The sequence below is a fragment of the Strongylocentrotus purpuratus genome, unplaced genomic scaffold (assembly GCF_000002235.5).
Source record: "Strongylocentrotus purpuratus isolate Spur 01 unplaced genomic scaffold, Spur_5.0 spur5_contig_852, whole genome shotgun sequence".
Lineage (NCBI taxonomy): Eukaryota > Metazoa > Echinodermata > Echinoidea > Camarodonta > Strongylocentrotidae > Strongylocentrotus > Strongylocentrotus purpuratus.
This window is the reverse complement of record NW_022145560.1, coordinates 488,897-625,000: the sequence shown is the minus strand read 5'-3', so window position 1 is coordinate 625,000 and position 136,104 is coordinate 488,897. Positions and strand designations below refer to the sequence as shown.

Below are 136,104 nucleotides of genomic sequence, written 5' to 3'. Positions count from 1 at the left end.
CATTCATTTTAAAAAGATGTTAGGTTGTTTTTGTTTTTTTTAAAGGTAAAGGCCAGTATTGGAAACGCCCCAATTTCAAAAAATGAAATGGAAGCTCTCATTACCAATCATGTGAAAGAATATGTTTTGACTAATACATGATGATAACAAATTTGCCGGGAAACCGCCTACTAATTCATATATTTGGTAAATTTGTTTCTCTCATGGTCTGTGAGAGATATAGGGTAGTCCCATATACATCTTTCTGTGTATAGTGCTTGTAACTTTACGAAGAATGGGCCAAATTTCTTATCATTTTGATGATTCCAGAACCTTGCAAGTGCTAGATGCTAGATGATCAACCTTTTCTAATCGATTCCACAACGTTTCTTTCACAATGCAATCGCATGACCATAACTGGTCTTTACCTTTAAGTGGTATATTGCCCTTTGCAACCGACCAAAAAATCTTTAAATCCACGGTTTGCTTTAACCCCAAAAATACAAAATATCAGTTAGAAGAAAAAAAAATGTATTAAAGCATTCAAAACTGAGAAATATTAGCCCAAAGAGGGAGTTCACAACAACAAAAAAGTTGGGAAAAAAAAAAAAAAGATTTCCGACCGACCGACCCATGTTTTGGCACAAATAATGGGCAATACAACATTTGTTTAAAGGCCTTATTCAACGATACTCTCGCGTAAGACAATTAAAACTTTTAACTCATCGTAAAAAAGAGGTATGGAGGGGGAGGGGGGGGGGGGAAAACACTCGGTACCCCAAAGCTTCGCGACTCGGAAAGTATAATTTTATCATGTCATTCTGGAAAGGAAATAGGGTTCTATTTCATTTTCACCTTACCTTTTATGAAACTTTTCATTTTCGAAATTAAGAAACTTGAGAAACACAAACATCTTTAACAGAGAGAAAAAGAGAGTGAGTGTTTTTGTGAGTGGGTGTGAGTATGTGTATGTATGAGAAAGGAACATAGAGAGAGAGAGAGAAAGAGAGAGAGAGAGAGAGAGAGAGGAGAAAGAGAGAAAGAGAGGTGAAAGGAATGAAAGGATATTAATATTAACTGGGTAGACAGACATGGCAATCACTTGAATCTCACCCTTCTCGATATCTCACACGTCTAATTTTGTCATTTTTCTCTTTATGTTTTGCATCATCGACTTCCCCATACTTTTTAATTCGGATTCTCAAAATATCCCTACTTGATGATACGTGTTACTTCGGTCACCGGATTGACCCCATAGACTCCTGATATTTCTATCAAGATGGTCGACTTGAGAATCAGGAAAAGTGTATTTTGTATTATGTTTTGTTATTTATCGGTGACCGTGAAAATAACTGCATGTGCAGAGACACATTTTCCCTATTAATAGCAGGCGAAGGTGTGAGACAGAGCTGTCGTAAGAAGTGCGTCATTTGGGGCTGTCGATAGACAAATCTTAAAGGGAGTGTTTCATAACGAGACTGTATAATTATGTCTTACCCGTGGGCCAACTCGGGGCTAATCGACTAAGGACGACGCGACCGCAGCATTCACGTGCATGCAACATACGCGAAACCGAAGCGCGGTCTGTTTCGCGAACCCTAGCTCGCTGACCCAGTTAATGAAGTCCATTCGTTAACGTGTAGTTGTCCAAAAGAAAACGTAGATGGGGTTAACCAGTATTTCCCATGATACACTCCCTTTAAAGGGGGGGGGGGGCTCCAGGGGTGTGACCAATATTCCGAACAGGTATAGCAGAGAATGTTCAAATTCGCCCACAAAGGAAAAAATACTTGTTGTAGATTTTCAAATCATCAGACGGATAATCACAAATCACATCCCCGCCCAAACTAAATCTTATCTTTAGGTGAGGCAGGGATCACATCCCCACATACACATTTAGGGGTGTCGTGGCCGAGTGGTTTTAGACACTTGACTAGAGATGCGAAGGTCGAGGGTTCGAATCCCGACACGGCACTATAATATCATGTAGCAAGATATTAACATGCACTTGCTACTCTCCACCCAGGCGTTATATGGTGACGACTCTGGGACAATTTATTCGCTATAGTACGTGCTGGTATTAGCAATATAGATTGACGAAATTCATCAAAACTGAGTTGGCTATAACACCTGTGGTGCTTAACAATTGTTTTGAGATGAAAGCACATTTTTTTGTTAATTAGAGCAGTCAATTTAATACAGTTTATCCAAATGTAATTTCATTCTTTATGAGCATTGTTGGTGCCGTTTGATAGGAAAGTAACAAAGATAGTCCGCTCAGGGGACGATCTAACCGGCGGCAAGGGTGGGTTCTGAATTCGTAAGAAACTATTTAGCGTTGATAAGCGGGGAAGGGGGGCCGAGTTATGAGGACTATTTTGTTTCTTTTTCTTTTTTGCTCAACGGGGGTGGGGGGGGGGGACGATCACTATTCTGTTTACTCAAAAGGTAAAATTGTGGTTACCATCTTCTTCTTCTTTTTTGCCAGGGGTACATAGCCCATGCCACTTAATGGTAGATCTTCACGCGCTTTTAAAGGCTTGAAGTCTGGGGGCATTTTACGCTGGCTTTATATAGATAGGCCTATCGGAAATAATTACCCCAGCTTGAGTCTAGCGTTGCGAGAGTGAGGGGTGTCCTCATTTCTCCTACGCCACTCTCTCTCTCTCTCTCTCTCTCTCTCTTTCTCTCCCTCTCTCTCTCAAATGATTGTCTTTAATGGGCAGAGGATGCATGGGATGAAATCGTTTCTTTCGGCTATTTTGCTTCATTTCCGAAGTTTAATGTCACGGCCATCTCGCCGCCATTACAACGTGTTGGTAGCAGCATTCCGACCACGCACCATGTATAATGGGCGTGAGTAGTCACCAGCGCGGCAGAAAGATTGATGATTGCGTTGATTATTTTGTCAGAAAAGCAATTTAGTGCAAATCAGGAGATGAAAAAAGAAAGTGTGTTGATATGATAATGTCCTGATGTTATGTGAATTTGATGAGAAATGTATTGGAATTATCATTTTACGCGCGCGCGCTCTCTCTCTCTCTCTCTCTCTCTCTTTCTCTCTTCCTCTTTCTCCTTCTATCAACTATGACATGCTCTGAAATAAATCAGACAAAACAAAATCACAGATCTGCCCGGGGTGGGTGGGGGAGGGGGAATGCTCCATTGAAGTTCGTACGTAAACGAAGGTATCACCAAATATTAATTACTTCGGTCCAAAGCCTTGGATCACCACTATCTATCATTCACATGATTATAATTCGTTTCTTCTGGTAATCTCAGTGGTGGTTCTAGAGGAAGACTTAGGTGCTCACCCCCCCCCCCCCCCCCGCCTACGCACGAGACAAAATTGCTTCCACCCCACTCACCAAATTGTCTTGATGATAAATGAAAATAAACGAGGCACAAGTAGAAAAATGAATGTAAGTACCCCAATCCCCACCCAGCCCCCTCCCCAAATAGTTTTCTAGATCCGCATCTGAGTTTAAGCGAGGCACATGGAGAATATCAAAACAAGAACACCGACCCCCCCCCCCCCCCGACCCCCCCCCCCCATCCCCACCCCGCTTCCCCCGCCACTGAATGATTTGCCTTAAAGCTTATCAGTACTAGTTTACAAGAGAGATTAGATCGCCCCGCGAGGTCACTGGACAGGTGGTTATCTCATCAACTCAGCTCTCAGTTAACATTTTAAAAAAAGAGGATCATGGGGGACCAATGGTCACCGATTAGGCATTGTTTAATAACGTGAGGGCGCAAGTAGCGACAAGTAGTGCAGTGGGCCTTTAAACTGCGTCGTCTGATTATTCTTCACAATCATAGAACCGCCCACCCCTCACTCTTATCGATAGCTTGATGATATCGGTTATTTTAGACGCTCATGCAGCTAACAAACCCCAGAACTAGTTCGAAGACAGAGCGCGGTAGAAATTGAAGGAGATCGGTTAATTTCAGACACTTGGCTAATAAACCCGTAATTCTTTTGAAGACTATTGCACGACTTCGACCTTTTTCTTTTGTCGATTGGAGTTGTGTGAAAGAGCAGTGGTTCAATTCAATTAACAGGATAGGTCTTCCTCCCTCGGATTCAGTTTTTAGAGTAGAGCGGAACAGTTTTTTCGGAGAAGACGACGCGATCATTCGTCCGTCCTTCGCTAAGTTTACTTCAGCGGTAGACGGGGGTTCGTCACATTTCCTTTCAAGTGGTAAGTCATCTTTTCAATTCTTTATGTTTGTTTTATGTATGCACCAGCCAATGTGGGGAGCCTCTGGACAGAATTTTTAAATTCGTTTTGGTGATCCCCAGGCATTGGCCGGTTCTAAATATCATTATAATGTTAATGTTATATTATTTTGTCAACGTTATGATGTTTTCTATGTATTGTTATCATCTTGCCTGGAAATATTAAAAAAAAGAGAAAAAAAAAGAAGAAGATTCAGCTTGTGTAACTTTGACAAATAGCTTTTGAACAGTTTCTTGGTAATGGAAATGTAGAGTATATGAATATTCCTAATATTTATTATTATAATGTTTCGTAACGCATATAAAGCTAACCCTTATTCCCCCTTCAAAATCCCGTTATGCCAAAACACAGGAAATTCATATTTAACGGAATTTCACTTTCAAAAGAAGATACTTTCAGCTTGCCTAACTTTAACAAATAGCTTTTGAATGGTTTCTGGTAATGGAATAGTAGAGTATATAAATATTCCTAATATTTAATATTGTAACGTTTCGAAACGCATAAGCTAACCCTTATTCCCCCTTCAAAATCCCATTATGCCAAAACAAAGGAAATTAATATTCAACGGATTTTCACTTTCATTTTCTCAGAATCCCGGATTTGGAGAAAAAAAGCAAACCCCAAAAATATCATAACCTCACGATGCCCTAAAACGAGGAAAATAATATTCTTGCTTAAGTTTACATTTTATTTTTTTAAATAAAGAACAAACTATGTCTCAAAAGAACCTACGAAATTGGTGTGATTATTTTGTTTTTAATGGAATGCTAATTAAGCAATGGTGAATTCGGCGGTTACAGTGTATAACACGCCATTCCCTTGAGATAGCGAGCAAATATCACCGGCGGCATTCTCATTTCACGCTGCATTTATATTATCACAATGATAATAACACATTGCTGGGTCGATTACGTAATCATGCATGGCCACATAGTGTAATTATAACAATAATAATAGTGGACGTTTATGAATTTATGAAGCCGTGATCTACCAATTAATATTATCTCATTTTATCGGATTTGCAATGGGCCTCTTCCAGAACCAAATTAAGTTTTGAATGATTTTTTTTCTTCGTTTCTCTCACCTCAGAAAATCACAGCGTCTATATTGATCAAATGTGGCTCACATAATGACAGATTTTGTTTTTAGAGAACGCTAAATGATTAATTGTGGGTCTGCTTTGATCTGACAAGTTATAATAAAAACGGTAGGCCTATTTCAGTTCATTTCAAGAAAGAAATAGAAAAGAGGAGAGAGGGAGGGAGGCGAGGAGAGAGATAAAGAGAGGGGTAGGAGAAATGAGTGGGGCACAGAGGGGTTGAATGGTACTTGGAGATAGTGGGAAAGATAGAAAGAGAGAGAGACAGCCAGAGATAGAGATGGAGAGACAGAGAGAGAGAGAGAGAGAGAAAGAGAGAGAGAGAGAAAGAGAGACGAAGAGAGACAGGGAGAGACAGAAAGGGGGGTATAGATGGGTATAGTAGAGGGGGTATAGTAGAGAAAGACAGGCGATTAGAGAAATTAGAGTAACGTTTTTGGTATCGTTTTTTGTTTTTAATAAAAGAATCCATTTTCGCAGAAACAAAGAGACACTGATGGCAACAAAATGACTAATTACCTCTATCTCTGTAATCATCATCATTGTTTGTAATATACTCTGACGTATTAATTGGTTCTGAAGGGCGGGATGTAATTAAAGACCTCTGTTCGTTCATCCGTGACGTCATAATTACGTCCCAATAGGACAAAAAACACAAAACACTCCACTGCACAAATAGGACACCCCGCCAATTTCGTTAATTTGGCAACAATTCAATAACAAATTAGACACAGAGCACTCACAGAGTATAATTTGATATTTCAAAATGCTATTGATGTTGTTAGTTGTAATAGATTTTATTAAAAATTCCATATTGGTGAAGATTTTGGTAAAGATGGTGAAGATCTTTTATCTCCTCGTTATGAGAATGTAAACATGCGAAATGAGTATTATAATGTAGACGTTGATGATTATGTTAATCTTAACAACAACAACAATAATAGAAATAATAAGAATAATAGTAAAAATAATGACAATTCTATTATCAGAACTATCTAATTACTTAAATAAAATACATTTCTTGGACATTTGCAGTCGACACCGTTTCAAAAGGCATTATTGCTTCATAATCCACTTCAGTTCAGGTTCAATTTATTACTTTTTCCAAGCATAATAATATTACAATATTGAAGATAAGGTAAGGCTATAAGACAATTCGTCCTTGTTTTCACGAAGTGACGGTAGTGAGGAAAATCGTAACGCAAAGTGGATGCAATTTTTTTTCACTACCGTCACTTCGTGAAAACAGCGACGAATTATAAAACATATAAATTTCCTTTTGTAATTCGTAGAATTAAATTACGGTAGATTATGTGAACAAAATGTGTCAAAACCATTTTTCAGGTTGAGGTTTAGTTCGGTATTTATTAATTACTGACCGTCAACACCGGAATAAAGTTAAAAAAATAAGTATTAAAGGAAATCCAAGCTAAATTGAAATTCCATCTGTTTGATTTCATATGGTGTTACTATATCGAGTTTGATTTTGAGCAATGGTGTGTGTAGCGAGAGTGTGAGTCCACCCATTGGACGATGGGGAGGGGTAAGGTCTTCCCTCTTTCTCTCTATCTTTTCTCTCTTTCTCTATCTTCATTATGTTTCATCTATTATCTAAAGGCTGTGAGTTTAGTTTAGATTCGTTTAGTTTAGTTTTATTAATAATAGTTTCGTTTAATCGAGGGCTGTAAGCATTTCACGCTTCATTCCTCCTATATCATGTTAATTGTAAAAGTGAGTAAACTAATGTTATCCTATATATTGTTTATGTTCTATACAGTATGAGTATCATGTATTGTACTTTGAAACGTTAATTATATCACACTGATGGACATAATGTATGTTTAAATTATGTATTTTTGAAATATGATATAGTAATCAATAAATCAAATCAAATCAAACCAAACCTGTCATACTCGGGGAAATACAAATTTAAAAAGGTACCATTGGCACTGATAAGCTAGGCGGTGTGTACACTCTAAGAAAAAAGGGTGCAAAAAAGGGTGCAAAATAAGAGTTTGCATATTGCATGCATATTCATGATTACTTTCCACGTGTTCACACAAAAATACATTTATCATATGATTTGTTAAGCAAATTATGACAATGCACATCAATTTTGTGATTTGTATTTTCCTTCGGCAATCATTAACCAATAGATTATTTAGTCTGATCATGTTACAATTACATTCACGTTTTAGCAATATATATATTGATTATATGATTACTAACCAAGAAACATCATGCATGTTTAATATGTATTTATGTACGAGCAAATGTCACGAGTATTCCTCGATGATGGGTGCAGGATTGCACCTTTTAAAGGGTGCAGGATTGAACCCCTTAATGTGCTGCTATTGCATCGGTTTGCACCCCTAAAGAAGCAGGATTGAACCATTAAGGGAACTAACAAGTCTCCTAAAAGGTGCATTCTGGCACCCTCTTAAAGGGTGCAGGATTTAACCTCTAAAGGTGCTGCTATTGTTGTATCGGTTTGCACCCCTAAAGGTGCAGGATTGAACCATAAAGGGTACTAACATTTCCCCAAAAAGGTTCAATCTGGCACCCTTTTGAAGGGTGCAGGATTTAACCCCTAAAGGTGCTGCTATTGTTGCATTGGTTTGAACCCCTAAAGGTGCACAGTTGCACCATTTTTTCTTAGTGTGTAGGGAGAAACCCATGCGTCTTTGCGTCTTCTTTCTCGTCGTTATTGTCCTATTTTCTCTCTTTTCTCGCTTTTCCTTCCTTTTTGTTTTGCCTATTCACGACTCGATTAGTAAGAGAGTGCCCGTGTATAGATACTCCATTGATTGCGCGCACGTATGAAAGCAGGTGGGGAAATCGGCGGTAATTTCAGTCAAGCGAAAAGAGTGAATGGTTACGCATGCATGAAGTAATGATAAATTGACACTCACAGTCCTATTGAGAGGGTAGATCTTGAGTTCCGGGGGAAGGGGGGGGGGGGGTGGAGGGGGTGGTCTATAATTTCACTTGTCAAATTTCTTCGACCTCACTATCTGACAGATCTCTATATTAATCCGAGGATCTAATGGAAGGAGTTAGCTAAGGGAATTAAAGAAAATAAGGGGGCGGATCTGAAGGAAAGAGAAAAAACAGATTAACACACAAATGAAAAGAAGGAGAGAAAGAAATTAAAGAGATAATTAAAGAAAATGAGGGGGCGGGTGTAAAAGGAACAAGAAAAGAGCAGATTTAAAAAAAAATGAAAAGAATGAGAGAAAGAAATTAAAGAGATAATTAAAGAAAAGGAGGGGGCGGGTGTAAAGGAACGAGAAAAGAGCAGATTTAAACAAAATGAAAAGAATGAGAGAAAGAAATTAATGAGAGAATTAAAGATTAAGAGATGGGGAGAGCGATGCAGTGTTCTAAAGAGCGAGTGAATGAGTGTGTGTGTGAGAGAGAGAGAGAGAGAGATAAAGAGATAACTATATAGATATAGAGGGAGAGAATGATACAGAGAGAGAGAGAGAGAATGGAGAATTGACTGAAAGTTAAAGGGACAAAGATAACGGACAGGATAAGTTAGAGAACGAGGGAAACCGAATAAAATGAGGAGAGAGAGAGAAAGAGAGAGAGAGAGAAAGAAAGAGAGAGAGATAGAGAGAGAGGGGGAGAGAGAGAGAGAGAAAGAAGGAGAGAGAGAAAGAAAGAGAGAGATAAAAAGAGAGAGAGAGAGGGAGAGAGAGAGAGAGAGAGAGAAAAAAAAAAGGAGGGGGTATAGATAATCATAAAGAAAGAAAAGAGAGATAGAAACCGAAAGAAGGGTTCGGATTCCCCACCTCTGGATGATTATATGGCCAAGAAATAATCGAAATTTGAGTCCCGGCCAATTTTTGAATAATTAATTTCAAAGAGACCAACTCAATATCACCCTCCTATCAAGGGAATCTATTTCTCTGATCTTGAAATGAAGAAGGTGATGTTTATGCAATCATTTTCGTTCTACTTTAAAGCCTTATGATGGAAATAAAAATTACCGTAGGCAGGGGCTGAAATATTAATAGCTAAAGTGATAAATGCGTCCATTGAGACGTTGCCTGTGTACAGGGCGTACAAAGAAAAAAAAGATAAAACAATTTGTGGGAAATGAGGATGAAGGCATCATAATGATTGAATAGTAACTAACATGTTGTATTTACTTTTCTTGTATCATTTACTGATTAATTCAAAGTTCTATGGTGATTATTGAATATTCAGAATGAAAAATTGAGATTGTTGTATGAAATACTGAAACTCATTTTGCAATTAATATAGGAAATAATTATTATCATGGCCTTTAAAAAAAAAAAAAAAAAATCTGTTTTGGGCAAATCTTAGTTTGATACATCAGTCTCCACGGTATAAACAACTTATATATAATCAATGACAAATTATTTGTGCGTATTGAATTCCTCCTAACAAAATTGGGAGCCATTGGTATTTTGAAGAGGGTTTTGTTTTCCGATGATAGTTATCCTAGAGTGCAGTTTTCATAAATGATAACTATCCGGATATATAGTTGCCAGGGTATACTATTCTTAATATAGAGATACTTTCATGCAGACACACATCGCAATTATATCAAGGGGTGATCTTTTTGTTGACATACCCTGTAGTGCTAGCCACAGAGGCGGGGTATTCTATGATTAAGTAACCGCAGAAAGAATCATGGAGATTGGCGTGGTGTTGTCTCTCACTCATGATATTCTCTAGCGGTAATAAATTTGTCTTAATCTCTCTGCTATGAGCATAAATAGAAATTATGTTTTTGAAAGTATATTGTCATGAAAAGAAGGGTGATGTTCTGGGTGTGAGATGATGCTAATTACATCGTTATTAATTTTGGTTAGATTTGATGATTGATATAATGTAAACACGTCAATAATGATCCTAAACACCAGAAGCGTCATCAAGACGAGAGTATAAAGCCCCCCCCCCCCCCCTCATCTTTTCTTAAAGGCAAATACTGTGTACTGTCAAGGCTGGAAATATGTTCATTCCGTCGACGCCTTGCCGCCTTGCTCGTTTTAATTTTCATCAGTGTTCTTGTCAACCACCCCTCCCCCATCTCCCTCTCTCTCTCTCTCTCCGTCCCCCCTCTCTCTCTATCTGTCTCCCTCTTTCCCCCAAAAAAATGTCACATGTCTCTATCCCACATTAAAATTATGTATCGATCTATTTGTCATTTGACGATCTAGTATTCTAGTTGTTTCATACGAGTGTGGCCAGTGAGACCCCCCCCCCCCCCCCTTCACCAATCAACCTCTAACATGTCTTTATTTTGATATGGGAGAGAAAGAATGTCGTCCAATCGATCACCATCCTCAAAATAACTTGTTGTTGTATTTTTCCGAAAAATAATTTAATTAGAATTGAGTAACTTACATACAGTAATAATTCTTACCCATCAATGGATTTAAAAGAAATCTATAGGGAAAACAGCTGAATACACAGCTTTTTGAGAATAGAAGAGTTTGTGTTGGATTCTTTATTTTTGTAATAGCGCCATCTAGTGTTCCAATCGTCAAAGCGACCAATATTGACAATATTTTTTTCTCTTCCGCATGATTATTGCTGTACTTTAATTAGCTCTTTAGCTCTTGTTTATCATAGTTTCATGGTTTATATATAGTCAAACCTGTATATAGCGACCGCCCTGTGCATGGAAACACAACAAGTGGTCTTTCTAGACAAAATACAGCGCCACTTTAATAGACATGTAGCCTTCATAATTATAGAGGTGGACACTAGGACAAGTTTGATGTGTATGTTGTGATGACTTTTGAAAACATATTTTTGATGAAACAGTATTAATCATCAATTCTGCTATATAATATAACAATGTGTAATGATTTTAATTATTTGTATTTATTTTAGATCATGGACAGGTTACATATATTGATGCTTGTCGTCATGGTAACACTACTCGGTTTCTTTACATCGTCTGATGCTGGGCGTGGAGATGGATGCAGATACTACAGTGAGTATATCAGTCGGTGTGCGTAACAGTGTCTGCACGGTGAGACTAGGCTGACGTCATACTGCATAGGTTCTGCCCCCCCCCCCCATTCTCTCTCTCTCTCTCTCTCTCTCTCTCTGTCTGTTTCTATCTGTCTCTGTCTCTTTTTTTTCTCTCTCTCTGTATGTCTGTCTATTTCTGTATCTCCCTCTCAACGTGGGCCTTTCGCCATGTGAACGGGCGGAACATCCCCCCCCCCCCCCCCCCCAAGTACCAAGGGATGCGCACCATGCATATTCATTATTCAGATCTTTCATTTCTTGTCGATTAATTCATACTATTGAAAAACGTAACGTGAAGAAAAACTATCTGCAGGTAAAGTGGGATTAACGGGAAAATAAAATAGAACCAAGAAGTAATTAACTAGATTTAAAGGCCCACTACACTACTTGTAACTACTTGCGCCCTCTATATAACAAACCATGCCTAATCGGTGACCATTGGTCCCCCATGATCCTCTTTTTCTTATGTTAACTGAGAGCTGAGTTGATGAGATAACCACCTGTCCAGTGACCTTGCAGGGCAGTCTAATCCCTCCTGTAAACTATGGCAGATACGCTTTAAATAAAAATAAAATGGCAGGTTAAACTTTGAGGAAATCAAGAGAATGATACAAAATGAAAAATCAAACGCCATCTCGGTGATTTTTCTGTGTTGCTTTTTGTCATTTTCTCTCTGCTAGGTAAGATGTGTAAGTACCAAGGCACACGCTATGAACGCTGGGATACATGGTCAACCAAAAATTGCTACGACTGTACGTGCCTTGGGAAAGGCTACGGGTACAAATGCTGTCAAGAGTAAGTAAAAAAATATTGTACAGTTATTGACTGGCAGGGGGTGTAATATAACATTATTTGGACTGCTGAAGGGAGTTATATTTCCCAAGTGGTTATATTTCCCTTCAAGTCCAATGAATGTTATATACCCCTGCCATTCAATAACTGTTATATAAGATAGCCTTTATTTTATTTATTTTTTTTCGGGGGGGGGGGGTGGTGGAGAGGGGGTTCATATTTTTTTTTGCCCGAAATTTTTTTCATTTTTTTTTTTTTCGGGGACAATCAAAAAAGGAAAAAGAAGAGCAAACAAAAAAAAAACTTTTAAAAAAAAAATTTAAAAAATTGGGGGAAAAAAAAAATCGGGAAAACAAAAATGACCCTCGGTAATGGTGTAATGTGTTTCATTGGTGACATACAGTCCTCAAGAGGGCGACATGCATTGATTAAAATATATTCATTTCACCAGCTGGTAAAATATAATCGGACAGGAATATATCAATTGATATCACTTGACGAGCTCTGGACCAATCACATCTCGGTATCTGTCTAATCTATCTAATATAAACTATAGTTTATCTGACGAAAAACAAAATAGATTATACAAATATATCGTCTGAATCATGGGGAAGGGTGGACGACTATATTAGAAAGTTTTCGGCAACACTTTTTATTTTCCTTAAAGGGACTTGGTAACATTGTTGAGATGAGAGAAAATGGTGCTAAGGTAGTGACTTCAATGATAGATGTACAATTAAAGATAATCTGAAAGTTTGAGTGAAAAAAAGATTATTATTAATGATACAAATTTGGGAAAACTGATCTGATCGATTCCTAAATTCTCCCATCTATATAATTATAATTCAATTATATTTTAAGTGAATGTAAATCATTGCATTGAATTATCGAAAGATTATTCAAAGCGTGTTTTATTTCTTATCTTCATGGAAAACGGTTGGGAAAATCAAAAAGTTGGTTGGGAGAATTAGCTGTTCGAGCCAGGGTGTTGCACAATTCAGGATTTGTTGCATGTTGGAGGGTTCCTACAGTAAAAAGGAATATAATAAGTAACATTTCATTAAAAAAAAGAAAGATTTCTATTTATAAAAATCAAAACATAATTCAAGAAAAAAAAAATCATCACCTCCCCCTCCCCCCCCCCCTCTCTCTCTCTCTCTCTCTCTCTCTCTCTCTCTCTCTCTCTCTCTCTCTCATTAGTTACTGGCTACCGATGATCTTCGATGAAGACCAATGCGAGGCTGTTTGGGATAAGAAGACGTGTTCGTACTCAGTCCAACCCAGGAACCCAACAGACACAAAGCCCTGTGAAATATTCGCCGGGATCCTGAAATAGATATAGCGCCATCTATAGACAACTACTTTATTGTATTTCTTATTTCTTACAAAGCAGTATTCAATATTATTATCTATTTAAGGCTTCCAGGTGGTACAATAAATCAGTGTATCTGATATCTTTAGCGCAGTACCCGGATGACTGATCAATATTGTTTTCGTATTGCTCAGTCATCCGGGAACTTCAACTATTGATATGGATATCACACGTAAACAAAGCCATATTTACATAGGTAAGTCAAATTGTGTTTTTTCGCTAATAGTCAGCCTGATGTAGATAATAATAATAATATTATATGGCTTTTTTTTCGTGTGAAACAAGAATAAATTTACATAGCTCAAGCATAATGATTTTTTACCAAGATGGATTCGTCAGTGGTTAAAACACTGTTAAACATTATGTCATAATGTAAGGTACACAATCAGAGCACAATAATTTATATAGATAAATAGTGTTATAGCAGGGAGTTGGAAAAGCAATGTATCCGAGCACTAATTTATTTATCATGCTGATTTACAAGTTATTTAAAGATTGTTTTTTAAACCACTGTTATGATTGACGCGAGAAGAGGTTTTATACTTGTAAACTTGACAACTGCAGTATTTATTATTTTACTTATTTCTGTTACTTTTGTTTTGTTGGGGGGGGGGGGGGGAGGCGGCGGCTCGTAACAGATTGTATTCTTTTTCTATTATTCATTTTACTAAGATGGGAGGATACGAGATTATGAGAAGTTTATTTATATATTCTAAATGATAATATCTATAAACATATCATATGATGTTGAAAACACTGCTTAGTACTAACTTTGTTTTTTAATATTTTCTAGAGCAGTGTATTTATCATTCAATGATAAACCGATAGTCAAATTGTCAATGAGTGGATGATTTAAAATGTTTTGTATTAAACATATCTCTATCTTATAGCGCCCTCACCATAGGAAGTGTTTTGAAAATAGAGAACTAAAGAGTTGTGTAAAATTAATTTGGCCAACATAGTCGATATCTACATTGTTTTTCAATTCGTATGTCGTTGCTAAGCGTCTTTCTAATACAGCCAATGATATACAACAGTATTGGCAGGAGCTGCTCGCTTTAGAAGGAACAAGTTATTATTTATCTAAATATGTTGAAACTATAGAATTCATTCATTTCTTTTTCTTTTAATAATAAAATAATAGTAGGTTCTTGGACGCCGCTCATATCTGTCAGAGTTGACGATCCCGGCCCTTCGCAATTATTACCCTAGTATGGCTGCCACTACGGTGCTCTAGCATTTCAAAGAAATAATTCCTGTCAGGTTCCCATTTACATCGCCTGGGTTGAGTGTGGCAAATGTAGGACACAGTTATTAACTGCTGGCAAAATGATCTACACTATTCCGAATGGCTGACAACAGTAAATGGATTGCGCTTCATTATGATATCGTTATCCTTATATATGTCATAAATATTATCATTTATAAGATGATGACGTGGATCTTAATCAAATAATTGAGTGAAAGCGTACACGTGACCAGGCGTTTATTTTGTCTAACGCGTAATCGCGCGCAACTTGGCTAATGACCGGTCATTATCAAAATCATGTTAGAAAAAAACATCATTTTATAAAACAAGTAAAACATAATCTTATAAAACAAATATTACACATCATCTTGTTCTAGCATTAGTAAAATTACCCACACTTGGAACCAAAACAGACTAAACGCCCTCAGCTATCGCCTCGGGCGTGTTAGACTGTTCCAAAGGTACCTTGTGTGCATAATCCTTACTAATGCCCTCACTGATGTGTATTATTTGTATATTATGTTCACAGGAAAACAAATTAGCCCACATTTATAAAATATATGGTACTACTCCGAAATCTTTAACAAAACTACGTTGATTGCGCTCAGTTATTATGCTATTGATGTTATATCTTAAAATATTATTCTACCTTACTATGTATAGCGCGTTTATAGAAACCTTTTTTGGTATCATGCTCTATAATCATAAGAATATACTTATCGTTATTATTATTATTGATATGTTTAAAGTTATTATTATCATCGTTTATATTCACAGGGAAAAAGTTGCACACATTCGTCGCTGTTTTCACGAAGTGACGGTAGTGAAAAAAAATTGCATTCACTTTGCGTTACGATTTTCCTCACTACCGTCACTTCGTACTGTTAAAAATAAATGACCTATTGGTATTGAATTATAAGACCCGTTTGCGCTACATAAACGCATTCAATTATTGTTCCTAAAAAGTGATTTTAAATCTTTAACACATAGAAACGAAGCAGATACAGAGGATACTAATGGTAGAGAGAGAGAGAGAGAGAGAGAGGGCAACAAAGAAAGAGCAGAGGAAACGAATGAATTAAGGTCTTTATCCAAAAATAATTTGCATCAAAATCGACAGTTTGGTGGAGATAGAGTGATGAAAAGAAGAAAACAGACAACAACAAAAAAGAGAAGTGAACTATTTTAGAGAAGGGAAGAAAAAGAAAGAGAGAGAGAGGGGAGATGATAAACAGAGGGAGAGAGGAGAGAGATAACAAATGCAAATACGCAGAACATGAACAGGAGATATGAAAGGGATTACATGTTCATAGCATTAAATATAGAGAGTGAAATATAATGAAGCGATCAAGAAAGAACAAAAATAGAAGAAGAAGAATAAGATAATCTACTTAAAGAGAAAGCAAAGATAACTGTAAATGTAAGTCTTCTTTTTATAGACCATGCATGGAAATCTCTCTCTCTCTTGCTTTCTCCCGTCCTCTCTTTCTCTCTCTCTTCTTCTTCTTCTTCTTCTTCTTCTTCTTCTTCTCTCTCTCTCTCTTAGTCCATGCTCAAGCCGAGCGCGCACCCCAACAACAACAATAAGAAACAACAATAATAAAAATACATCCTCCTTTGACGTCCTAATCCCATCTTTATCCGTCATCCTCATTAGTGTACCCCCTTAATTGAACCCAAACCAATTAAGGTGCACCCCTATGAGCCCTCCCCGCGGGGATATAGGGTGCCCATGTTGCACCCATGTTGTTTGGTAGAACCTGGTAGAACAAAAGGGGTGAGAGACTGATGGGTCTGAGTGGCAGGCCGGTGATGCTAGCCCAACTTTTTGTTGTGTGAGAGAGGGGGCAGGATGAGAGAGGAGGGGGCAGGTTAGTCTAAAGGGGTTGGTGATGCTAGCCCAATTTTGTTTTGTGTCAGTGTGTGAGAGAGGGGACAGGAGGAGAGAGGAGGGGAAGGGAGAAAGGAAAGGAAGGGGAAGAGAGAGGGAGAGAGAGAGAGAGAGAAAAAAAAAAGAAAAGAGAGAGAGATTGGGTAGACAGTATATGGAAAGAAACACTCAGATAGATAGCTTAGGATAGATGATAATAATAATAATAGTGAACATTTATAATGCGCCATGTCTGTCAAAAATGACACTCCAGGCGCAGTTGCGTGAAAATTGTATAATTGGGGGCATACGACCATCAAGTGATTCCAAAAAAAGATTAAAATACACATACGTTAAAATTTAACATACTTCAAGACATAATTTTGGAATAATAAAATTCGATTCAAAGAAAACTATATATTTTAAGACCTAAAAGCAAGGTTACATACGCATAATACCATAATACACAGGTATGAATTGAAACATAATTATAGGCCTATAGGATATCCAATACAAAGCATATTACAGTAATACAAGTTATATAAGGGTAGATAGATAGTTTAGCTGGTAAATTGTTGATATAGATATATAGATTGATAGATAGACAAATACATTGTAAATATATAAATAGGCCTATAAAGATAGATGTCACGGCCTTTTGGAGGTTTCACTTCAACCGACATTTTTGTTTTCGGTCTCGTGGGTAAGTCTGTCCCGTCGAACCTTTTGAACTGTTGCTTGTGCCTACAAACCGAGTGGCGACCTGCACGTATTGGTATTGATAAACCGTGACATAATTTCACAGACAGAAATTTATAGACTGTGACATATCCTCAAACATAGGTTATGACATTGTATCATGTTTTTTAAATCTTGCTCCTATACTAGTCCTAGCCTATGAAAACAGGCTCTTGGAAATGTGGCAAGTATTTCTAAAATGAAGTCGAGTACTGGGACCCGTTTCACAGAGCCCTTTTTCAACGAAAAAATGACACAAATCAGTGACAATTCTGCTGATAACCAATCAGAAGCAGGGATTTCACTAGCTTATAACAAAAACTGTGATTTGTCACTGATGACATGGGGTGGTATTCTCATAAGTTAAGCCGGGACTAAGTCCAGACTAAACAAGAATTTTAGTTCACACTTCTATGGAATGCTAGGTTTCACCTTCCTCCTTCAATATTCATGACAAAGATAATCTACCAAAGACTTTGTTGAAATTCACTTCATACTCATATTATCTTTTTCATCCCATTTCATTGCAAAATTAATTTTTTGGACACTTTTCATCGAAGGATTAAAATAATCTGTACAGGGTAAATTAGTTTGCAACAGGCACTCCATAAAAGTATGAACTAACTAAGTATGCGCTAACTTAGTACGCGCTACCGGAATACCACCCATGTTTTGTGAAATGGGGGCCCAGATTTAAGTGCTGATGGACGGGAAAACGGAGCGAGAGAAGGGGGAAATATTATTTAGTGAAATTAACCTAAATTATACGAATTATTTGAAGTTGGGCGGATGGAACGGAAAGAGAGAGAGATAGGCGGAGAGAGAGGGGATAGATAGACAGAGAGAGAGGGAGAGAGAGAGAGAGAGAGAGAGGGGGGGAGGGGGAGGAGGGGGCAGTGAGAGAGATTGGGAGTGATATATAAAAGATTGAAGTACTGGTGGATGGAAACAAAGAATCAGAATTGGCGCAAATATTATTCAGTGAAATTAACCAAACATACACAAAGTATTCGCAGTGGGGCAAGTAGGTAAGGTGGTGAGGGGGGGGGGGGGGGGCGGTAGAGAAACCGCCATAGCATGGACCTACATCCAGACCGAAACCACCCTACTATAAGTTTAGATTTTATCGCCCTTCCCTTCCACTCTCCTCTCTCGCCATCCTTTTCCTTGCGACACAGACTTGACAGACACCGTATTCTGTTTCTTTCAAAATGTCATAAAGTTGTATGCCCTTCTCCCTCTAGCTGTTACACAGACTCAGACAAGCAATAAAACATATTTTTTTCTCGGTGTCCTATGAAAACTCATATTTTTACTGACAATCTCGATTCACGCTTGCGAAGGGATCACGACTTTCTGCCCTTTTGCGAACGCGTGTAGTCTCAAAATAAAGACCCAAAGCAAGCATCCATTACAGAAGTGACAGAAAGTCACCAAGCAAATACTGACGTAAAAATGAAGGAAAATTAGGAACGAGAGAGAGAGAGAGAGAGAGAGAGAGAGAGAGAGAGAGAGAGAGGGGAGAGAGAGAGAGAGAGAGAGAGAGAGAGAGAGAGAGAGATAGGGGGAAGGGGAGGAGGGAAAGAATTAAAGGTAAAGACTAGTTATGGTCATGCGATTGCATTGTGAAAGAAACGTTGTGGAATCGATGAGAAAAGGTTGATCATCTAGCATCTATCACCTGCAAGGTTCTGGAATCATCAAAATGATAAGAAATTTGGCCCATTCTTCGTAAAGTTACAAGCACTATACACAGAAAGATGTATATGGGACTACCCTATATCTCTCACAGACCATGAGAGAAACAAATTTACCAAATATTTGAATTAGTAGGTGGTTTCCCGGCAAATTTTTTATCATCATGTATTAGTCAAAACATATTCTTTCACATGACTGGTAATGAGAGCTTCCATTTCATTTTTTGAAATTGGGGCGTTTCCAGTACTGGTCTTTACCTTTAAGGGGGGACGGACTGAAAAAATAAGAACCGGATCCCAATCGCACTCTACAGCATTCAATGAGAAAATTTAAAAATTGTATGACAGAAAGCGGTGTGTCTGCGCGTGAGAGTGAATGTTTGGAGGATGTGTGCTTTGGGGCGTGTAGGCCTATGTGGGGGTTGTCTTCGCGTCATTACAGATGAAAGCATACATGAGACTCAGCATGCAGAGATAATCAAACTCAATAATAATATGAAATAATACCCCCCCCCCCCCCTCTAAAAAAAAAGGGGGGGGGGGAAGGGTTGAGTATATTATACTATGCCGACCTCGGTCGACCGAGAAATCATTTGTTGCATTCCACCACGTCTGTGTACATGTCATCACCCCTCTCTCTTCACGGCTAGGAAGAAATGGAATAGTCCACTTTCAAAGTATAAATAGTCTTACACATCAGACCTGTTCGTCAAACAGAACGCCGCAAATCATAGAATGATAATAGCAGTAATTAATTGAATTGAACTGAACTCATTTATTCACCACCAATTGAAACCACTGAAACAAAAAATATATAAATGTACAATGACAATGTCAATATAACATGAATACATGACATGAATCGTAAAAATACATGTTCTACAGCGATATACATGTACATTATAAAAATATTAAAAAATAGTTATAAGTAAATTTACTGTCAAGTGTAAAACAGTACATGACTATTTACAATGAGTTTGTGATCGATGGTAAAATAGAGTAAAAAAAAAGCACATGTGCCAGTCGAGTCTGACTCTCGTTATCTAAAGCCTATATAAAGTTATAGAAAAACACACGATGGGTTTCCAAATCCTATAAATGTGTATAATATTACAATTAAAAAAGAGACTGGTTGCTATATAGGCCTACAACTATATAATTACAAGGTTATAATTCGTGGTTATTCATAAAGTAATTAATGTAAATATGTATTGAAATATGTAAATAAAAATCTCGCTCGAGGGTGAGAGAAAAAAATAGAATATTGGTAGTGGAATACTCAATTTTGTATAAGAATTATTTAAGATTAAAATAGGGAATTAAACAAAATATGAAAAGTGGTCAAACTTTGAGAAAAAAATTGTACGTAAACCCGTCTTAGTGGATTATAATATGGTGTAAAATAAACTTTCTTCGCCAAGTGGAACCGTTTTAATGATTTGTATTACAAAAATAAATTTAATCTCGATGCTTAAAATCTATTTTTCAATATCCTATGACTATGGCAATTTCACCAGTTGTTTATTATCCTCGTTTACTGATGTTAATAAATCATTTTGTGACACTAGTATCAGTATGATGGCAAAGACGATTATTATGATATAAAACAAATCAACTTTCATTATTAGGGCGTGGGATCTTGAAATTAGGCCTCACAAAAGATGTTGTATTGCCCTTGCGACCAACCCCAAAATCTTGAAATGTATTATGTACGGTCGTTTTTAAAAAGTTTTTTTTTATTTTATTAATGTATAAAAAAAGAAGTTTAATGCATAAAAAAATATGTATTAAAGCATTAAAAACTGAGAAATATCAGTGCAAAGAGGGACCAAGAAAAAAAGATTTCTGACCGACCGATCGACCTACCGATGTTTTGGCACCTAAAAGGCAATACAACATTTTTTTTTTTTAGGCCTAAGTTAAGAATGGGCCCCGCCCACCCTCCCTTTAAAGACCGCGCCTGGTAACATTACTTTTCACCCCTCCCCTTGATTGTATGTACTCCACCAAACCCCTCATCCAATCTGACCCCCCTATGTAGTGCGTCAGAAGTGGAACAGTCCAGTCTCCAGTCTGTCAGGCCCTGTTAACTACTCGCCGGAGGGTAGGCATTCTCCGACATTTCTGAGGGATTCTCAAGAGACAAATTAGCGGACTTTGGAACACAATTTCTCCATTACACCGCGATGACGTTTCGCCCCGGCCCCCGCGGCGAATAAAAAAAATAGAAAGAAACAAGAAAGAAAGGAGAAACTTCGCAGAAAAAAACAGAAAATACATTTTTCAGCTCTGTTTACAGCCACATTATTTTTAGATCGTTGTTTTTTAGATGAATTTGTTTCCCACACTTAATGAAGATAAACGATTTTGACGAGTTTGTCCTGGGTTGGAGCCCAGATAATTTTGCGATCATACCTTGGGTACTATAATCATTAATCGTTCTTAATTTCGTAGATACAGTCTGCGCATGGAATTTTTAAAGAATTAACCAAAATATTATTGTTAAACCCATCGAGAAGAATATTAGTGCTTATGAAAGTTATGTTATCATTATTCATTACTGCACCGATGGTACATGATTCTACGGAACATCGGTTGAAGTAGTGTTCACAGTTAAGAGGGTAAACAAAGGTATTCATGTAGCACCTCTATAGCACTTTGGCAGTGATTATTCTAAAATGCACAAAGTGGGACGTCTCTATGTGAAACAGATCCGTGGATGTTTGTGGGCCATTATCTAAAAAAGCTAACTAGCCTTAAAGGTATTACAAAGTTTTGGTATGGGGTCATGAATTTGGTTCAAATTAACATATTGGAAGCAGATGCGTTCCTACACTATTCATTGATCGTTGTCCCGGTTGAAATCGAGTCTAAAGTTATGAAATTATAAATAATAAACTCTTTATGTTGTATAGCTCCCTCTCAAGGTCAAGATATCAATTTAGCTATGAAACAATGTTTCTTGACTAAAATCGACCGATTAGCTATTCCCGTTTGGAAATTATATATCACAACTACATATTCTGAGATTTTCATGGTCGCAGCTACCATTGTACGGCCGTAGGCGCCATTTGAAATTTATCAAAATTTACCGGGAGCACCGGTAAATTTTTATATTCAATTTTTCTCGAAAAAAAGAAGTGTTTTAGGGGTTAATTTTTCTAGTGCTTTTAATGCATCTACAGGGGCATCCAAATATATCAAAATTGTAAAGATTAACTATCCACCCAATTTTCAAAATTTACCAAAACTTTGTATTACCTTTAATGCGCAATTGCCAGTCATTTGAACGTAACATAAACGCGGCGGCTATTTTGCAGCGGTTTACCATTATCATTCCCTTTATCTGAGCTAGGTCCATGATCTGAGCATGGAGTATTAGGTCCATGATCTGAGCAAGCTATTTGAAATGCTGTCAGAATTATGGTTCAGCAAACAAGAGCGGTCTGAAAAGCAAAGACTAGTCAAAGTGCGCGCGTGCACCCTGGAGAAATTTCACCTGTTGCCAAGTCGTAACTGGCGCGTTGCATTGACTCAAACCGGTTTGTTTGCCGTTGTTTCCAATCATATCCAATAAATTTCTCGTTTGTTGGCATTCGTTGTATTCCTTTGACAGAAATTGAAGACAAGATTGTTTGAAGAAATGGCGATGTCAGAGTTTGTATAAGAATTAGAAAGAGGAGAGTTTGTCTTGGCCCGTGTTTACTTTATACGAGGAGACTGATTGTGTTTGACAGGCTCTGGATGTGAGATGAAAGATGAAAGATGAAAGATGAAAGATGAAAGAGAGACAGAGAGAGAGAGAGAGAGAGAGAGCGAGAGATAGAGAGAGAGAGAGAGAGAGAGAGAGAGAGAGAGAGAGAAGAGAGGGGGAGAGAGAGAGGGAGGGAGAGAGAGAGAGAGAGAGAGAGAGGGTGAGAGAGAGAGAGAGAGAGGGAGAGAGAGAGAGAGAGAGAGCGAGAGAGAAGGGAGAGAGAGAGAGAGAGAGAGAGAGAGGGGAGGGGTAAGATTGGGGTGGGGCGCAGGGAGGGAGAGAGAGGGAATGATGAACATGATAAAGAGAGGGAGTAGAGGGAGATTATAATTAAAGGAAGAGAGAGACAGACAGACAGAGACAGAGAGACATAAAAGGGAGAGGGAAGAAAGAAAGGAAAGAAAGAAAGGAAAGAATGTGAGGTTAGACTAAAACAAGTAATATGGCAGGAAGACAAAATATAGAAGGATAAAAAGAATACAAATAATTAGAATTGAGGGGCCTTGTAACAGGTGCTTTCAATGATATTATGACACAAGACATATCAGTAGTACGATTGATGGAAACATTAATATAAACTATAAAAAAAAATTAAAAAAAGGAAAGAAGAATCAATTCCGAGGGATTAAATGCCTCAGGGCACTAGCGCATCGATTTGGTTTCGAACCCGGGGGCTACCGGTTACGAGGCCGCTGCTCTACCACTGAGCCATCGAACCTCATTCACTGTGATTGTGTAATAAAAGCTTAGGGTTGTGTGTTATGGTTAAAACAATATTAATGTCTACCTTCTTCTTATTCTTGGCAAATATGCCACTTTCGTAATGTAACCAAATTTAATGCATGCGTCTTATTTGGAACGGGTGAATAAAATAATATGTATTGAGGCAACACTAATTTCATTAAATTTGGTTGCATCATAAAAATGGCCTAGTTTTTTCCGCAGGGGCATTTATGATCGGAAAGACGAGGTTGGAGCTTTTGTCCCCGTAATATCAGTTTTAGTTTCAGTTTTTTAATTATTTTTTTTTATTTCACTTTCACATTCATTACATATATCATAAGCATTAAAATGAAGAATTAAAACAATTGTCCTTTCAATAGGTGTAAAATGATATCAGGCCATGAAGTAATAATACAGTCGAAATAACATACGGAGATATTATTAGAGTTGAGTGGTATTTAAACTTCAATTGTCCAGATGTTATATACGTAGTGAAATATGGGGGAATCTAGTAAAAAAACTTAGCTTGTAAATTGTAGATTCACTTGTACAAATAAGTCTATTGAGCATGTAGATTATGTTCAATACAAATTAAATGAAAATATTTAGAAGATCCATATCGCTTACAAAGAGAAGCTTCTCATTCTTATTCTAATTTGCTCATTTAATTTCTAGATGTGAACGAAAAAAAAAAAATCGGTTGCATTATCATGATCATATTAAAACATTCGCCTTTAAAATGCTTTAATCATTATAGTCTAATATTTGTAAATTGACAGGCAAACCAGTATGATATGAGGTCGCCATCAGGTTCAAGCTTCAGCTCAAGATGGCGGTCTCCACCATTTTTCAATTTTGAAATGATTTGTCAACTAAGTGATTATCTGAAAGGTATGATTATTTAATTGATTTATATTATGATATGATATGATATACATAATTTAGACGTTTGTTCATAATATATAAGCCAATGTTCTAAGTTTGAATCTTACTTCTTAATATGTTGAAAATTGAGAAATCGAGTTAAATAAAGAAACAAATAGTATAAAGATTTAGATCAGATTTACGATGCCTCATAACCCCACGCCTACCAGTGTACAGTGCTCTGCATTGGTTAAATTCATATTAAACTTTAAAAAAGGTGTATAACGTCTTGAATTTATTTCTTGTTTCACGAAAGAAATGGATGATTTTGATTGACCAGTGTAGCCTAAAACATTTTCCTGGAAACAAACAAACTCAGATCGTACACCACAATTAATATCTTCCTCTTTTCCTCACTGCTTTTCACATGTTGAGAAATTCTGCAAAAGTACGCCGGCATCCTTCTCTTTTCCTGCAAAGGATGAAGTAGACTGACATCTTGTCTCGTCTTTGGTTTTCAGTTGAAGACCTACTTGTAATTGTCAACTTGGCTGATTGACAACCGTAATAGTGCCTTTCTTTTGTGAATTTTGTTTAAAGGGAAAACTATCTTTCCTTTGCATGAATAGGGGACTAAACTGTCAATCACTCTCACGTAGTAGGGGGAACTATGTACACAATTTACGAGTATTGTTACTGGAATAATAGGCAGGGCGATTCCTGACTGCGACCGTACAATGCGAATGTCAATTGAGGCGGAGGTTCTATTGTGCGCGCGTATTGAATGCTGTGTCTCTCCGTGCAGACGACAGCCTTGTCGCGATCACCTTGCTCGATCACTCATTTTGTGCGCCACTGTGATTTGACTGCGGAACAGGTGAACACCATCACGGATTCGTCACCGCCGGAAAGTTGCAGACAAACTTCGAACGTTTCCGTCTTTTGAAACAGAGTGCTCCGAAAGTTGAGTTTCGTGGTGGAACTGTAGTTTCCATGCCTGCAATTTGGTGAGGAATCATTACTGTGCTTTAATTTGATCTAGTTTGAGACACGTCTCGTCGTCATGATGATTGAGCGAGTGTTGGTGGTGTTGCTAGCTTTCGCTGCATCGTCCCCCGGAGTTTGGGGGCAGGAGACGGAGACAGACATGGCAATGCTCGGGGTGAACTCCCGTACGTACCCGCTAGACCTCAGCGGCCGTCCCAAGGAGACTGACTGCGTAGACATCCCCGAGGACCTCAGCCTATGTCAGAACATCGGATACACTCGTATGCGAATGCCAAATCTTCTCGAGCACGATTCCCTGGATGAGGTTAGAAACCAAGCCAAAAGTTGGGTCCCTCTTCTTCTTCAACGATGCCACGAAGGTACACAGCTCTTCCTGTGCACGCTTTTCGCTCCGGTCTGCTTGGAGGTGGACCGCCCCATCTACCCGTGCCGGTCGCTTTGCGAGGAAGTGCAGGCCGGTTGTGGCCCACTGATGGAGTCGAACTGTTTCCCCTGGCCAGCTATGCTTCAGTGTGATAAGTTCCCAGAGGACAACGATCTCTGCATCAGGCTTAACATGAGGAATCAGAACGGCACAGTGGAGGCGCAGCCTTTCGAAATGTCAGCAGGTACGGCACACACTGGTAAAATTCAAAACCCATTTTATAATTAATTAACCTCAATTTGTTTGCACCCTAGGGGCGTAGCCCGCCACTAGGCCCCTACATTGCACCTGAGTCGGAAGATGCCCACACATCTCTCGACTGCACAGTAATACTAATAATTTTGTTCCATTGTATTAGTAGTGATGTTCCAGAAAACACTCCCTTCTCTCCTCATGTTCTATATCGTTCTCTCCATTTCACACTTTGTCTATCCTTTTCTCCAAGTTTCCACAACCATTCTCTCCTCTCTATCCCCCGTCTTTTCTCCCTTTGCTAATTACTTATACCAGGGACTTGATAGTCCCTGCTTATACAAGAGAAGGCCAACAAGACTATAATAGCAGTATAGATCTACTCTTGATGGTGATGATTCAGGCAAAAGTTTAGAGCAGTAACTTTTACCAAATTTAGACAAGTATTATGTTCTTGCATAGCATCATATCAATATGATATGAAGGGTCTATTTGTTTTCAAATCATACAAAAGGCTTTAAAAAATATATCACCGACTATTTCAGCTGTTAAGTCAGCTTTTTCAAGCGCACAGTGCATTTTGAGGAATAAAACTTCCCAGGTACTTTGTTTATACACCTGGGTAGAGAGCAGCAAATGTAAAATAATGTCACAACAAGGATTCCGCTTGAGGTAATAAGATATGCTTCCTGTGGATGGCATTTAAAACTCGGTCAAGTTTTATTATCTCCTGGTATTATGGTGTTTTATATAAATTATACTAGAAAGTATATTGTATAGACAGGAAAGAGAAACAGGTGGTACGCTGAGCGAGTGGCGATGTGTTGTCTATAAATGTCGAATAGCAGATTAATTTCAGATCTCAAAAGAGAATATGAAGGAGAAAGATAGATTGAGAAAGAGAAAGAGAGATAGAGAGAGGGAGGGGGGAATGAGGTCGAGATTGAATTAAAAAGAGAGTAAATGTTTACACGTTTATGGGAGATGGAAAAGCAGAGAGAAGACCGAGGATAGAGGGAGTTAAGGAAAAAGATAATTATATAGAGATAGAGAGCGGGAGGGGGGGGGGGGGGGGTGAAAAAGAGAGGAAGATCATGCTGTATTCATTTCAAACGTGATGTTTTCAATCTCTTCTCCTTTATGTTATTCGCTTTTGACCTCCACGCACAATATCCTTCCCGCCTCTTTTGTTACCCCCAAAAGATCATCTCCATTCAAGATGACGGCAGGTGAAAAATGAGTATCGGTCCGTGAATGAGGATCAGACGTGATTACCTGTAGGAGTAATCGGTGGCGTAGTCTAGGGGTGCGGTAGGGGCACATGCCCCATCGCATGACGATTACTGGATCGGGGAAGTAAAGAGAGAGAGAGAGAATGTACTAGAATGTGGATGTATAATTGAATATAGCACCTAGACCAGGTATTACCACTCCTTCTGCTATCATCTTTGTACCGATTACATATAGTCCACTTTAGTCATATATTGTTTTTATCCGTGGGTCCCTTTTAATTTGAATATTGTACAGATACATTACATATATATAAATGGAGAGAGAGAAAGAGAGAGAGAGAGAGAGAGAGATAAATAGTGAGAGAAAGAGGACATAGAGAAAGAGAGAGGGGGAGGGCTGTTGAAGAAGATGATTCACCCCGCCACTTGCTCCATGCCCATTTCTCTTGCATTAAACACCTTCTACAAAACCGGCGCCGCCCCCATTTCACCAATGCCCCTCCATGGCTGAATCCAGGCTACACCACTGGTATATATAGTCAATCATCACACATTCTTCTTCTCTGCATAGTGTCAAGAAAAATTGGAAAACCAGACACTAAAGTATTCCGAACAATCTGTACGAACACTGGGCGATGATTTGCTGCCCGCCCGAAACCATATATGAAAACTTGATTTGTATGGCTACATGTAGTTTATCCCCCCACCTTGATTTATGTTAAAGCGCTTGCATTGAGAGAGACCCTTTCTCAAAGGTATAATGAATTATTCGAGATTGATGTATTCTCATTATGATTGTACCGGGTCCTTGGGGCGAGATGTTTTTCTAACTAAAAAGGCTTCTCTGTCAAAAACGACAAGTAAATACATTATTGATTAAAAGCTGTACACAAAATAGGTCGAGTTTTGATATACGACGTCTTTAAATTAGTGACAAGGTGAACGCATAGATCTAGGTTTTCTCGTGTCTGTTGTCAGCAATTTATTTTCTTTTTAAGTAGGTCTCTTATAATTTCTGTCACGCTTTGTAAGGTAATGTGATAAATTTGGAAAAGTGAGACAAATCGTGATTGGGGACTCGGGGATATTCAAAATTGTTATATTTGATGCCTTGCACCGACTGCCTTTTGATTGAATAATGATCTTTCTTCTCGTTTATTTCATGATTCGGAGAGCTTTTAATGATGATTTAAGAGTAATTCATTCCAGTAAGTTTCTATTAGGGCTACGCACGGGCAGCCTCGAGAAAGATTAAGTTTAGTTCTCGGCCCTGTTTCATAATTTTTCTAAACAATAACAAGTTTTAAAAAAAATGAAATTGTGGCATATGATTGGCTGAGAGCAAATTTGTCATGCAATTTAGCAATGATTATGAAACAGGGCCCAGGGGGGTGTTTCACAAAGATCCTAAGTTGAACTTATCTCTAAGTTGGACTTAACAATTATTGAAAGCCGTTAGCATTCTATGAAAATATTTTGTATAAGTTATTTTAAAAGGCATAAAATGTTGATTCAAATCATTCATATTTTCTATTATCATGGGATATTTCATGTTCTTGATTTAGAATTTATCAAAAGTCTAAAATACTTGAATTTTTGTTTTTGAATATATTTTATTTTAAGGCTACAAATGGCTCTCCATAATTTTTAAGTCCAACTTAGAGTTAAGTTCTACTTAGAATCTTTGTGAAACAGGGCGCTGGTCATGCAATAAGATTGTGAAAGACTCGGACTGCCTTGAGCAGTTGGGAAAGGTTAATTGATAGTAGCTCACGATTGATGTATACTGTGGTATTTTGGAATGATAGAAATAGGAAGTAATTGACTCAATGTTGATCAAGATCGCATGCAATGCACACACCATACATGGGTCATTGGAAAAAGGACATCACAGACACACAAAACATTCAGTCCACATGTTAAGGCCTTGTCATAAATATTGAGAACAGTAGGGCAGCGTACGTCCCTCTGAGACTCGAGACACATTAGGATTCTGTGATATTCTTCAAAACTGAAGGAAACAAAATATACAAAGAATGAGTAAGCTCACTAATTATTAAATTTTCACCTTAACTAGTACTCAATGCCTGCTTTGGCATACATTGATTCACCTTTGGGTCCTTGGGACCTGAACTTCGTGCGATCATAGTGATGGATGCGAGTTGCGTGGTGTTGATACATCATTTCATAATTATATTCAAGGTTTATTTGTGTTCGCGTCATCAGGTGGTGTGTTCACACTAGATCAGGTGATGCGTCACACTAGATCACGTGACCGGCGTACCTTTTATTTTAGTCTCCACGGCCTCTTTGTGAGGGGATATAAGGGATTGATTCAATATTTATACCGTACACCTGCTATGTACCCAACATAGCTTCTTAGGCTACGACTTAATTGAGTTGACGGATGCATTGTTTGACCTTGAGAATATTATCAGATTGTGCTTTGATTTGTTTGGTCTATACAGGGAGGTGAAACTCACATGCCCTGGTCTATATCAGGAAATCAAGTGATTTGTGCGTTACGTGTAGGAAGAATACACACTTGTTACCTCATTAGATTGACGCACTTAATTTAACTAAACACTATATTTTGTTCATGGATTTTTAAGCGCAATAACAATTATTTTTCAGTCTAATCCCTCCTGACCAAACAAGTGCAGATAGGCTTTAAATTATGATGTTTAGAACTGGATCTAAACATTATTTATGCTACATGATGTACAATGTTTTTACTCATTTGAACGTTTCTCCTGTGTTTGGTTTGATCATGGATATGTCATCTTTCGATTGTGAATTAAACAGTACACATGGGGCGTTATTTCCATGTGCTTCAAGCGAAGTATGAGTAAGCGAAACCTGTTTTCTACAGAATAATGATTGAAAGATGTCATTACTTTTTTTTTTTTTTTTTTACAATTTTACTACATCACAGCCGTGTTGCGTTGACTCCCGAGCGGTTTCGAATATTCGACACCCTTTCGTTCAAAACTAAGTGAAATTAGTGCCCACATTTGGGGACAAGAGAATAGCCAGAGCAGTAGAAGGTCCATGGTCACTTGACTCTTCATCCAAGGGTTGAGGGTTCGAATCCCAGCTCGGCACTAACGTCCATTGGCAAGACAATAATCCACATTATTTTGCCACCTCCCTTTCACCCCTCGTGTAAAAAAGGTCCTCGGGAGAACAGCACTGATGCTGATGCTGCATCCTTTGGTAGACAAAATAATAATTAAAGTTAGGTTGGGAGTGGTCTCCTAAATCCAAGATAAATTACATGAATTAGATCAATGCATAGATGTATGTTTATTTTATTTCGTCAGAAGAGAACATATTTTGCAAAATTTGATCTTTTTTAGATGCTGCTTAACAGTATCGGCTTGCATGGTGATGTACAATTATACAGGACTACACACACACACGCACACACACACACACCCTCAAGAAAGAAAGATTACCGCCAGTCTTTTTCAGGACTCCCCAATCCCCCCTGTCTCACATTGTGCAACCGTAAGCATACTGTATATAATATATGTTGTTGGTGGTGGTGTGGGTGTGTGTTGTGTTTGTGCGGAGGGGGTGTCCCCTTGTAGGCCCCGTCATAATTCGTTGGCGACGTCCTCGGTCTGATGGTCTGAGACTAGGAGAGTGTGACAATATTTATGCTTCGCCTCTTGTTGGAGTGGAAGCAGGAAGACATGTCTCTCTTTGAAATCATTCAATTATTTTTCCCGCAGAACTTCTCTGTCATATAAAGTCTAGCCTTATTTTCAGATCTTTGTATTGTTCCGATGTTACTAATTGAGGGTCTAGCGCGCGAGCCGTCATGATTACGATTCTCTCGCCGGCTCGGGGGAAACGTGTCGAAACAGATGCACATGAATGTATCATCGCAATTTTGTGTGTTAATCCTGGCGAATCGAACCAATTGAATCCTTGAGAGTTAAATCATGTTCAGACAATTCCCAACATCAAGTCATCATGTCAGGAGAGACCAGACGACTCTCTGAGTCTCTGATGTCATGCCACCGCGCCGAGAGTTCGGGGGGAAGAGTCTGTTGGCAAATAGTCAAACCACTCAGGGCTCTTTTGGACGCGATGAACAAGAGTTGACCAGTTGAGTGGCGGACTAGATGGACAGCTGACTAGTCTACGATCGCAAACCCTTGTGCCCTCGATTTGTAAAGGCTGTTTGTAAACGGAGTGTGCCAATTTAAAGCGGGACTGTATTACTTGTAGTTGTAGCTACTGGCGCCCTCTGTACAGCCAAAAATGCCTAAGCGGTACCCGTTGACGCCCCATGGTCCCCCTTTTCTTGTGTGACGTGAAAGCTGATTTGATGATATAACCACCTGCCAGTGACCATGCAGGGAGGTCTAATCCTTCCTGGCCAAACGAGTGTAGATAGGCTTTAAAGAGAAGGTTGAGTTCTGGGGAGAGGTGAAAATCATTTGTGAGCGTTTTCATTGTTATTATGCAGTGTGGAAGAACATCAGAGAAAAAATGTTCCCTGAAAAGCATGGCTCTTCAAATGCCTTCGTATATTCTAAATATGACATGTAACAGCTTAAAATGTGGGCCTCATTTGTATGCCACATGTTTGTGTACATTGCTTGTTGCTTTACCAAGACTCGGCTTAATTTCTTATCATTTTGATAATTTCAGATCTTTGCTGTACACACCAGTACTTATATGCTACATGCTCAACATTTTCTGATCGATTCCACACCCTTTACTTTCACAATGCAATCACATGACCAGAATTCAACTTTATCTTTAAGTTTATAGTGGCGGAAGTAATAACAATTTGAAACATGTTGAGTATATTATTAGCTATTTCAGATTAAAATCATAGTCCCAATTTATGAGGTCGTCACCATAGCGTAGTAGGTTGAGCTAGTGGGGGGGAGGGGTGCAGTTAAAATCAACACGGCACTGTCTGCATTTGACTGGAAATAATTAATATCATGAACAAGAATGAAGAACTGGATGAGATTAACTTTAGGATAATTTTTTGATGGGTTTTTCTTTCTTACGATAATTAATCGTTTTCCAATTTCGACGATATTCGGGATAGTGTTGAAACTGTTCTATTTACTTTAAAACAACAACAACAACGAAACAGATTCGCATGATCGTGAGTCCGACAAACAACTTTCACATGCAACATTTATGGATGCAGTAAGGTGCGAAATGTTTCTATAAGTGTGATAAACAGTCGTAAACCACGCCATATAACAGCCATTAAGATTTACACTTCATAAATAAATTCAGCCTACATTTCCATAACTCTTTTTTAATGTGGAGTTTGTAAATTTGCATCTATTGCAACTTGTTAATATTTATAACATTTCTGCTGAAAAAAAACACAGAAATATTATGGTCAATTTATTTTCATGTTCATGCCAACGTAATACTAGCTTTGTGTGATTATTGTGAATATGGCGATGTAGATGAACGAGGTATTTTTTATTCCCATAATTCAATATCATAAAAACTGCCATACTTCCTCGCATCCTAACTGCAATCTCTCATAACTGCTTCAGTAAACGGACAAGATAAACATTTCTACAGGCTTAAGCTTCCGTCATTTTCTAAATTAATCTTGAAAATGCAGTCACAGAAATGACATTTGTGTGATCCCATTCAATCAAAAGCTTCTGTTAACTTCCATTTTGAATTACTCCTGCTCAGACAGACATTGTACAAGTCGAAAGCTTAATTTGTATAGTTCAATTCGATCAAAATCTGCTATAAATCTCATAGTCTGAATCGGTAATGTCACAATACATATTTCTGTAGTCCCACTCGACCGCAATTGCGCTGTAAATCAACAGTGACTTTGATTGTAATCTTCGATTTCATTGCTAATTTCCGGGCCTATTTCTCCGAGGACCAAGATTGGAGACTCAGCGGATATTTTGGGGAATATCCGTATTTTTGGATGGAAATGCGTAAACGCGATATCGCATTTCTTTGGTACTTAGACAAAATTGGATTGCATATTATGATGTATTTTGTAAATTATAATGTGCAAGCTAGTGCCATTAGTGGTGTAGCTACATGGGAGCATGGTGGATTACGAGGTGGATTGTTGTCCCTGTGTGGATCCTCCATGGTTAGTGTCTTGTATGTTCTGACATTTTTGGTTTCTAAATTGATCTTTAGATCATAAAGATATATCGCAAAAGGGGGGATATGCTATCTGCCCTAATAGAAAAAAGCCATTAATTTGCCCAATATTGTTCTCCGTTTTCCCCTTTTTTTCGGGTTGATGTCTTGCCGTCTGCGTAACACATGAAGACATTCACAGCAACATGTTACTCGTTATACTAGTACTGAAAGACTGGACTGATTTTCTTGCAAGGTCTGGCGGTGTGAGACCATGTTAGTCCAAGGCCAAAGCAATTAGCGGGTGATTGACAACCAGTCTTGAGTAAACTCAATGGAAATCCCTTCTTCGTAGTTCGTAGCCTGGTTTCCACGTTACTGCATTGAAAAAAATCTTGAAGAGAAGATTTATTTCTGGTAAACAGTACATTTGTATGGTGGCCCTGAAGGGACATCGCGAATATACTAAATCGTGAAAAATATGCGATAAAATTCACGATATCGTCAATTTTATCGCATATTTTTCACGAAGAAATTCACGAAATTGACGATATCGTGAACTTTATCGTGAACTTTTCACGATGAAATTGACGATATCGTGAATTTTATCGTGAAAAGTTCACAATATAAAGTTCACGATATCGTCAATTTTATCGTGCATCCCCCCGCCCAAAAAATAAATAAGAGAGAGAGAGAGAGAAGGGAAAGGGAAAGAGAATAAAAAAGGAAAGGAAGAAGAATAAGAAGAAAAGAGGGGCTCTTGCCTCCTCCCCCCCTCCCGCGCCAACAAATAAATAGGAGAGAGAGAGAGAGATAGAGAGAAGGGAAAGGGAAAGGGAAAGAAAATATAAAAGGAAAGAAAGAAGAAGAAGACGGAAAGAGGGAAACGGGGGAAGGGCGAAAGGCTCTTACCTCCCCCTCCCCCCTCCCGCCATAAACTAGGGAAAGAGAAGGGAGAGGGAAAGAAAGAAGAGGAAAAAGAATAAGAAAAGAGGGAAACAGGGGCGAAGGGCTCTTGCCTCCTTTCTTTTCTTTCTTTTCCTTTCTTTCCTATTCTCCCTCTTTTTCGTTTTTCTCTTTCTTTCTTCTCTTTCCCTTTCCTTCTCTCTCTCTCTCTCTTATTTATTTTTTGGCGGGGGGCGGGGGGACGAGGCAAAAGCTCTTTGCCCCCGTTTCCCTCTTTTCTTCTTCTTCCTCTTCTTTCTTTCCTTTTATCTTCTCTTTCCCTTTCCCTTTTTTCCTTCTCTCTGTCTCCCCCAGCTAGGGCTGGTTTTGTTTACGAAGCGCCCGTCAGGAGAGTACACGATAGAGTACACGATAGAGTACACGATAAAATTGACGATATCGTGAACTTTATATCGTGAACTTTTCACGATAAAATTCACGATATCGTCAATTTCATCGTGAAAAGTTCACGATAAAGTTCACGATATCGTCAATTTCGTGAAAATCGTGAAAAATATGCGATAAAATTCACGATATCGTCAATTTCATCGTGAAAAGTTCACGATAAAGTTCACGATATCGTCAATTTCGTGAATTTCTTCGTGAAAAATATGCGATAAAATTGACGATATCGTGAATTTTATCGCATATTTTTCACGATTTAGTCTATTCGCGATGTCCCTTCAGGGCCACCATAAGGGCCACCATAGAATCGTGTCGAATTCTCATTAAGAACAGATAGTTGTGTCTTCAAGCTAGAGAGATAGCAACCAGATCAAAATGCTATGCAAAGGCATTTGATTCACTTGAATAATTTCACACTGAATGTTTACTCCTGGGGAGTCGTGATTTTTTAATCAGAACTGCAATTCAGTTTTTGGAAACCATAATGAAGAGCTGCATATTTAAGGTGTGATTTATGACTGTTATTCTGTCATGATTATTAGCCAAGCCCACAGGGCTCCGAATCTTTACACCTGGCATGTATACGGACGGATAATTCGTTATTCGCTCAAAATGTAGATCACGAAAATGAACAGGCTATGGCCTATGATAAATATTGACAGTAAGAAGAAAAAAAGTACATGTCATTGTATAGAAGAGATACATATTATTATAGAGGCAGTGCATTATGAAAGAGTGGGAGAATTTTACAGAATAGAGAAAGAGAAAGAGATAAATAGATTAATATAATAATACGTGTAGATAGAAAAGAGAGAAAGAGAGGGTGCGGGAATATGATTTGTCGGCAGAAAGGTGTGTGTGTGTGTGTGTGGGGGGGGGGGGTTGTAGAGGTGGATATGAAAATAATGATATATCAAGAAAACAGCGGTTCCGTTAGGAAGAAATTGAGAGAGAAAGAGAGAGAAAGAAAGAGAAGGGAGGGGTGGGGGAAGGGGGAGGGGATACGATACTGACTCGAGTTCCAAACGACTGGAAGACAACCTATCTATTTTGACAGACAAACGAGCTTGCGGTGCATGAGGCATATGTCTACATCGTGAATAAACATGTCAACAAGTTAATTGTCAAACAACTCGAATGTTTGGTGAATCCAAGACCAGGTCGCGACGGGGTGAGGGCAAGCATGAGGTAGAATAAGAGAAGAGTTTGACAGGGCTGTCGTGTAACGCAGCAGCTATAGGCTCATTCACACAACAGGTGAAATAAATATATACTAATGACTACCGACGTATCAATGGCTTTACCAAGGAGTTTTCTAGGTCTTATTGAAAGATAGCAAATATACAACGGAAGATGCTTATTCAAACAAACAAATGACTATCTTATGAGGTGTTAAATTGTTTTCGAATGATCTCCAGCCTCAGACCAACTAACAGCGAAGAGGTAGCAAATAGACAAAACAATGTACACCGCCAGGAGATTTAACACATGCAATCATTTATTATTACGGAACTTTTAAAAGTGCCGACGAGATGACAACTTAAAGGGAACCAAAACCTTCATACTAAGTTACTTTTATTGTAAAGTTTAAGATATTTGAAAAATATCATTGAAAATTTAAACAAAATCGGGCAAGGAATAAGGAAGTAAGTGCTTTTTGAAATGACTAGTCACTAGAGGGCGGTATTCAATTTGATGACATCATCTGTGGACAACTGTCCATGCCTTTTGTTCATCAAATTTCATGTTTTTCCTTCTTTCTTGTGATTGAGATAATCTACTCCCCTGAAAGCAAGATATAGAATGCAAAATGATATTCTACTTCACATGTTATGAAGTCGGATCAAGAACACAAATAAATACGAAGAAAACAAAAAAATTGTGAAATTTGTTGTACAAAAGGCATGGAGAGTTGTCCACAGATGATGTCATCAAAATGAATACCGCCCTCTAGTGACTAGTCATTTAAAAAAGCTCTAACTAGGCGTTGTGGCGTGCGTGCCGTGCGCCTGTAATCCAGCTAAAAAGTGGAAGTTACAAACTGATTCAGCCGAGGACGCAGGTTCGAAACTGAGTCACGTCTTTCGGATGGTGACGTTTAAAGGTCGGTCCCAGACGTAAATAATCATATCTGATTGATACACGTCTGTAAAAACCCAATACACACACACACACACACACACTCTAACTTCCTTATTCCTTGCCCGATTTTGTTCAAATTTTCACTGATTTTATTCAAATCTTTTAAACTTTACAATAAAAGTAACTTAGTATGAAGGTTTTGGTTCCCTTTAATTTAGGACAAGAAGAAGAAGAGAAGACGAGTTGCTGGAACTCGGAAAATCAACCTGTTCAGGACGAGTTGACGACTTGTTGGAACTCGACAGGTCGAATCGGTTTGGACGAGAAGATGTCTTTCAACTTGTCTTTTCATCTTCTTGTCCAAAATAATTTCCCATCTTCATTTGACTTTGAGAACATATTATTCCCGCTTATTGGAATGGACAAATCTTGTGGTCTTCAATTTGCGTGTAAATAAAAAAAAATGTAGCCAACGGCGCTTTGTTAAATTGAGATCTAATATATCTGCTTTCGGAATGTTGTTAGTTTGGGATGGGTTGGTGTTGATAAATGGGTTTCGACAATGCACTTGTACACATTCCCTAACATTGCTCTGAATTATGAGGTCACAGGTCAAGGGTCATTTCACGTTCACGATTCCCACATATGCTTGGGTATGATTATTAAAGGTAACGTGGGGGTACTACCAAGGGATGTGCATTGCTTGATGGAATGCTATTCATACATCATTTAATGATTGATGGATGGCCCTCGAGTAGGAAGTTGTTCGATTAAATAAAGTAGGTGAATTTTGAAGTAATGATATAAAGCAAATTGCATTAGGCCTTCATTGTGCGTAAGATGTTTTGAACGTCTTTCACCTCGGGCGAAAATTGTCGAATGAAAACATAATCTCATGGACTGCAATCATTGGCAAATATCAGAATCGTTGACAGGGTTATCTTTCATTCTATCATTTATGATTGAGCTGATTATTTATAATTCAGAAGTTATCCCACTCATGTTCAGTTATCCCCCCCCCCCCCCCGCGAATGGAGAAAGTGTAACGGGATAATATTTTCCTTTGATGTTGTACACAAAGTCACAATGTCACCATGTCGGGCAAAAGCTTTTCTTTCAAGCACTTGCATGATGAGTCGGCTTGGTCTTTATCCCACCGCTGACACTGTTTAATGTGTTTGTCGGGTGAGGACATTGTCTGTACCAACGCAATTTAAGTAAACTTCAATTTCTTTGTATTTACTACAGGATCAATCACCCCTCGCAATGGTGTCCAGGGCAGTGTTTCACTAAACTGCCATTAGTACAAGTTCATCGATATCCCATCGACATCCCATTAACGCGTGTTAATTCCAGCACACGCGATTAATGGGATGTCGGTGAACTTGTACTTATAACGGTTTCGTGAAACGCCGCCCCGCAAAATAAAGTAGCACGCATGTATTTTGAAATATCTATACTTCGCAAACTTCAAGAGAAAGGGAAACGTAACCTAAACTTTGAAGGAATATGCCACGATCTATGGTGCCATGGACTTGTCTTTTTCAGACAAGCTCATTCAGAATGGATACAGCTCCCTGGAACATTTGGAAGATGTATTGTACAAACAACCAAACGAATAAACTCTCACATCATTCAGTCGAAGTCAAATCACGTCTTGAAATTGTTTGTATATGTGATTGCGTCCTTCCAAGAAAAAAGTTATTGTGAGTGGGATTCTAGCCAAGAAATGCTTTGCGATCGCAACTCTGGTTCTTCGCTCGCTTCACCCTTCATGACCCTCTCAACGATTGTATTGAAACCTCGCGGTCGCAGCACGGTGGTTTTGGAATCAGAGCGGAACTTCGCGGGTTCCCCCACGGGGAGATGTCGGCGGCTCCGGTAGCTGCCGACCGGTGAATAGCAAACAATTTAAACATGTGCTGCAGACTGATTTACAAGCTGGTCGATATAATAGTTATTTATATCGAACTAAATTAGTTTGGCTGTCATCATGACTGCATGTAGGTATATACTATTAAAATGCATTACAGCACCTACTTACGAATGTATAAAGCAATAAAGGGTAGTGCCTTTAAAGACCTTGCGGTATGTGAATGATTCTTAATGATGGTTTGACGATGTGATAATTTATCGTACCAACGTGCTGGTAAGAAAGCAAGTTGGCCTATATCCTTATAAAATGACACCGGTGAACCAAACTTTTAAGTCCTTTTAGAGGGATTTGGTGATTGAAGATGAATACATTACCTGATGGTACTAGCGCATCGACCTGGTTTCGAACTCGGGACCTTTCGATTACGAGACCACTGCTCTTCATATTCCACATTACAACTGGACCATAACCACCCCACGGATGGATTGAGTTTATTTTATTTACTCACGGTAAAAGCCCGAAACCATAAAAGACGGGTTTAAATCAGGGTCATGTTGATAACTTGCAAAACAATCATGACATATTCAAACAAAATATATATAACACTTACAAATTTACAACCGTAACGTATTGTATAAAGCATAACAAACTGATGTGATATAAACTTGAAGTTTGTCTTGATCAAGTGGATACCGTCACCGCCGGACTGACACAAATTGGTTGGCATTCCGAGCGCTAACCGCGGCACCCTTTGAATATACACCAATCAATACATTTGGCACTCTCACCCCAGTTGTTCTAGATTAGTACCTGGCAGGAAGAAATTTATTTTGTAAATTCCGGTGCATCTTGGCAGATATGGCTAAATCTAGTGTAATAGTTTGTAGTATTCTCTGGAATGCAGCTATACTGGGATCGCTGACCCAACTTCACACAATGACTTCATATTCTAATAAATTGACATCGATATTAATTGTATTATCACTTTGTGAAGATGAGTGAATGTAATATGTACAGACAGGCAGACATACAAACAACACAGACAGACGGGAAGACGAAGGAGTTGGCAGGAGCTCCGAACTCATTGGTCTTTTGCAGACCACAGAAGTACAAACAAATGGCTGGTAGACGAGTTCGCGGTTACTGCCTTCCATTATCATTGATCATCAAGACCTTCCAGGGACCCGTTTCACAAAGCCTTTTTTCAATGACAAATGACAAATATCAGTGACAAATCTGTTGATAACCAATCAGAAGCAAGGATTTCAGTAGCTTATTACAACAACATTCATTTGTCACTGATGACAAGTTTTGTGAAACACCCCCCACCCCCCCCCCCAGGAGTTCGATTGGTCCGGTGGTTTTGTGGTCGAGTCCACCTCGCCGTTTTAACTGGAAACTCATTGTACATTTAGAGAAAGTAGGTTTATTAAGATTCGGAAGTAAATACTTATTCAACCCTCTTGAGATGGTTTGCGCAAAGGTAAACACACTCACAATGTTTGAAAAAAGCGAATGTGTTTTCGTTTGCTCAGTTTCATCTTCTGTTTTCAGACTTTGCATGCTGCATAAACATGTCGATGTTATTTCTTCAGTAAATACATGTAGCACAATACTTTCTGAGCTTGTGCTTTTTAAAGTGCTTTAGAGTGTGGTAGGTGTGCGTGTATGTGTGTGTGTGGGGGGGGGGGGGGGGAGGGGAATGCGTGTGTGCTCCCGCGTAGGGAAACATTACAGGAGTACCAGTGCATCAGTCAGATCTTTAACGTCTAAGGACCGAACATTTTGGGCCATCTGGGGATCAACTGAACTCCCTGATCTAAATCAGTTTCGAACCAAACTTCCTCGCACCCAGTTTGTAGGCCGAGATAGAGGTCTGGCCGCTAGACCACTCGACCAACTCACATCGCACTTCTTCAGTCAGGGGCCAGGGCCCTGTTTCACAAAACATGTTATCAAAAACGTTTCTATTTATAGCTGTTATAATACTGGAATCATTGCATTTGATTAACTGTGAGCGTTTTTTTTTTATGAAGTTATTGATGATGATAAGTTTCATGAAACCAAGGAGTTACCACATGAAACGGGCCCAGGTTACAAAATGTGCCAAGTATGTATAGGACTAGTTGTAATGTCGGTCATCCCTCTTCAGTCTTTGCCCAACATCTTGACGTTGAGCCAGTCGAGAGGGATTTTCTTGTCATCTCGTGACAAATGCAGTTTATTTTAGTAAGCTCTACCTCAAAGGGCCAAAGTGTACCCAGCTGTTATTGCGAACGAGCCTGCTAGGTCAGAGGTCAAAATCCTTAACGTTCCTCTTTTCTTGTCTATATTTTCGTTTGGAATCCAAACTTCTTTAGCATCCCCGTTCTTGAGAAGGCGGTGCCGAGGAAGGATCTTCGTCGGACACGTGAAAGTATTCCTCATCGTGACATTTACTTTTAAAGCCCCACTGCACTACGTATAGCTACCTGCGCCCTCTATGTAGCAAACAATGCTAATCGGTGCATATTGCCCCACCTTCTTCTTATGTTAATTGGGAGCTGATTTGATGAGATTACCACCTGTTAGTTACCTTGCATGGAGGTCTAATCCCCCTAGGCCAAACTAGTGTAGACGGGCTTTAATGTTCATTTCTTGGTTTGCCCTTAGTGTATTCGTATTAGGGAGGAGACAGGAAGAGGGCTGTATTTTAGACATACCGCAGCCTCAACCTGATCCATTTTTTCAATTTGAATTAAAAGAGAATCCCTGATAAAAGAAGAGGAAGGAGTGTAAATGTCATTGAACCAACATCAGAATATTTTTATTTAAATAAACCAAACATCGCTACTAAAACCACCACCGCGATAAACATCATCACCGCCACCATCACCATCGTTATGATCACCATCACTATCACATCATTATCCTTTTCATCAATATATTTGTTTTAATCACGAAAATATTTAAGGGTGTAAGACTTTACACTCCCCCAACATCCTCTACAATATAAAAACGTCATAACACAAAAAAATGAAATAAAACACACAAAAGCAAATATTACACACTTCGTATGTAAAGGAGCGTGTATTCGAGTTATTGTGAATTAATCCACTGAATCTTGGCTCATGATGTATCTTTGAAAGATTATACCTAATTTACCTCCCCTTAAAACAAATTAATGTGTCACCTCTCCTGATATTCCTCTGTCTCATGGCAAAACAGGACTTCCAAAGGAACATTTTTAATTTGCTAATGATACAGATCTTTTTTTCAAGGTGGATTCTTATGTTGAATTCCGAAAACTGATTTCCGACCTTTTACGATGTTTTCCGATCAATCTAATTCGCCAATTTCCGCACATGATAGTGAGGGTGTGAATATCGTAAAAGCAAGCTGTCGGTACAAATCGCACTTTCTAATTGAAGTGATTACGTAATTATTCCATGTGGGTGATGAGACGTACATGTATGAAGTATATTGCGCCAATGACTGAAATAATGAAATAATAGGGAATTACAAAGAATACTTTACGAATAATCTCTTGTATGGCCTATGTGCAAGAATGCCTGTAATATAAAATAATGAAGTGATTTCGTATTCAAAATAGGAATAGAAGTACTTTACCATCAACAATTTGCACCAAATTCTTGTTCTATAAGGCCAAATAAAAAAAAAACATGTTTAGCGTCCTGTTTTTTAGAAAAATAGGAAGGAGGAGGAGGCCCTTTTTATTTTTTATTTCAAAATGGCCGCTCGGTACATTTTCCCTGACAGCCGGGCTATTTTTCAAGATGGCCGCCGACATTTTTTTTTTTTTTTTTTTTTAAAATCAGAAATTCATTCATTTTAGCAGTGTTTTTCATGTTTTTTTTCTTCAAAAAAAAAAATTCAAAAAAAAAAAAAAAAGACGAGGCGGCCCCGAAAAGGAAGCGGGCGGGGACGCTAAACATGTATATATTTTTTAAATGGCCTAAGTTTAGTTACAAGAACGAAATACAAAAGCCTTAAACTAAAGAAATTCAATGATCAGTATATTCCCTTTAATTTGTCTGACATAGTGTTAATGGTTCAGATCTAATTTGAATTATGATAATCATGAGTAATTATAACATTGAAGATCGTCGGAAATCATATGATTATAGTTCTTCCAACTCGAAATCGAATGTTTCTTTTAACTCCGTAAAACATAGTACACTTGTCGAGTTGTTTCTCTATCGAGTTCTCAATCGGCACATCATTATTAGGATTAATTTCCCGCTGGAAATCGCTCGCGAAATAGGTTTAGAGTAGAAGAATCCGGGAGTTGGAAATTAGATCTCAATGATGTACCCCGGTCAACATTATATTTGGGCCAAGACCTGTTTTGACAATTTCCACTTGTTCGTGACAGACGTTTCTGTGTACCAATAGGTTGAAGAGGAAATGGAAGGTGCAATCTTTGCCAATCACCGACATGATTGTCTGGAACAGACGCTTAAAAGTCCTCTAAAATATCATAAAAATGTAGACTGTTGCCAAAGATATCTCATAACACCGAAATGGTGATTGATATGTATTTCACGAAAACACATGACTTGAGATTGTAAATCGATGCTATGGTTACGAGTCAGTGGGTCAGGGGCGTTCATCCGGGGGGGGGGGGTATTACCCCAATAATTGTTGAAAATATCTATCCTATATATTATGGAGTGTTCAGGGTATCCCCAAACATGCGAACAAACAAACAAAACAAACTAACAGAAACAATTCCTGGTTTGTGGATCAGCAATAACGTCGGGTAAAAATCTGAAGATGTCCCTCTTTATTTTAAATTGTTTTGGATATTTCAATAACAGATATTTACTCAAAAGCCATCCTGACAAACATGGTTGTACAAATTGCCAAATACCACCAGTAAAGCTCTTTATAAAACCAACGCAAATTTACTTGACGTAGTGTTATTAATATACCGTCATGCATATAACCTCTTGGCTCCCATTCGATAAGTGTTAATAATTGTGGTTATAAGATTTGGTTTCTTCTTCTTCTTTTTCTTTCTTTTTTCTTTTTCCTTACAGACTACGTAATAACCACGAATCATTATTGCGGTATTCATGTTCTCAGTAGTTTCCCAATGATGTTTAAATGGTGAACAAAGACGGGTCCCACTCCGAGACAGTTCAAATACACTTTAGTTCTTATCCATGCAGGCAACCGCATACCGCTACCCAAGTATATAAACAGTCATAGGCCTGTTTTCATCAGCTTGAGTTCGCCAAATAACCCGCTAATTTAACTATCATCAGTCTGCAGTTGCAATTAGCGAGATATTTGGTTGAGAAATCCTGGTCTTGTTTCCAAAATATCCCGTTATTTGGGAAATATCAGGCTCATTTGCGCCCGTCCGAGCTATCTATCTTGTGATGGGCGCATCGGTCTTGTGAGGACGAAATTTCGAGCTTCGGGATAATATCACGAGTCTGAAAATAGCGGGTTATTTGGCTAACTCGAGCTGATGGAAACAGGCCTCATGTGAAGTGTTATGTTTGCCAGTTTGAATATGGTTGGATGGTTAATGTTTTCATGCTATTCAAATATATAATTACTACGAGCAGAGTGTGAAGATGGACCAATACAGAACTGTCTAGCCCACGTTGTGGTGTGTAGCCAGATATTTCAGTCATGGGCGGTGGGACAAGGGGGAGGGGGTTGCTGATAATTGCACATTGACATAATTGTAGAACTAGATTGTTCTTAGTAGGTCCATTGTAGAAGTATTTAATCTATTAACAAATATCTCTGGTACTAATATAATATTAGCACCAGAGATGTTTGTTAATAGAGGCAGACCAGAGACATAGCCGGTATTTTGATCATGGCAGCTAGGAGGGGGAGGAGCTCATGGTTTAACTTTTAAACTATTGGTATAGTGACATGGCAAGCAGAGCAAGATTTAGTGTTGAAAGTAACTGACGAAGATTGGTAACAGTGGCAATGCAGAATTAATGAGTGGGTGGAAGAATTAGGCCACAATATTATGGTTGTAAATATTTTCGTAAGCAACGTAAACAGCATTGTTACCATTCTGAGTTCTCAATATTCATTTATTTTGATCTACTTCTTTACATCTGCTATGTATTTACCTATTAATCATCTTCCTCATAATTTTGCCATTTTCGATCTTTTTACCCCAAGGTGTTTTTCCCGAAATTACTTTTCTCCTCAATCAATTTTCTCATTTCGTGTCATTTTCTGACAATTACCCTTTCGTCTTATCTATTGAGGTTACTGTCCCCTCAATGCCTCCCTCGTACATTACGACAAGGCTTGACAAGGTTTGTGAATATTTTCACGACACGACACACTGTTTATCACGAACGCTAACATATACACGTCTATCTCCGATACAATGGGAAACAAGTGCTTACTTCAAACCTCTTTACGTGACAATTGTACCTAAAGCCGCCTGAAGATAGCCAAAGAATCTATTTTACTCCCTGAACAAACATTTGCACTTGTGGGTTATATGCGTCCTTTCACATTCATTGAAACTCTATTGTGATAACTCCACCTGCACAATGGCTACTTGTGAAACGAGGTTACGCTCTCAAATTCTGATGTACGAATAGAAGAGGCATGCAGGCATGAAAGTGATTCATTATTCTGTACACTTCTTTTGTGCTAATATACCTTTATTATATTATAATACACCCTACATTAATAATGGTTGGACACCGTAGATTTATGTTGTAGTGTGGTATGGTATGGGTTATGTATTAATGTGAATACTTTTATGTGAAGCAACACCTTATATTACGCTTTGATACACAAGAAACAGATAAGCATACCCTGTGTCACCCCACGTTTGTGTATCAAGGAGGAATGGAATTGACAAAATATGTCCAGACGTAACTGAATCTAATATATTATAGCCCAGCAGGGGCGCGTGCAAATGTATTTACTTTTACTCAGAATAACATCTTCCTTCGTTCACGGATGACTCTGTAGTTTATGTAGGTATTCAAATATTTCTTTTCCTTCCTAAACCTAATCATGCAGCCATGTTAGGAATGTAACACATTCGTATTTATAGTACTATTGAGTAAGTAGTTTATTTGATTTGTTTGTATTCAGTAACGACAGCAGACCTTTTGTAAGTGTCAATATTCATGTTCGCCTGAATATGAGACTAGTGCCGACATGCGCCCCCCTGTGTTCATTATGTACCAGTGTTTGTTATTGTGTCATGTGTAAAATTGAACATTATATTGCTATTGAATTACTTGCACCTGTGATGATGTGGCGTACGGCACTGCGAGTAGGTGGTCCGAACAAATTAAAGGAGCAGTGTTCACGTCAGACACACAGGCCCGAATTCACAAAGGAGGTTTGTCGACAAACCTAGGTTTATGTGCGTCATTTGACGCGTTTTTACGCGTTTCAGACCAAGGTTTGTCTGAACCTTGGTAACCTTGGTCTGCACTCTGCAACGCACCGAAACGCGTCATATGACGCACATAAACCTACGTTTGTCGACAAACCGTCTTTGTGAATTCGGGCCAAAGTCTATAGATGAGGATTACATTTTTTATATAGGTCATATATGCATATAAAGTGAGAACTCACTGCCATTATTTTGCTCACTTTAGTGGGTCTGTACCATGCAGGGTTAAGTACTGGTTAAAGAGAAGGATTGTAAAAGTGACAAAATAATTTGTAAGCTTTCTCATTCGCTGGTATGTATAATCCCATATACTCATTTCTGTGGGCAGTGCATAGAGCGAAATAATATGATATCGTAATGTTTGCACACTTCAATAAATTATGTACTACACGGGCATTGAAATTGCCTTAGTTCCTCTTTTTTCTGAAAGAATTTACGATCTGGTTCAAACATGCTCATTTACTTTCGCTATCATATAATTATCAGACCTAAACGTTATCTTTGGATTCATCAAAATGTCGAGGAATTGACTCATTACAAATTTGCAGAAAGTTACAGGCACTACACACAGAAGTGTGTTCATGGGAATACATGCACATATAAGTCAATTCTAGGCCAAACTTTTTAGCTATTACTGGTCATGATTATTTTAAACATTTTGTAAGGTTGTTTGAAGAGCAAACCTTATCAGGGGACATTCTTTTTTCTGATATTATTCCAAACTTACACAAAATGAATGAGAGAGCTCACAATTAAAAAAAAATATATCTTAACTGCAACACAGCATACTCTCTTAATAGTTCACCACCACCTTTAAAACTTTTAGGTCAGATATTTATTGGTATACCAGGCCAAAGGGTAGCCGTGTTAACTTCTTGTCGATGTTTTAGTCATCAGGAGGTGTCTAGCGGAGGTTATAGGGGTGTCGTGTTGTTCCCTACTTTCACACAGGTGGTATCCGGATAGGGAAAAATCACTTGGAGTAGTCATGGGTTCCGATACATAACGTGTGTTGCAAATAATTTCTCGCACAATTTTAGTTTTGTTTTGGGAAAATTTAGAAGTCGTGATCCCCTATGTGTACACATGAGGGGTGTTCCATAGCAGTGTTAATTCAATTTTTATTTCACCTATTATATACACTGTAATTGCAACAACAACAACAAATCCGACATTTTAGCCTGTGGCTGTTTTTTCAGAATGTCTAAACTAGACAGAATATAGGCCTACACTGTATACATATAAAACTACAAACATTCATAAATACACTTGACAAAAACATTCAGCTGTAGGAAAACCTACGATACTTTTTTCATTTTTGGATATATTGAAGTTCGCTCGGACACTCTTTTGAGCCAGAAGTGCGTTTAAAGTTACTGTATAGATCTACTCAACTGTACACAATTAGTATCCTTTTGCCTCTGTGTAAACACAATTTGAAATCACATCAGTGTCCTTGCATACACGTAAAGCGAGGTATGAGACTCTAGTTGAATAATGGGTCTTTACTTTCTCTTTCCGCTTTCTGTGAAATCTTCCTCCAAATTTATAAATATTTTGTTCAGCTTTGTCATAATCAAAGACACCGCCTCCCCTTTGTTTATGATGATAGGTCATAAAACGTAATCGTTTGTCATGGTTACTAACCACTTTGACCTTCTGAAAGTCAAGACGAGAATTTTCTGTTTTGATGGATCTATGTTTTGCATCAATACCGTGATCGCCGGTCAATGCATTCGTTACATATTCGAAACGGCGTGGATAGACCTGATACTATTCCACACCGTGGTAACAAACAGTACAACATATCTCCTGTGGAAAGAGGCCCAAAGTTCCAACCAAGTAATGTCGCATGTGCACCCAAAATTTTAAGGATGACGTAAACGGAATAGAAAGAGAGAAATATGATGAACATAATAATATTAATGCGATTCCTCGCGAAGGATGCTCCAACCCAGAACCTAACCACTATTTTTCATATCTAGTAAAAACAGCCCCCCTCCCCCCATGACTACCGCCCCTCCCCCCTCCTTATCCACGCACACACTTTCTATTTCAGTATCACTTTATGACCATTGTGGAACTAAAATATGCTTGAAATGTATATTCGTAACAAGTGTTGGGTAACATTAATACCAAAATAGGAGTGACGAGTGAATGGAGGTGAGTTTGTTGGAGTCTGCTCTATTATTATTCAATTTGTCTATCAGTCTGCTGTTTAGCAGACCGATAGACAAATTGAATAAAAAAAAGAGCATGTGTGTGTGCGCGCGCGTGTGTGTTAGCTTATGTGGGGGTGGAAGGGAAGGGGGGGGGGGCATACACATGGGACAAGAGAGTAAGAAAAGTTTCATTAGAAAATTCCGTCTCAACTTACCGTACCTTAAATCCTTCTATTTCACGAAGAGATTTTTGTAATTCCTTTTAGAGATCTTTTCCAAGTCACGTCCTGTCATCCGAACAAAACGGAATTTTACAATTTATGGTTTGGAGAAGCATATGTGCATGATGTAGCTATCACCTGTGAAGAGCCAGAAGGCATTATCTCCATGTACATGTCTGTAGTAGCTTCTTGAACTGTATAAATATACAGCAGAGAGATAGAGAAAGGGGCTCATTTTTTAGTACATTTTAATATCAGGTAATGTTGAAAAAACCGGAAACGGGGAAAGCTTATTCCAGAAATTATCGGTCTCTCCCACTGACGATTATAAAAACTATCCTCTGCAGAAGGACACATTAACAAGATAAACTGGATCACCTGAATGATCTGCATTTGCCATTCATTTTCATTTCAAATCGCTTTCTTCCTACATCTTATGTATAAGATTCATCATTGGAATCCCCATTGCCTCTGTGGCTTGACAAAATTGGGTGGGACTCACACAAGACGACAAAAGCTTTGGCGCGCTTAAATTATTGGTCCTCATTTTGTCCTCGTCAGGAGAACGAATAAGTCGTCTTTGATTAGCCCATATCTGGGCCCCGTCTTGTAAAGACAAATCTTCCAATCAATCGCAAGTTTGCAGTCCCCTATCTCTTATGTACATAATTGCGATTGATATCAATCGCAAATAAGTTGCGATTAATATCAACTCTTTATAATGCGAGGCCCTGGGATATAATAATACCATCGAGCTGAATTCTTGAAAGTCTTTGCGATCGTTGTCTTAAAAATTAAGCTGGTAAAAATATAATACACCAGTTTATGGTTGTATCAGTGCGCATGCGCAGACAGTTGACCTCGGGTCATTGGCTTTGAAACAAAGCCAATGACCCGAGGTCAGTGGTATTTATGCGTAAATTAAGATTGCGCCCATGCAAATGATGATGTGCGCGCACAACGCAGCGCGTAGGCAGTGATGTCATCATAATTTGCATGGGCGCAATCTTAATTTACGCATAAATACATGACCTCTAGGTCATTGGCTTTGTTTAAAATGGCGCACACAACCGTAAACTGGTGTATTGAATGTGCTCTAGTAGGCTTGTACCTATGTTAGCCAACAAACAAAAAACTTGCGAAAACAAAAGGTCAAAGACATAATAGTGTTTTCTGAAACTTTAAAGTTTGGAGCAGCTTCGTTAGCTATCTGAGAAAGGGGGGGGGGGATAGTTATAACAAGTGTTTTCCTTCAGACCTTCACATTATTAGGTTAGCAGCCCCCACCCCCTTTTCCCAAATGTTTAACTGTAATACACCGGCGATGGTGGGGGAGGGGGGGGGGGCATTAAAGGCCCATGACCATAACATTGCATGCGAATAATGCTACCTATAAACATTTTGATATTGCCATATACACGTGATAAATGGCTGCAAACATTTTGTCTGACTTCATTTCATCGCCCCCATCAAACAGTTCTTGAGCACCCATAAAAAGGACTTGGTCGTAATTTATGGTCACATAACATCCACAGGGTTTATCTCCTATAAAGTAAAGCATCGCTAACCGCTATGCCACTATAGGTTATGCAGTGAGAATCGTGATTTCTTTTATTTCTTTTTTTTTTCCAACGGCAGACGGCAATTTGAGCCCAAAAAAGAAAGAAAAATAAACTTAGGTTGAATATCAAGCTTTATGTCTGTGTCGTTGCCACGTCAATTCTCTGGTCAATTGGTTCACCACAACAAAATACAAGAAACCCAAAATCCAAATTGTATCAAAATTCGATGAATAACTGGGGCACTGAATTGCTCTGCTGTAAATGAAGGCTAAATCACTCTAAGCATAAGTGCCATTACATTTTAAAATTTCAGTGTTTTGGAAGATCTAATATTAAAAAAATGATGGAAACTCTCAATACAATCAATAAGTAGTTTCATAATCTCGATAGGCAATATGTTTCAGTCCACTTTTAAAGAGAAGGTTGAGTTCTGGAGAGAGGTGAAAGATAATTTTTGACCGTTTTCATTGTTATTATGCAAGTGTAGAAGAACATAGCTTCCTTTTTTTTTTCTTCATTATTATCATCCAAGCAGCTATAGAAATAGACTACGCTGTGCCCGAGATAAACGGGGTGAAAAGTGTGGGCTAGTTAACCCTTGACCTTGGGTCACATGGCTACAGGGGACTGATGGGAGGGATTTCAAGTACAGCCCAAGAGAAGTTGTCAGATTGGTGTAAATCACCCATTACCTCACCCGACGAGTCGGCCAGACGATCGGCTTAAAGGTCGTCTCCAGTTTTGGTGATGGAGAAGACTCGTCATCAACAAAACTAAGAATTATTGAACTTTGTTGAGCTTTCCGATAAACGTTTCTCTTTTACACTGCATATGTCACACAAATAATTATCTCCCTGTGCCGCATTGTATTTATCCAGGGATACAGATATCCCGTATAGACCTCAAGTTTAGTAACCGTTTCTAGTGCAAAAAAAAAAAGATTATCTACATCCATGTTATTTTAAGGAGTTTTCATGGAACTAATCAAGACTGAAAAGGTGTTATTTTGTGAAGCAGTTGTGCTGCACAAAGCAATCATTCCGTCAGTAATGATTGGTGCCTATTGTTTTGTGCAAATATACACATGTGGTAAACGATGGACCGTGCTGAGAAGGGAAGAAGGCATGCGAAGTGCTATTTTTTATGCCTGTGTGGAGGACGATTTCATAGTAGGTCCATTAGCAAAGTAACATAAAAAGGTTTTTGTTATTTAGAAAGCCCTCTTTTTTTTAAATAGGAGGTATACAACTTTTGACACCTTTCTGACGCCACATCTCATGTTGCAAACGTGTCCGATTGTTTACTCGGTCGTATTTGTAAACAAAGTTTAGTAAGTTTGTTTTAATTTTAATGATTCACACACTGCACAGTTGTTTCTGTTTCATGTTCTTGATCACAATTCTTGACAGAAATATAGCTGTTTGAACGCAGCCTTAAGTCCCCTTTCACAAAACTTGTCATCAGTGATAAATGGAAGTTTTTGATGTCAACTAGTGAAATACTTGCTTCTGATTGGTTATCAGTAGATTTGTCACTGATTTTTGTAATTTCTCATTGAAAAAAAAGGTTTTGTGAAACGGGTCCCTGGACTCAACGTTGACTTGAACAGGTGAAATGGTCAAAGCATGAATCGCAACTCCCTGACCAAACACCATTCGTGAACGCACAATGGCGCCGCTACCATGGCCTTGGTGCCTTCGTGGTACCAAACCACGTGATCATAATATTATGCGCGCCGCTGCGTTTGTGGATGGCGCCATTTCTAACGTGCGTGTATGAATGTGTTTATTTGTTGGTTAACTGCGATGCTTATAAAAAAGTAAATATTCGTTTGCAGTATTGGACTTAGGCATACGCGAGCGCGCATGTGTGTGCATTGTGTTCATAGCAGTTTAGGAGGAAAAGGGATAAATTCAAAGTTTATAATCATCGGACTTGGCATACGCGCGCTTGTGTTCAGCAAAAGGGAAGAAAGAAAGTATTAAAGAAGTCATGAGTTTAATTCTGCACTGGAGGCGCTTGAGGCATTCAGGTGCGGGATATAGTTTTTGAACTTGAACCAGTTGCATCTGAGAAGAGTCCCTTTAACATGGCATGTTAGAGGAACTCTAATCTGCACGAACATTCAGCGAAACCGTCGCGAGACCACATTCCTCCCATAGTAAATGCGCCTACGCATCCCCTATGGTTTGACGACAGGGAATTCCACCGGCACGCAACCTTTATTCAGTCGCCCAACTCCGGGAGACTCTACTCCCATGCAATAGGTGTAGGGGTAGTGCGTCTTCTCCGTAAATTGTCATTTTAGTCCGAAGTAATTTGGTCGAATCGTCGAATTGTCTCACGTTCTTCAGGTCAATATAATGTCGTCGTCAATATTTTGCCCAATAACCATTTTGTCAAATTATCGTGTTCAATCATCGTTAATTTGTCCGATGGCCAAGTTAAAACCAATCGAAGCTTTTCCGCCCAAGGACCCTTACATACGTACCATTCACATTCTGTTCAACATGGACATGCATGCCTTTGGTTAAAACATTTTGGTATCGAACCCAGTTAAAGGTATTACAAAGTTTTGGCATGGGGTCATGAATTTGGTTTAAATGAACATATTGGAAGCATATGCGTTCCTACAATATCCATTGATCGTTGTCGCGGTTGAAATCGAGTCTAAAGTTCTGAAATTATAGATAATAAACTCTTTATGTTGTATAGCTCCCTCTCAAGGTCAAGATATTAATTTAGCTATGAAACGATGTTCCTTGACTAAAATTGACCTATTAGCTATTCTCGTTTGGAAATTGTATATCACAACTACACATTCTGAGATTTGCATGGTCGCAGCTACCATTGTACGGCCATAGGCGCTATCTGAAATTTATCAAAATTTACCGGGAGCACCGGTAAATTTTTATATTCAATTTTTCTCGAAAACAGAAGTGCTTATAATACATCCACAGGGGCATCCGAATGTATCAACATTGTAAAGATTCACTATCCACCCAATTCTCAAAATTTCCCAAAACTTTGTATTACCTTTAATTTGTCCAATGCCCAACATTGTCTAGTTTTAAGCGTAATTTTAAACACAAACAAATATCAAGTTATAATATACTTTTTTAGCTTTTATTAATTCTGCCTGTCCTTGTATGTGTGTTTATATGTCTTAGTTAATGTAATGTCTATATTGTCAATATTTTGCTTTTAATTACTGAAGATTTTACTTTTGGGGTTGTAGAAAAAAGGGACCAGCCTAGATAGGTCAATGGCCTTTGCTGGTCCCTCACATCCCTACTTCACCCATTAATCAATTTTAGTGTTACTGTTGTTGTTTTATTTGTTCTTATTATATTTTATATATATTGCATTTTGTATAATTGTATTTTTAATGTTATAATGATGTTTTTATTGGATGTGAAATAAAATGAACTAAAAAAAAAAAAAAAAGTTGAAACCAATCGAAGCATTCCGCCCAAGGACCCTTACATACGTACCATTCACATTCTGTTCAACATGGACATGCATGCCCCCGGTCCAAATACTATTATGTTTTAAAACCCAGTTAAACCGTTATCATTAGGTCTAATATCAATTTCGGCGAAAACCATTTCGTCTACTTTACTAGCTATGGGCTGAAGCGGGTTTAGTTTCTAGCTATTCTTCCAGCTGAAGGGGCGATTTCGTCGTGAGCAGGGACAAGTTTCGTTTTGGCTATAGACAGAGGGGGGAGGGGGGGGGCGTTGCATGCTTTTCTACTATGATCACGATAAAAAGGGGCGGGTTTTCGTTGCGTGCTACGGTGCCCCTTTTGTTTGACTCGTCTTAGATTGAAATTGAAAGTTGATTGAGATGTGTGGGTTGGTTTATTGATAGGGAGGCAGTATCTGAATTGTGTCTACTGACATGTAAACAGCACGACTATAGGAAGATGATCTACTTTGAAATGTCTTCAAGTCGATTGATGGGCGGAAGACAGGATGTTATGTCAGTATAGGAAATCGGGAGCATCTCTTTCGAACCTGAGCTGTCTAAAGATATTAATTCGTTTTAAACATGTCTGTCTATAGTATCACGAGTCTTATCCAGTATTTTAGTTTCTTATCATCTCCTTATTAATTCCTATTTCATGCTGTATCAAAAGAAAATGCTTTATTAGAGAAAGTAAAGACAGGTGAACTAAACAAAGGGGCAATAATCGCCTGTCATTTTTGTTCCAAACTGATGTCTGGTTGTTTCTTTGGCACTCTTAAATCGTATTTATTTTGACATGTTTATTCAACGTGTGCATGGCATGTTCAAAATGGGTCAGACAAACCACCTTTATGTAAATACTCGTTGATGACAATTTAAACATCTCTTTTTTTCTTCTCCCGTTTCTTTCTCCCGACGTGAACATGTGAAATTTGTTTCATCATGCACGTGCAAGCAGGCTACATGTTTTGCATACCTGTGAACATTGCCATGGTTACAAGTTCAATTTTAGTTTATTTGTCTCGAGAAACCAGTGGACATGCGAAAAAAGTTCCCACACACATCACACTTTTGAAGTAGACATTTTCTCACATCACATCAGCCGCTTCAGTATGACGTTGTACAAATCTGATTTAATTTACGTTGGAACGTAATGTTTTTCACAAATATATCTGCACAGTTGACGTTAAAATTAAAAATGGTCAACGATGTTCTCATATTTATGACAATATATTTTGTTATTAAATATATTTGTGGCTTCCACCCAGTAAATAAGATCGATTGATCGATCTGTATCAATAAGGAAGCATTACATTTATAAAATATATTTTGTGTTCTAAAAATGTATATGCTGAAACGGTATACGGTGACAAATCAGGGCCCCGTTGCAAAAAAAAACTTACCATTGATGGTAACTTTGCCATCAATGGTAACTACCATGGAAACCTTGATTTTGATTGGCTGTTGAGCCCTGTGAAGTTGTCTTTGATGGCAAAGTTACCATCAATGGTAAGTTGTATGCAACAGGGCCGAGGTTCATATTGCCATGTCTGTCTCTGTGAATTTTGGAACACGTTTGTAATTTCCCGGAGATTGAACAGGTGTGCTTATCTATACCAGATTTGTGGCAACTGTTGTTCTGTTTTGCAGATGTAATCGAGTCACGTACTTTATTGGTAGACGTGGAAATCTTCAGAAGTTTAAAGATAAAGTTGAGTGCTCGATCATTATGCATGCTGTTCTGATTGTGAAAGAACAAGGAAGGAGCAATGAAGAAAGTTTGACTACTTAGTACATAATAAGTAATATACTGTAGTGTTAACAACTATTAATTGTTTCATATTTCCCTTACCACGGTTTCTAATGTTGAAGTACTCGGAAAAGAAATGGTACCGATTTATGTTTGTTGATAATGAGATATCTTTAAGCCTACATCTTAAAGTACAGTATTCAGCAAAGGACCTAATTCAACCAGTCCATTTGCCATGCTTGATGTTTCTTGCATTAAAACGTTTTAACTATACTAGTTTAATTCAAAACGTTTTTATTGTTTATCACATAGATGTATGTGTGTCACATCAAGATTTGAATGAAGAGAGAGTTGCATGAAATTCTTTTCATCGCAACCTTAGGTACGTTAGGAATTCTCCCCCGCATCGCCCGTTGATATCATTATCATAACTCGTTTGACATGGACTGAGATTAAAAGGGACTAATGTACTACATTCACTTGCACTTTCCTTTTCTCAGATCTACCAACCCCCCCCCCCCCCCATTTCTGTGTGTCTGTTTGTCTGTATCTGCCCCTGTCTCCCCCTCTCTCTCTTTCTTCCTTCATCCCCTTAAAGTTATTATGTCCCATGTGCAGGTTTAAAAAATGAAAAGGTTAAATTCCAACGCATTTGAAAGACAATACGTATTTGGAACTTCCCTCAAAACGAGAGGGTTTGAAAATGGCTTTTTGTGGGAAAACAACGACCATTAGTTGTCGAATCGACATAAATGATTGCAATCACCTAAGTAATAGTCTGATTTTCAGACCCTTGTACTGAATGGTCGTACGTTTTTTCACCTCTCCCCAGAACTCAGCCTTCTCTTTAATTCTTCAAGTAACAATATCAGTGATATATACTCATCGAATGATCTTCTTTGTCTCTTTGTACAGCTATGCAGGAAGCCTATATGATGCACTTTACGCAATGTCATGATGACAGCCTAGAAGATACGCTACTAAGAAAATTCTGCAACTCCGATTTCGGTAACTATAATACATCCGTCATGTTCTTATTTCATACTTGTTGGTACAGCCGTATATGAATAACCCTATTATTTGTCATGTGTATGAAAATATTCACAGTGATTGTCCGAACGTTTTCTTCTTTGTTTGAAACCAAATTGGGTTAATAATACAACTAAAAGTTTTCCCCTAATCACGTTCAGTCACAATGAGTGACATTTGATTAGGTGGTTAGGATTAAAGAGAATATACTCTTTAAAATGTTCAGGAGTCACATTTAGGATGCCTTCGTTTGGATCGGAATTCACATTTAGAATTTATCGTTAAATACCAATACTTCGGAGTTGACTTTACTATAGCCTGGGTGGATTTATGTCTCAAGATTTTGGAATCCATTCTCAAAAGAATAATTCAAACCTCTACCTTAGATTTCATTTCACTATAATTTTGGAGTTGGCTTAACTAAAATCGGTACTATGTCCCATTCGCAGGCCCCCAAAACACGAAAATGGAAAATGGAAAAATGGAAAAAAAAAGATGTCAGTCAGTCCGTCAGTCACTCATTAATGTATGACAGTGAAGTCTAGAAGGTAGCCGGGCTTCCTTGCATAATTTGAATACTAGGACACTGCTAATGTTTAAATTTCACAGATGGGACATACATGACATATTCATAATTCCTGCAAAGTTCTAAAAGATTTGATGTTAGCTGCAACAGGGACATAGTACCTTTAAGAGAGAAATGGGTTTGGAAAGTAGACTAAATGTCATCACGCCCTCAACCCAAACTAGTTCTTTTTGTCGGCATAGCTGACATTTTGTTTTACCAACTCGAACCCACTGCTTATTATCACAATAAACACAATCCACGCTCAGGCATTTCACAATCACAACAAAATCATTGCCATGGAGATTTAAGGCCCCATTTAGAGGGGATTTATTCGTAAAAACAGCCAATTATCGGCAAAAATAACTGACCCATTTTCCGTCTATGTGTGCTTAACTAACCTCAAAATGACATTGGCAAAGATCGATGGGCTTTGTCTGGGAAAGTGCCGACCGGAAAATCCATCTTACTTTTTCTCCCAACAAATAAATCAGTTTAAAGGTATGATAGTGTGGATGTCAAAAGATGAAATAAATGATCATCATGAACGGTTCATAACTTCATTATGACGTATTTATTACAAATGAAGGTAGAAGTATCCGAGAGAAGTATGGATACATTCGTTTTAAAAATCTCCGAATCGGCCAACCTGAAAATACGTCTGGTTTTTAAAATCCATCTTACCTTTACCCCCGACAAATAAATCATTTTAAAGGTATAGTAGTGTGAATGCCATAAGATGAATTTTTTTTTTTTTTTGAATTATTGATTTTTTTTCCCTCTCAACTTGATATCGGTGTTCAGATGCTATTTCCCCCTCCCATCAGCTAAAAAAAATAACATTCTCACCAAGGAAAAAATTATTCCAATTGTATGGGAAAAGTGTATTATCTTAACCCTATTTAGCCCGGGTGGGGGGGGGGGGGGGGGCTTTAGAACCTCCCCCCTCGACATTTTTCGCGATAATTTTTTAACGCAAGAAAATCTTGCACTGAAATTTTGTGACTTTTTTCTTTCAAGTCTTGCGCATCTTTGAAATTTTTTTTTCGAAAATCGGACCTATCATTACACAGTCACGTGTCCTTTTGTCTTTGCATGTCAGCCCGAAAATCGCTCATTTTTGTGATTTGTGTACAAAACCTATGGAAATCTCATTTTTCAAATAAAGAGATAAAACATTGGTTATTTGGTCTTGTTTATAGCTTAGGTGTTTATTTTGGGGTCAAAATAGTTGAATTATAGTTGGAAATGAAATAAAACAACAAAAACAATAAAATACATAAGTTAAAAAAACAGTGAAATACATAAGAAATTATCAAAACAATAGATAACATAAGGAATAACCCTGGTTATTCATTTTTTTGTGTTGTATTATTATTTCAAATGGTCTAACAAATATATGTAGTGAAAAAGAATGCTTAAATATGAATAATGTCTGATTTATGGGCAAAAATGTGAATTTTATGACCTTATTTGCATAAATTACCATAAATATGCAAATGAGTGAATCTTTCAAAAAATTGAAATTACCATAGTATTCTATACACTTCACTTGACATGTATGCAAATTTTCGCGGCGATCGATCTTTTCACGGCCGAGATCATAGGGGGGGGCCTTAAGAAGCCCCCCCCCCCCCCCCCCGGGCTATGCAGTTTCAAAATAGCCCGGGCTAAATAGGGTTAAACCGCTTTCATTTATTTTTATATTTTAATCAAGTTACATTGTATTATGTTTTCCAGTGTCCAAGACAACATCGACAAAGGTCGTATAATGTCAAGCAAAATGTCGGGTCATGGTTCTGTTGATCCCGTTATGCTAACCCTCCTTTTCTCTGTTCTCTTTAATCCTGTCCAGTTTTGAAAGTGAAAATCAAGACGATTCGTGAATCCAAAGACGGCAAGAAGTACATTGGGGACCCCAACCCTGAGAAGCTGGAAGTCCTGAAGCAAGGTTCATTGAAGACCAAAGATCTTCAAAGACTCACTTTCTACGTACGAGAGGGTGCTAACTGCCAATGTGACATGCTAGAACGCAGTGGAAATTACCTCCTCGTCATGGGCCATAGGGACAGCAAAAAGAACCGGAAGCTATTCATGACCTTTGTCCACAGCTGGGAGAAGACACGTGATTTCCGGCGTGCGATCAAGGGGTTCGAGAACCCGGACATGTGCGAGAACTTGGAGACGGCGACGGAAGGGAGACGCGAGGAAATCGCCCCGCAGGACGCAGAGCCGCATGAGATGACACCGGCCGATGAGGTTCTGTTGGCGAGTCAGACCAACACACCGGTTAACGATGGCGTATATACAACCCACCAGGTCATGGCCGACGAGACGCCCTCTCCGAAGACCAACACAAGACGGGAAAGGAAACGAGGAAAGCGCACTCGCGATCGCCCACGGAAAAACCGCGAGCGGGAAAACAGGGAGATGCCTGTCAGGAGAGCTAGATCTAAATGGGATTAAAGGTCAAAGATCGCACCTTGAACTTTGTGGAATCTGTAAGGTCCGTCATTACACGATCTAGCGCCCCCTTCCTTCACAAAATAGAGTGGAACGCGGATGAAGAAATGAGAGGAGTAGGATCTAAATCCATTTTCTGTGCATGGGCACTTTGTATTCAGTCCCATTAACTGATATCGATGTCTTTTCGACCTGTAATGTAATCTCAATTCAAATAAATGAGTGTCCTTTTATGTTGTTGAAAGACAAATTACCCCCAAAATTACAACCTAATGATAAACTGTGATAAAACGTTATTTAAGAATAGCTACCGTTTTGTTTCTACACTGTAGCTAATTTTGAGCTTAGTAAAAAAGAATAGCGAGGACAACAGAATGTAGGCCTATGTTAGGTAATGTGTGTGAAAAACAAAACGACAACAAAACTTGTTTCATGTGTGCTATGCGCTAGAGGTGATTACACATAATAAAGCCATTTTACATATACATGACTTGTATAAGCCTTTGTAATTCTTGTGTTATGTCATGTCATAATTATAAGGCAGTTCGTAGATATAATCTGCGCATGGGCAGATAAAGGTCATTTGTACCATAGTTGTAAAGCCCATGGAGACGGATACGGGATATGTGTTCATGAAAAGTATGTAACCATTATTCATTTATTCACTAACGGCACATTCTCTGACAAACGGGAGGAAACGTTGTTCTAACGAGGGCAAATAAATGGTATTCACGAAGCACCTCCATTACTTTGGCAGTGAGTATTCTAAAATGCACAAATGGGACATCTCCATTTATAAAAGATCTGTGAATATTTGGGACTCATAATAGCCTAGGCTAACTACGAACTGGTCTATCAAAAGAACGCTAACAACAGCAGAATATATCCGTATTGAATTACCACCATTCATCAGTTACATATCAATTTAGTCATCATCTTTGTCAGAAACGCGGGTTAGTTCTTTCATTCTATCAGTGGAAAAATTACTTGTTACGGCAAGCCTACTTCAGATCTATGTCGTAGCTGGCGCTGTTGATGTTGCAGTTTAACGATCATCAACATCATTAATATTTGTTATTACTTGTGTACTGGCATAATAATAATATTACGAAGTCCATTTATAATGCTTTCAAGTCGATTAATTGCGTATCCTGATCAGATTATTTGGATTTGAATATTCCTCCTATGTTAATTATATATTCTTGAATGTATAACTGCCGTTCAGAAATCCTGTACACATTGCCTGTACTTGATAATAGGTTCTTGAATTTACCCCGAGTATTTTTGTAATAAAGTTTTGATACGATGTAATTAGCAAAACAGTTATTCTCCTTATATGGACTTGTAGATTATGTGCATAACAAAAAGAAGCAAATGGTTTGTTTAAAAAGTATTAGAAATTTCACATACAGTCCAATATGAAAGATGAAGTTGAGTTCTGGGCATGCGATTGGATTGGAAATAGTTGGAAAAGATTGATTATGTATCGCACAAGAAGTTGTGTATATTTAGAGGCTTTGAAATCATTAACATTGAGAAATTAACTCTCTCTTAATTGCTCAGAGTCCATGCACTGCACACAAAAATATGTGTATGGAACTACACAAACATGAGCCATGAAAATTTGGTCCAGGAATTTCTTGTCATTACGAATATGATGGTTTTTGAAGAGCAATATCTATTAGGAGATATTTTTTTTCCTTATTAACATAAAAAAATTGTAAAAGCTCACAAATTACTTTTCAAAATTCACAGGAGGCAACGTTAATTTAGAGTTAATGACGCTCTCACTGACATTTCGTCTAAGTGCATTGTATTCAACAGTTAACAAACCATTCATTACTAGAAGTGGCAAAATTGTGTATGTATCTTTATGCTTTTATCATGTAAATATAAATAAAAACGCCGCCGAGATTTCATGTTAAAAATTATTATGCAAAGTGTTCAGTTAAAACTGCACAATGTGGTTGTGCGTTATGTATTTGTTTTATATATTGTGAATACGGTATAATTGTTTTGAAAGCACTGTGACTCCCTGCAGAAAATGACAACAATATTCTGACGTAACCTTTGACTTTCTGGCAACGCTCGTTCACGTGATGCGTAATTTCGAAATTGCGTCATAATACATGTAGAATGATGATAATAATCATAATAAATCTGCGTTTGTTTAGCCCTTAATATGGAATACTGTCTCTAAGAGCCTTATTATTACACTGGTCGTCGAATTCATTCACGCACACAGCGTGCACCATCTCCACTGGGGATTATTCCTAAAATTGCGGTTGTCAAATTGTGTAAATAATATCCACATAACTTACAAGATTTTCAATGTACAGTCTGACAACTCTTTGTAAAACATACACAGGGAATCGAAGGAGTCAACAGTCCTTCTTGAATTCTTATTTCTTCTGCTTCTTATTTGGGATTTTCAATACATTTCTAGCTGCGACGTTGTGTGTTTCTTGTAGGATAGATGTAAATAGTTACACTTATTATACCAAATAAAAACAATCAGAAACTGACAATCGTTCGGGCTTGTTATTGATACAGTATATACAGTGATGGGTGTAAACTTGAGAAAATATTGATGATGATTATGGTGGTGGTGGTGGTATTAATGATGATGAGGATGAGGATGATGACAAAGGTTAATGGTACTGATAGTGCTAATTATGACGGTGATCGCGATGATGATAATGATTGTGATGATGGTGATTACGTTAATGATGATAATGCTGATGATTATGGTGATGATGATGATGGTAATGATAGTGATGATGATGGTGGTAATGATGTTGATGATGATGGTGATGATGATAATGTTGATGATGGTGATGATGATGATAATGTTGATGATGATGGTGATGATGATAATGTTGATGATGATGATGACAATGTTGATGATGATGGTGATGATGATAATGTGGCGTAACCGGCCTCTGCCGGGATAGCGTTCTGCCTTGCAGTCTCTCAAAACCTGGTTCACGCTCTCGACAATCATTCATCAACTTTATCTCTCATTGGGCTCTCACAAAAGTATATCGTGAAAGAAAAACATGGACTAGCTCTCATTCACTTACTCCCGCAATCACTGAATGTCTGACAGGACTAAAGAAACAACACTTGCACAGTATCTGCAGTATAGGTCTATGGTACAAGTAACTTTACTTGTTCCTGGCAACGGACATGTCGCAACGACAGGTCAACGCTGACTCCCGACATCTCACGATGTCCACATATAATATTTCACAATTAACTATAACGCCCTCTACGTCTTACTAAATTACTGGTCTAGTTATGCTACACTAATATCATCATCATCATCTTTTAACATCATCTTCATCACTATCATCTCTTCTTTTTCTTTACGTGCCATATCATGAGACGTTGGCCACCATGAAATGCCACAACTCTCTGTCCCATATTCTATGAAGTAATCCATACTCCCGAGATCGATTCCACTTTCAAAAATCCTCCTTCTATATATAACCCTACTCCTACTCCAAACCACTCTTTCGAATAACATGAACCAAGAAGCTCAGCTGTCGACCTCATCACTATCATCATCTTTGTGACAGCATCATCAGTATTATCACCACCATCATAAACATCACCACGACCACCATCATCACCAACATCATGATCATTTCAGTATTAGCTTTTTAACTTTTTTGTATGTTATGCATTGTATTGCTTTTGATCAATTATTAGTAGTAGTAGTATGAATTTTAATAGATTTTTAAAATGTATATAGTGATAGATTTTAAATAGCTACGCATGAATAATATTAAATGTTACCAATACTATTTGAATGAATGATTGTAACAAATGAAATATAATGTTATGTAATGAAGCTCATGTATATGTAAACATGCACAATTCATCATTTTGGCTGCGAGGCATTGTTTTTGTTAATAAAACCATTATTAAATTGACTTGAAATCATGACCATTATCATGATCATCATAATCAGCACTTTCATCACTATTATTATTATTATTGTTATCACCATTATCATCACCATCACCTAGATCATCATCTATATTTATCAGATTCACACCCAGCACTGTAATAACATGACCCGTACTGAATCTAGGACAAGCCCGGATGATTATCAGTTTCTGATCATCACCACCACCAACACTATCTTCACCAACATCATCATCATCAACGTGATCACCATCATTACAATCATTATCATCACCATCGTCATCGCCACCAACATCATCATCATCACCATCGTCATCGCCACCAACATCATTACCATCATCATCACCATTACCATCACCATAATCATCAACGTGATCACCATCATTACAATCATTATCATCACCATCGTCATCGCCCCCAACATCATCATCACCATCGTCATCGCCACCAACATCATTACCATCATCATCACCATTACCATCACCATAATCATCAACGTGATCACCATCGTCATCGCCACCAACATCATTACCATCATCACCATCGTCATCGCCACCATCATCATCACCATCGCCACCATCATCATCACCATCGTCATCGCCACCAACATCATCATTATCATCACCACCATAATCAACGTGGTCACCATCATCACAATCATTATCATTACCATCATCATCACGATTAGTACTATCATTACCATTAACCTTCGTCATCATTCTCATCATCAATATCACCACCACCACCACTATAATCATCATCTATATTTTCTCAAGCTTACACCCATCCCCGTATACACTGTATCAAGGACAAGCCCGAACGATTGCCAGTTTCTGATTATTTTTATTTGGTATAATAAGTGTAACTATTTACATCTATCCTACAAGAAACACGCAACGTCGCAGCTAGAAATGTTTTGAAAAGCCCAAATAATAAGAATAAGAAGAAGAAGAAATAAGAATTCAAGAAGGTTAATGATTCCTTCGATTCCCTGTGTATATTTTTCAACGAGTTATGTCAGCCTGTACATTAAAAATGTGGATATTATTTACACAACCGCAATTTTTTAGGAATGCTCCACAGGGAGTGGAAATGGTGCACACTGTGCGTGAATGAATCTGATGACTAGGGTAATAATAAAACGCTTAGAGCCGGTATTCCATATTTTGAGGGCTAAACAAACACAGATTTATTATTACTATTATCATCATTCTAAATGACTGTATTATGACGTATCGTGTGGAACGGGCGTTGTCAGAAAGTCAAACGGTATATGAAATGTACATGTGTATAAACGATGTACGTTTAAAGTGACAAAAAAGGGGAACAAAACTCCCAGACTAAAACAAAAAAAAGGTACATATTAATGATCTAAATGTATTGATACAGGTACATATACCTTTGTTTAAATAACAAATTTCTTTACAATTAAAGATACAGGTACATATATTTTTATAATAACAAATTTCTTTACAATAAAAATGGTTGGTAGAAAACAATGGCAATTTCCTAAAGTTTCCAATTTATTATTTGGGAAATTTAGACAGTGACCTTTATTAAAGGGAGATGGTCATCAGTTTCCATGTGCAGTAGGTCATAATTCGCAGACAACAGACATGGTGTAGAGATTATGGGTCTCACACACAGCAAACCCGTAGTCCCATCAAGAAATATGGAGTTACGTCTTTGTATCACTGAACCCTCGATATGTTAGTTTGTATATACTGTTCATGTACAGATGTATTAATATCTTTCTTTATTTACTTCTTCATTTTATTTACTGCCCCATCTGATTTAGGCTTGTCTTCACACACTGCATTCACATTCTTCACTTCCTAGGGAGCATTCCGGTCAGACCCAAAACCATGATAAGCTATAAATTCATGTTTTTTGCTAAAAAATATATATTTAGTGCATGTCCAAATAAACCAGATTTTATCCTGAGATTGCCAAAAGCGATTGGGCAGCTTAATTAAATTTCTAGATAAACAGATAACAATGAAATATATAATCCCTGAGTTACATACATGTATACCGGTATTCAAATGAATCTGAGTATGTTTAAAAGAGTAAAAATGTAAAAGAATGGTACCACAAAATGATACAAACACCTACACACTGTAGTTTGCATGAAAACATGTGTTTCTAACTTCCTAATAATATCTAAGAATTTATAAAAATTGGCAAAACTTGAGGTTACTTTGGCGACGAGCGAATACAATCTTGCAAGTAAGAGGATACCATAACTCATTGCTAATCTAAAGAAGACCCTGATATAATTTTTAATTAAGTAAATAATGAAATAAAGATATGTTATGACTCACAGCTTTCATATTTATCAAATACTAATATTACTGTGACATGATTTGTATTAAGTTTATGCTTGAAATAAGTAAAATATCTAGAAAATGCCGACACAAAACAAATTGTCCTCAATCTCATGGGTCTGGAAATACAGACTGTTCGATCTTTGGTGACTTTTCTATAGTAGACCGATGTACATACTCCTACAAATAATATTTATCATATTTACCAGGCATTACAACTTTATAAGAAATTATGCTTTTATATTAACGCCAAAAAAAACTGGGGGAGGGGGGGGGGGGCGTTTCACAAAGCCTTTTTTCAATGACAAATGACAAAAAATCAGTTACAAATCTGCTGATAACCAATCAGAAGCAAGGATTTCAGTAGCTTATAACAAAAACTGTCATTTGTCACTGATGACAAGTTTTGTGAAACGCCCCCCTGATCGGCGAAATAAGAGCTTGAAGATCAAGAAGTAATTGTTAAAATAAATTTTCAATTTTCATTTTCTTTGCTGCCCATAGACCAGCTTAAAGTTGCCTTGAGATCAGATGGCGTTCTAAAAAGATATGACAGGTTTGGAGTTGCAACAAGTCTGTTGACGGGAAGATGCAAAAACAGTTTTGTGAAACACTCAGCAGACAAGTCGAACAAAAGCATTGGGATGAAATTGATCTTGAAGTTATGACAGTTTCATGAAACAAGCCCCTGGTTCCAAACTGGGCCCGTTGCATAAAACTTACCATTGATGGTAACTTTGCCATCAATGGAAACTACCCAGAGCTGCCAACCTCCAGAACAGAAAATGAGTAACCATAAGGCTCAAAATCAGTAATTTTGGGAATAAATCAGTAATTTCCTATGCGGCGCCATGAATCTTAAAAGAATGGCAAGCGGACGCATGCGCGCATGATTATCTGAAATTTGTTGTGATTTTACTCCCACAAAGTCGCTAAATATTGATTTTCAGTTCATCACAACACATAAGTTTTCAATGAAAGATTGGCTTCTATTAAGAGAATACTTGATAATTTTCCATCTTTCTCATGCAGCGAGTGCTGGATGGCCACCATACTGTACAGCACTTGCTACTATAGATCCCTATGCGCCAAAAAAAAAAAAAAACAAAAAATAATTTTTAGACAACATTCCGTACTGCCGTAATGGTTGTTAATTTCCGTACCAATTACGGGAAATCCGTACTAGTTGGCAGCTCTGACTACCATGGTAACAGGGCTCATCAGCCAATCAAGATCAAGGTTTCCATGGTAGCTACTGTATCATTGATGAAAAAGTTACCATCAATGGTAAGTTTTATGCAACAGGGCCCAGGACTAGATTCGGTCAATGCACACTTTTCACATGATTCTTAAGGCTGCACTTATAAGGAAAGCTCTCTGTACATTTGGGACACGGATGCGGCTGTGCACTGGCTTGTTTCGTTAAATGCCTCCTAAGTTCCGTCTTTGAAACAAAACCTTTATCGCAATGTTGGCACCGAAACGGTCGCTCCCCGGTGTGCGTCATCACATGTTCATTAAGAGTCTGCTTTGTTCCCAGCATCCTGCCACAAATGGAACACTGAAAGGACTTCTCACCCGTGTGCCTCTTACGATGCCTAGCAAGGTTAGACCCATTGTTGAATCTCATGCTGCAGTTGGGGCACTGGTGAGGTTTCTCTTGTAAGTGGATCTTCATGTGGTTAGTGAGGATGGTCTTCAGATGGAACCTCGCATCACACTCGGGACATTGGAAGGGCTTTTCACCCCTGTGGACTCTTTGGTGGTATCGCAAGGAAGCTTTCGAAAAAAAATCGTTTTCCACATTCCCCACACTCGGGTAACTTTCCCTCTGCGTGAAACATCCGTCTATGAGAAACAAGGCAGCCCTTCGAAGAATAAGTTTTATCACAATCAGAGCAATGGTTACGCTCAACATCCGGGTGTATTCTCAAAGCGTGTTCACGTAGACTGCCCATTGTAGCAAATTTTTCATCACACTCTTTGCATTTGTGTGGCCCAGTGTCTTCACTATCGGTATGTATTCTCAAATGGTGATCCTCCAGGGAACCCTTTGTGAGGAATTTCCGACTGCATTCGGAACAATGATACAGACATTTTTCAGGGTGAAATCTCACGATGTGAGCATCGCAACTCCACTTGGCAGCGAACTTGATATCGCACAAGGAACAAGAAAAAGCCTTGACACCGGTATGTACTGTAAGCTTATGTCTCTCAAGGTTACTGGCATTGCTAAATGCTTTGTCGCATTGTGAGCATTTATAATTCTTTTCACCAGTGTGAGACGTCATGTGATCAGCCACCCCTGCCTTCCTTGCAAATTTCTTGCCACACTCCGGACACGCAAATCGTTTTTCTCTGGTATGCGTTCGTTTGTGTTGCAGAAGGATGGCCTTTGTCTTAAAACTTCCATTACATACAGCACACAAGTGAGACTTCATGTGTTTTGCAAGACGACCCTTTGACGTGAAAACCTTATCACACGTACCACACATAGACTTTTCTGTATGGCTCCTCATGTGCTCCGCAAAAAGAGCCTCTGACGTGAATCCCTCATCACACTTACCACACCGAAGCTTTTTCGTCTGGTGATACAGGAAATGTTTCGAGAGCTCTGATTTTGTGTAATATCTCTCAGGACACTTGGTGCACGAAAATGTTTCTTCACCACTTTGCGCTTGATCCTGTTGCAAGAGATCAGACTTGGTGAGTAACTTGGTGCACAAAAACGTTTCTTTGCCACTTTGCGCTCGAACCTGTTGCGCGAGATCGGACTCAGGACACTTGGTGCACAATAACATTTCTTCGCCACTTTGCGCTCGAACCTGTTGCGCGAGATCGGACTCAGGACACTTGGTGCACAATAACGTTTCTTCGCCACTTTGCGCTCGAACCTGTTGCGCGAGATCAGACTTGGTGAGTAACCCCCTGAGGAAGTGAGGGAACCTATGCGGCTTTCCATTGTGGATTCTCATGTGTACACTGACGAAGCACTTCTGACTGAAGGTCTTATTACAGACGGGACACTGATGTTTTTCTCCTTTCTGCATCTCTCCTTTAAACATCTCTCCTTTCTGCATCTCTCCTTTCTGCATCTCTCCTTTAAGCATCTCTCCTTTCTGCATCTCTCCTTTAAGCATCTCTCCTTGAAGCATCTCTCCTTTAAGCATCCCTTCTTTCTGCATCTCTCCTTTCTGCATCCCTCCTTTAAACATCTCTCCTTTATACATCTCTCCTTGAAGCATATCTCCGTTATGCATCTCTCCTTTCTGCATCTCTCCTTTATGCAATCGCATATGTTTCGAAAGGCAACTATTTGTAAGAAACTTTTTATCACACTCCGAACATTGAGACGGCTTCTCATCATTGTGCCTTCGCATGTGCACCGTGAGGGCACTCTTTCTCAAGAACCCGACACTACACACTGAGCAACCATGGGGCTTTTCCCCCGTGTGGTACTCCATGTGCTTCCTGAGGACACATTTGGAATGAAACTTCTTCTGACACTCCTCACACGTGTGAAGATTTTCCCCGTTGTGGTACCTCATGTGCAATTTTAGGTCACTTATACGAAGGAACCTTTTATCGCACTCTGGGCATGGAAACGGCTTCTGGATATCTTCCGTACGTTCAGTCCTTGCATCATGACGATCTTCACCATGTTCTTCAGTGGCTCTGGTGGTTCTTGTAAGACGGTCGACCAAGACCTCACATCGAGCTTCTGCAGGGTTGACTGTGTTAGAATAACGACCCTCCTCAGTCAAAGAGCCTACTCGTGCCTCTTCCTGACATTCGAGTGTGAGCAGTGGAGTGTTCAAAGTACTGATGACATCTGTCACAGAAAAGTAATGAATCGATTGTTAATTTGTTTCTATGTGTTAAAGGCCCTACTGCACTACTTATAGCTACTTGCGCCCTCTATATAGCAAACAATGCCTAATCTGTGCCTGTTGGTCCTCCATGATCCACCTTTTTCTTATGTTAATTGAGAACTGATTTGATGAGATAACCACCTGCCAGTGACCTTGCAGGGAGGTCTAATCCCCCCTGGCCAAACTAGTAACAGACAGGCTTTAAAGAATCAAATTTCTGTATCCATCGAATCACCATGATCACCTGCAAATTGCTGAATCAGATTTAACAAAACTTGGCTCAAATGTGTTATTTATAGGCAAACAAGTATGAAATGAATTCACCGGAGGTTTAATAGATGAAAGGTCAGAAGATCACAAAAGCGCACAATTATATCTCAGTAAACATTTTCATTACAACAAAACCTGAAGAACCATTGAGACAATTTGTACCAAATTTCTAGTAAGCCTGAAAGAATGAAGTCCTTAAATTCTGGGGTTATAGGTCAAAGTTCCCACCATCATAAGAGTCTGGATAAGAAAAAAATGTGACCATTTGTGAACTTATTTCAAACAATCTAGTTGTCAACAAATAGGTTCAAAATCACAGAAGGAACCATTTGAGGCTCCTTGAAATGACCTCTAGTAATGAAACTATCACTCTCTCTATGACGGCTATAGCTCCTATTGGATTTAAATGGTGTTAACGGATGTGGGGTAAAATACAAAGGGTGGTATTCTCGAAAGCAGAATTTCTTTTGTCTATGGTTAAATCCACCGACTAAATATGGAATGACAAGTGTCCATATGAATATATTTTTGGACAATTTGATATGTTCCTAGATTACCATGATAACATAATTATATCATAGTTATATTGTTGTTTATTAATTATGTTATTACATTTTATTTTAATTTAGTGACAGATTAAATTATTCAGAAACATATTCATATGGACACTTGGCATTCCATACTCAGTCAGTGGATTAAACCATGGACTAAAGTTAGTCCGCTTTAAAGAATACCACCCAAAGTCTTCAGGGGAAAAAAAAAAAAATTATTTTTCGCGGGCTACAAGTTTTTCAAGCTTGCCTGCCTGAAATTAAAATCCAAAACTTGTTTTGCATCGAACTCTATGTAGATTGATGGGGGCTCTTTTCTGTTTTTCGGGGGCTCTTTTTGGCATTTTGGGGGCTATTTCGCCCCCAAGCCCCCATGTATTTCTTTCACTGCCCAAAGAGGTTACAATTTAGTTTTTTTGTTTACTTTGCTCTGATGCAGATTGTGAAGCATGGCTCATACCAGGCCCAGGAAAGAAGGTCTTGTCTTCTTGAGAGCCCGTTTCTTCCCAGTTTTCTTGCTTAATGTAATGGATCTGATGACCAGCATTCTCCCACTGCACCGAATAATACGTGGCTTCATCTTCCAGGAGCTTGTCATCCTCTCCTGTAGTGCCTACGGGTGAAGACAAAAAAGGACGTACATGTATATAAATAAATACATGTACTTAAAACATTATGGTGTTAAAGACGAAGACCATGAGAGAAAGAGGCGGAAAGGAGGATTGGAAGGAGAAGGAGTGAAAGGAGAAAGAGAAGAACAAGGAGGAGAAAAAGAGAGAAAGAGACGAAGGAGAATGGGAAGGAAAAGTAGTCGAAGCAGAAAGAGAAGAACAAGGAGGAGAAGAAGAAGAGAGAAAGTGACGGGAAGGAGGATGGGAAGGAGGAGTCAAACGAGAAAGAGGAGAAAGAGGAGAAGAAGAGAGAAAGTCAGGAAGGAGGATGGGATGGAAAAGTAGTGAAAGGAGACAGATTAGAATGAGAATGCGGCAGCAGGAAGGCCTTAGGTTAGTAGGGCAAAGCCAGAGGAATTTTTGTTCTCACTTTTTGAAGTTTTCTACCTTGAAATAAGCCCACTGGTCATCCAGTGTGCGAACACACACACTGCACTGACACTTGCGTTTACGCGTGTAACTGTAATCGCCCTAGGCCTAGGCATTGCACGCAATGAACCCTACGACTACGAGTACGAACGCGTACACAAGGTAAAAAGAGAACTGTGGCTTATTTCATGAGAATGCCTGGACTTATAATACTCACTCTCTCTGGTAGTCATTTTGCTTCTATATCTAAATATCGTCGAAGAGGTGTTGTTTAACTTCTGTACTCCATTCAAAATTAAAACAATTGTAGACCGTAAAAAAGCAGCAGCACTTTACAGATTCAAGTAAGAAACAAAATAATAACTTAACGGTGTCTTTGAATAAGCAAAATGATTTTGGAAAAAAAAAAATCACCTAACTAAAATTTAGTAAGAAAGAAAGAGAGAGAAGAGAGAGAGAGAGAGAGAGAGAGAGAGAGAGAGAGAGAGAGAAACAAAAGAGAGAAGAATGAAAACGAATTTAATAAACACAAACAAAGGAAGAAATAAAGGAAGGGAAATAACAATGAAAGCAATACAAATGCTAATGGTTATCAAGTGAGACATTGGCGACACAACCCTCTTTTTAGTAGATCTTGGCAGAATTTTTGTTTGAGGATAGTTCAATAGTAGATGCATGTAATTAATTAAGCTTGTAATACAATGTAAAGCGCATAGAGACATACCTTGTATAATGCGCTATAGAAATATAATTTTTTATTATTATTATTTGAAAGCCAAGAGGTATACATCTTCAGGATATCGTAAAAATATCCTGAAAAAGTGACCCCCCCCCTCTTGTAGGCCTATTATTTCCATAAACATGTATTTTGTTCGTCAACTCATGGACTTAATACGTAATAGGTCCATGGTCAACTAAGGACATTTTCTTATAGTTGACGAATAAAATAAATCAACCAATCACACATATAGAATTACACTTTTGCACAAAAGGCGTCACTTGCCTGGCATCGGACTGCGTCAGCCAGGGGCGGTGTAGCCTGTTCCAAAGTGTGGGGGGGGGGGGTGGACACAAACCATAAAAAGGAGACCCCCGCACCCCAAAAAGAGAAACCTCAAATCAATGCGAAAATATACACATTTTAGACATTGGCACTATATACCCCGAAATTATCATGATTGTGAATACATGATCAGGGGGTTTAACCCCACCCCCCCCCCCCTGCGTACGCGCCTGCTGACAGGTGGTTATCATCAACTCAGCTCTCAATTAACATAAGAAAAAAGTAATCACGGGGGACCAATTACGGGCACCGCTAAGGTATTGTCTTCTATATAGAGGGAGCAAGTAGCTACAAATGGTGCAATGGGGCTTTAAAAGACGGCCCCTGAATTCGAAATCACTGCTTCACTTCGGAAATCAGGCGCGGTTCTTGAAGAAAATCTTTAGGGGGCTGTGGGCTTAACATTTTGAAACACCAACATGTTTCCAATAGGATCTGCTTCCCATAAAAAAAAAAGATCAACATTTTGGAACAACTGCCTCGCCGACATTCTCTCTTCATTCATTTTATGTTCAATTCCCGATATCAGTTGAGATGCATTCTACTGCCTCCCTCCCTCCCCACTGTCATAACTTCCTGTAATTTTGCAATGTATTTGAGATACATGTAGTTAAAAGAAGATTACAAATTTTGTTGAATATGGAAATTTTGGCTTATAAATCTATCTTGACAACTGTTCTAATTAAAAGGTATTTTAATGTAAATTAATTTATTGGATTTTTCGTATGTGTGTGTGTATGCACTGTATATACAGTGCGTCCCAGAAAAAAACGAAACCGAGAACTAGCATGGCTGATCGTCAACGAAACGGATTTAAGTCTTTTGTCAACTCCGTTTGATGCTACGGCAGGCAGCCAGTGAAAACGAACTCGTTTGATCAAATTATGGAAATGCAATCATTACTTTAAACAAACTGAACTTTGTTATTCCTAGCTCATTTTTCCTGATTGAGGTGTCATATGAAAGGCCAGAAATTGAACTTTCTAGAAATGTGATTTTCTCTTTAAAATTCAGATATCGCCCGCCAAATGATGTTTTGGTTTCCTCTCTTCAAATTGTTTTGAATCACTCATGCGTGAAATATACACTTTATGAGTTGCATCAAATGAAAGAGGGGGATCTATAAGCTTTACACATTATGTGTCATTTATTAATCCTAATTGTGATTAAGCTATGATAAAAATTCTCGGTTTCGTTTTTCGTTTTGATCATAATTTTTTTCTCGTATTTGACCTAAAAAATGTGAAAATCGTGCCGACCAACATCTCGCTCAGTGGGGGGGGGGGGGGGGGGGGGGGGGGGGGGGGTAGTAGAGCATCACTTTTTTTTTTGGTATATGACCCCGAAAATGTGAAAATCGAGCCTTTCGATATCTCGCTCAGTGGGGGGGGGGGGGGGGGGGGGGGGGGGTAGTATGCATAATTTTGTTTGCGTATTTGACCCCAAGGGGGGAGGGGGGGCCGGGCCCGTCGGGCCCCCCCCCCCCCCCCCCCCCCCCCCCCCCCCCCCGTGGATCCGCGCCTGTCGGAGAACATAAAAGGAAAAGAAAATGAAGGGGTTAATTATAGAGAGTGAAATGTAATGAAGCAACCAAGGAAGAAGAAAAATAGAAGAAGAAGAATAATATAATCTACTTAAAGAGAAGGCAAAGATAACTGAACATGTAAGTCTTCTTTTTATAGACCATAAAAAAATGTCTCTCTCTCTTTCTTACTGAATTCCTCTCTTTGTTTCTTTTTTGTTTCTTTCTCTATTTCAGTTTGAAGTCAGGTGTTTTTTTTTCCAAAATCATTTTGCTTATTCAATTCAAAGACACCGTTAAGTTAAGTTATTTTTTTTCTCTTTCTCACTTGAATCGAATCGAGAGTTGAGTGCAGCTGCTTTACGAGTAATTACCTAGTTTTGGACGGAATGCAGAAGTTAAGCAAAACCTCTACGAAGATATTCAAAGAAGGGCAATGACGACTAGAGAGTGTGAGTATTATTGGTCCAGGTATTCTCGTGAAATAAGCCACAGGATCAGGAGATCGATCCAGCTAGCTAGGCCCACTGCTCATTCTCTGTTGACCTGTGTGTGCGCGTACGTACGAACATTGCGTGCAATGCCTATGCTATGTGAGATGCTATAGATCCCACCTCAGCTCCCGATAGACTTTACAGTTAAGTGCCCATTTTCCTTGCAAAAAGTGTCCATTTTCCATTCTCACATTAAATGCCCTTCTTAATCTCTATAGTAAGTGCTCCTTTTCAGGTGCGAGAAGTGCCCCTTTTCACTTATGATAAGTGCCCCCTTCACCTTTTTATAATTGCCCTTTTCAAATCTGAGAGGTGCCTCTTTTACTTTGACAAGTCCCTTTTTTCCTTTGTAAGAGGTGCCCCTTCCCCTTTAATGACTACCCCCATTTTAACTTGGATAAGCGCTCCATATATTTTCACATGTGCCCCTTTACCTTTCTAATAAGTGCCCCGTTTCCTAATACAAAGTGCCCCTTTTCATCTCCGATAAATGACCCTTTTCAGGTACGAGAAGTTAATCCTTTTCACTTCAGATAAGTGCCCGCTTCACCTTTGATAAATGCCCCTTTATCATCTGATCGGAGCCCATTTTCTTTCAACAAATGCACATTTTCCTTTATTATAAGTGCCCCTTTTTCATTCACATAAGTGCCCCTTTTCATATCTGGTCGTTGCCCATTTTCAGGTGCGATAAGTGCCTCTTTTCACCTCTGATAATTTCCCTTTTAACAATGATACGTGCCCCTTTTCCTTTCTAATAAGGGACCTATCCCCTTTTCATAAATGCCCCTATCAAAATTGATGGGGGCCCCTTTTCCGTCGACAAATGCCCATTTCTATTCTCCTGAATGACTTTTTTCATCCCTTGTGAGTGCCTCTTTTTGAAGTTGTAAGAAGTGCCCTATTTTTCACCTCTGATAATTACTCTTTATACTTTGACACATGCTCCTTCTTTTTTGATAAGTGCCCCCTTTTCCTCTCATCATTAAATGCGCCCCTAATTTCAAGCGACTAAGAGCAATGCCCCCCCCCCAAACTTGTTCGCTACGCTCGCACGCATTTATAGATGATATACTTATGTTACTTATCAAAGGTCTTTTCTTTGCTTATAACCCCATGAGGATTGGGTTTTTCCCTCTTTATAAGTTGTAATTTTTCTAACAAATCTTAAACTTTTCCTCGCTCGCTCGCAAATAAATTTACAAACCATCACACCCAGTTGCAAAGTGTGATGCTTTAGCAATATTTTGTATGGTGTATAAAGTGAAACAAATATTGAAATCATCCCTGATAATGTAATCACAATGTAGGGGTATATACCAATGTCTATATACCCCAATATACCAATGTTCCAGAAAGTGCCCTTTTTTCTTGATGCCCCCCCCCCCCCCCCCCCCCCCCACTTTGGAAGTTGCTCGGCCGCTCCTGTGCGCATACGTTCATGTGATCTAAGCGAATTGCAGCCTCATTTTCCTAAATTGGCGCCTACAAGGGCTCTTCTTATTGGCTGGCTGCCAAGCGCGCGCCTGTGTGAAGTTATCTACCGTAATGATCAGGGGATCTGAGACATTACGATAGATATTAACTTCACACAGGTGCGCGCTAATATGTTTAGGAAATTTAATTCCTGTTTACTCTCCTTTTCTTTGAAATGATTATAATTTGTATGTAATTCAATTCAGGTTTTAATATTTTTGGCTCATACTGCAACCATAATTATAAACCTTTAGGTCAGTCAGGAATCCCATGACTTTCACAATCCAAACGCCTGTCTGATTATCAAGATACTTTACGAACGACTTGAATATGAAAAGCCAAATGAGATACTCAATCATTTTAACTCATAGAGATATATACTTAATAAGGCTAGAGTGCGGACTCGTCATACGCGCCCGTTCAAAGCTCTGTGCGCGCGTGGAGCGCGGTCCGCCATTACTAAGGAGGGCACAACTTCGAGAAATACCCGGATGTTCCCTTCGAAACTGTGCTACTGATATGCAATGTGAAGCTTCATTTTTCGGGTTGATTTATCGGTTTTCGAGTATAAAACGTTATAATTGTGGTATTTTGCATAATGCATGAACCCTACTCATGCCTCAGTCATGGTATCTGGTGTAGGTCAAGATTAATTACGGGTGTTATGGTGAGGTAAAAGGGACACAAAAAGCTATTTATATTTCAGTATATCTTCAATTTTTCTTCCTCTTTGTCAATATAAAACTGTGATATTATGACATGAAATATTATCTTGCTTTCAGCCAATCAGAATCAAGCATTTGGGACTTGTATTTGATATTTATGTCATGATATTAACCAAAGTTTTATGCTACAGGGCCAATGCCGGGGGTCAATGTCTTTCTAATTCAGTTATTATGAGAGCCAGGGTTTATTGATTTAAAACGCTTTATATAAATTAATATAAACGCTTCTAATATATTCATTTTATGTTTATGGCTATTATAAACAGATTGATACTTATAGATTTGGGATAGAGATGGGTATGTAGATAGCTAGACACATAAATAGATGGATAGATAGATATAATATAGAAGGATAGGTAGATAATGGAAATGCAGATATAGGACGATACTGAAGATAGGAAGAGGGGGAAGGAAAGAATTATACACATTTATTTTTAAAAAATTGTTATTTACTCATCCAATCATTCATCCATCCATCCAAACAAACATTCTTTTTCTTCTTCTCTCACTCATTTATATCAAATTCACACCTTATGTCTTTCACCTAATCTCTATAAAATCTCTATATGTCTGAAAGAATAATTCAATTTTTTACAGTTCACTATAAATATATATGAATATTCTTTAAAAACAGCTGATCATTGATGTAATAATTATTTTATTCACATCACTTTTTTTTTCCATAAATAATATTCTCCTTGATACAGTGTATTTCTTATTTTCTTCATCAACCAGTTTTAGAGAATAAACTTATAATTCAATTTGAAGGAAAAAAATGAATAAATGAACCTTTTATTACCACACGGCACACGTGTGTTGATATTCTACAGCATAGGCATTTAAGTTTTGACATTTTATTGGACATATATACTGCAATAATACAACACAATTGAAAGGACAGACATTGCAAAAACAACACCTCAGATTTTAGCCCCAAATTTACTGTCACGGATCATAGGCAACACAACCACGACAAATTGATTCGCCACCAAAGACAAGCATTACACATCCCAAAACCACAATAACTCCCAAAACATAAATGTCAGGAGGCCAATGTCTATGTGTCAAGATGTCAGCGATAACAAACACTTTATTAACTAGTCTTGGCTCCAAGCGCACGCAGGCGCGTCACATTTACTAATAATACAAAGACATTTCATCGAGTAATAAATGCAAACCAGAAAAAGTAATTGAGCATATGTATTCCAAGTCACCTGTATAGCTATGAAGAACTCTAATTGATGAGACTTACATCTCAGGATACTGCACTACACTATTCAGTGAAACCTCATAGTAACATGGTCTTTTGACATCATTATTCATCAGGTATAATAATAAATTTGAAACTGATTACCCTCAAATGTACACAGTAGATACAACAAGCCAAAGAGTGCACAATCTTATGGGTTTACATCTATTGACATTATTCCATATAATTGTTCTGTTAGCAAATCACTTCAAAAGCAATTTTCCATTTTGGAACAAAATTCAAACCTATGTACAAAACGATCTACAAACGATTCAGTGTATATGGTGTGCAACTGTGCATTACACAAGCTTTTCAATTGCCACACATCTGTGAATTCTTCTCGTTTATTGAAAATGGGCTCACTTGATGTGAATTTCTTGCTTTTCATCTTTAATGATGTAAATCACTTGGTTGAGAACAATCCAGACAATGTTATAAAAAAGGTCTACATGTTTATCTCAGGTTATCCATACTGTACCTGCAGAATCAAAGCACATGTAGAGTGCAAATAATTTGCAAAAATTATAGCAACTGAATCAGATATTGCAGGTACAATTATGAAGCTTATAGAGTAAATATTCAAATACAGTGTACCTCACAACAACTCAAAATTCAGGTACATTTTGTTTAACCCCTAATTTAATCAACTCTTCTAAGTTCCTGTTTAGTTTGCCTTCGTGTAAAGTTAACAAACAGAAAATTATGGTTAGGTTGTGCAACTGTCACAATGTGTCCCAAGAATTTTATTTCATTACACAGAACAAAAGTCTCAGATTGTTCTGTTATTTTAAAAGATTATTGAAAGCTCTCTCCAGTTTTAAACGGCTTCACAGTCAATCATCCAGTGGATAAGCTATGCAGACAAGAGGCAAAATATAAAAGATCGATCTGTCTTTGTAGTTTGTACGAATGAAGTTCTATGTTTTGTTTTTTTTGCCTGAAAATGCGTTCTCTCCAAAGTTGTGTTGAAGTAGGTCAAGCTGATCCTGGCTAATGAGCTTGCTTTCGTGGACTTCCTGCAAGAGAGTCCTGGTTTTTCCATCTTTCCTGTTTACCTTGTTTCACCACTTTTTTTTTTCTTGGCATCCTGCACTTGCTGTCTGGTTATATTCAGTTTCTAATCAACTCAGACAGAAAAAGAATAGTCATGTTCTTTTGTAATGTCATAGGGTTTCTTTGGAGGCACGGGAACACTTTAGGATGTTGTACATGGTTTTGCTGGGAGTCTTGAGCCATGGGTCTGTTTATAGGGAGGAAGTCCAGGAAAGACAGTAGGCACAGCTCTAGGAAGGAGATGTGGTGTGTAACATCCTTTCCTCTCTTGGGTGTATTCCTGCATTACAATAAAAGCAAATGGAAACAATAATGAGTTTTTTCTCATAACATGACAATTGTTCTACTATTCATGCTATTTCATGTGATTTTTAAGACTGAAACTGAAAGCAGCTTCCAGCCAAATAAATAAAATAATGTTATTTGATAGAAATAGTGTAGTGTGCGGTGGGATTTTTAGGCTAGCCTAAGGTAGTTGGATAACTCCTGTGATGTGAAATATGGCAGGCTAGCCTGGCTTAGACCAAAAGCTTCAGTCTCTCTATATCGTCGGTTGTTCTACTGAGACTGCGTCTGGCTGGCACTAGACCTCTGATTATATTATGGGGAATGTCAACAAATGTCAGTTTTATTAAAGAAATGACCCATATCAGACGGTTATTTCTGTCTAGCCTGGTTTTGCCTTTCAGGCTTTAGAAATTAGAGACTAGAGTTTAGATCTAGAGTCTAGAGTATAGATTTAGATCTAGAGTCTAGCCTAGATATAGATCTAGACTAGTTTGATTTTTATCTTGAAATTAGATAAGATAAAATTAATTATATCATTTTATTCAATAGAATCAAACTCATGAAGTTATATTTCCGAGTTGGACTCTCTGGCTCTTGGAGTTGCGAGCGACTCCAGCGCAGCAGAATTTTCCCATCACCGTCCCCAGAACCTTAACCCATGCCTGCCCCAGGACTGGCGCGCTCCGCTGCTGCAGGAGCTGCGGTGGCTTGTCATGAGACAACCCGTGCCGGGTACAGACTACAGTCACTGCATAAACTACATTTTTAGCTCCAAAATCTCTTTATTAATCAACATAACATTAAGAAGAACTTACTTGTGAACTATTAGGCAGTTCCCTTTCTTTCTTCGGTTCGAACATCCAAATGCATCGCACGAACCTGGCTTCTCCAAATTTTTCCACGTATGTTGTGCACAGTATCTTGTTGGGTCGTTCGTTTTTCTGCCCTCCTTAGTAATGGCGGCCACCGCTCCAGGTCAACACAGCAATTTGAGCGAGTACGCCCTCTAGTGTTATTAAGTATATATCTCTATGTTTTAACTGCATCAACTAAAGTTGAACTGTGCAGATGCAGATTAACATTCTTATTATAACAAACATTTTTAATGCAAAGTACAGTTTTTGCCATAATTTAATCGAGGTGATTGGAATAATATCTATCCAGACTGGAAAGATATCGGGTAGTCCCATATACATCTTACAGTGCTTGTAACTTTACCAAGACTGGGCCAAATTTCTTATCATTTTGATGATTCCAGAACCTTGCAGTGCACACCAATACTTACCGTAAATCTCCGTGTATAAGGCGCACCCCTATTTTGGGGGCAAAAAAAAAAAAAAAAAAAAAAAAAAAAAAAAAAAAAAAAAAAAAAAAAAAAAAAAAAAAAAAAAAAAAAAAAAAATCGTTTTTTGTTTTGTCGTTGTTGTTGTTTTGTTGCCGAAGACCCACGCGGGGAAGGACCTTCATTTTACATAGAGATGCAGTTGAAGTTGTGAACTTGTCACAAATAATAGTAACAACAGTCTAAGGCTTCATGATACCAAGTGTCCCATACCGGCCTCCTCACATCACCTAGCAGAAGCTTTGTGTTTTATGCCAAACATCAATAGTCATGCATGATCTATTAGAAAGATTACTTTCAAACCAAGATGACAGACACATTTGAGTGTTGTTGTAGTTTCCGAGTGGTGAGTCAACACACTGATTACTGAGTTAGGAGACATTGCCAGGCATAGCGCCATAAATCGAAACTTAAAAAAAAAAAAAAAAAAAAAAAAAAAAAAAAAATTCTGTACCTGTGTATAAGACGCACCCCCGACTTTCAAATTTTTTCGGCGGCAAAAAAGTGCGCCTTATACACGGAGATTTACGGTATATGCTAGATGATCAACCTTTTCTGATCGATTCTACACCGTTTCTTTCACAATGCAATCGCATGACCAGAACTGGTCTTTACCTTTAAAGTAATTGTAATTATTGATATGCGTCCTTTTTTGTCTTCACCCGTAGGCACTACAGGAGAGCATCAAACGCTCCTGGAAGATGAAGACAGGTATCATTCGGTGCAGTGGGAGGATGCTGGTCATCAGATCAAGTGCATGAAGCAAGAAGACTGGGAAGAAACAGGCTCTCAAGAAGACAAGAACTTATTTCCTGGGCCTGGTATGAGCCATGCTTCACAATCTGCAATAGAGCAAAGTAAACAAAAAAACTAAATTGTAACCTCTTTGGGTGGTATTCTTCAAAGCGAACTAACTTTAGTACGTAGTTTAATCCACTGACTGAGTATGGAATGCCAAGTGTCCATATGAAGATGTTTTTGAACAATTTAATCTGTCACTAAATTAAAATGAAATGTAATAACATAACTAATAAACAACAATATAACTAGTATGATATAATTATGTTGTCATGGTAATTTAGCGGCATATCAAATTTTTCAAAAATATATTCATATGGACACTTGGCATTCCATGCTTAGTCGGTGGATTAAACCATAGACTAAAGTTAGTACGCTTTCAAGAATACCACCCTTTGTATTTTACCCCATATCCAATAACACCCTTTAAATCCAATAAGAGCTATAGCCATTATGGTTCATAGAGAGAGATAGTTTCATTACTAGAGGTCATTTGGTTCCTTCTGTGATTTTGAACCTGTTTGTTGACAACTAGATTGTTTGAAATAAGATCACAAATGGTCACATTTTGTTCTTACTCAGACTCTTATGACAGTGGGAACTTTGACCTTTAACCCCAGAATTTAAGGTCTTCATTCTTTCAGGCTTACTGGAAATTTGGTACAAATTGTCTCATTGGTTCTTCAGGTTTCGTTGTAATGAAATGTTTACTGAGATGCAATTGTGCACTCTTGTGACCTTTGACTTTTCATCTATTAAACCTCAAGTGAAATCATTTCATACTTGTTTGCTTATAAATATTAAATTTGAGCCAAGCTTGGTTGAATCTGCCTCAGCAATTTGCAGGTGATCATTGTGAATAGATGGATACAGAAATTTGATTCTTTAAAGCCTGTATGTACTACAGTAGTTTGGCCAGGGGGATTAGACCTCCCTGCAAAGTCACTGACAGGTGGTTATCTCATCAAATCAGCTCTCAATTACCAACAGATAAAGAGGATCATGGTGGACCAACAGGCACCGATTAGGCATTGTTTGCTACATAGAGGGCGCAAGTAGCTATAAGTAGTGCAGTAGGGCCTTTAACACATAGAAACACTGATCAATAATTAACAATCAATTCATTACTTTTCTGTGACAGATGTCATCAGTAGTTTGGACACTCCAGTGATCACACTCGAATGTCAGGAACAGGCACGATTAGGCTCTTTGACTGAGGAGGGTGGTTATTCTAACATCAGTAGTTTGAACACTCCACTGCTCGCCCTCGAATGTCAGGAACAGGCACAAGAAGGCTCTTTGACTGAGGAGGGTGGTTATTCTAACACCACCAACCCTGCAGAAGCTCGATGTGAAGTCTCGGTCGACCGTCCTCCAAGAACCACCAGAGCCACCGAAGAACATGGTGAAGATCATCGTGAAGCAACGACTGAACGTACAGAAGATATCCAGAAGCCGTTTCCATGCCCCGAGTGCCATAAAAGGTACATTCGTAAACATGACCTAAAATTGCACATGAAGTACCACACTGGGGAGGATCTTCACCCGTGTGAGGAGTGTGAGAAGAAGTTTCATTCCAAGTGTGTCCTCAGGAAGCACATGAAATTACACACAGGCGAAAAGCCCCATGTTTGTTCAGTGTGTAGCTTCGGGTTCTTGAGAAAGAGTACCCTCACAGTACACATGCGAAGGCACAATGATGAGAAGCCATTTCAGTGCCGTCAATGTCCGAAGAGATTTATCGTAAACAATGAGCTTACAAGCCATGTGAAGCACAAGCATGGTGGGGTAGGGGAGCACAAGTGTGGTTATTGTAGTAAGAGGTTCTTTTCAAGAAGTGACCTCATTATACATGAAAGAACACACACCAACGAAAGGCCGTTTCAATGTTCGGAGTGTGGTAAAAAGTTTCGTTCAAAGAGTTGCCTTACTGTACATAGGCGATTGCATAAAGGAGAGATGCTTAAAGGAGAGATGCAGAAAGGAGAGATGCGTACAGGAGAGATGCTTAAAGGAGAGAAACATCAGTGTCCCGTCTGTAATAAGACATTCAGTCAGAAGTGTTACGTCAGTGTGCACATGAGAATCCACAATGGAAAGCCGCATAGGTTCCCTCACTTCCTCAGGGGGTTACTCACCAAGTCTGATCTTGCGCAACAGGTTCGAGCGCAAAGAGGCGAAGAAACGTTTTCGTGCACCAAGTTACTCACCAAGTCCGATCTCGCGCAACAGGTTCAAGCGCAAAGTGGGGAAGAAACGTTTTCGTGTACCAAGTGTCCTGAGAAATATTACACAAAATCAGAGCTCTCAAAACATTTCCTGTATCACCAGACGAAAAAGCTTCGGTGTGGTAAGTGTGATGAGGTATTCACGTCAGAGGCTCGTTTTGCGCAGCACATGAGGAGTCATACAGAAAAGTTTATGTGTGGTACGTGTGATAAGGTTTTCACGTCAAAGGGTCGTCTTGCCCAGCACATAAGGGGCCATACAGAAAAGAAGTCTCACTTGTGTGCTGTATGTAATGAAAGTTTTAAGACGAAGGCCATCCTTTTGCAACACAAACAAACGCATACCAGAGAAAAACGGTTTGCGTGTCCGGAATGTGGTAAGAAATTTCCAAAGAGGGCAAGGCTGGCTGTTCACATGAGGACTCACACTGGTGAAAAGAATTATAAATGCTCACAATGCGACAAAGCATTTAGCATAGCCGGTAACCTTGAGAGACATAAGCTTACAGTACATACCGGTGTCAAGGCTTTTTCTTGTCCCTTGTGTGATGTCAAGTTCACTGCTAAATGGAGTTGCGATGCCCACATCGTGAAATTCCACCCCGAAAAATGTCTGTATGAGTGTTCCGAATGCAGTCGGAAATTCCTCACAAAGGGTTCCCTCGAGGATCACATTTTGAGAGTACATGGTGAAGACACTGATCCACACAAATGCAAAAGGTGTGATGAGAAATTTGCTACAATGGGCAGTCTACGTGAACACGCTTTGAGAATACACCCGAAAAGGCCGAATGTTGAGCGTAACCAGTGCTCCGATTGTGATAAAACCTATTCTTCAAAGCAAGGTCTTCTTGCTCATAGATGGATGATCCACTCAGAGGGAAAGTTACCTGAGTGTGGGGAATGTGGAAAGCGATTTAAGTCGAAAGCTTCCCTGCGGTACCACCAAAGAGTCCACAGGGGTGAAAAGCCTTTCCATTGTCCCGAGTGTGATGCGAGGTTCCATCTGAAGAACATCCTCAATAACCACATGAAGATCCACTCGCTGGAGAAACCTCACCACTGCCCCGACTGCAGCATGAGATTCAACTCTGGGCATAACCTTGCAAGGCATCGTAAGAAACACACAGGTGAGAAGTCCTTTCAGTGTTCCATTTGTGGCAGAATGCTGGGAAGGAAGCAGGCTCTTAATGAACACATGATGACGCACACCGGGGAGCGACCGTTCTGGTGCCAACATTGCGATAAAGGTTTTGTTTCAAAGACGGAACTTAGGAGGCATTTAACGAAACAAGCGAGTGCACAGCCACATCCGTGTCCTAAATGTACAGAGACCTTTCCTTATAAGTGCAGCCTTAAGAATCATATAAAAATGATGCATTGACGAAATCTATTCCAGATTGGAACCAGTTTTGGTGCCAACATTGCGATAAAGGTTTTGTCTCAAAGACGGAACTTAGGAGGCATTTAACGAGACAAGCCAGTGCACAGCCGCATCAGTGTCCCAAACGTACAGAGAGATTTCCTTACAAGTGCAGTCTTAAGAATCATATGAAAGGGATGCATTGACGGAATCTAGTCCAGATTTGAACCAGGGGGTGTTTCACAAAGATCCCAAGTTGGACTTAACAATTATGGAAAGCTGTTAGCATGTTTGAAAATATTTTGTAAAAGTTATTTTAGAAGGCATATAACGTTGAATCGTACTTTCTATTGTCAAGGAGATTTCATGTTCTTGATGTGGAATTTATGAAAAGTCTAAAATACTTGAGTTTTTGTTTTTGAATATATTTCATTCTAAGGCTACGAATGGCTGTCCATGAATTTTAAGTCCAACTTAGAGTTAAGTTCGACTTGGGGCCTTTGTGAAACACCCCCAGGGGCTTGTTTCATGAAGCCGTCATAAGTACAAGATCAATTTCATCCCAATGCTTTTGTTCGACTTGTCTGCTGAGTGTTTCACAAAACTGTTTTTGCAACTTCCCTTCAACAGACTTGTTGCGACTCCAAACCTGTCATATCTTTTTAGAACGCCATCTGATCTCAAGGCAACTTTAAGCTGGTCTATGGGCAGCAAAGAAAATGAAAACTGGAAATTTATTTTCACAATTACTTCTTGATCTTCAAGCTCTCATTTCGCCGATCAGTTCTTTTGGGTGTTAACCAGTTGACATCTAAATTCTCTCATTGCCATAGACTTAATACGGGAGTTATCCGGTTCCCGTTGGCAATGTGTTAATATAAAAGCATTATATTCTTATAAAGTGTTAATGCCTTGTAAATATAATAAACATTATTTGTAGAAGTATGTACATCGGTCTACCATAGAAAAGTTACCAAAGATCGAACAGTCTGTATTTCCAGACCCATGAGATTGAGGACCATTTTTTGTTTAGGCATTTCTCTAGATAGTTTACTTATATCAAGCATAAACTCAATACAAATCATGTCACAGTATTATTGGAAAAATATAAAAGCTGTGAGCCATAAAATATCTTTTTTTCATTATGTTCTTAACTAAACAATTTAATCAGGGTCTTCTTTAGATTAGAAATGAGTTATGGTATCCTCTTACTTGCAATATTGTATTCGCTCGTCGCCAAAGTTACCTCAAGTTTTGCCATTTTTTATAAATTCTTAGATGTTAAATTAGGAAGGTAGGATTTAGGAACACATGTTTTCATGCAAACTACAGTGTGTAGGTGTTTGTATCATTTTGTGCTACCATTCTTTTACATTTTTACTTTTTGAAATATAGATTCATTTGAATATACATGCATGTAACTCAGGGATTATATATTTCATTGTTATCTGTTAATATAATCTGGAAATTAAAGATAAAGACCAGTTCTGGTCATACGATTGCATTGTGAAAGAAATGTCGTGGAATCGATCAGAAAAGGTTGATCATTTAGCATAAAAGTATTGGTGTGTACTGCAAGGTTCTGGAGTCATCAAAATGATAAGAACTTTGGCCCAGTCTTGGTAAAGTTACAAGCACTGTACACAGAAAGATGTGTATGGGACTACGCGACATGTGCGCGATATATATCAATTAGTAGGCGGTTTCACGGCAAAATTAATAATGATCAGTTTTTACTCAAACTATCAGTTTATTATTTTATCAGGTTATATTATCTTAAATGGTACCAATAGCATTTGAAACGACTACCTTAGCACCATTTTCTCCCATCTAAACAATGTTACCAAGTCACTTTAATAAATATCACTGTCTAAATTGTCAAAATATAATAAATTGGAGACTTTAGGAGCTTGTCATTGTTTTCGACCAACTATTTTTTATCGTAAAGTAATTTGTTCGGAGTAAAACAAAAAATATGTATACCTGTATAATTATATATATTTTGATCATTAATATGAAGGTACCTACCGTTGTAGTCGGGGAGTTTTGTTCCCCTTTTTTGTAACTTCAAATGTACAAGGTTTATATGTATGTATATTGCAATAAAAACATGTTTAGAATATAATTGCTTTACGGTGAATGTTTGTCTCCATATTAGCAGACTGTTTGTGCGTCAGGAACAGAGTTATGGTACCAGGGGTGTTTCACAAAGATCCTAAGTCGAACTTATGGAGAGCCATTTGTAGCCTTAAAATAACATATATTCAAAAGCAAAAATTCTAGTATTTAGATTTTTCAAAAATTCCTCATCAAGAACATGAAATCTCCTTGATTATAGAAAATATGAAAGATTTGAAATAACTTTTACAAAATATTTTCAAAGATGCTAACGGCTTTCCATAGTTGTTAAGTTCAACTTAGGATCTTTGTGAAACACCCTGCCCCCATACGCAGAAAAAGAAGATCGCAAGTACTATTGGCACTGGAAATTAGAAGAAAGTAGAGCGATGTAGGCCTACTCGCAACAATCGAGTGAGAAGTTGAAGGGAAGTGTCGAGTTGGTAGACGTCACGTCCTGGGGGTGTTTCACAAATATGCTAAGTCGAACTTAACTCTAAGTCGAACTTAACTCTAAGTTGGACTCAAAAGCAAAAATTCAAGTATTTTAGATTTTTCAGAAATTCCTCATCAGAACATAAAATCTCCTTGGTAATAGAAAATATGAATGATTTGAATCAACATTGTATGCCTTTTAAAATAACTTTCACAAAATATTTTTCAAAGATGCTAACGGCTTTCCATAGTTGTTAAGTTCAACTTAGGATCTATGTGAAACACCCCAGACGAAGAAAACGGAAGATCGCAAAGTATTGGAACTGGAAAAGTAGAGAGAAGAGTGACGTACTAGCAATTATAGAGTGAGAAGTTGAAGGGAAGTGTCGAGTTATTAGACGTCCTGGGTGCGAGTTTCTCGAAACCGTAATAAGTCTAACTTCTTGGACATTCCACTGACATGTGTGTTGTAGAATTAACACGCGCTTCTATGATGGGACGCAGTGACGGATCCAGGGGAGGGGGGGGGGGGGGCAGGCCCCCCTCCCCTGGGAAAGAATGGTATGCAAAACAATGTTTACTTAAAATAAATGACATCGCAAGAAAATCGGGAGGCTATGGTTCCCAGAAAAGTTACATCCATACATTTGAATATGTTCGTAAGCCGATCTGATTGGAAAAAATATAATCATTAATCTGTATCTTAGGTCTCTTGTAATGGCTCATAGAAATATCCCGTCATTTTTATTATTATTATTTTTTTCATGTGTTTTTTTTAAACAATCTTATCACGATGTTTACAAGTAATTATAAATAGATTACAAAAAAGCAGTACAACGTAGATCAAAACCTCACAAAAAGTAAATTTACACTAAGATGCAGGCAATTACATGCACATGTACCTTCTTCCAAAATATAAAATAAACTTCCATTATTTTTAAGTGCAAGGGCAACTTGTTTTCTTTTTTGCAATACGATATTCAAGATCTTTAGTATAGTCAATGTAAGTTCTGAAACCCTGGAAATTGGGTATTTTACTTTGAACTTTACATTAATAAATGTAGTATTGATGCATAAGAACTAAATAGGTAAAAAAAAAATCTCCTTTTCACAGCTAAATCTGGTCATTGTTATTATTTTACAAATATATCTTTAATGGTTTTCACTTCCGGACGAAGGAGTACCATTCTCCAACAATTTTATTAATAAACTCGATGAGCTATTAATGTCACAAATAGGAGGAGACACAGGTATCAATTCCCATAATACTTTTAAAATCATTTTTTGAAAACAGTGAATGTTATAATAATCGATACAAGGTGAACAGAAATGAAATTAAATAGAACGGTTATCTTTTAAAATTCACAAATGTTTAACATTTGAGTTGAGTATGTTAACAACTTATTCGTGTATTTCTATTTTACCTGTAATCCTAAGATATTAGAAAATAATGATATACATTTTTAACAGATATGTATTACAATGTCACTTATGCAAAGAATCTGTGGTATCAATTTTATCTATACTTAATACAATTAACAGTGAATCTTTTAATAATCAATACAAGGTCAATAGAAATTAAGTTAAATACAACGGTAATCTTTTATAATTTACAATTTTTTTAAAACAAATTGTGTAAAGTATGTTAACAATTTATTTCTGTATTTCTATTTTACTTGTAATCCTAAGATAATAGACACTAACAATATACATTTTTAACAGCTATATGTATTGATCGATTACAATCTTTCTTGGGGGATTAGTGGCTTAATTTATTTGCGGTACTGTCGGATAAATGATTAATTTCCCCTACATTTCTCATCATATCATAATTATCTACATTAAAGATTGAGAACTTTCTCATTCCTTGTATGTCAGCAGAAGGCAAAAAATGCTCCTATTAAGGCCAAATAACAAAAATACGTGTTTCTTGTCCGGAAGAGGCGGGGCGTTACTACATGATTTACTATTTTGCAATTTTTTCCAAGATGGCTGCGCCTTGCTAATTATAGCTGGTCAAGCCTAAGTTATTCACATATATTGTGCTATGTGAGTATACTGATGCAATTTATGACAAAACAAATGATTTGTATCACTTTAGAAGCTATTTAATCAAAATGTGTATATTATGTTATATATACACCTCTAAAATGCTCTAATAATATCAGCTTAAAAAATTGCTGTGATGTTCTCATGTAAGAATTCCTGCAATAAAAGAAGTAACAAGTAAAACTGATATTATTAGAGCCTTTTAGAGGTGTATATAGATATATAATAAATTCTCAACCGTAAAATCTTTAGAAATGAGTCCCTATATAGTGGCTTCGGTGACGAGAAAGGCCTATATCCTTGATTGATAGAGTAATTGTAACTTAGTGCTAAGTTACAGCTTTTCACAGCAATTTGATAAGTTGATATTTGTAGATCTGTAATACATTTGCTAAAGGTAGAGGCCAAAGAAGGCCAAGAAGTTACCGGCTGGTAACTTCTTGTATAGGCAAGGCGTTGTGTGTATACGTGTGTGAAGCCTAGAGCTTCGCACTGCATCTTCGCATCTTTAGCACACATGAAGCTTGCATGAGCTCCGATTCATACTGGGGGTCCGGAGCTCAAGTGGGAAAAAGAATTACGCTGTCGGGAACACGCATAGATATGCTACCCTAAATATCACTGAGTGTGTGTGTGTGTGTGTGGGGGGGGGGGGGGGGGGGGGTCCCATGATTGGCAAGTGACGCCTATATGCAACAATGTCTATGTGTGTGATTTGGTTGACTAGTTTTATTCGTCAACTATAAGAAAATGTCCTTGTTGTATAAATTTATGGAAATAAATACCAGGAAATATTAGGCCTCCAATAAGAGGGGAGGGGGAGAGATACCATTTTCAGGATGTTTTTACGATATCTATACCACTTGGCTCCAAAGGGGGTTGTGTCGCACATTGTCTAACATTTGTATTGCTTTCATTATTATTTTCCTTTTTTTCATTTCTTCCTTCTTTTTTCTTCTTCATTCTTTCCTTTTGTTTCTCACTCTCTCTCTCTCTCTCTCTCTCTCTCTCTCTCTCTCTCTCTCTCTCCCCCCTCTCTCTCTATCTCTGAATTCCTCTCTTTGTTTGTTTGTTTCGTTGTTTCTTTCTTTCTTTCTTTCTTTCCTTATTTCAGTCTGAAGTCAGGTTGTTGTTTTTTTCCCAAAATCATTTTGCTTCTTAAAAGACACCGTTGTGTTATTATTTTGTTTCTTCACTTGAGATCGAGACGGTTGAGCCGAGATTTTGAGATCGAGAGCCAAAAAGCAGCTGCAGCTGCATGACTAATTTCATTTTTAATGGAATGCAGGAGTAAGCAGCACAATGACGACCAGAGAGTGTGAGTATAATAGGTCCAGGCATTTCTCGTGAAATAAGCCACAGTCAGTACTGCTCATTCTCTGTTTACCTGTGTAATCGTACGTAGCGATTCATTGCGTGCAATGCCTATGTGTGTCACGGGGATTCCAACCCTGTGGATAGACCAGGGACTTGGGGCCCGTTCCTAGAAACCGTCATAAGTCTAACTTCTTGACTATCCCATTGAAACGCGTGTTAATTACATAACACACGTTTCAATGGGATAGTCAAGAAGTTAGACTTATGACGGTTTCTAGGAACGGGCCCCTGGGAGACAAGTCTCTGGATATACTTTACATGCAACTGGCGCAAGTGCAAGTGTGTGTGTGTTGTGTGCGCACACTCGATGATCATCAGTGCAGCTGCAGTGGCTCATTTCACGAGAACGCTAGGAGTAGGAGTAGGAATTATAGGCCAAGCTGAGGTCCATGCTGTACTATATTAGTAATAGTATGACACAAGTCTAGACCAAATTTTCCGTCTCTTTCGTTCGTTAGCCTCCTATTTGGGTAGGGTCGGCCGGCTCTCTCTAGCTCTTTAGAGACGGAAACCGTCTAGATCTATACACATTCCCTTGATAACGCCACAGCCATTTCAGGTCGTAGCGTTTTGCCCCCAAAATCCCCCAAAATGTCATTTTACCTCGTGTATATCCAAATGTAAATTAGGCCTAGGCTATAATACATCGGTTCCACTTACTAACTTGATTGAAATAATCCGTTTAATGGTCCCTTTTAAGGAAATTATGGGTAAAAATCGACATCCATGTTGAAAATCTTGCAAGCCGTGTTAAACTCTTGCTGCCGGAGTCATCTAAATCAATCTCATCCCTTCTAGTCTACGCCGAAGGCAAAATGATTATGAAGGAAAAACTGTGCGCCATCTACACGTTCGTAATGGCGTTATCACAGTTCTGGAATCATCAAAATGATAAGAAATTTGGCCCATTCTTCGTAAAGTTACAAGCACTATACACAGAAAGATGTATATGGGACTACCCTATATCTCTCACAGACCATGAGAGGAACAAATTTACCAAATATATGAATTAGTAGGCGGTTTCCCGGCAAATTTTTTATCATCATGTATTAGTCAAAACAAAAAACTGTGCGCCATCTACACGTTCGTAATGGCGTTATCACAGTTTTTCCTTCATAATCATTTTTGCCTTCGGCGTAGACTAGAAGGGGTGAGATTGATTTAGATGACTCCGGCAGCGAGAGTTTAACACGGCTTGCAAGATTTTCAACATGGATGTCGATTTTGACCCATAATTTCCTTAAAAGGGACCATTAAACGGATTATTTCAATCAAGTTAGTAAGTGGAACCGATGTATTATAGCCTAGGCCTAATTTACATTTGGATATACACGAGGTAAAATGACATTTTGGGGGATTTTGGGGGCAAAACGCTACGACCTGAAATGGCCGTGGCGTTATCAAGGGAATGTGTATAGACGGTTTCCGTCTCTAAAGAGAGAGCCGGCCGACCCTACCCCAATAGGAGGCTAACGAACGAAAGAGACAGAAAATTCGGTCTAGACACACACGCAAGATTTCGAAGCGTACGTACATACGCTATAGACCTATGTAGGGTGTCTGAACGATTTTTCAATTTTCAATTTGGGATCGTTTTTCACCATTGTTGTTGGATATTTGAATAAAAAATGTAATCAGAATAATACATTTCAAATTTCAAGACTCACCGATGTTTCTATCAAAAGATACAGCCCCTCAAAAACTCTGCAATATAGCATTTTGGTCAGAATGGACGAAAAAGTGGTTCACGCCGAGTTATCATTTTTTTGCTCAACAGCTGCATTATAATGCAGGGTCTATATGCAAAAAGTGGGGGAAAGGTATTTTCAAACTTAAATCCTTCGTGATCCCTTGGGGCTAGCGAAAAAAAATGAACATCAACATATTCCTTACGACTTGAACTAATTATCCCTCGGGGGGGGTCGATTCTCAAAAGTTTGAAATCTCCCGAGTTGCCATGGAAACGCATTTAAATCGCTGTTTTGACCAAGATATTTTTAGAAATTTGAAATGACCCCCCTTTGGAAATTTGGGAATTATTCTGCCCTTTAATATGACACCTCATTTATTGAGTATCACGTTCAGGATCACAACAGATTAAAGGTAAAGACCAGTTATGGTCATGCGATTGCATTGTGAAAGAAACGTTATGGAATCGATAAGAAAAGGTTGATCATCTAGCATCTCGCATCTGCAAGGTTCTTGAATCATCAAAATGATAAGAAATTTGGCCCATTCTTCGTAAAGTTACAAGCACTATACACAGAAAGATGTATATGGGACTACCCTATATCTCTCACAGACCATGAGAGGAACAAATTTACCAAATATATGAATTAGTAGGCGGTTTCCCGGCAAATTTTTTATCATCATGTATTAGTCAAAACATATTCTTTCACATGATTGGTAATGAGAGCTTCCATTTCATTTTTTGAAATTGGGGCGTTTCCAATACTGGTCTTTACCTTTAAGGTTTGAACTTAAATTTATTTTTAAAAACTTGACCAATTTTGCGATGCACATAGACTCTATAGGGATGTGTGCAATGTCAAAGGGAAGGGTTTTAGCACACAAAACGTGGTGCGCGATCAGACACCCTACTATATGTCACGCATAGCTGATCTTTGAACTTGGCGTCTCCGTAAATACTAGACCGTAAGGTAGAAAAGTGAAGAAAAATTTCTCTCTGGCTTTGCCCTTGCTTACTAACCAGAGCTCACAAAGAACTTTGCGCATTGATAGAGCGCTGTCTACAGTGAGTTTACGCGCTCTCATTGAATTTTGGTATTGAAAAAACCTGAAAATCGCAAGCTTTCCCCTCGCACAAATATCTTATACCATTGAGCCAATGGAGAACAGCGATAGCCAATCTGAAGGGCCCCTGCGGCTAGGCTAGGCGCCAACTTATGAAAATGAGGCTGAGATCGGATGGAGGATCTAAAGTTCTCCGTGCAGAGCTAGACCGAAAGCTTCAGTCTCTGGTATCAACGGTTCTGCTGAGATTGCATCTGGCTCCTCTAACCTGTACTAGACTGAAGTTCGCGTGTCTGATTGCGCACTCCGTTTTGTGTGCTAAAATCCTTCCCATAGAGATTGCACACATCCCTGTGCAGTCCATGTGCATTGCGCACTCATGCAAAATTGGTTAATGTTTTTATTACTCAAATTCAAACCAATACTGCTCATGATCCTGATTTTGTCTGAAGGTGATACGGTACTCAATAAGTGAGGTGTCATATGAAAGAGCAGGTTTTTCTCCATAATCCCCTAAGGGAGAGATTTACCAATTTTATGAAGTGAGCCCCCGACGGATAAGTTGGGCCAGCTGTAAGGAATATTTCCATCGCTTATTTTTTCTCTAGTCCCAAGGGATCACAAGCAGTTACAGTTTGAAAATACCCTTACCCCCACGCTTTGCATATCGTGCTGTGCAGCTTTTGAGCAAATATTATAACTCGGCATGTACCACTTTTTTGTCGAATCTGGACAAAAATTGGATGAATATTGCCTAGATTATTTTGGGGCTGTATCTTTTGATAAAAAAATCGCTCGGTGAGCCTTGAAATTTGAAATGTGTTCTTCTGAGTAGTTGATTTTTTCAATTATCCAACCATGATGGTGAAAAACAATCCAAAAGGGAAAATTGAAAAATTGTTCAGACACTCTACTGAAGTACGTCCTATGCGGAATGTGTGGAAGGAATGGTTCGGTTCAGCCGGACCGCGATGAAACAAGTTTTTCACTCTTTACGTCCTCATATATTCACTTTGGCTGCAATATTACACTGAATCTTATTCAAAATTAAAAGTAACAAAGAAATATCTACTTTGACGTACGATAGCTTGTTCATTTAGATCTTAAATTAATAATTAATCCGAGAAAGTTTTGTAGTCAGCATGATTTGTTGTCAGCCATCTTGGTTTGAGTTGATGAATATTCGTTTTTTTCTTTTTGAACGTCCAATAGCTACTTACGAGTCAGACCGGGTTGACCCTATGATATGTGAATATTCATAAACCCAATATTAAACGAGTGCTCTGATTGGCCATTGGCTATGTTTTGGTAGGTTGACCCGGAAATGTATATCGACCAGGTTATGTCAAACTACCAGTTTGAATGCATGAACGTACCGATTCATGGTTCTGAGATTAAAAAATTGGATAACTCATATAAGTAAGTCCGTAAATTCGCATTTGGAAATAAGTCATCAAAACTTTATAACTTTATAACTGTAGGAGAAAAATATACATACGGTAGTTTTTTTCTAACCGACATATAAATAAGAAAATTAAATCTAAATTAAACAAAATCGGGGGAGAAAGTTTTTGTACCAAAAGTGGTCCAGAATCAGCTCAATCTTTCTCCTCCCACCCCCCCCCTTTATCTTTAATATAAGGAGTAAAGCATAATTTGTTGATTAACGTTCTATTAGATCTTCTTCGATGTATTAAAACAAATAATAAATGTTTTTCATTCGTTCAATAGTGCGAATATTTTCATGAGTTGAAAGATTAACGTTAATTCTATTCAACTCGGCTGACGCCTCGTTAAATAGAATGTTAATCTTTCAACTCATGAAAATATTCTCACTATTGAACTCATAACCATTCATTATTTGTATAATATACATCCTTTTTTGTCTTCAACCGTAGGCACTACAGGAGAGCATGACAAGCTCCTGGAAGATGAAACCAGGTATCATTCTGTGCAGTGGGAGAATGCTGGTCATCAGATCAAGTGCATGAAGCAAGAAGACTGGGAAAAAATAGGCTCTCAAGAACACAAGATCTTCTTTCTTGGGCCTGGTATCGCTTCACAATCTGCAAAAGAGCAAGGTAGACAAACTAAGTTGTAACCTCTTAGGGTGTTATTCTTCAAAGCGGACTAGCTTTAGTCTGTGCTTTAATCCACCTACTGAGTATGGAATGCCAAGTGTCCATATGAATATGTTTTTGAATAATTTAATCTGTCACTAAATTAAAATGAAATGTAATAACATAATTAATAAACAACAATATAACTATGATATAATTATGTTGCATGGTAATTTAACGACATATCAATTTTTTAAAAAATATTTTCATATGGACACTTGGCATTCCATGCTTAGTCGGTGGATTAAACCATAGACTAAAGTAAGTCCGCTTTCGAGAGTACCACCCTTTGTATTTTACCCCATATCCATTGACACCCTTTAAATCCAATAAGAGCTATAGCCATTATAGTTCATTGAGAGAGTGATAGTTTCATCACTGGAGGTCATTTCAAGGAGCCTCAAATGATTCCTTCTGTGATTTTGGACCTGTTTCGTCTCTCAATTTTTTTTGGCTACTAGATTGTTTTAAATCAGTTCACAAATGTTTAAATTTTTTCTTGCTCTCTTATGATGGTGGGAACTTTTACCTTTAACCCCAGAACTTAAGGACTTCATTCTTTCAGGCTTATTGGAAATTTGGTACAAATTGTCTCAATGGTTCTTCAGGTTTCGTTGTAATGAAAATGTTTACTGAGATATAATTGTGCCCTTATGTGATCTTCTGACCTTTCAATTATTAAACCTCGGGTGAAATCATTTCATACTTGTTTGCCTATAAATAACTAATTTGAGCCAGGTATAGAGGGCGCAAGTAGCCATACATGTATGTACTGCAGTAGGGCTTTAACACATAGAAGCATGGGTCAATAATTAACAATCAATTCATTACTTTTCTTTGACAGATATCAGTAGTTTGAACACTTCACTGCTCACACTCGAATGTCAGGAACAGGCACGAGAAGGCTCTTCGACTAAGGAGGGTGGTTATTCTAACACCACCAACCCTGCAGAAGCTCGATGTGAAGTCTCGGTCGACCGTCCTCCAAGAACCACCAGAACCACTGAAGAACATGGTGAAGATCGTCGTGAAGCAACGACTGAACGTACAGAAGATATCCAGAAGCCGTTTCCATGCCCAGAGTGTGATAAAAGGTTCCTTCGTAAACGTGACCTAAAATTGCACATGAAGTACCACACTGGGGAGGATCTTCACCCGTGTGAGGAGTGTCAGAAGAAGTTTCATTCCAAATGTGTCCTCAGGAAGCACATGAAGACACACACAGGCAAAAAGCCCCATGTTTGTTCAGTGTGTAGCGCCAGGTTCTTGAGAAAGACTGCCCTGACGATGCACTTGCGAAGGCATACGGATGAGAAACCGTTTCAGTGCCGTCAATGTCCGAAGACATTTATCGTAAACTATGAGCTTACAAGCCATGTGAAGCACATGCATGGTGGGGTAAAGGAGCACAAGTGCGGTTATTGTAGTAAGAGGTTCTTTTCAAGAAGTGACCTCATTATACATGAAAGAACACACACCAACGAGAAGCCGTTTCAATGTTCGGAGTGTGATAAAAAGTTTCGTGCAAAGGGTTGCCTTACTGTACATATGCGATTGCATAAAGGAGAGATGCAGAAAGGAGAGATGCTTAAAGGAGAGATGCATAAAGGAGAGATGCAGAAAGGAGAGATGCAGAAAGTAGAGATGCTTAAAGGAGAGATGCAGAAAGGAGGGATGCTTAAAGGAGAGATGCAGAAAGGAGAGATGCTTAAAGGAGAAAAACATCAGTGTCCCGTCTGTAATAAGACATTCAGTCAGAAGTGCTTCGTCAGTGTACACATGAGAATCCACAATGGAAAGCCGCATAGGTTCCCTCACTTCCTCAGGGGGTTACTCACCAAGTCTGATCTCGCGCAACAGGTTCAAGCTCAAAGTGGCGAAGAAACATTTCCGTGCACCAAGTTACTCACCAACTCTGATCTCGCGCAACAGGTTCGAGCGCAAAGTGGCGAAGAAACGTTTTCGTGCACCAAGTTACTCACCAAGTCTGATCTTGCGCAACAGGTTCAGACGCAAAGTGGCGAAGAAACATTTTCGTGCATCAAGTCAGATCTCGCGCAACAGGTTCGAGCGCAAAGAGGCGAAGAAACATTTTTGTGCACCAAGTCCGATCTCGCGCAACAGGTTCGAGCGCAAAGTGGCGAAGAAACGTTTTCGTGCACCAAGTGTCCTAAGAAATATTACACAAAATCAGAGCTCTCGAAACATTTCCTGTATCACCAGACGAAAAAACTTCGATGTGGAAAGTGTGATGAGGTATTCACGTCAGAGGCTCGTTTTGCGCAGCACATGAGGAGTCATACAGAAAAGTCTATGTGTGGTACGTGTGATAAGGTTTTCATGTCAAAGGGTCGTCTTGCAAAACACATGAAGTCTCACTTGTGTGCTGTATGTAATGGAAGTTTTAAGACGAAGGCCATCCTGCTGCAACACAAACGAACGCATACCAGAGAAAAACGGTTTGCGTGTCCGGAGTGTGGCAAGAAATTTGTAAGGAAGGCAAGGCTGGCTGTTCACATGAGGACTCACACTGGTGAAAAGAATTATAAATGCTCACAATGCGACAAAGCATTTAACAGAGCTGGTAACCTTGAAAGACATAAGGTTACAGTACATACCGGTGTCAAGGCTTTTTCTTGTTCCTTGTGTGATATCAAGTTCACTGCCAAGTGGAGTTGCGATGCCCACATCGTGAGATTCCACCCAGAAAAATGTCTGTATCAGTGTTCTGAATGCAGTCGGAAATTCCTCACAAAGGGTTCCCTCGAGGATCACCATTTGAGAATACATACTGATAGCGAAGACACCGGGCCACACCAATGCAAAGAGTGTGATGACAAATTTGCTACAAGGGGTAGTCTACGTGAACACGCTTTGAGAATGCACCCGAATGTTGAGCGTAACCATTGCTCTGATTGTGATAAAACTTATTCTTCGAAGTACTCCCTTGTTGCTCATAGACAGATGTTTCACTTGGAGGGAAAGTTACCTGAGTGTGGGGAGTGTGGAAAGCGATTTAATTCGAAAGCTTCCTTGCGGTACCACCAAAGAGTCCACCGGGGTGAAAAGCCCTTCCAATGTCCCGAGTGTGATGCGAGGTTCCATCTGAAGACCATCCTCAATAACCACATGAAGATCCACTTGCATGAGAAACCTCACAAGTGCCCAGACTGCAGCATGAGCTTCATCAATGGGTATAACCTTGGAAGACATCGTAAGAAGCACACGGGTGAGAAGTCCTTTCAGTGCTCCATTTGTGGCAGGATGCTGGGAACAAAGCAGGCTCTTAATGAACACATGATGACGCACACCGGGGAACGACCGTTCTGTTGCCAACATTGCGATAAAGGTTTTGTTTCAAAGACGGAACTTAGGAGGCATTTAACGAGACAAGCCAGTGCACAGCCTCATCCATGTCCCAAATGTACAGAGAGCTTTCCTTATAAGTGCAGCCTTAAGAATCATGTGAAAAGTGTGCATTGACGGAATCTATTTCAGATTGGAACCAAGGGGGTGTTTCACAAGGATCCCAAGTTGGACTTAACAATTATGGAAAGCTATTAGCATCTTTGAAAATATTTTGTAAAAGTTATTTTAGAAGGCATTTAATGTTCATTCATACTTTCTATTGTCGAGGAGATTTCATGTTCTTGATGTGGAATTTATGAAAAGTCTAAAATACTTGAGTTTTTGCTTTTGAATATATTTTATTCTAAGGCTACGGATGGCTCTCCATGAATTTTAAGTCCAACTTAGAGTTAAGTTCGACTTGGGATCTTTGTGAAACACCACCAGGGGCTTGTTTCATGAAGCCGTCATAAGTACAAGATCTATTTCATCCCAATGCTTTTGTTCGACTTGTCTGCCGAGTGTTTCACAAAACTGGTTTTGCAACTTCCCGTCAACAGACTTGTTGCAACTCGAAACCTGTCATATCTTTTTAGAACGCCATCCGATCTCAAGGCAACTTTAATGCCCATCTGTACTAATTTCCAGGAGGGATTAGACCACTCTGCAAGGTCACTGACAGGTGATTATCTCATCAAATCAGCTCTCACTTAACATAAGAAAAAGTGTATCATGGGAGACGAATGGTTACCAATTAAGCAGCGTTTGCTTTATAGAGGGCGCAAGTAGCTATAAGTAGTACAGTGGGGATTTAAGCTGGTCTATGGGCAGCATAGAAAAGGAAAACTGAAAAATTATTTTAACAATTACTTCTTGATCTTCAAGCTCTCATTTCGCCGATCAGGGGACGTTTCACAAAACTTGTCATCAGTGACAAATGACAGTTTTTGTTTTATGCTTCTGAAATCCTTGCTTCTGATTGGTCATCAGCAGATTTGTCACTGATTTTTGTCATTTGTCCTGGAAAAAAGGCTTTGTGAAACGCCCCCAGTTCTTTTGGGTGTTAATATAAAAGCATTATATTCTTATAGTAATGCCTAGTAAAAATTATTTGTAGAAGTATGTACATCGGTCTACCATAGAAAAGTCACCAAAGATCGAATAGTCTGTATTTCCAGACCCATGGGATTGACGACAATTTTTCATGTAGACATTTTTCTAGATATTTTTCCATATTTCAAGCATGAACTGAATAAAATATCTTGTTATCATTACTTTCTTAACTAAATATTAAATCATGGTCTTCTTTAGATTAGAAATGAGTTATGGTATCCTCTTACTTGCAATATTGTATTCGCTCGTCGCCAAAGTTACCTCAAGTTTTGCCATTTTTTTTATAAATTCAATGTTAAAGTAGGAAGGTAGGATTTAGGAACACATGTTTTCATGCAAACTACAGTGTGTAGGTGTTTGTATCATTTTGTGCTACCATTCTTTTACATTTTTACTTTTTGAAATATACTCAGATTCATTTGAATATACATGTATATAACTCAGGGATTATATATTTCATTGTTATCTGTTAATATAATCTGGAAATTAAAGATAAAGACCAGTTCTGGTCATACGATTGCATTGTGAAAGAAACGTTGTGGAATCGATCAGGAAAAGTTGATCATTTAGCATAAAAGTATTGGTGTGTACTGCAAGGTTCTGGAGTCATCAAAATGATAAGAACTTTGGCCCAGTATTGGTAAAGTTACAAGCACTGTACACAGAAAGATGTGTATGGGACTACGCGACACGTGCGCGATATATCAATTAGTAGGCGGTTTCCCGGCAAAATTTGTATCAGCACTTATTAGTCAAAAAATATTCTTTCACATGATTGGTAATAAGAGCTTCCATTTTAATTTTGTTGAGAGGGGGGCGTTTCCAAAACTGGTCTTTACCTTTAAGCTTCCAATATTGTTTGGTAACTCAGGATAAAATCTGATGGATGGTGACATAGACTATATTTTGTTTAGCCCAAAACATGAATTTATAGCTTATCATGGTTTAGGGTCTGGCCGGAATGCTCCCTATGAAGTGGAGAATGTGCATGCAGTGTGTGAAGACAAGCCTAAATCAGATTAGGCAGTAAATATAAATGAAGAAGTAAATAAAGAAAGATATTAATACATTTGTACATGAACAGTATACACATACAACCATTTAGATATACTTAAAGATACAACACAAAGATAGTTATGGTTTTCTTAGAAGGCGACACTATGCAACATCCTCTAACAGAAAATTCTTCCGACCAGTTTTTGAATTTTCCCAACCATTTTCCATGAAGATAAAACATAAAACGGGCTTTTAACAATCTGTCAACGTTTAAATGTTTGGAATGATATACCGTGTGAGTCAAAACAAAGTTTACACCTAGAAAATTGCTAATTATTTTAAAAATTATTATACATCTCATGAAAGGGTGTTTTATCCCAAATCATTTGGTACCATTTTTGTGTGGTATGTGTTCACGCTTGGATGAACAGGTGGCATTGTTTGCGAGAGTGCAAAAATCGACTTGCGCCAAAGTGATGCCTACATTATGTATTATGTTGGGATTAGCGGAGCGAGAGAATGGATTGAATGTACATGTATCAAATGAAATGCATTGCATATGTTTTTTTTGCAAATGACGAAGCCACACACACCTACACACACGTGCACAAATATTTGTTGATGTTTGATACTCGATATTTGATATGTGTGGCTGCTGTGGCATGATTAATTTTGTTAGGGGTGTTATTTGGATCTGCAAAGAACGAATTAATACCCAAACCCAATTGTTTTATTCAAACATCACATAGACAACTTTGGCGCAAGTCGATTTTTGCACTCTCGCAACAATGTCTCCTGTTCATCCAAGCGTGAACACATACCACACAAAATGGTACCAAATGATTTGGGATAAAACACTCTTTCATAAAAAGGCCGATTCATTGCTTTGTGGTGGATTTCGTTAACCTAAGATTTGATTAAATTATAAAAATATAATTGGGGGAATTTAGGAATCGATCAGATCAGTTTTTCACGATTTTTATCATTAATAATGATCTGTTTTTACTCACACTTTCAGATTATCTTAGATTGGACATCTAACAGCATCATGTTCTCTCATCTGAACAATAAGTCCCTTTAATAAATATCACTGTCTGAATCTTTTAAATAATAAATGGCAGACTTTAGGAGCTAGTCTTTGTTTTCTACCAACTATTTTTTATCGTAAAGTAATTTGTTCGGAGTATAAAAAATATATATATATACCTGTAAATATATTTTGATCATTAATATGTACCATTTATTGTAATCTGGGAGTTTTGTCCCCCTTTTTGTAACTTCAAATGTACAAGGTTTATACGTATGTATATTGTAATAAAAATATGTTTAGAATATAAATGCTTCTCGATGAATATCTGTCTCCATATTAGCAGACGGTTTGTGCGTCAGGAACAGAGTTATGGTACCAGGGGGTGTTTCGCAAAGATCCTAAGTCGAACTTAACTCTAAGTAAGACTTAAACATTATGGAGATCCATTTGTAGCCTTAAAATAAAATATATTCAAAAGCAAAAATTCAAGTATTTTAGATTTTTCAAAAATTCCTCATCAAGAACATGGAATCTCCTTGATAATCGAAAAAATGAATAATTTGAATCAACATTCTATTTTCAAAGATGCTAACGGCTTTCCATAATCATTAAGTCCAACTTGGAGATGATTAAAGTTCAACCAAGGGTCTTTGTGAAACGCCCCTAGGGGGCCGTTTCTCGAAACCGTTCTAAGTCTAACTTTTTGGACATACTATTTTAACGTGTGTTGTAGAATTAGCACGCGCTTCTATGGGATGTCCACGAACGTAGACTAACAACGGTTTTGAGAAACTCGCCCCTGCAGGATAGAAAGACAGCATCAAGAATTTGAGAAGGTTGAATGAGACTGAGTACAAGAGGGAATGCACGAGAGCAGGCGCGCCGGAAGCAGTATGGGATTTGGGGGCAAACGTTCCAGGGGGCTCACCTTCACGGGGCAGTGGTGTAATGAGCAAAAACGTTTGAAAGCCCCGGCTGGGGGTTAAGGGGCTGAACCCCCGGAAGCTCAGGGTTTTTAGGCATTAAATCACGGTCAGATAAGCATATTTAGATACCTTATTTGTGACACTGTTGGGTCACTAATTAGACAGAGAGTCAAGGGGGCAGAGCTCCCGGAAGCTCAGGGATTTTAGGTATTTAATTACGGTCCGAAGAGCATCTAGAGGCCCGCCTTAGGGCCCTTGGTGGGGTTTCAGGGGGCAGAGCCCCAGGAAGCTCAGGGGTTTTATGCATTTAATTACGGTCAGATAAGCATATTTCGATTCCTCAATTGTGGCATTGGCAGGTCACTTATTTTTTATCTTTTTCTCTGTAACATACTTTTTCAAAAAATGAGGGGGGGGGGTCGAGCCCCCGAGCCCACATTTTTCGCCCGACTGTAAATCTGGGAATTTCTAATTTTCCAACAAACGCATAAAAATGTATGACTTACAATCAAAATTGAGAAAATACCGGAAAATCATGTCATTTCAGCAACATCTTTAATGGTCTTCACTTCCGGGCGAAGGACGACCATTCTCCAACAATTGTATCGATTCACTCGATGAGCGATCAACGTCACAGTAAATTAACAATTGCATCAATTTAAATATAACTTTTAAAATCAATTTTTTTGAACAGTGAATGTTAAAAAAATAGATACAGGTGAACATAAATTAAGTTAAATACAACGGTTATCTTTGATGTTTAACAAATGTTTAACATCAGGGTTAATTACTGTATTAACAATTTATTCCTGTATTTCTATTTTACTTGTAATCCTAAGAATTCAGAAAAAAATGATACATTTTTAACAGCTATGTATTGATCGATTACAATCTTTCTTGGGGATTAGTGGCTTAATGTATTTGCGGTTATAATAATAATAATAATAACAATATTTATAAAGCGCAACATATCCATCTCCAATGATGCTCAAGGCGCATACAAATAATTTAAATTAATATTCAACATACTTAAGATTAAAGAAATAGATCATTAGATCATACAAGCTCATGGTGCCAAGGTACATACAATGTGGCACAGTATTATTGTTATTATTGTTATTGTTTGTTTATACTGTCGGATAAATGATTAATTTCCCTTCTCATAATCATTATTATCTACATTAAAGGTTGAGAACTGGCAAAGATGTGTTTTTTGGGGTCAACTTTCTCATTCCTTGTATGGCAGCAGAAGGCAGAAAATGCTCCTAAAAAGGGAAAGTCCACCCCCAAAATAAGTTTGTTTCGACAGAGGCAGAATAATAAGAAAATCAGGTGAGTGAAAGTTTGAGCAAATTCTGAATGAAAATAAGAAAGTTATGAATTATTGAAGTTGTGATCAATCAAATACAAATTGGCAACTCTGTGACTTATTATACGAGCTCTCCTTCATTTGCTTTGTGCATAATATTCCATAAAATCATGTTTTCTTCGTTATTGATGACGGAATATATATTTGTTCCTTGCAGGGGGAGTATAGAAACATATTTGCAATTATTATATTTAGGGTGCATGTATGGTTGAAATTTTTCTTGAGGGAAAATGAAAATTTTAGATTTTTTTAGTACTGAGCAAATGGAAGTTGAGCTCGCATGATACGTCATAGAGTTGCCAATTTGTGTTTGATTGATCACAACTTCAAAAACCCTAACTTCCTTATTTTTAATCGGAATTTGCTCAAACTTTCACTGACTTGTTTCTCTCATTTTTCTACTCCTATTAAAACTAACTTAATTTCAGAGTGGATTTCCCCTTTAAGGCCAAATAACCAAAAATACGTGTTTTTTGTCCGGAGGAGGCAGGGCATTACATGATTTACTATTTTGCAATTTTTTGCAAAATGGCTGCCTTGCTAATTATAGCTGACCAAGCCTATTCATTCACATATATTGTGCTATGTGAGTATACTGATGCAATGTATGACCGAAAAATATGATTTGTGCCACTTGAGAAGCCATTCAAACAAAATGTATATCACAGGCTTTCAGAAATATTTGTTTGGGCTTTTTTTTGGGGGGGGGGTTCCTGAATAGTAAATAGTAAAACAAAAAAATAAAAAGAAGGCGGGCTGGGACGAGAGACACTTTGCTTTTGTTAGTTGGCCTAATTCAAATGCGGACTAAAAGATCCATGCCGTAGGCTAAAGTGCGCGTTTTTCAATATACACTTTTCTGTATGTAAAAGGACCATTTTAATGATTAAATTGAATGACATAAGCACAATAGTATTACACTGATTTTCTGAAAGATAAGCTTGAGTTCTAGTAACGATACGAAACTCAATTTTCACACAATCTAACAAAACTTAAACGGAATCAGTTCAAGATTACAAATAAATGACACGTGCCCAACGATTTTGATAGAAAGGTGTAGGGGCTGAGTAATGAGCATAGAAACATTCAGAAATCAAGGTAAGTATAGGCCCTACACCATGTGTTAAAGCGTATCTGCCATAGTTTACAGGAGGGATAAGACTGCCCTGCAAGGTCACTGGACAGGTGGTTATCTCATCAACTCAGCTCTCAGTTAACATAAGAAAAAGAGGATCATGGGGGACCAATGGTCACCGATTAGGCATGGTTTGTTATATAGAGGGCGCAAATAGCGACAAGTGGTGTAGTGGGCCTTTAAACACAGGTCACTAAGTGTAAGTGAGAGCTGTGGTTTTTATTGAAGATGATTTCCAGCAAGTTTTTGTGAGGTTATTTTTATATATAACATTTTTTTAATTATAGTAATATCCACTCGACATACGATGCCCATACTAGAGCTCAAGATTATCTTCAAGGTTTTGAAATTTGAAGTCTAAATGAGGCGTACGCTGTTTGCCGATGAATTTGAATAGGCCTAATTGTTCTCACCTCTTTGTGTGCATTGTCACGCTACTGAAAGCTACAAATGTTAGCAAAGCCACAGGACCAGATGGCATACCAGGAAGGATATTTAAGTTCTTTGCTGAAGACATTGCACCGATCCTGACCTTTATCTTTCAACAATCTCTAGACACAGGAACAGTACCATCTGACGATATTCAAGATCTGTATTAGTTCTGAAACCCTGAAAATTGGGTATTTTACTTTGAACTTTGCATAAATAAGCATGAGGACTGAATAGATCAAATACATATCCTTTTCATAGCCAAATTTGGTTATTAATTTTATTTCACAAATTATTAATTTAATGGTCCTCACTTCCGGACGAAGGATGACCATTTTCCAACAATTATATTAATTAACTCGACGAGCTATTAATGTCACAAATAGGAGGAAATATCGGTATCAATTCAATTAATACTTTTAAAATCATTTTTTTAAAGCAGTGAATGTTTGAATAATCGATACAAGGTGAACAGAAATTAAGTTAAATACAATAGTTATCTTTTATAATTCAGAAAATGTTTAGTTTTTTTTGTTAAGTATGTTAATATTTTATTCCTGTGTTTCTATTTTAGTTGTTATTCTAAGACATTAGAAAATAATGATACACATTTTTAAACAGCTATGTATTGATCGATTACAATCGTTCTTGGAGGTTTAATGGCTTAATTTATTTGCGGTACTGTCGGATAATGATACATTTCAGTTGTTGTTATAAGCTATTGACATCCTTGCTTCTAATTGGTTAACAGCAGGTTTGTCACTGATTTTTGTCATTTGTCATTGAAAAAAAAACGTTGTGAAACGGGCGTTGTGAGTTCGCACCTCAGGGTTGCTTGCAGGTAATGGGGGAGGGGGGGGGGGGTAGTATGTTTTGATGAGGGTGCAATTAACCCTTTGTCTACTGGAACCGGGTGGTCCCTGTGTTAAGCCTATGGGAATTAAATAATGCAGTAGTCAATGGGTAAAGACGCTAAGACGCCAACGAGTGATCGTAAGGAGGACGTGCGACTCGTAGAAGTTGGCCTACCACGTCCTCGCGACTGCTGCTGCGGACACGGGATTGGCCGACTTTCAGCACTGGCGTACTGATAGGGGGGGGGGGGGGGGGAGCAATTGACCCCAACATAAAATTCAAACGTGGTTTATTTCTAATTCGATACCAGTGACAAATGGTGCTGAAATGGCATGATTTTTACCTGAGCTTCTAGGCGGAGCGCCCCTTGGACCCCACTGCACTCTTATTTGACCGCCGGTCCGCCCGGTGCATCCGTAGAGATTAAAAGACGCCTGCTTACAATATATTTTATCACCTGACGAAGTGTAGCAGCGGCACACGAAACGTCGTGATCTTTCCGATCCCTTGTTGACCATACATTGCGAGACAAACGAATGTCACTAGCGATATTATTTTCGAAGATAAATATTATTTGTAGAAGTATTTACATCGGTCTACCATAGAAAAGTCACCAAAGATCGAACAGTCTGTATTTCCAGACCCATGGGATTGACACCAATTTGTTTTTTGTCGGCATTTGTCTAGATATTTTACTTATTTCAAGCATAAACTTAATACAAATCATGTCACAGTATTATTGGATAAATATAAAAACTGTGAGTCATAAAATATCTTGTTTTCATTATAAAATACAATCACAATATTTACAAGTATTAATAAAAAGATTACACAAAAGCAGTATGTACGTAGATCAAAACCTCACGAAAAGAGAATTTACACTAAGATGCAGGCAATTACATGCACATGTACCTATACAACATTATACAAACAAACAAACTTCCATTTTTTAAAGTGCAAGGGCAACTTGCTTTTCTTTTTTCGATACGATATTCAAGATCTTTATTATAGGCAATGTTAGTTCTGAAACCCTAGAAATTGGGTATTTTACCTTGAACGTTGCATAAATAAATGTAGTATTTATGCTTAAAGAACTAAATAGGTCTCCCACATATTCTTTTCATATTCAAGTCTGGTCATTAATTCTTATTTTACAAGTTATATCTTTAATGGTCTTCACTTCCGGACGAAGGAGGACCATTCTCCAACAATTTATATTAAAAAACTCGATGAGCATTAATATCAGAAATCTTATTATTAATGGGTATTAATTTTAAGACTACTTTTTAAATCATTTTTTTTAAACAGTGAATGTTATTATAATAGCTACAAGGTGAACAGAAATCAAGTTAAATACAACATTTATCTTTTAAAATTCACAATTTTTTTAATTGTTGTGTTGAGTATATCAACAATTTATTCCTGTATTTCTATTTTACTTGTAATCAGAAAATAATGATATACATTTTTTTTAACAGCTATGTATTGATCGATTACAATCTTTCTTGGAGGATTAGTAGCTTAATTTATTTGCGGTACTGTCGGATAAATGATTAATTTTCCCTAAATTTCTCATCATATCATAATTATCTACATTAGAGGTTGAGAACTGGCAAAGATTAATAATTTGTAAACTTTCTCATTCCTTGTTTGACAGCAAAAGGCAGGAAATGCTCCCAATAAGGATAAAAACCAGTTATGGTCATGCGATTGCATTGTGAAAGAAACGTCGTGGAATCGATCAGAAAAGGTTGATCATCTAGCATATAAGTATTGAAGTGTACTGCAAGGTTCTGGTTAATCATCAAAATGATAAGAAATACGGCCAAGTCTTGGTAAAGTTACAAGCACTGTACACAGAAAGATGCATATGGGACTACGCAACACGTGCGAGACACGTGCGTTATATCTATCAGGTCCAAATATATATGATATTTTTCCAAATATATCAATTAGTAGGCGGTTTCTCGGCAAGATATGTATCATTACTTTTCTGTGTGTAAAAGGACCATTTTAATGATAAAATTGAATGACATAAGCAAACTAGTATTATATGATTTTCTTAAAGATAAGCTTGAGTTCTGGTAATGATAAAAAAAAATATCATAGAATCCAACAAAATTTACAAGGAATGTTCAAGATTACTCAATGACAATCATGTGCCAAACGATTTTGGTAGACAGGTGTAGGGGCTGAGTAATGAGCATAGAAGCATTTGGAAATCAAGGTAAGTAGGCCCTACATCATGTGTTAAACACAGGTCACTACGTGCAAATGAGAGCTATGTTTTTGTGTTGTTATTGAAGATGATTTCCAGCAAGTTTTTGTGAGGTTGTTTTTAAAATGTATTATGGCCATGTTCTCTCGACATACGACGCCCATACCAGAGCTCAAGATTAGCTTCAATGTTTGAAATTGGAAGTCTAAATGAGGCGTATGTTTTTTGCCAATGAATTTGAATAGGCCTAATTATTACCTCTTTTTGTGCAATGAGTGTGAAAATGCGAATTGTTTTTATTTTTTATAGATAGGCTTAAAGATTATTTTGTTCACAGAATTGTATTGATCTACATGTATTTAAGAGAGTCATGAAGAATTAGAATTTTGATCACAATATGTTGATACACAATTCAGCTAAAATATACTTTTATTAGTACACTCAGATAAATTACGAAAAAGGGTCAGTATTTCGTGATCACTTTTCGATCCTAATACCTTTCCCCATCAGTATTTACTTCAAAGACAAAATTTCCCCCGGTAAAATACCCAAAGGGACAATTACCCCAGGAAAATTACTCCCCCCAAAGACAATTACCCCCCCCCCCCCCGAAAAATTACCCCCGATTTCCCCGAGGGACAATTTCCTACACATTGCTATACAAAAAGGAAGAAGACTGTTTTATATTCCTTTTTATCGTTAGCTTATTTTTTATTCATCAATATCTCTCTTTTAGTTTATTCAATTGATTTATTTGTAATATTTATTTGTTTATTACATTTATTTCTTCACGCATTTACTTATTTTTCTATTAAATCATTTGTTATTTATCTATTGATTTGATTTGATTTATATATTTCTGTTTGATATTCTTTTTCTTTTGCAGTTTTACAAATATATAACATACACATCATTGTAAGTTGTATGCATGACAAAAGAGTATTTTGTATATAACATTATTACTATCGATACATGCTACTATTTCGTGTTATTATCGACTATTTGAACAACTTCTTCATCTTTTTTAAAATCTTTTATATATTTATATTGATTGATACATTTTATTATATACAAATATAAATTTAAAATATTGTTTAAATGTTGTAAATATAATCGTGTATGAAATGTTCGATAATAATTATCTTAATATATTCTATAATATGCTCACCGTTATTATACTATTTTAAGTATACTATTGAAATGAACTTGTTCTTCGAACTTCTGAAATTTACGAATTTTTAAAGTGGTCTTCGGCACTATCGGGTGCATGGTTACCACCAATAAAATAATAATGGAAATGTAATACTATTTGGACTTCGACTTCTGCCATCTGCCATTGTACGTGTACGATGGTTACTGCTACGGTCCACGTCTTTTGTTTCTGTAAGGTATCTTGTCGCTGCATTTGATTGGCTCAATAGGACCTATACGTCATGCGCTAGTCATCAATATTCATGATACGCGCGCACACAGAATCTGATGCGATAATAATGAAATATGAGATTTCATACAAAAGTTACAAATGCAAAGCTAAGTTTACTTTAAATCAGTGACATTGCGACAAAATCTGGAGGCTTACCGTAAACGAATGACTACCCAGGTCGTAACTTGTCTATAATCATTGCGACATACTGGTTAATTTAGTCCAGAATCTGGCCGATTTAATTTTGAATTTGATCTTCACCTCGCCGTACCAAAACGCAAATATTCATATATTCAAATATTAATATCCATTCTAGGATGGCTACCTTACGGAAAAAGACGCCTACGGGCCGGTGAATTTAGAGCCACTAGGCATGTATTGATGTGTACTCTTTCGTAATTCGCTGACTCGATATTTGGTTGAATTACCCATTAATGTGTCTATGTTTGCTTAGAAGCAGCGAACCCGTGATCCCTCCAGAAAATACACTAACTTACCTGTATCTCAAGGATGAGGGTAATTGGATATGTAGTATAAAGTAAGACTGGCTGTAACGAATCGACAAACATCAAACAGGAGGGTTTACAAATTAAGCAAAGCTTGATAGCATGACTACACTCAACGGATACATAATAATACAAACATGGAGGAAAGAATATTTGGAAAAAGGGGGAAATAGAGAGGGGGAAACGAGGGGTTGTAGATCAGGATTCACAGATGTATGTGGTAGTCGGATTTCAATTTGATATTTGAATATTTGGTGGCCAATTTAGGATGTACTGTATAATAGAATGAGAAAACTCGAGAGATTTCTGGACAATATGAATTAGGTTGCGAGATCAGCGAGCTGGTTAATAACGACTTTAAACCCGGGCCTGCGAGTCGGAGCGAGTCGGAGCCTTGAAATGTTTGTATACAAAACAGTGTTTAGTCAGCATCCCAAGTAGGCCACTTTTTGTTCATACCTTTTATATTCATACCAGGTCATGGAAGGTTATAATCAACGTTTTAATGAAAGGAAGCAAAACACGTCAGAGTAATGGCAGTTTAATCAAGTTTTGTAACGACGGGCGTACGAGGAGAAAGCATGAAGATTGAAGGTAAGCAAATTTTGATGGTGGATTTAAAGATATTGAGCAATAAGAAAGTATTTTGTATCGCTCTTTTACAGGATAGCATTGTATTCATCTTTTTTTGTTTTTATTTCAGGGGGTAGTTTAATTCCAGGTATTTACTCGTTTATATATTTTTTTTCAGGTTTATTTTTGAAGAGCATATCTTTTTATCGTATTCATTTTGTATTCATCAATATCTATCTATTTGTAATATTTATTTGTTTATTACATTTATTTCTTCACGCATTCACTTATTTTTGTATTTAATTATTTGTTATTTATCTATTGATTTCATTTGATTTGATTTATATATTTCTGATTGATTTTCTTTTTCTTTTGCAGTTTAAAAATATATAACAAACAAATTAAATTAGCCTATAATAACACTATTTTTTTTTTTTTTTTTATGGTCAGTTTTTATTCTTTTCTCTCTTGAAACAAATTATAATCATAGTACAAATTACAATCATCATAATATGTAACTCTCACTGCAAATGTGATGACATTATAAATCAGTATAAATTTTTGTCTTACAAACGGCTTCAAAAGAAACTTACATGGTTAGTTCCTATACATCATATTTGAAACAAAAATTCATATTTTCAAAGAAAACATATGCAGTTGTATAATCCATTTTTTTTTTTTAAATGTAGCAACTTATACTTCTTTTTATACTGTTGTCCTGAGAGAAAAGTTTTCTCTTTTTGTTAACCCTACCCGACCTCTCCCTTCCCCCCCCCCCCCCCCCCCCCCCTCTTAACCGGTGGACGACTGGCTCTGGGTTCCAATTGTTTGTCTAATACTCAGGTTTTCCCATTTAGAAAAATGAATAGTGAGAGTTCCCCTCATTGCTGCCAATTTCCTTTCTTCTACTTTATCCCCTATTATACTATTCTTTATTTCATTAAAAGAGGGTGGTTTTTTAAGTTCTCTATTTCTATAAATCAGATATTTAACAAGAATTAAAACATGATTCATTAATTGATATTTTCCTTTATTTCTCTCCTCTTTCCCATACAGAATTTCCTCCAAACTACAGTTATGTATTTCAAAGTCTAAAAATCTCGTGCACATTTCCCACACTGATTGTGCAAATTCACAAGTATAGAATAAATGTTTATATGTTTCTTCATCTTTTTCGCAAAATGAGCATAAGTTAGTCGAGACAAGACCAAAACGGAAGAGGTGATGGTTTGTATATAATATATTATGTATAAGTTTGAACTGAAACTCTCTTAATCGACTGTTAAGTGTACACTGTCTTAGTCTTAAAAATATGTTTTCTATTTCCTTACAGGAAAAACCATAGTTCCTTCCGATTCTCTCAAAAACCAAAGGTTTAAAATCATCTTTCTTTATTAATTGTACATAAATTTGTTTTGATTTTAAATCAGCTATATTAGTTGTTTTCTTCCCCAAAGTGAAATCAGTTCCAGAATTATTTTTTTTCTTCTCCCTTTTTAAAATTATTTTTCCAACAAACTGGTAAACAGGCATAAAAGTGCTTGATCTTTTCAATTTCATTTACTTCAACACCTAAATCGATAAAATGCCTGTCACTTTTTAGTTTATCATCGTTTTCCAGAATATGTTTTAATTTGTAAATTCCCTTGTCATACAACCTCTTATCGTATAAACAACTTCCTTTATATCGAATAAGTTTATTATTAAAAATTACCACATCACCAATGTCTATACTCCTTATATGTCTCGTATTCACCCAATCTTCTAATAAATCCATATAAAATTGTGGAGCTGTCACTTTTAATAAACTTGGTATATAGTCACATGAAAATATCAAATCTCCACCCACGTGTTCAGTGACAAAGTTAAAATATTGTTTCCATTTCATGTCTTCATCTTTGTTTAGAAGTTTTTGAATCCACATAATTCGCTGCGATTTAACTTGTGCAGAAAAATTTAACATCTTTAACCCCCCTTGGTTATAGTCTAAGAACATGGTGTTTCTATTGATTTTATCTGTTTTTCCTTTCCATATGAAATCAAAAGTTAATTCATCCAGTGAATCATAAACCCATTTTGGAACAGGAGTAAGTGACGCCCGATAAAGAACTTTAGAATAAATGTGCACTTTCAATAGTTGAATCTTACCCATAAGTGTTAAATCCCTTTGCTTCCAAAAATTTAAAAGTGTTTTTATTTTATTTAAGATTTCTTTATAATTTAGATCTTTTTTCTTGTGTTCATCGAGGGAAAAGAAAATCCCTAAAACCTTAAGAAAGTCAACTATTTCGCCAAAAGCAAAATCACAATCTAAACGTTGACATGAACCTAACCTTAATATTTTAGTCTTGTCGTTGTTTATTTTCAGTCCAGAATTTTTTTCGAAATCTGCAAATAATACTTTTAACCTATTAATTGATTTTTTATTGCGAACACAAATTGTCATATCATCCGCATAAAGTACTAGTTTAGTTTCCTTATCTCCAAAATTAATTCCGTCCACCAATTTATCTATTCGTAATTTGTGTGCCATTACTTCAATACACAAGATAAAGAGGTACGGAGAAAGAGGGTCTCCCTGTCTTACTCCCCTTTCTACTTTGAAATAACCAGTGGACCCTCCTTCATTTAATACACAACTTAGAGTGTTCATGTATAAAACTTTAACCCACTTTTGAAAGGACGGACCGAAACCAAATGACGACAGAACTTTTTGAAGAAATTATAATTGCATGTATCGATAGTATTACTATCGATACATGCAATTATTTAGTGTTATTATAGGCTAATTGAACAACTTCTTAAGCATTTATTTATCTTTCATAGAGTGATACTGTTTGATACATCTTCATTAAATGAAAATATAAATTAAAAATATTGCTTAAATGTTGTTAATCTAATTGTGTATGAAATGTCCGATAATAACTATCTTTATAAATTCTATAATATGCTCACCATTATTATAAAATTATAAGTATACTTTTTGAAATGAACTTATTCAGATGATTTTCAGATATAATTACGAATATTTCAGAAAAAAATTAAGAATTTTTGAAGTGGTCTCTGCACTATCGGGTGCACAGCCACCACCTATATAGTAATAATGATAATATAATAATATCTGTACTTAGACATCTGCCATCTGTCATTCTTCCTGTACGAGGATGATTGCTACGGGCCGGTGAATTTAGAGCCACTAGCCATATATGTATATTGATTCGCTGTCACAAAATTTGGTTAAATTACCCATTGATGTTCCTACATGTATGTCTATTAAAGGTAAAGACCAGTATTGGAAACACCCAAATTTCAAAAAAATGAAATGGAAGCTCTTATTACCAATCATGTGAAAGAATATGTTTTGACTAAAACATGATGATAACAATTATTATTGATATATTTGGTAAATTAGTTTATCTATTGGTATGTGAGAGATAAACGCACGTGTCGCGCACGTGTGCGTAGTCCCATATACATCTTTCTGTGTACAGTGCTTGTAACTTTACGAAGACTGGGCCAAATTTCTTATCAGTTTGATGATTCCAGAACGGTGTCTTAGAAGGACGTCACACGTACCAGTCGCTATGTCGACGCGTAATCCGAAAGTCCCTGTTGTTATCACGATCCCATGACTTTGTAGAGACCGCATCAAACCTTCGTTGTTTAAATCAGTTGTTGATTTGATGATTAAGCTGATGAGGGGATTGCATATTTATATAAATAAATCTTATATAATTATAAATAATACTTTTAACTTGAGAAATTGCAATCGTGTTTTGGTGAGAAAAATGAAGAAAAAAAATCTGTAATGCTATCATATATATATATATATATATATACATGTATATATATATATATATATATATATATATATATATATAATTTCGTTAAATAATTAAATACTTTGACTACAACATTTATTGGCAAAGTTAATTCGACGAAAGTACTCTTTTTACTCGATCCAGCAATACAAAAATACCGCCAAGGGTATTGTTGGACTCTGTCTCTAGTCGTTTGCACAGTATATTGACTGAACTGGCCATTGTATTGTATTGTATTATTTATTCGGCACTTTCAAGAAATATAACAATATAAACATGGTAAATACAAAATTGGAATGACAAAAACTGTGCAAATACAGATTTTTGTAGCAATATTCTGAGTGCAAAAGATGGCGGCCAGGGAAGAAGAGAGCAAACGTAATTACTGTAACCGTATAGGTCCCTCCGCCCAACCAACTGATGCACTCAGAAGACTGGTAAAAATATAGCATAAGGACAAATAAGAGAGTAACAAATCAAGGATAAACAATAAGAACATAAAGAAAGGCGAGGCACGAGCATACGTAACGCCAACATAGAAATTATATATATAACATATTAGAAAATTTACAATTTCAATAACATAATAGCATTGTCTCTCCATAGAATTATAATGTAACTAGCATGTTCAATATTTATACCGGTGTTTTCTTTACCTGATTAAGTGCTATCAAAATATTACATGTATATTAAATAATTTTGAAATAAAATGAGACTATTATCCGGACTTAAGGCACATATCTGATTGATCACATATTATATCAATGAAATTGAAATTGAGATTATTGAATTGGAAATTGAGGTCCAACTGAGTGCAGAAGACTGTTAAAAAACACAGCATACGGACAAATAAAGAGAGTAACAAATCAAGGATAAACAATAAAATAAAAAAAGAAATGAGAGGAAAGAGCAAATGTAAGCCAATATAAGAATTAAGTACATATTATATATTACATAAGAAGGTTCACAAGATTAATGATATACCCGGTAATAATACAATGGTTTTCATTTACCTAATTAAATGTTAACAAAATATTGCATTAAACAAATTTGAAATAAGATGGAATCATGTTTCAGACTTATATCGCGTATTATATTGTACACATAATTTATAAATATAACTTAAATTAAAATTATTGAATTGAGAATGCCTTTATCAGATTTATACATTGAGATCGAGGGATGAGAGGTGGGTTTTGAGGCTTTGTTTCCAATTGACGAAGTTTACTAAGATAAGGTCATTACGTAGACTAATAGGCAACCTGTCCCATAGAATCGGGAAAAGGAATAGTGCCGTATTGGCTAGTCCCGGGGACTATGCCTCATTTTGGTATGTAACAGAAAATTACATGCCACGTAACTAGTACTGTTAAATTTATTATATTTCTCAACCCCGACACCACTTCTGTAATGAGTCAAGCTCTGTGGTCTTCAAACTATTCAAAGACCACGTCAAAATATTAGTTATTGGAATATGGGAATACCACCCATAATTAATTACGGAAGTTGAAATTTTAGAATAGATATACCTTATATATAAATAGTAGTTAGTATTTTTTAAATGAACAAAACACAATCCAAATCAAGTTGATCTTCTTTTTGTTTAAATAATATCTGTTAAGCGTTCAATTTAAAACAAAATATGATTAAAATTACTTCATAATATCTCCAAATACTATGAAATTGAAATTAAATTGCAAAGTTAATTCGACAAACCATACAAAATTATTTTAAATTCTGGTTGAATCGATGGGTTAGGTCGAAGCGACTGCAGACGTCTATTTCCCGAAGGAGTGGTATCTGCGACGTATGCGCTCACTTTCGAAGCAGTGCGCACGCGCATCGACGGGCTCATCGTTCGTAGCAGAATTTTCGAACGCGTTCGCCCTTGTTTTGCCGTCGTTCGCAAACTGTGACGAGACATGTTCGTAAGCAATCTTTTGTAGGCACGAAACATCACATTGAAGTCACAAAATGGACCCAATTGACCTAATTCTAGAACTGGAGAGTGGTGGAAGCGTGAATTCTCTTAAATGAACACATTTTCGTGTCTGTAATATCCCTTAAATAAAAATTGTTGCAGAATAATTCATAAAATGAACACATTTTATGTGTGCATCGCCAATCTGTTGCAGAATAATTTTCGAGTTCAGTCCCATGCACCGTGGAATCTTTAGCTTTTCGATCGAATTTCGCGCTCACTAAGCAGAATAATTAATAAAATTAACACATTTTATTTATGCAACGCTAATCTGTTGCAGCATAAATTTAGAGAACAGTGCCATGCACCGAATTTGGTGTTTTATATTAAACTAAGCGAGCGTCGTAGTTGTGTAAAATCGAAAAGGTAACGAACAAAAGTCAGTGTGCCTCGTCAACCCTGCTGAAGAATGACCGCATACGTCGCAGTTCACTTATAAACGTGCAAATCGAAAATTCCCTTATCTATATAGTTATACCGTAAGGGCTTTGGGTCATATCCTGTAAATTTATGATATTTTCCGACCCAGACTCCACATCCCCAACAACCAATACATTGTGATCTTCAGATATTCAAAGACCACCCCAAAATTTGGACATTAAAATCACAACAAAATTTATCATACAGCTGCAAAGTGATGATTGATTTATATTAAAATATCTTATATTTAAATAGTAGTTAGTATTTTTGGAATGAACACAACACAATCATAATCAGATAAATCTTTTCTTTTATTCAAATGATATCTGTAAAGCGTTTAATAAAAAATATTCATAATGAGGAATATTTCATAATATTTTCAAATACTATGAAATTGAAATTAAATTGCAAAGTTAATTCGACAAACCATAAAACATTATTCGAAATTCTGGTTGAATCGATGGAGTCGGGTCGAAGCGACTGCAGACGTCTATTTCTCGAAGGAGTGGTAAATTTATTGAATTAAGAAGACGAATAAATAAATATAAAGCTTAACAAAAAAATAGCTAAACAAACAAATGAATAAATAGCTCATAAGTTGATAAGTAACATAGGTTTCGTCGGCTAGCCCTGCGCTAGCTTTCCGCGGACGAATACAAGGTGGCACAAACCTCTATCATGAATGCAGAAGGGATTACTGCCGGTGGGGTTGGGGGTTGGGGGGGGGGGGGGGGGGGGGGGGGGGGGGGGGGACATGGGACTGGATAGAACGTTAACGTTAGAAGTCAATGATTGATGAGAGAGTATGAGTGTGATCGTTATGACAACTGTACTGAGCCTGACCTTGGCCCGAGAATAGCATATTTTAATGTAAATCTATCAAACATTATTACACAAGGTATGTTCTCAAAAGTGATACTTATATATTCTTTTGATTGGATTAGTTGAAGATGGGGGTTATTCTTGCCTTTCCAATCTAATTGTTGCATATTGCAGTCAACAGGGGCGGATCCAGCCGGCGGCGAGGGTGGGGGCCCAATTCGTGAGAAAATTTAGAGAGCCGACGAAAAAGCGGGGGGGGGGGGGCGGGGGTTAACGAGCCCTATTTATTTTTTGCTCAAGGAGTGATTGGGGGGGGGGGGGGAGTAAGCAAAAAAAGAAAAGACAAAATTGTGGTAACCATCTTTTAAAAGAACTTTTGGCCGGGGGTGGGGGCCCCGTTTTGTTTTTAAAGCTAAAATTTTGGTTACCATCTTTGTGTTCTACTCATTTTTTGTGAGAGTTGGGGTCCCGTGCCCCCCATGCCCCCACCCTGGATCCGCCATTGGCAGTCAAACTAATCCTAATCTCAATACACTTTCAGTGCCCGTGGATATCCATGTATTATATTTCCTGTGATAATAATAATAATAATAATAGGCATTTCTATAGCGCCGTCTATCTAGAAATTCTATTCCAGGCGCCTTTATTATTACCCCGGCTTTAGCCTAGCTGCCATTACAGCGCTTCAGCATTTCAAGGAATTTATTCCTGCCAGGTACCCATTTACCTCATCTCGGTCAAGTGTGGCAAATGAAGATTTATGCCTTGCCAAAGGACATTAGTGCCTTGTCGGGAATCGAACCACGACCTTTGCATTTCGGGTCAAGTGCTTATACCACTCGACTTCGACATTCCTACACTTCCCGCACCCGACACCACATCATCAATTCCCAAATTCAGTGATCTTCAACAATTCAAAGACCAGGTCAAAATTTGTCCAATTTGCAAAAATTGGCTAAAGAAACTCAGTAAGTACCGTGCTGAATTTTTAATATATAGATTAATCTTATATATAAATAGTAGTTAGTATCTTGAATTTAACACAACACAATCATGTTTAGTTTTAAAAAAAAATTATTAATAGAATCTGTACAGTTTTGTAATGAAAATTATTATGATAAATACTAGATTACTACATTATCAAATGCTATGTATTTAAAATTCGACAAATCATTACAAATTTACTAGAAATTCTGGTTGAATCGATATAAGTTAATAATTAAACGAATTAAATAAAAAGAAAAATTTGTATCTAAATGAAAAACGTTTTACTCATACATTGAATGAATGAATAATGAATAAATAAATAAGATAAATAGGTAATGATTTCAGGAAACAATTACATGAGTGAATCTAAATATATCATTTAATTAAATTGTGATAAATAAGTAAGATAAAAATTGAATAAAACAATTCGGAAGACATATAAATAAAGAAAATGGTAAATGGATGAAATATACATCAAAGAATACCGCAAATGCCTTTATAATGCATGTGTATTGCTCTTATTCTTATTTATGACATTTCTAGTGCCCTTTAAGAACCTAAAATTGCTATGAAGGTAATTTTAGACCCCAAAACGGTGTGAATTTATATTGAATACGATCATACCAATTCCGCTCCACTTTTAAACAAAATACGGATATCACGATTGATTCATTTAAAATTCCTCAGGTAATGTAAATTTTAATCCTTTTTCTCGACGTAACCTTGGGATTTTTTTTTAAGTTTACGGATTTTGATAATGTAATATTGAAGGCTCCGAAAGTTACAGGGATCCTGGAGAAATCCCGGGGACTATGCCTCATTTTGCTATGTAACAGAAATAACATGCCGTACACGTTGTCACGTAATTAGTCCTGTTAAATTTATTATAATTCCCAACCCCGACACCACTTCTGTAATAAGTCCAACTCTGTGGCCTTCGAACTATTCAAAGACCACGCCAAAATATAAATTATTGGAATATGGGAATTCAACCCATAATTTTTAACGGAAGTTAAAATTTATATATTGATATACGTTATATATAAATAGTAGTTAGTATTTTTTAAATGAACGAAACACAATCAAAATCAAGTTAATTTTCTTTTTGTTTAAATAATATCTGCTTAGCGTAATTAAAACAAATCATGATTAAAATGAGCTTCATATACTCTAAAATTGAAATTAAATGGCAAATTTAATTCGACAAACCTTACAAAATTATTCTAAATTCTGGTTGAATCGATGCATTCAGGTCGAAGCGACTGCAGACGTCTATTTCCCGAAGGGGTGGTAAATTTATTGAATTAGAAAGATAGATAAATAGATATACAGCTAAACCAAAAAATGGCTAAACAAACAAATAAATAAATAGCTAATACATTGATAAGTAACACAGGTATCGTCGTTTTTTTTATTGTTCAATAAAACACATAAAGAAGAAAAAAAATGAATTCAAACACTTGCATTATACAATCTTCAATACCTGTATCCACCACCGTTATCGCAAGCAATAAAAATCATAATCTAGATCTACGGCTAATAATAAGGCCAATTCGTTCATGTAGGGCCTACAATTCTTCGCACAAGTACACGTATGGTATCCGCGATCACTCAAACCAGTTTTTAAGCAAGACTGAACTATTCCCGGTAACTTGAATTTTACCCCTGAACTATTACATGGGCGTGGCATTTTTCGTTTATTTACGGGAATGGCTAAAACCATGACTGCAATTTCGACCAATCAGATGGCTGGATTTCTTAAGTGAGGTATATAATCGGCATTATTTCCCTCTTACAACTTTACAAGTTATATCATGCCGCTAGTGGTCAGATCTCCTCCCTCTGTACGAAATTTCTGGTCCAAGCCCGTACAGTCGCCTCCTCGCCAACTGGTTTTCTTTTACTAAATTTAGCTTTCGGTTGATTTACTGGTCGAGGTTCATGATTTGCTGGTCTTTCCGAATCACCAGATTTTAGAGGATTCACGATTTTCACAACGAAAAACTTCTCCACGTTTCGGTCCCTGCGCGGTCGCCTCTAGTTCCAGCAGATATGGGGCGTCAGCGTGCACACCAGTATACTACCGGCGCAGCTATAGCCACTGCTGACCGGCTTCCGTTGCTTGTATCTGTAATACTCATGCAGATGTGGACATGGGAGATATAGCGCAATCTTGCGGCGAAAAAGTGTTCATTTGTTAACAATATGGCAACCTATAGACACCGACAAATTTGAGCGAGATCCTGCACGCTAACCTAATTTCCATGTTTCCATTTCATTGGTTTAAGATTTGAAAGTTGAAACTCAATATTGTGTGAAAGTTATAACCGAAAAGATAATCTTCATTTTATAATTCCACAGGGGCGATTTTTAATCTTGCAATTGCCCCCGTGAGCACTCTGACGGTGGCGATTATGAAGCTGAGGGAGAGGGGGGGGGGGGGGGGGGGTGCGAATCGCCCACCACCCCCGTGTATTTTGAGCCTTGGTGGGGGCCCAATTCGTGAGAAAATATTGAGCGAGCCGATGAATAAGCGAGTGGGGGGGGGGGGGGTAATGACCGTTAATTGATTGAGTTATTTTTGGCTCAACGGGTGGGGTGTGTTGTGCAAAACAAAAAAAGTGCTCAATACCCCTCCGCCCCCCCCCCCCCCTTAAGCAAAAAAGGAAAAGGTAAAATATTATTGTGGTTACCATCTTTTTTAAAACTTTGTTTTGTTTTGGACGGGGGGGGGGGGGGGGGGGGTGGGGGTCCCCGTTTTCTTTTTCTTTTTCTTTTTTAAGGTTAACTTTTGGTTACCATCTTTGTTTTCTACCTCTTTTTTTGTCACGAGTTGTGGCCCGTTCCCCATGTCCCTACACTGGATCCGCCACTGGCAGTCAAACTCATCCTAATCTCAATACACTTTCAGTGCCCGTGGATTTTCACGGGTTTCACTATAGTGTATTAGGCCTATATTTCCCGTAATATTAATAATAATAATTATAATCGGCATTTCTATAGCGCCGTCTATCTAGGAATTCTATTCCAGGCGCATTTATTATTACCCCGGCTATAGTCTAGCTGCCATTACAGCGCTTGAGCATTTCAAGAAATTAATTTCTGCCAGGTACCCATTTACCTCATAGTGTTGTACGGTATGTCACTAAAACAGCTCCCGTAGTATTTTTGCGCCACAGTTGATTTTGTTTGCATTTTTGGATTCATTGGGGTCCAAGTTATCAGAAATTGATGGGGTTCAAATTTTCCCGAAGACACCAAATTTCCCTATTGCGCGTTATATAAGCCATTTTGGCGCCCAATATGGACCCCCCCCCCCCCCAAGGAAATGAAGGTGGGGTATGAAAATTTGAATCCCATCGTTTTTGGCCAATTGGGACCCTTTTGGAGCCAAAACAGCCTAAAAAAACCTACGGGATTACATACCATACCGCACTATCACCTCGGTCGAGTGCGGCAAATAAAGATTTATGCCTTGCCAAAGGACATTAGTGCCTTGTCGGGAATCGAACCACGACCTTTGCATTTCAATTCAAGTGCTTTAACCACTCGACTTCGACATTCCTACACTTCCCGCACCCGACACCACATCATCAATTTGATCTTCAAATTCAAAGACCACGCCAAAAATTTATTTGATATTAAAAGCAAAAAAAATCTTACTACATGCGAGTTGAAGTTAACATATAAATAAACCTTTATACATATATAAATAGTAGTTAGTATCTTAAACCTAACACAACACAATCATGTTTAAACGAATCTTGTTTTTATTAATAGAATCTGTAATATTTTTAATAAAAAAATAGTATGCTAAATACAAGATTACTACATTATCAAATGCTATGTAATTGAAATTTGACAATCTATACAAGTATATACTAGAAATTCTAGTTGAATCGATATAAGTTAATAAATAAATGAATTAAATAAAAAGATAGATTTTAATCGAAATGAAAAACTTTTTACTCATACATTAAATGAATGAATAATAAATAAATGAATAAAATAAATAGGTTATGACTTTAGGAAATAATTACATGAGAGAATCAAAAAAATATTATTTCATTAAACTGTGATAAATAAGTAAGATAAAAATTAAATAAAACAATTCGGAAGTCATGTAAATAAAGAAAATGAATGAAATATACACCAAAGAATATCGCAAATGCTTCATAATGCATGTGTATAGCCCTTATTCTTATTTAAGACATTTCTAGTCCCCTTTTAGAACCTAAAATTGCTGAGAAGGTAATTATAGACAGCAAAACGGTGTGAATTTATATTGAATACGATCATACCAATTCAGCTCCAATTTTTTAAAAATACGGTGACCGTTAATTAACTAAATAATAATAACACCCGCCAGTGTGACCGCGCTGTTTGTCCTACCAGTTTCGTTCGTCCGTCAGACATAAAATGCGGGTTTTCTGCTAGCATGGATCATCCGTGACTCACGCGGATCATAGTCTTCATCAAGAGTTGCGATTGACCCAAATCAGTCGCAAGTTTGCGGCCCCCTACTTTTATGTACATACTTACGATTGATATCAATCGCTAATAACTTTTGATTAATCGCAACTGTTTATACAACAGGGCCCATAATATCCAATGAGATTAGTACAGACACCCCTGCCTATATAGCTTAAAGTTAATCTTGAGTTCTGGTATAATTGGAATCGTTATTTTAAGAGAAAATTGCTATGATTTATTCTGGATTGTTTGAACCAGTGAAATAAAAACAAACAGACACGAACTTGCTTGGCACTTTATTCGATATATACCACAACTCCCATTTACACATAGTGACCTGTGTTAAGCACATGGTGTCGGGCCTGCTTACCCGGATTTCCTTATCTTTCTATGCTCTTTCCTCAGCTGGCCTCTTTACATTTTCTACCAAAATAATTGTTTAGCACATGTCATTTATTTATAATCTTGAACATTCATTGTAAGTTTCGTTGGATTCTGTGAAAATTTATATTCTATATTTACCAGAACTCAAGTTATCCTTTAACTCGAGAAAAACAACGAAATATGATTGATAGAAGTCCCCCAAGTATTCGCTTAAAATTATATTAAAGAGACATGGATGCGGAATACGAGTAACGAAGGCTCCAGAAGTAACGTGGAGAAATCCTGATGGGGACTGTGCTTCAACTTGCTATGTAAGAGAAATCACATGCCATACACGTTACCACGTAACTAATCCTGTACAATCTAATATACCGAAAGGGCTTTGGGCCACTTAACTAATGCTGTAAATTTATGATATTTCCCTCCCAAGATTCCACATCACCAACAACCAATACGTTGTGATCTTCAGATATTCAAAGATCACGCCAAAATTAGGACTAAAAATACAACAAAATTCATCATTAAACACCCTATGATGATTAAGCCATATTAAAATATCTTATTTTTAAATAGTAGTTAGTATTTTTGGAATGAACACAACACAATTATAAACAGGTGAATCTTTTCTTTTATTTTAATGATATCTGTAAAGCGTTCAATTAAAATATTTATAATGAGGAATACTGCATAATATTTTCAAATGCTATGAAATTGAAATTAAATGACAAAGTTAATTAGACAAACCATAAAACATTATTCAAAATTCTCGTTGAATCGATGGAGTCAGGTCGAAGCGACTGCAGACGTCTATTTGTGCTATTTCCCGAAGGATTGGTAAATTTATTGAATTAAAAAGATACACAAATAGATATACAGCTAAACAAAACAAAAAATCCTTATCAAACACATTCTATTTCCCGACCCCGACACCACATCTTCAATAACCCAATTTTTGAGATCTTCAAATAGACTATACAAACACCACGCCAAAAAAAAAAAATAATAATTGAAAATAAATACATTGAAGAGCCTGACCTTGGCTCGAGAATAACATATTTTAATGTAAATCTATCATTATTACACAAGATATGTTCTCAAAAGTGATCTATATACTTATATATTCTTTTGATTGGATTAATTGAAGATGGGGGTTATTCTTGCCTTTCCAATCTAATTGTTGCATATTGCAGTCAACAGGGGCGGATCCAGCCGACGGCGAGGGTGGGGGCCCAATTCGTGAGAAAATTTAGAGAGCCGACGAAAAAGCGAGTGGGGGGGGGGGGCGGGGGTTAATGAGCCCTATTTATTTTTTGCTCAAGGAGGGATGTGGGGGGGGGGGTAGTAAGCAAAAAAAGAAAAGATAAAATTGTGGTAACCATCTTTTAAAAGAACTTTTGGCCGGGGGTGGGGGCCCCGTTTTGTTTTTAAAGCTAAAATTTTGGTTACCATCTTTGTGTTCTACTCAATTTTTGTAAGGGTCGGGGTCCCGTGCCCCCCATGCCCCCACCCTGGATCCGCCATTGGCAGTCAAACTCATCCTAATCTCAATACATTTTCAGTGCCCGTGGATATCCATGTATTATATTTCCTGTGATAATAATAATAATCATAGGCATTTCTATAGCGCCGTCTATCTAGAAATTCTATTCCAGGCGCCTTTATTATTACCCCGGCTTTAGCCTAGCTGCCATTACAGCGCTTCAGCATTTCAAGGAATTTATTCCTGCCAGGTACCCATTTACCTCATCTCGGTCAAGTGTGGCAAATGAAGATTTATGCCTTGCCAAGGACATTAGTGCCTTGTCGGGAATCGAACCACGACCTTTGCATTTCGGGTGAAGTGCTTATACCACTCGACTTCGACATTCCTACACTTCCCGCATCCGACACCACATTATCAATTACCCTAATTTAGTGATCTTCAAATTCAAAGACCACGCCAAAAATTGATTTGATATTAAAAGCAATTAAATCAAACTACATGCGAATGGAAGTTAACATATAAATAAACCTTTATACATATATAAATAGTAGTTAGTATCTTAAACCTAACACAACACAATCATGTTTAAATGAATCTTGTTTTAATTAATAGAATCTGTAATATTTTTAATAAAAAATAGTATGCTAAATACAAGATTACTACATTATCAAATGCTATGTAATTGAAATTTGACAATCTATACAAATATATACTAGAAATTCTAGTTGAATCGATATAAGTTAATAAATAAATGAATTACATAAAAAGATAGATTTAAATTGAAATGAAAAACTTTTTACTCATACATTAAATGAATGAATAATAAATAAATGAATAAAATAAATAGGTTATGACTTTAGGAAATAATTACATTAGTGAATCAACAAAATATTATTTCATTAAACTGTGATAAATAAGTAAGATAAAAATTAAATAAAACAATTCGGATGTCATATAAATAAAGAAAATGAATGAAATATACACCAAAGAATATCGCAAATGCTTCATAATGCATGTGTATAGCCCTTATTCTTATTTAAGACATTTCTAGTCCCCTTTTAGAACCTAAAATTGCTGAGAAGGTAATTATAGACAGCAAAACGGTGTGAATTTATATTGAATACGATCATACCAATTCAGCTCCACTTTTTTAAAAATACGGTGACCGTTAATTAACTAAATAATAATAACACCGGCCGGTGTGACCGCGCCGTTTGTCCTACCAGTTTCGTTTGTCCGTCAGACATAATATACGGGTTTTCTGCTAGCACGGATCGTCCGTGACTCACGCGGATCATAGTGTTTATCAAGAGTTGCGATTGATCCAAATCAGTCGCAAGTTTGCAGCCCCCTAGTTTTATGTACATACTTACTTTTTTTTTTTTTTAAGGTCAGTTTTTATTCTTTTCTCTCTTGAAACAAATTATAATCATAGTACAAATTACAATCATCATATGTAACTCTCACTGCAAATGTGATGACATTATAAATCAGTATAAATTTTTGTCTTACAAACGGCTTCAAAAGAAACTTACATAGTTAGTTCCTATACATCATATTTGAAACAAAAATTCATATTTTCAAAGAAAACATATGCAGTTGTATAATCCAAATTTTTTTTGTTTTAACAATGTAGCAACTTATACTTCTTTTTATACTGTTGTCCTGAGAGAAAAGTTTTCTCTTTTTGTTAACCCTACCCTACCCGACCTTTCCCTTATCCCCATCCCCCCCCCCCCCCCCCTCTTAACCGGTGGACGACTGGCTCTGGGTTCCAATTGTTTGTCTAATACTCAGGTTTTCCCATTTAGAAAAATGAATAGTGAGAGTTCCCCTCATTGCTGCCAATTTCCTTTCTTCTACTTTATCCCCTATTATACTATTCTTTATTTCATTAAAAGAGGGTGATTTTTTAAGTTCTCTATTTCTATAAATCAGATATTTAACAAGAATTAAAACATGATTCATTAATTGATATTTTCCTTTATTTCTCTCCTCTTTCCCATACAGAATTTCCTCCAAACTACAGTTATGTATTTCAAAGTCTAAAAATCTCGTGCACATTTCCCACACTGATTGTGCAAATTCACAAGTATAGAATAAATGTTTATATGTTTCTTCATCTTTTTCGCAAAATGAGCATAAGTTAGTCGAGACAAGACCAAAACGGAAGAGGTGATGGTTTGTATATAATATATTATGTATAAGTTTGAACTGAAACTATATTAGTTGTTTTCTTCCCCAAAGTGAAATCAGTTCCAGAATTATTTTTTTCTTCTCCCTTTCTAAAATTATTTTTCCAACAAACTGGTAAACAGGCATAAAAGTGCTTGATCTTTTCAATTTCATTTACTTCAACACCTAAATCGATAAAATGCTTGTCACTTTTTAGTTTACCATCGTTTTCCAGAATATGTTTTAATTTGTAAATTCCTTTGTCATACAACCTCTTATCGTATATACAACTTCCTTTATATCGAATAAGTTTATTATTAAAAATTACCACATCACCAATGTCTATACTCCTTATATGTCTCGTATTCACCCAATCTTCTAATAAATCCATATAAAATTGTGGAGCTGTCACTTTTAATAAACTTGGTATATAGTCACATGAAAATATCAAATCTCCACCCACGTGTTCAGTGACAAAGTTAAAATATTGTTTCCATTTCATGTCTTCATCTTTGTTTAGAAGTTTTTGAATCCACATAATTCGCTGCGATTTAACTTGTGCAGAAAAATTTAACATCTTTAACCCCCCTTGGTTATAGTCTAAGAACATGGTGTTTCTATTGATTTTATCTGTTTTTCCTTTCCATATGAAATCAAAAGTTAATTCATCCAGTGAATCATAAACCCATTTTGGAACAGGAGTAAGTGACGCCCGATAAAGAACTTTAGAATAAATGTGCACTTTCAATAGTTGAATCTTACCCATAAGTGTTAAATCCCTTTGCTTCCAAAAATTTAAAAGTGTTTTTATTTTACTTAAGATTTCTTTATAATTTAGATCTTCTTTCTTGTGTTCATCGAGGGAAAAGAAAATCCCTAAAACCTTAAGAAAGTCAACTATTTCGCCAAAAGCAAAATCACAATCTAAACGTTGACATGAACCTAACCTTAATATTTTAGTCTTGTCGTTGTTTATTTTCAGTCCAGAAATTTTTTCGAAATCTGCAAATAATACTTTTAACCTATTAATTGATTTTTTATTGCGAACAAAAATTGTCATATCATCCGCATAAAGTACTAGTTTAGTTTCCTTATCTCCAAAATTAATTCCGTCCACCAATTTATCTATTCGTAATTTGTGTGCCATTACTTCAATACACAAGATAAAGAGGTACGGAGAAAGAGGGTCTCCCTGTCTTACTCCCCTTTCTACTTTGAAATAACCAGTGGACCCTCCTTCATTTAATACACAACTTAGAGTGTTCATGTATAAAACTTTAACCCACTTTTGAAAAGACGGACCAAAACCAAATGACGACAGAACTTTTTGAAGAAATTGATGTGAAGCTTTTTCGAAGTCTACAGCTAACAAAAAACCAGGTAAATTGTAACGGGATGTATGAAAAATAATATCATCTATAATGCGAATGGCCTCACCAATATTCCTCCCTTTCATGTAGCCCACCTGATCTCCCATAATGATCTCATTTAATACTTTCTTGATTCGCTTAGCCAAAATTTTTGTTAAGATTTTATAATCGACATTAAGAAGGGAAATGGGTCTATAATTTTTCAGTGAAAAGGGATCTTTCCCATCTTTAGCGATTAACGTAATTACAGCTTGTTTTTGAGACGATGCTAATTCTCCTAATCTATATGCTTCATTCAAGGCATCTTTAACTAAATCTCCAATATTCGGCCAAAAGGTACGATAAAATTCTGAAGAAAAACCGTCATTTCCAGGTGATTTGTTCTGTTTTAATTCTTTTAAGATTTCTAGGCATTCTTTATTACTTATAGATCCTTCACAGTATTCTCGAGATTTTTCAGTCAATTTCGGTAAACCTTGAAAGAAACTATTATAACAATTATCCGAGCACTCGTACTCTACTTTACTGTACAACATGCTGTAAAACTTCCGGATTTCTTCAGTTATCCTTTTTTCATCGCAGCAAATAGCACCATCTGAGGTTTTAATTTTTTTAATAGTACTCTTTCTTTTGTTATTTTGCATTAATTGATTGAAATAACGCGAATCCCTTTCTCCGCTTTCGTACCACGAGGCTCGTGATCGAATCCTAATTCCTTCATTTACATAGCTATAAACTTCCTTTAATTTCTTTTTTGTATTTTCCAATTTTTCTAAAGTATCTGCATTAGTGCTTTCCGTCAATTGTTGTTCTAAACATTGTATTTCTTTTTCTAAATCTGTTCTTATTGTTCTTCTTTGATCAGCCAAATTTTTTGAAAATTTTTGTGTAAAGCTCCGAATTTTCATTTTTAAAAAATCCCATAACAACCTTTTGTCTTTTATTTTAGTTTGCAGTTCGTTTTTTAATTGACAAATTTTCTTTTTTAACTCTCTAACATAATCTTCATTTTCACATAAACTATTATTGAATTTCCAATATGACCCTTTTCTTCCATTCGTTTTATTGACTGTTTTGTCAAATAAACGTAAAAATATTGAATGATGATCAGGGGCAACAGATGGAATTATATCGCACTTCATAACCATTTCCTCTAGACATTCTGATATTATCCAGTAATCTAGTCTACTTTGCATAAAGGGATTGTTTTGCATATAAGTAAATTGCCTTTTTAAAGAATGCCTACATCTCCAAATATCCAAAAGCTGCAAATCTTCCATGAATTTTTCAAATTCTCGATTAAATCTTTTCGAAATCCTGTTTGAAGATTTCCCGTTATAATCAAATTCAATGTCCCTAATCATGTTAAAATCACCACCTATTATAACCGGGTAGTTATCTTTATTTAACTTAGCCAGATTATTACGTAATTTTCGAAGAAATTGCAATTGATCACTCTCAAAATTTCTTGTTGGAAAATACACATTGCCTAAAATCAACCTAACACCTTGAAACTTACAGTCTATAAAAATATATCTACCCTCACTGTCTTTTAAGACTTGCAATATCTCAATATCTATCCTCGGCGCAATCAAAACGAGAACTCCTTTACTGTGATTAGAACCATGACTAAAATAAGTAGAACCCTCCCACATTGAAGCCCACTTGTCCTCACAATCGCTAGTACTAAATGTTTCTTGTAGGAAAACAATGTCCGCCCCTTTATCTTTACACCAGAAAAATATGCGTTCCCTTTTATCTCTGTCCCTGATCCCTTTCACGTTGAGGGAGAACAATTTACAATTAATCAGAACATCCATAACCTATCACACACAAGAAAATTTAACCCAGTCCCAGAGCCAATCCCCCACCTTAAAGGACCCCCACGAAAAGCAAGAACGAAACCCCGTCATCTGGGAAAGAAACTGATACATGTAAGGCATGCAATATTGCAGCTCCCCCGCCCCACCCCTCCCACTCTAAAAATTTCTATTTAAAGGTAACATTCCCGAAAATAAGGCTATAAAGGATTATGTACCCTCTCCACATTGAAGGTGCTATAATAGCCTGACTTACAGAATACACAAAATAAATGCTTCCTTGCAACATTTACATTCCAATGCTCTCCGAAACTACTTCTTTTCTTTTCTTATTAAAGAGTGATACATTTCACCTAACCAACAGTCTCACAATAATAACTACAGACCCTTGGAATTTGCATGCATATAAAAAAGTTTTTTTTTTAAACAAAAAGATGACATTCTTGAGACGCATGTAGTTCGAAGCTTAAATACTTCTCAAACATAAGGAAATTTGACTTGGCAACAACCCTGAAAAAAAAATGAAGCAATTATTTGACTAAGAAAAGAGTTATCCATTTACATTCCAATACTCTCCGAAGCTACATCTTTTCTTCTCTTATTAAGGAGTGATGCATTTCACCCAATCAACAGTCTCACAATAGAAACTACAGACTCTTGGAATTTGCATGCATATAAAAAAGTTTTTTTTTTTTTTTTTTTTTTTTCCCTCTCCTCTAGAACTGTCAAATAGATTTTCCATTGAGAGAACAAAAGCATTTCCAGTATGCTAATAAGTGTATTGCTTCTCGTGACATAATAGATAAGTACACCTGAAAAAAAAATGAAGCAATTATTTGACTAAGAATAAGAGTTATCCATTTACATTCCAATACTCTCCGAAGCTACATCTTTTCTTCTCTTATTAAGGAGTGATGCATTTCACCAACAGTCTCACAATAATAACTACAGACCTTGGAATTAGCATGCATATAAAAAAATAAAAAAATTTAAACAAAAAGATGACATTCTTGAGACGCATGTAGTTCGAAGCTTAAATACTTCTCAAACATAAGGAAATTTGACTTGGCAACAGCCCTGAAAAAAAAAAAATGAAGCAATTATTTGACTAAGAATAAGAGTTATCCATTTACATTCCAATACTCTCCGAAGCTACATCTTTTCTTCTCTTATTAAGGAGTGATGCATTTCACCCAATCAACAGTCTCACAATAGAAACTACAGACTCTTGGAATTTGCATGCATATAAAAAAGTTTCTTTTTTTTTTCTTTTTTCCCTCTCCTCTAGAACTGTCAAATAGATTTTCCATTGAGAGAACAAAAGCATTTCCAGTATGCTAATAAGTGTATTGCTTCTCGTGACATAATAGATAAGTACACCTGAAAAAAAAAATGAAGCAATTCTTTGACTAAGAATAAGTTACGATTGATATCAATCGATAATAACTTTTGATTAATCGCAACTCTTTATATCCAAGGGGATTATTGCAGAGACTCCTGCCCATCGCTTAAAGCTAATCTTGAGTTCTGGTATAATTGGAATCGTTATTTTAAGAGAAAATTGCTATAATTTATTCTGGATTGTTTGAACCAGTGAAATAAAAACAAACAGACACGAACTTGCTTGGCACTTTATTCGATATATACCACAACTCCCATTTACACATAGTGACCTGTGTTAAGCATTATGGTGTCTTCTTAATTCAATAAATTTTCCAATCCTTCGGGAAATAGCACAAATAGACGTCTGCAGTCTTTTTTGTTTTGTTTTGTAATATTCTTTATTGTATTCACTCAATAAATAATATTAATTCATACAAATCGTAATATATAACATATTGGAACCAATTACAGAGTACAAAATACAGTAATCTCAATTATATTGAATGAATTAATATTGTTATACCCCCCCCCTCTATATTTTGTTCTGTAGTACTAGTATCTCTATTACATATTATAATTTATAACATATTGGAACAAAGTACAGACTACAATCAACTTAGTTATATCGAATCGACCCGATCTCATCGATTCAACTAGAATTTCAAGTAAATTTGTATCGTTTGCCGAATTAACTTTGCCATTTAATTTCAATTTCATAGTATTTGAAAGGGTTATAATATAGTTTTTATTATGATTTTGTTTAAATTAAAAGCTTTACAGATTTAATCGATAATTTTTTTTTTACTTAATTATGATTGTGTTGTGTGTTGATTAAAATATATAAACTACTTTTTTTTTATAGAAGGTATATTTTGACGTGGTATTTGTATATTTGAAAATCTCTAAAATTGGGCTAATGAAGATGTGGTGTCGGGGTCGGGAAATAGAATTTGTTTGATAACCATGTTTGGTTAAGCTGTATATCTATTTGTTTATCTTTTTAATTCAATAATTTACCACTCCTTCGGGAAATAACGTTTGCCGTCTGACTCCATCGATTCAACTAGAATTTCAAGTAAATTTGTTTGGTTTGTCGAATTAACTTTGCCATTTAATTTCAATTTCATAGTATTTGAAAATATTATGAAGTATTTCTTATTACGATTTTTTTAATTGAACGCTTTACAGATATCATTTAAATAAAAGAAAAGATTCACCTGATTATAATTGTGTTAAGTTCATTCCAAAAATACTCACTACTATTTTAATATAAGATATTTTAATACAAGTCAATCAACATAAACATCATTTTGACAAACTTCAGGAGAAATATAATCTCCTAATTTTGGCGAGGTCTTTGAATTTACGAAGATCACGAAGTATGGGTTATTGGGGATGTGGAATCTTGGGCGGGAAGTATCATAAGTTTACAGGACTAGCTAGTTAAGTGGCCCTAAGTCCCTAGTCTGCAAGCACAAACCCTGGTCAGTCGTTAAAGTGAGTCTGCACTATAAGACTACCATAGGCCATGTACTGAAGCTGCTCCTGACAGTAGGTAGCTGGGCTAGACTTCTCTCAAGGCACAATGATTTGTTGATAAAGTGTCAAATTAGGGTCTGTGCCTGCAGACTACTAAGTCCCTACCGTATATTACTAAATAGATTTTACAGGATTAGATACGTGGTAACGTGTACGGCATTTGATTTCTCTTAGGGTGCGTTTATTGACCAAATTATTGCCTAGAATCGGGTTTCTCAAACGTCTTTAAGGCAAATGTTGAAGGTGATAAACGCAAAGCCTTTTTTTAAACGTCTTTAGATATGGGCATATCTAAAGACGCAAAAAGGTGTGTTTTGAATGTGACATACAGCCAGAATCACGATTCTGAGACATGATAAACGCAAAGCTGTTTTGAACCCCACATACAAATCGGGCCTTCCCCGGCTAATTTCCGGTTCAGCGACATAGTGCACACCATTATGCTATGATCTTGTTGACCTCCGAGCAACTCTCTGCATCCCGGGTCACACGGCGCAAAGCAGCTGCGCAGAGACAAGGGCCCGTATTCTGAAGTCAGGTTTAACTTTAAACCTAGGTTTAAGTCTAGTCTAAGCCTCGCCTAACTCTCAGATTTAAACCTAGGTTTAATTTTGCGTTTCTGAAGTCGGGTTTAACTTAAACCTAGGTTTAAGCCTGGTCTAACTCTGTGGAAATTGTACACATATTTAAACCTGGGGTACACCTAGTTTAAGTCTGGCTTAAGTCAGGTCTAACTATTTGTTGGATATTCAGAGGAGAAGAAGACAACATTAAAAGACATTACGACGAATTATTGCAAATAATGAGACCGGAGAGAGCTCTTGTGGAAAGAAAAAAACCTTTAACAATTATGGCGACGATGATTTGTTTGTCATCGCTGTCTTTTTTAAAATACCAAACAAACAGCGATTTGCATTGACTCCAACATTGGAGAGACACACACATCGCTTGCGGATAAAAGTGGGCCTTGCGATTTTATGCCTTCGGCAAGTTTGAACATTAATTTGGATACTTCATTTGCTTATTGAATCTTTATGCCTAATATTTTCTAAGTCTTAAGATTTTATATTTTATATAAGATTGTGTGATTTGTATAGTACGACAATCCTTGAAACTAAAAAGTTGCCAAAGTAAATCAACACGTATCACTTTGTTGCAGAGGAAAACAAATATAGTAGCCCCATACCTTTAGTTTGACGTTATGCTCACGTAGTTTTGAAACTGTGAGTGCAATACACATTTTCAAATTGCGTCCCAACGATGTAAACAAATGCCAGATAAAATAAAACTGTAGGCCTAAGGTTGGATTAGAATAATCTATATTTATAAGACAATCATGGATTAGTATAATTAAGAGCCGACGAGTGTATTAAGCCGGAACTCTAGACCTAGATATAGTAGAGTTTTGGGTAGAATCTGCCCTAGATCTAGTCTAGACTCTAGACCTAGACCGATTAGGCGCGCCTAGTCTATTTATATTATGATGTCAAAACATCGAGAACATCCTTAAGATGCCCCGAACGATGCACTAGAGGTCTAGATCTAGATCTAGACCTAGGCCTTAATAAGATTAAAATGACTGAAAGAGAAATGATCACAAATACCTTCTTGATGCAGAATAACTAGCCCAAAGTCAACATTGAAGCTCATATAATATGGTCGAATTTTAAGCGTTTTTTGTTAGGACAATGCAACTTTCTAAACCGTGTGTACTTGTACAAATGAATGCGCGCACGATCGATGATATGCGCGCACGGTGACCGAGAAGGGGAT

At 37.3% G+C, this 136,104-nt stretch overlaps 4 protein-coding genes and 2 long non-coding RNA genes across 6 annotated transcripts; 4 read left to right on the top strand and 2 right to left on the bottom strand.

Annotated features, from left to right (window-relative positions):
- Positions 1-3,873: 3,873 nt before the first annotated feature.
- On the top strand, positions 3,874-13,545 carry LOC105438641. Its single transcript, XR_971030.2, has 4 exons — positions 3,874-4,184; positions 11,197-11,299; positions 12,021-12,135; positions 13,333-13,545. It is a non-coding gene; the product is annotated as an uncharacterized LOC105438641 (long non-coding RNA).
- An 11,688-nt stretch (positions 13,546-25,233) lies between these two features.
- On the top strand, positions 25,234-61,833 carry LOC100891516 (secreted frizzled-related protein 5). Its single transcript, XM_030995166.1, has 3 exons — positions 25,234-26,030; positions 56,164-56,256; positions 58,698-61,833. Exons 1-3 carry the CDS (start codon positions 25,463-25,465, stop codon positions 59,306-59,308), a joined length of 1,272 nt encoding a protein of 423 aa, XP_030851026.1. The 5' UTR covers positions 25,234-25,462; the 3' UTR covers positions 59,309-61,833.
- Positions 61,834-67,193: 5,360 nt separating this feature from the next.
- Positions 67,194-71,595, bottom strand: LOC115928204 (zinc finger protein 845-like). Its single transcript, XM_030995162.1, has 3 exons — positions 71,516-71,595; positions 70,683-70,871; positions 67,194-69,397 (listed from the first exon to the last, which is right to left on the bottom strand). Exons 1-3 carry the CDS (start codon positions 71,529-71,531, stop codon positions 67,308-67,310), a joined length of 2,295 nt encoding a protein of 764 aa, XP_030851022.1. The 5' UTR covers positions 71,532-71,595; the 3' UTR covers positions 67,194-67,307.
- Positions 71,596-74,186: 2,591 nt separating this feature from the next.
- Positions 74,187-86,311, top strand: LOC100893433 (zinc finger protein 585A). The gene is made up of 3 exons (XM_011667132.2): positions 74,187-74,335; positions 81,179-81,367; positions 82,450-86,311. Exons 1-3 carry the CDS (start codon positions 74,320-74,322, stop codon positions 84,918-84,920), a joined length of 2,676 nt encoding a protein of 891 aa, XP_011665434.2. The 5' UTR covers positions 74,187-74,319; the 3' UTR covers positions 84,921-86,311.
- Positions 78,137-80,200, bottom strand: LOC115928203. The gene is made up of 2 exons (XR_004065939.1): positions 79,984-80,200; positions 78,137-79,160 (listed from the first exon to the last, which is right to left on the bottom strand). It is a non-coding gene; the product is annotated as an uncharacterized LOC115928203 (long non-coding RNA).
- Positions 86,312-90,607: 4,296 nt separating the features above from the next.
- On the top strand, positions 90,608-100,666 carry LOC100893501 (zinc finger protein Xfin). Its single transcript, XM_003729879.3, has 3 exons — positions 90,608-90,819; positions 95,531-95,713; positions 96,597-100,666. The coding sequence occupies exons 1-3, from the start codon at positions 90,804-90,806 to the stop codon at positions 99,233-99,235; spliced, it is 2,838 nt and encodes a 945-aa protein (XP_003729927.3). The 5' UTR covers positions 90,608-90,803; the 3' UTR covers positions 99,236-100,666.
- Positions 100,667-136,104: the final 35,438 nt, after the last annotated feature.

Bases quoted from the DNA above. Each gene is read 5' to 3' on its own strand.
- LOC100891516 (XM_030995166.1), top strand. From the start codon at position 25,463: ATGATGATTGAGCGAGTGTTGGTGGTGTTGCTAGCTTTCGCTGCATCG. The intron at 26,031-56,163 runs GTAAAATTCAAA...CTCTTTGTACAG, and splicing joins AGCAGGTACGGCACACACTG to CTATGCAGGAAGCCTATATG. The intron at 56,257-58,697 runs GTAACTATAATA...AATCCTGTCCAG, and splicing joins ATTCTGCAACTCCGATTTCG to TTTTGAAAGTGAAAATCAAG.
- LOC115928204 (XM_030995162.1), bottom strand. The intron at 69,398-70,682 runs GTAAACAAAAAA...TTTCTGTGACAG, and splicing joins ACAATCTGCATCAGAGCAAA to ATGTCATCAGTACTTTGAAC.
- LOC100893433 (XM_011667132.2), top strand. The intron at 81,368-82,449 runs GTAAACAAAAAA...TTTCTGTGACAG, and splicing joins ACAATCTGCAATAGAGCAAA to ATGTCATCAGTAGTTTGGAC.
- LOC100893501 (XM_003729879.3), top strand. The intron at 95,714-96,596 runs GTAGACAAACTA...TTTCTTTGACAG, and splicing joins ACAATCTGCAAAAGAGCAAG to ATATCAGTAGTTTGAACACT.